The 125,014-nt window shown below is 39.1% G+C and overlaps 3 protein-coding genes across 6 annotated transcripts; all 3 read left to right on the forward strand.

Moving 5' to 3' along the window:
* The first annotated feature begins 26,331 nt into the window (after window positions 1-26,331).
* ciao2b (cytosolic iron-sulfur assembly component 2B) lies at window positions 26,332-32,567 on the forward strand. Its single transcript, XM_038299400.1, has 5 exons — window positions 26,332-26,563; window positions 26,816-26,895; window positions 30,604-30,729; window positions 30,844-30,889; window positions 32,220-32,567. The coding sequence occupies exons 1-5, from the start codon at window positions 26,437-26,439 to the stop codon at window positions 32,318-32,320; spliced, it is 480 nt and encodes a 159-aa protein (XP_038155328.1). The 5' UTR covers window positions 26,332-26,436; the 3' UTR covers window positions 32,321-32,567.
* A 7,918-nt stretch (window positions 32,568-40,485) lies between these two features.
* wipf1b (WAS/WASL interacting protein family, member 1b) lies at window positions 40,486-100,496 on the forward strand. Of its 3 annotated transcripts, XM_038299408.1 has the most exons (11): window positions 40,486-40,632; window positions 60,888-60,995; window positions 84,310-84,412; window positions 86,285-86,417; window positions 89,663-89,692; window positions 89,723-89,833; window positions 89,920-90,637; window positions 94,819-94,919; window positions 95,065-95,289; window positions 96,694-96,807; window positions 99,203-100,496. In XM_038299408.1, the coding sequence occupies exons 3-11, from the start codon at window positions 84,353-84,355 to the stop codon at window positions 99,253-99,255; spliced, it is 1,545 nt and encodes a 514-aa protein (XP_038155336.1). In that variant the 5' UTR covers window positions 40,486-40,632; window positions 60,888-60,995; window positions 84,310-84,352; the 3' UTR covers window positions 99,256-100,496. The 3 variants fall into 3 exon arrangements, with proteins under 3 accessions (XP_038155336.1, XP_038155333.1, XP_038155334.1); XM_038299405.1 differs by having other exon boundaries at window positions 89,663-89,833; XM_038299406.1 differs by lacking the exon at window positions 60,888-60,995 and having other exon boundaries at window positions 40,487-40,632; window positions 89,663-89,833.
* Window positions 100,497-102,447: 1,951 nt separating this feature from the next.
* On the forward strand, window positions 102,448-120,879 carry gpr155b (G protein-coupled receptor 155b). 2 transcript variants are annotated; one of them, XM_038299392.1, is made up of 20 exons: window positions 102,448-102,488; window positions 104,836-105,052; window positions 105,128-105,275; window positions 105,358-105,487; window positions 105,565-105,743; window positions 105,820-105,972; window positions 106,053-106,120; window positions 108,917-109,088; window positions 113,026-113,181; window positions 113,262-113,345; window positions 113,434-113,557; window positions 113,639-113,723; window positions 113,817-113,904; window positions 116,107-116,317; window positions 116,406-116,483; window positions 116,660-116,814; window positions 116,919-117,014; window positions 117,089-117,153; window positions 117,220-117,357; window positions 120,055-120,879. In XM_038299392.1, the coding sequence occupies exons 2-20, from the start codon at window positions 104,895-104,897 to the stop codon at window positions 120,482-120,484; spliced, it is 2,718 nt and encodes a 905-aa protein (XP_038155320.1). In that variant the 5' UTR covers window positions 102,448-102,488; window positions 104,836-104,894; the 3' UTR covers window positions 120,485-120,879. The 2 variants fall into 2 exon arrangements, with proteins under 2 accessions (XP_038155320.1, XP_038155321.1); XM_038299393.1 differs by having other exon boundaries at window positions 119,997-120,198.
* Window positions 120,880-125,014: the final 4,135 nt, after the last annotated feature.

A 125,014-nucleotide genomic window follows, 5' to 3' on the forward strand; every position in this document is an offset into this window, starting at 1 on the left:
AGCCGCACGACTGCAACTTCCTCCGACTCTTCGTATTCATCCCACGTTCCACGTCTCTCAAGTCAAGCCTGTGATCTCCAGCCCTTTGTGCCCTCCGTCCGACTCCCCTCCACCTGCCCTGGAAGTCGATGGTCATCCAGCCTTCACCGTCCGCCGGATCGTGGACTCCCGTCGGCGAGGTCGTGGCTGGCAGTACCTCGTTGATTGGGAGGGCTACGGTCCGGAGGATCGCCAGTGGGTTCCTGGCTCCTACATCCTTGACCCATCCCTCATCGAGGAGTACGAGTGATCCCTCCCATCAACGTCTTCTGGACCGCCAAGAGGCGGTCGTTGAGGGGGGGTACTGTTGGGATCTGTAGAAGTTCCACCTGTCTCCAGCAGAGTTCGCTGTGGATCCTCCTGAGCTGAGCCTTCGACACACCTGAGGCGCATCTCATCATCAGGAGGATCCTCCACTATATAAGCAGCCTTCAGACCTTGTCTCAACGCCGCAGTGTTTATCCAGTTTGGTTAGCACCTGAGCCTCACTACCTCTGTGAAATCTTTGTTGCTTTAAGTCTCCTAGTTGGATTCTAATTCCCTTTTTGTCTCTGCTTACAGGAAACCTGTTTTTGTCTTGTAAGCTCTGGATGAGCTTAACCTGCCGAGCCTGCCCTCTGAGCCAAACCTGAAGACCTTCCTCTGGATCCCCATGCTGCTCTGGACTAAGAGCTGGAAAACCAAGGTCTGTCCAAACGCTAGATGCAAGACGCTGAAGCTGACTTTGAACTCTGCTGAATCAAACAGTCTCTGGACCCAACAGTGCCTCTCTCAGAGCCCAAACCCGGACTCCTCAAAGTAGATCTCTGAAGATAGCAATTCCACATTGATCAGCTACGTGGCTAACTGAACTGTCATCCCTACAGTCTCCTGTGAACCTGTCCTCCAGACGTGAACCAGTTTCCTGATCCATTCCCATGTGCTTATGTCAATAAACTCATTTAAACCTTTTCTCTGTTTCCCGTGGTGTTCTGCATATTGGGCCTCTCTGAACCAATCATGACAGTTATTAGGTGCAGGGCTGCATGCCAAGATGCTTTAGAGCTATAACGATCCAAGGCATTGCTTACCCATCTGAAGTGAACTGCAGGAGGCATTAAGCTTTAAGAAAATACAACTTTGAGGGGAAACTTTGGCTAGTGGCAGTGGAGAATTTGCTGCTAGGTATAATTACTGCTTTAAGTGGGTTGTTCTGTCAGCTAAAGGCAAATTTTAGATTCTCTATACTCCAGTTAACGATTAATTGATTACTAAAGTAGTTGATTATTAATTGTTTTTATTTATATATATATATATATTATCTTGTGCTGTCAGGTCTGGATCATGTTATTGGTGTGGCAAAGCAGAACCAAGTAATCTGTAGCTTATCTGCTCAGTGCTGCTGACAAAACTCTTAAAACTGTTATCATTCTGTTATCGTTTCTGATGGCTCACTGTGTTAACACATACACTTCATCTAAAGACTTTGTTCTTTTTTTAAATGACACTATTCTGCTTTCTACTAAAGGGCATCAGGAAGAGAAGCAAAAAACATGGTGGATGATAATGTGTAGAGCAGTCTTTCTCTTTGACCTCCTTTAAAAGGTTGCATTGTTAAAGTTCTGGCTCTGGTTGGAAAAGAAATGAAAGACTGCAAGGTGTGCTCCAGCACCACCATCCATATATACTTCTTTAAACATGGAGCATGCTTGCTACTTGATATGTCATTGCTTCCTCTACTGCACATGCAGGAATTATAAAAGTATTTCTGATTCTGATTCCTGGTTGATGGGACAGGTGTATTGAATGAAACGGTGCCCAGCTTGAAAGAGCTCCTGTGTGTCGCTGAGTGTGTGCATTGATGACTGAAAGACATCTTCTGCCTCCATTTATCTGTTTACTACAGTGTGTTGAATTCATGTTGATGTGGATTTAAAGACATTTCAATTAGTGGAAAAAATTACAGAGGGGAATATTAAAAAAAGTGTAATCATCCAGAACTTTTGCAACCCCCATGCAGTATCTATGTGGACCCCCTAGGGGTTGCGGACCCCCTGTTGAAGCCCTCTGTGCGAGAGAACTATATGGTGTGGGTATAAGAGTAGCCCTTGTATTGACTGTCACAGGTGCAGAAAAATTGACTGTGCAGAAATTACGGGCGCCAAATTACAGAGGTCTACCTGCTACCCTTAGTTTCTGTTTAAATCTGCTGGTTTAAATAGAAACTGAGAAACTAAAACAAGCAAACACAGGTAGAACAGGCAAACTCCAAAGAGAAAGGTCCAAGATTAAAACTCAAAACCCTCTTACTGTGAGTCGATAGTGCTAACTATTTACCTCTCTCTCGCTATAGTATATATGTAGTGTATATATGCTGTTTATTCAGTTATGATGCCTTCCCAAAATTAAAACCTCAAAAATGTTCTTCCACAGGCCACTAGTGAAAAGGTGGGAATAATATAGGATCCCTACAAAAGACATTACCTTAAAGAACAGACCTGTAATGGTAGAAAAGTTTTATTTAATAGAAAGATTAGTAGATTCAAAGGAGCACTCTAAACTAGCAGATTAACAGTAGTCCTTCTAAACATAATTGTTGGGATCTGGAAGTCTGTCCACTTTCTCCACCAGGGGCGTACTAGATCTCCTGGAGCCGGAGCTGATTGCTACCACCTGTCGTTCATCTGCTCATCAGGGGATCTGTACTTAAGGAGGCAGAGGACGTCTCTCCAGTGCCAGAGTGTTTGCCAGTTACGGTTAGCAAGCCTGAGCCAACCAGCCTGTCTGAATCTCTGACTCCCTTGAAACCTGAACGTGAACCAGATCCGTTTTCTCCTTTCTGCTTCCCAGGTTGAACCTGCCTGAAAACCTGAAAACCCTGAAGAGTTTCTCTGTTGGAAATCTGCCTGTCTGATCTCTGAAGAACCCTGGAGAATCTTTCCTACCAAAGACCTGCCTGCCCACTCTCTGAAGAATCTAGAAGGGATACTCAAACCAGTAATCTGCAAACACTCAAACCAAGCTCCGCCTCCGCCAAGCCCTCAGCCTGCCAACAGCCTCTGGACCCTCAAGGTCGCCCCCCTCAGCCGCTCAGCTCTAACTCCAGAACAGGTACAGACCTGCTCACTCACATCCTGCTAATTATCTGGACATCTGCTAACTTCTCTGTCCCCATCTGCAGTGAACCCAGTCGTGACCAGTCCCGGCTCAGATTAACCCCCTGGATCTGTTTATTCTCTGTGCAGAAACATCTTTAATAAACCTTTGAACTTTCCTCCTGTTTCCGTGTGTTCTGCATGTGGGTTAGGAACCTTAAGCCAAACATGACAATAATATCATGTCGCTCTTGCTCTGGTTGTCTTTCTCCGAGACAATGAACTGGGCTGGAAGGTTTTTCATGACAGGAAATTAATCACATTGAGTTTGATCATTTAATAGTTTACTATGCTTTTGTATTTTGTTATTGCTCACAGAATGTAAAACAAGCTGCTGGAAAGGCGGAAGATAAATGTCAAAGGAAACTTCAGTTTGAATTATTAAATAACAAAACTTCTGATTCTTTGTTGGAATGAAACAAAACAGTTGCAAACCACAGAGCAGTGCTCAGTGAACCAGAACCTTTTTTTCTGTCGGTGCTGTCCTTTTCTTCCTCTTTATATCATGCTTCTGCTGATGTCCAATTGATTCTCTTCATTTGGGACAGAAAGATGTTGTTCAGCCCTTAAGACCTGCAGTCCCTCAGGACTATCTTAATAGAGATCTCCCTCACTGCCTGAACAATCCATGAATCTGCTCTCTGTAAAAGCCAAAGGCAGCAGAAAACAAAGAAAGCTTTAGAAGCCATTATCTCCATCTTGATGGGGAATTATGTGTGGCTTACCAGATAATCATGTAAACACTTTTTTTGCTTGGTTTGAGGAAAGGATTGTGAATTTTGTGGATGTTTGGTGGAAAGAAAATAATTAACAGAACAAAATTAGCATGGCAAGGAAATCAATATACAAGAATGTGCATATTTAATAGGCAAAGCATGGAGCATGGGTGTGAAAAGCAACCCTAAACATATGTGGCGCCATTTGCAGGCAGAACTGTGGAACTCTCAGAAAGCCAACCATCACTTCTACATCGACGTCTTAATGGCTCAGCAGCTTTACCTTCCGTTTCAGTGAACATGAACACTTGTGCTATATTTTGTGTCATGTTTGGCTTCAGGTGTCTAACCCACATGCAGAACACTCCGAGACAGGATAAAAGTTCAAAGGTTTATTTAGAAGTTGGAATACAATAAATAAACAGATCCCAAGGGGAACTCGTCTGGTCACGAGTGGATTCTGAAATGTACACAGAGTTAACAGGTCCAGGACTGGTCACGAGTGGGTTCACTGCAGAGGGGGACAGAGGAGTTAGTGGAGATCCAGGTAATTTGCAGGATGAGAGTGTGCAGGGCTTTACCTGTACAGGAGTTGAGCTGAGCGGCTGAGGGGGGAACCTTGAGGGTCCAGAGGCTGTCGGCAGGCTGAGGGCTAGGCGGAGGCAGAGCTTGGTTTGAGTGTTGGCAGATACCGATTAGAGTTTCCCTTCCGGTTTCTTCAGAGAGCGGGCAGGCAGGTCTTTGACAGGAATAGCTTTCCAGGGTTCTTCAGAGAACAGACAGGCAGATGACTGGCAGAGATACTCTTCTGGGTTTTCAGGTTTCAGACAGGTTCAATCTAGGAAGCAGAGAGGAGAAGACAGATCAGGTTCAGGTTCTGGTTTTCAGGGAGTCAGAGGTTCAGACAGGCTGGTTGGCTCAGGCTTGCCAACCATAACTGACAAACACTCTGGCCCTGGAGAGAAGTCCTCTGCCTCCTTAAATACAGATCTCCTGATGAGCAGATGAGCGACAGGTGGTTGCAATCAGCTCCGGCTCCAGGAGATCTAGTACGCCCTCTGGTGGAGAAGGTGGACAGACCTCCAGATCCCAACATTTTGAGCATTGCTGGAATCTTATCCATCTTGAAATTGAATGTTGTTTTGTGTTTTTTCCAGACTGGATCTCGGTCTTTCCTTCTTTATTACCACACTTTGCTTGGAGGTGCTGGCTAAGCCGCAGTGTGCTACCTCTTTGTTCACCCCCTGCACTTGCACAGCATCGTAACTCTAAATTGAGCAACTAACAAGCCAACAGGAGATGAAATTTTTCAGAAAAAACTTTGTATGCTACTAAAGTAAGTTACTAAATTTAATAAATGTCAAGTAATGTCACCATGCACCTTAAAATAGGTTTGAAGTGATCATTCTCCATGTTTGGTATATGTTGCTCAAACTTATTTTTGAATCATAGCTGCAATCTGAATCCTTAATTTTTGGGGACTGGGCAAACAGAATAAACAAAAGTACAAAGAAAAATGATCTACTGTCAGGGCCCAGTATCATGATTTTACTAAAGTTCAGACCAAAACTGGCAAACACTCTGGCGTCGAGGTAGTGGCAGTCAGCAGCTTAAGAACACTCCGTTAACGAGGAAACCATCAGCAGGTGTGTGAGGAGGCAGACCAGAACCAGGCGCCTCCTGGTGGAGGAAGGGAGACAAACACAGAACACAAACAGACAGACAGGAGTCCTGACACCCATAACTTTAAACACAGAATTTCAGGCAGACAGACTGATGTGATTTACAATAGCGTTTATTGACAATATGTTGAATCTGCGACTCAGCAGCTAGGACAAAAAGGCAAGAATCTCTTGTTTTAAAGTCGGATGGAAGGAAGGAGTGGAATCCAGCCAGATGATTTCCCACAGCATGCAGCAGACACCACCCAGAGAGTTCTAGGAGCTGAAGCCAAGAGGGCTGCTGAAATGACTGACCATCAGATGCAAGCAGACAAGGGAAAGCAGGAATTTCCAGAAGGCAAAGCCAAAGCCGGTGTCAATTAGGTAAACAGGAGTCCAGGCCTGAAGATCAGAGATCCAAAGAGATACCGAAGGGAAACCCAACTCAGGGTCAGGAGACAGATCCAGGGTCTTAAGCATACAGAATCCAGCAGGAGTCCGAAGACAGGTCAAGCAAACAGATCAGAACAGGGGCAGGCTCAGAGGTCCAAAGGCAGAAGCTAGTCAAGATCAGGCAATCAGAACAACACACAGGGTACGCTAGAGAACTCTATCCAATGGCTCGGATAATCTAGCACCAATGACTGGGAACAAGCAGCTTTATCTCTGCTTCCTTTCATCTTTTCTCCTGTTTTGCTGTTTTCCCTTTCCTGTTCTGCTTACATTGCAGTGTCCATATCTGTAAAACTCCCTGCATAATTATATTAAAGTATTTTATATGCATAAATCAAGCGGAACACTATGGTGATAGCCGTACTGCTCCTCTTGTGAAAGTAAAATCTGTTGGGCTCTTTTGGCATCAAGACAATTATTCTTATTGCCACATTGACAGACAGGACACTGTTAAAAAATATATAAATAAATAAATAGAGGCAGGAGCAGGTGGATGAGATGAACAGTGATGAGAAACTGTGTGGAGCTAGGCAAGTGAATAGAATTAGCCATTAAGCCAGTCATCAGTGCCAAGATCATGACATCTACAACCTTCACTATCTAATGGAGTGCACTTTGCAGTCTGGTTTGAATGTGTTGAACCAAGTATTTATCAAAAAGACTGAATGAGTCAGCAGCCGTTCTCTTTACCAGTTCCACTTGATTCTTCTACACCTTAGCGGGCGAAACAACATGTTCTCAAAGCTCTCCTTGGATGACCATGTGCACCCTCTGACGTGGTCCAATTATTATGTTATTTTGTTTGTTTTTTAGCAATAAAATGTATGTTCGCTCTGTGAGATGACAAATCATGTCTTTATCACTTGTTATATTTTATACTCAAGGATGTGTTGTTGATCATGAGGTCTGCTTCTTTGAATATCAGGTCAGGAGACCCTAAAGTGTTTGAAAATAAAGAATGCATGTTCTAATCGATCTTAGAACAAGTGCTTTTCTACCAGCCTCTGCCCTTTAAAAAATTACTTATTTATTCTATATTATTTCTCTTATCACACTTTTTTTCTGCATAATAACTGTGTTTTTTCTACTCACCCTTGGGCTACCTTTCATATGCTTTATATGGGACGCTTTGCTTTTATAAGCAGCCTACATGTAGTTTACATGATGCATTTAAGTAACAAACAGGAGCTCAGTTAAATAGGTTTGGGGAAGTAATGATTATTTTTCCCCATGAGGCTTGTCTTGAGGCTTTCTCAGTCCTACGTATTTGCAGTTAGTCCCCTTCTCTTCTCGAGCCAAATATGAATTAGAATGGGAGCAGCTGACAGCACTCACTGTCAAGGCATAATTACAGTAAAAGGTCAACAGAGACCCAATTTTCTTTGATGACATGATGGGAGGAGTTGGCTGAAGCAGAGCAGCTGCTGCTTGTGGTGATTTCACTTTTTTACCATTTCTGACAGCAGTTGAGCCACTGAGCGTTTCAACGGCCACCACAAAGAAAATTGACAAAATGGTGCAAAACTTTTCGGCATTGGAGACATTAAGGAATCTGAACTTTCACAGGAATTTCACACTTCTGACCATGGATTTTCAGACTGTTTTTCTCTGTCCTGTAATGACCTGATCTGGAATAAAGTGTTACTATTTTACTCCTGTTTTTATAGTCCTTTTTAAAATGGTTTTACCCAGTTTGAGTTAAGAGTAGTAAATAACTTGCTCCCAGGAAAATAACCAGAAGGGAAGTGCCAAGGCGCAACTACCTTCAAGGGGACATAACTTCCTCATTTAACGGGACGGTCGTTCTCATTATCAGGGCTGTCAACTCTCACCCATTGGGAGTGAGACTCACCCATCTCAGTGTCTTCTCACACACTCTCACTCCATATTACCAATTTCTCACACTAAAAAAATTACAGACATTAAAACTCAACTGCATTCCACTTATTTATCTATAAAAATACCATGGTGATCAAATCCAGTCAGCATTTAATATATTTTAATTTTAATAAAACCTTAGTGCTAACACACATCCAGTCCATATTCCCACCTATTCACTGTGCTAGATATTGAACAAAGACATTTCATGCCATTTCAATCTGAAAAACTCACACAGAGAGAAAAGATAATTAGAAGAATTTTATTGATATAAAAGTATAGTCTTTGGCGCTCAGACCTCGGCAGGAACATTCATGCTGAATTTTGCTTTAACATGCGTAAGTAGATGAATGAGAATAGGGATGTTCCCCCTGGCCTGAAACTGGTGGTGGTTTAGTTCGAGCTGGTTAACGAGGTGATCTGCTTGAGCTAAATTGTGGGACCAGAAGACTGAGGGAGCTGACACCGGGGCTTCACTCAGAGACTCAGGATATAGAGGTCCTGCTTGGTGATGCAGGTACCATGAACTGTCCATGATGAGCAAGCATGAACCGACAGTGGAGAGGAAAAACTCCCCTTTGGGAAGAAACCTCTGGCAGAACCGGGCTCAACATGGTGGTCTTCTGCCCGGACCAATTGCAATGAGACGAGGGATGGTGACGACTGGGATTAATACTCTCTGATGAGGTTGGGGTAGAAGTCATGTTATGGAAGACGACTCAGCTACGATGGCGGAGAAGGGGCTGGAGGTGGTTGAATTGTCGTCTGAATCAAAATCTGACATTGCGTTTGCTGGACAGCGGGCTGAGACGGGGATTTGAAGGTGCTTTTAAAGTGAAAGCAGGATGCTGATTGGGCTTCGTGGTGGAGTAGCTTGAAGCTGATTGGCTCGCGTCAGAGACGGATCAGCTTCTGATTGGATGGAGGTAAACCAAAGTTTCTTTTGAACTTCTGCTAGAGCTTCATTTTAATTTTTATCTTATCTTTTCTAGACTAGGATAATTCTCTTTGTAAATTATTGAAGATTTTAAGCAATCTAGTAATTGAGTAAATATGAATTAAATATACAGTAGCTTGCTTAAATTATTGATGTGGAGACTGAGTGTAGGATTACATCCAATGGTTTGTTTTCTCTCTACCTGGTGCTTTTTTAAGTCCCAGTTTTAGTCCATGTTTTGCTCACAAGTTAAATAATTATTGCTCAGTTTAGTATAATAATCTCCCATTGGAATTTAGGAGTAATTAAACCAACACAATTTTTTTAATTCTTAAAGCTTCCAGGTTTGCCCTCTCAAACCCATTGCATTTTATTTTTCAAAAGATCAGCTACCCAAGAAAGACCAACCACATCCAGAGAGGATGTGCAGAACAGCTCAGTTGTCCAGGATTCATAGAGGAGAAATTACAGAGATGTTCTTTTATTATTACTTATCTTATTCATTCCTCTTTATTTTGGTCCAATAAATATGTTTAAAAACTTAATTTCCATCACACCTTCCAAACTGAAACATCCAGAGAAGTGCTGTCTCCTGTCATGGTGAGTTTTTATAAAATCTACAGCCTCCTAGAAAAACCTAAATTGTTTAGCCGTTTTGTCAATTGTAAGAAAAAAGTTTGCACTGGTTCCTGTATCAGTGCCAGTAATAGCTTACTAGTTTCCTTTTGCTTAATTTGCTTGAACTGCAGAGAATAATTAATGAACAAAGTTGTCAAATTCATAGTTTAAAATATATTTAAGATGCAAGTACTTTAGTAGGGCCCATTCTGCTTTACTTCAATTCTCTAAAAATTACCAGAATATAGAAAACATATTGTGAGAAAAATGTTCCATATAACTACAGACCAATTATCGTTACTCAGTAACATTTACTGTTTTATAAAAATTCCAAATTTTTCTACAAATTCTCCTGCACCTGTCTTCATCTAACCCTGATAGGGCTTCCTGTCCAAAATATTTATAAATCTCATCCCAAGGTTTGGTGAAAAGTTGGCAGCCCTGCATTAGTTCAAGACCAGGTGTCATGTTGGGGTTGTGATTCTAGCCCAAATGCAGAACACACTCTGAGACAGGGGAAAAAGTTGAAAGGTTTATTGTAAATACACAGGTTTGAACACTGAACAGGTTCTGCGGAAAATCTGGTCCAAGACTGGTCACGACAGATTTTCACTGCAGAGGGGGACAGAATGGTTAGCAGAAGTCCTGGTAATCTTGCTGGTTGATTGAGCGCAGGTTTGTACCTGTTCAGAGATTTGAGCAGAGTGGCAGAGGGGGGAAACCTGGAGGGTCCAGAGGCTGACGGCAGGCTGAAGGCTGACAGGTTTGATTTTCCAGGGTTCCTCCGTGATCAGACAGACTGGTTTCAAACAGAGAAACTCTTCCAAAGTTTCAGGCAGGTACTTCCTAGAAGCAGAGAGGACAAAAACAGGTTAGGTTCAGGTAATCAGGGAGTCAAGATTCAGGCAGGTAAATTGGCTCAGGCTTGCTAACCATAACTGGCAAAACACTCTGGCGCTGGAGTGTTGTCCACAGCCCACTTAAGTACTGGTCTCCTGATGAGCAGATGAGAAGCAGCTGGTGAAGTCAGCTCCAGCTTCAGGAGATCCAGTACGCCCTCTGGTGGAGGAAGGTAGACAGCACCCCAGATCCCAAACCATCAGGAAAGGATCCTCGGCGCCCTCTGGTGGGCAAGCCTCTGGATCCCAACACCAGGGTAAAATAATATTTAATTCCACATGCAAATTACGATCTTTTAAGTCTTAGAGGTAGAAGCTGCTAAATTTAATGAGTCAAAGGGGCTGAAAGCCACAGTAGGTTTGCAGCTTCCCTTCTGAAAAACATTAAGTTAAATACTTGCTATAGCTTTAGCTGACCTAGAAACAAGCTTGAAAACAGCACAATTATAGGCTGGATAAATGTTGGAAAAGGCAAGTTTGTCACTTACTGGCTTGGAGGAGTTTAATTTCTTGCTAAGGTAAGTAAAAAAAAAATAATAATTTTCTTATTTCCCCTTTAGATGTTTTCTGTCTCACAATATAGCGCTCAATTATTTCCTTGGCGCCAAAGAAAAGCCTTACACATTTACTTTTACAACTGAAGCAATACTACTTTTGCAAAAATGCTCCACCTAGTGTTATGTATGTAAAAAACTTTATGATTGTGCATTCACACCTGCAAAATTTTTTTCATTTTCATCTGTTTCTATTCATCTGGCCAGCGAAAGCCAATCAATGCACAGCATGTGAATCCTGCATGGTGGAAAAAAATCTATCGATGTTAGTTTTACCTCAACATGGTTGACAAGGATTTATATCACAATGTTTTTGTTTTTTTTATCTGAACAAAGCTGTTAGAGTCCCTAGATTCACCCGATTCTTCAGAGACAGAACCAGAATGGAAAATACCCTCACCTCATCCAGCTGCTACGTCAGGGTGACAGCCGGAATACGGCAGTTCTTCACCTATCTGTGACCCAGTTTGAGGCTGTGCTGTCCTACTTTGGGGTATAAATCACCAAACAGAGGGAACGTGACAGAGCGTTCTAGAGTTCAGACAGAAGCAGTGGGAAATCTGTGTGAGAACCCTGTAGAGAGAGCACAAGAACAAAGTAATGCACCTGGAAAATAAGGCGCTGAAGGCAAGGGAGAGGCTATGAGCAGCCAGAACATCTGAGAAGTACATCAGAGAAGCTCACCAGAGAGACACAGCATGGAGAGGCCGTGGCTAGCCAAGGCTAGCCTGTAAAGGTGAACTGGCTAATTTAGCAGAATTCGTCAAAATCATGCTATTTTTCCTGCTGGATGCACCACTATCGCTTCATATTAAACCCCCATCTATAGGGAAAACATGGAAATCCTTCACTCCAGCTGTGTAATTTCTGTTTGGTGAAAATATCACTTTAGATATTATTTTACACTATATTAAATGCAATGGACATTAAAAAAAAGGTAACCAAAAGGAAAAAGAGAGAAAAGGAAAGGGAAAGGAAAAAGTTCAGGAGGGGAGAAGCTGAAAGTAAGAGTAAAATAAGAATACAAGCAATAAAGGGTCTGCTTCTACAACTGAAAAGAAAGAACAGAAAAATAGCACAGGTACAAACAACCATCACATATAATAATATCCTTGAAACAATGCATTGTAATTGTGTGTATTTTTCTATGTTTTGAAGATGATTTGATGTTTGGATTCATGTCAGTTCATGTCGAAGATGGCTCTTTATAGAATTGATCCATTTATTTTGCACAGCACACTTTTAAAAAGACTCAAGATTACTATAACTTTCTGACTTTAAGCTGAGATAATTTTGGGGTCCTTGAGTTGGACCTCTGCATCACCAGCACATTTATTTCTTGTTTTTCTTTGTGACATTGATTTTCAGAAATCCAAAATAATGGCAAATTTGAAGAAAATGTGTTTTTTTTTTATAAGCTGTTTTTATTTTGAGAGGATGATTTTGTAATGTAAAGTAAATTAATATTAATGAGTATGTGTATATTATTTATTTCAATATCAGTGTCTGTCGTGGGGCCCCAAATTCCTGGCGGGGCACTTGCCTCTTTTTCCTAAAGATAAAATGGCAAAATCTGCCTTATTTTTTACCTACTGTTTTTTTTTTTTTTTTTTTGCCTTAATGTGAGCCAAAAATGTGGACTTCAAGAATGTTTCTTTTCCTCGGTCATCGGGGGGTTCTCTTTATATTGTTTCCTCATGGTGAGATCAGACAAGGCATCAATGGTTGATTCTTAAACTTTGATGGGGTTTTTTTTAAGGATAATAGACTCATGCCAGCTTTGGAGGTTTTCCAAAAAAGCCCTGCAAAGGGATTCTGAAGTGTTGCAGAAGAAAAGGGCTTTGAAACGCAGCTGCCGAAGGAAAACAGAAACAGAATAACCCATTCACTTCAAAATCAGAAGGTTTCTGTTTTATAGCTGAACTTGTGAATCAATCTGAGAAAAACAACAACAAATAAAGATTTCAATCTTCTTCAACTTTCAAATGTTTTTGTAGAAAAAAATAGAAAAAGCTCATTATGTATTGTTTCCAGTAACAATGTGCATTAAGCTTTGATCTACTTCCAGGAATCGACCACTAGAAAATGTCTGAAAGCTCTGATCAAAGCTCTGATCTTTTTTCTTTTGTATTTATACCATCCAGATATTTTGCCATTCAATACAATTTCCAGGTTTTATCTAAGCACCTTTTGAAAACATTTATCCTCAAATCTGATCCAACAGATGCAGGTAAAAGGTTTCAGTGGAGATGCTGTCATATAGGATTTCTTTATGTAGCTCATGGATTCAGCGCATAGTTTGCACTGCATCCTTTCTTTACAGCGTGTCAGAAACAGATGTTTAATGAAATTTGCTTTTAGTAGTATTACTTACCATGGTGAATGTCCTTGTTAAATCCAAATAAAGCATTAGACCAAAGCTCACTCTTAATTAAGTCCCCGACTAACTTTTTACACCAACATACTGACTGTTCACATTACAAACCTTTTTATGAATCAAACGCATTTGAATACATGTTGCTACTTTTTTGCTCTTTTCCAATTGTCCATATTATTATTTAGTTATAGACAAAGCCTTGATTAACTTGCCTTCCCTGAAAATGTTTTTATTCATTTATCTTTTGTTTCCTCTCAGTCAGTCTCAGGACAGACACTGTTGGCCCAGAGAGAAAAGGTGGGATGGCCTTTTAAAACACGGCAGAATTTGGTTCTAATAAGTAGATGCTCTCTATCCTTTCTGATAGGGCTATTTTCCGGTACACAACTTCCAGACCTTCCTCCAGTTAATTTTTGATTTTCCTCTAAACCAGGGATCTTCAACGTCTTCCAGGCCAAGGACCCCCTAACTGACGGTGAGATGGAGCGGGGACCCCATAATTATAAATATTGTATGAAATTTGTGTTATATCAAACTGGTCCTATAGTCACTCTATGACATATAGAGTAATGTAACGAAAGTAATTTCTCCCTGGGATTATTAAAGTATTTCTGATCTTGATTCCTGGTTGATGGGACAGGTGTTGTGAATGAAACGGTGCCCAGTTTGAAAGAGCTCCTGTGTCGCTGAATGTGTGCATTGATGATTGAAAGACACCTTCTGCCTCCATTTATCTGTTTACTACAGTGTGTTGAATTCATGTTAATGTGGATTTAAGGACATTTCAATTAATGGAAAAAATTGCAGGGGGGAATATAAAAAAAGTGTAATCAACCTAAACTTTCGTGACCCCCCCCATGCAGTACCTCCGTGAACCCCTAGGGGTCGCTGACCCCCTATTGAAGACCTACACTCTAAACTTTTTTTGTATTTACTAATCAAGAATTTAGATTCTAAAGTAATGCACAAAGCATGAGAAGGAAATAATCAGTTTAAAATGCCTGAAAATTCTTTACCAACCTTTAAAAGTTACTTATAAGTAGTCAGATTTCATAATTATGAGTAGTTTAAGGTTGAAACAATTAATTGGATTAATCCTGATTAATTGATTGCAGAAATAATTTTCAACTAATTTAGTATTTGATTAATCATTAATTTGAGTATAGAGACTGTAAAACATGCCTTTAGCTGACAGAGCGACCCACTTAGAGCAGTAATTATATCAAAGTGTTCAAAGCTATAAAGATTTTTAATATAAGATTTTTTTTTTTTATTGGTCTGTATATTTGCACTATATCCAGAGCTCCTCAAGTGGACAAGTTTAAATTTCACCTGGTCTAATTTTTGTAAAATCTTCTTTAAGGAGCCTTTGACTATCCAATTATCAAGTATCTAAATCCAATTATCCAATTATCAAAATATCTCAATTACAATTCAAGAGCTAACCTCATGATTCTCATTAATTTATTTCCATCATGTAAGTTATTAACTTTATGTACCATCTATTATTTCTGATGGATATTGATGCTGAAAATTTACATAGCAGAGGTTTACTAGTGAGACTTTAATCCAGCCATCTTCAAACCACACTACGAGGCTATACATCTTATTTTATAAATAAATATCCAGGTTGTATTTTGCCTCCTTGGTCTTTGCTGCTTTTTACTGTGTAAGAGAGACTGTATTGGATGTTTGACATTCTTGAAGAACAAGACTGCCAGCAGCTGTCAGTGGAGGGAGGATGTTTGATATTCATGTTGTTTTCATGCTTTAAAGGAGAAACAATATTCAAGACTGTCTTTACTTTTTTTTTTTGAGTATTGCCTATAAAAATCACCTATGTTATTCTTAAAAAGACATTACACAAGTTTTTACTGAAAACTATTTTTTAAAAACCTTTTTATTTGAACCTTTATGTAAATCCCTTCATTTTCCCACAATGGGGAAATTCATTCTCTGCATTTTGACCCATTCCCTTGGGAGCAGTGCGCTGCCACTGTGTGGCGCCGGGGGAACAGTGTTGGGTTAAGAGTTTTGCTCAGGAAGCCACAGTGGAAGCTGTGTGGATCGAACCGGGTACTTGCAACCTTTTCAGAGCATAAGCGCACTGCTCTCATGACTTAAACATTGTTTGATTAGACGATGCACCGGCAGGGCGTGCTTTGGTGAGGCAGGGGTTGGCGCACACAACCCATGTAAGGAGGCCTTAAGGCTGGTTTATACTCAGAAACCAGGATATCTTCATGAGTCACAGTGAACACAGATATGCCCCCCGCTGCTTCCACAGACACTCTGCTGCACCTCTCCAAAATTGTAGGTGACCGCAGACAGGAGGCCTCAGATTGGTCAAATCTACATCCTCTCTACACTATGCGTATTCCTGTTTGTTACTTTACTGGCTTGTTTTGTTTGTATGACCGCCATTGTGGAAAACGACACATGAAGATGGACCAGCTAGAAGTGCGAGGTGTGCAAGCACGCTGGGACCCTTTTCCCACCTGGATTGCCGCTCTTTTTGCTCCTATGTCCCTCTGTTGTCGAACTAACTTGCCCCCACTTCCTCACCGCCTCGGCCGTATCTAGACACACAGCTAGTTCCTGATTGTCCCTCTTGCGTTGTGGCGTGGAATAACATAGCACAGACCACGATTCAATATTGAGGATAAATCAAGAATATCTGCGACAAGCTCACTTGTCACGGGTTCGAATGCAACCTGTTGTCCTTTGCCGCATTTCTCTTTCCCTCTCTCATTAAAAACGAGCTACTAGTGCCGTGAAAACTAAAAAAAAAAGGATGCATCGGCAGCATCTATAAGCCTGTTTCCTAAATTTACTTTGGGTCGGAAGTTCCCGCACTATTGACCTCATGTAACTTAAAACGCGTCCATGTTGAATGGGTCAAAGCTAGCAAACAATCAAAACGTAATAATTGTCAAGATGCACTTTGTGGATACTCAGAAGCATCCAGCTCAACTCAGACACTGATGGCAACATTGAAAATAACAACAAAAAAACCAGGATAAGAATGCTGCAGTTCTGTGTTTTGGCCTCGGGTGGATGTATAATTATAAAACTCCATAATGCTTCTTTAAAATTTATAAATTTCTTTGAATTTGTGAACTATAGACCTTCAGCTTCTATGTGCTTATCTCTGGACTCTCAGGGCTTCCATGGCACACAGTTTCGCAGGCTTCTAAGCCGCCTAATAAGAATGTCTGAAGTGTGTATAACATGTAGATTTTCATTAGTGTTTTACATTTTAGTCGACTATAATGCTAATGATGATTGGGATGAAACCTGTTTAGGAGGAAGAGTTTCAGACCTGCAGCTCTTGCCAATTAGTGCTGGGGTCGACTTCATTTCAGTGTGATTGCTTTGCTGTACTGAGAGGGGAGATGTGTAATGAGATCAACGACAAACACCTCTGCAGGATCAGGTCTGCTGCACTTCGTTAACTCACCGTCATTCATCATTCGCCTGTCTTTACTTCCTCCCTTCCCAACTTTACTTTCCTCGCTTTTGAAAAGTCTTCCTCTCTTCTTTTTATGCCCTCTCACATCACAAGGTTTGAAATGTTTTATAAGAAAAATTTAAAACTTTATTAGGTTCTACTTTAAACTTTGAAGGAAAATTCTTAGAAAACATCATAACCCAAAGACTTGGACCAAATCTTTGATTACTGGAGGAGTCTTTGTGCTTTATAAGTATTTACTTTGGAGGCTTTTGGTTGAACATGTTAAAACACACAGAAGTGACTGATGTTGGTGACTCAAAAAGAGGCTCTGATGGGGTTTTAAGTGCAGGGTGCATAATGATACCATGACTTTTTGCTAATGCATTGCAGGTAACTTTAAAGGGGAACAGGTTTTTTTTTACATTGGGCCCTTGATTTTACGTTATTCCATCATGTTCTACTCACCCCCAGACATCCGCAGTTATATTTTTTATATTTATATGTTTTAAAAACAAAGCGGCGCGTGTATGACGTCATCCACGCACGCCAGACTGGAGTTGTGACAGGCAGCCCGGGCCACAGACGGCTACGCTCTGCCCCTTCTATTCATTCGTTTAGCTAATCTGAATCGTTCAATTCCATTTCTAGAGCGAGATCATCTGTGGTAGTAGCACTAGACGTCTTCCAGGCATGTGAGGAAAACTAGCAGCAGTTCAGCGGACAGGAAGAATGAATGGTAGCCAGTGCGTGCGGATGACGTCGTACACACTCCACTTTGTTTTTAAAAAATGTTGATATAAAAAATATAACTGCGGATGTCTGGGGGACAGTGATTCGCCTACATGTTATGAATGCTGGTGTACCATAAATGATAAATTATGAACAGTTTACTTTGTGCCTTAAACTCGTTGCCCATAGGAAGACGTTACTTGGATATAACCTAACAGAATATCATCAGAACGGCTCAAAATGACACAAAACTCATATGGGTGAGTAGAACATGATGTAATAAGCTAAAATCAAGGGCCCAGTGTAAAACAAAACAACAACAAAAAAACGGCGTTCCCCTTTAAGGTAATGTTGGGTGTCAGTTGTCAGTCATTTGTTGTTTTTTTCACTTAGCCCTAAAGTTTCCTTTCTGTCTCATTTGATCAGAGAATCTACTTTACTTTAGAAACAGTCTATTGGCTGACTATGTTATACTGTAGGGGCCTCCCAATGCTTGAACAACACATAGACTATAGATTACAATGTGTTACATTGATGCATTGGGGTTTACAAGACTATTACATCAGATTTAAATATTTTGTTATGGATCAATAAAGAGATTTTAGATTGTTTGATATTTAGATCAAAGCACAGGAATTAAAAAAGGAAATTTAAGCACAGACAATAATCTTTATGTTTTTATATTAATGCAGTTTTGGCCTCTTTTCTATTTCTCCACCAAATATGTATGAAGTGTTTATTTTAAGAATGGGGGCCCTTACATTTTTTAGCAGATCCTGTTTACCTGAACTTTAACTTTACCTGGACCTTTGTTTTTCTATCTCTCAATAATAGTTTTTTCTCTCTTCTCATCAGTGAAGCTCAGGTTCATTGATGGTTCTCTGCAGTCCAACTCTGTTCTTTGATTTTGAACTATTTATTGTCTAGTGAGATATTTCAAATTACGAGATACTGTTGGAGAACTGAAATCTGATGTATTATATTTTCTTTTTTTTTTTTTTTAGAACTTATACTTTTATTATTTTTTACAGAGCAATTGTACAGCCACACATCAATGTTACATAACACAAAAGTTGAAAATATACTGTTTTCCCAAAAAAAATGAACATCTTAGCTTGATATCTTATAATCTCAGCCTCAAATTTGTAGGCTCATCATCCTGAGACCCCAGCATAAGGATTTTTGGGCGGGATAGCTAAACACCATATGCCAAGAAACAAACTTGTTGGGCTTATTTACATCAACATAGCTTCTGCTGGCCTCCAGCGCAGACTAAAGGTGGTTTTTTGAAGTCTTAATGAGTAGGTTATCTTTTCCATTTTGTACAACTCTCTTACTTTTTGTACTCATAAGTCACAGGAAGGAGGCTCCAACCTTATCCACATTTCAGGGCTGCTGTAAAAAGAACATTCAACAGATAAGTTTTGGCCCGTCCTTGCAAACTCTCCGGTATAATACCAAGTACCGCAACAGTAACATCCCTCGGTAAAACCTCCGTGAAGATCTGGTTCATAGACCTGTACACCTCATCCCAAAAGTTTTTAAGTTTGGGACATGACCAGAAAATGTGTGTATGAATATCTACTTATAATTTTCCATTTCCATTGAAAATTCCTACATAGCTCTTCAAATGACATAAGGTTGTTCTTGTGGATCAACTGATGAAGAAATGTAAGCCCCTGTTCAGCCCATTTAGAAAACGTTTTGTCCAATAGATTGGGGGTGAAGGATTGAATATGTCCAATGCTTGATAAAGTTGATAAGTCTCTTGGTAGTTTGAGAGAAATTTGCACTTTATTCCAAATGTCAAGAGAGGTTTTAGTCCACAATGGCAGTTCCTTTACTGGAATATCTAAAAATGGCAAAACTTTTAATGGTACTGAACACTTTGCTTGCTCAATGATCAGCCATCTTGTTTGAGAGTCCTGTTGAATTCATGAAATTAAAGGTTTTAACTGAGCTGCCCAGAAATAGTATTTTAAAACAGGAAGCTTGAGGCCGCCTTCTGTCTTACTTCTTTGTAGTGTTTTATATTTTATGCGAGGGTGCTGGCTTTGCCATATGAATTTTGATATACTTTTATCCAATTCAATGAATGTGGCCCTAGGTATGCCAACCGGTAACAACTGGAACAAATACAGTAATCTAGGTAACAAATTCATGCGAATGATTTCAATGCGACCGAGGAGGGACAAGGGCAATGCTGACCACCGCTCCAGGTCATTTATAATTATGACCTATATTTTACTGTAATTGACATGATACAAATCCTTTAATGAGAGAGGAATGTTGATGCCTAGGTATTTAATGCCCTCCTTTGGCCACCTAAAGCCGCTCTGTTGTTTAACCTCCAGTGGAACTTTGCTATTGATATCTATTGCTTCTGTTTTATCAACATTTATTTTATAGCCAGAAAAATTGCCAAAAACAGAAATCATTTCCCTCAGACGTGGAATTGAAGATGTCGGATCAGACAGATATAGAAGTACATCATCTGCGTAAAGGGATATTTTATGTTCCTCTGTGCCAATCAAAATCCCTTTAATTTCCTCATTGTCCCTAATGAGCTGGGCCAGTGGTTCAATGCTAATTGCAAACAAAAGAGGTGACAGAGGACACCCCTGCCTGCATCCGTGCTCCAATTTGAAACTCGCCGACCTGAAACCATTAACTCTTACAGCAGCTTGTGGGGATGAATATATTGTATGTATCCAATCTATGAATTTCGGCCCGAATTTAAACCTCTTTAATGTTTGAATAAGGTATCTCCATGTTACGCGGTCAAAGGCCTTTTGGGCATCTAAAGACATTACAGCTGTCATAGCTTTATTTTCTTTTTGGTGAAAGGTAATATTTAATAAACGACGCAAATTATTTCCATAATGTCTCCCAACATTGAATCCGGTTTGATCTGAATGTATAATTTTATTTATTATGACATTTAATTGTCTTGCCAAAATACCAGTTAGAATGCGTACGTCCAGGTTAAGCATTGAAAATGGCCTGTACGACCCGCAGTCAGTGGGGTCCTTACCTTCTTTATGTAATACACTTATTGTGGCATCAGACCAAGATTGCGCCATTGTTTTAGTTTCTGAAGAAAAGCGATATGCTTCTAATAACAGTGGACTAACGATGTCTAAGAAACACTTATAGAATTCGTTTATGAAACCATCAGGAATCTATTATATTTTCCACAGTTCTATCCATAACTTGACTGCTGACTTCCTTGCTCTGTTTTTATTGCTGAAACCATATGTTGTTCGTCCTCTACTTCAGTGATTCCCAACCGGTGATACTCGTACCCCTAGTGGTCTGTGACTGCATGGGGTGCATGAAAATATTATATATCTCAGGTAGTAAAAAAAAAAAAAAAAAAAACAGGGCTGGGATCTGTTCTACATTGTGAGGACAAGATTTAAAAATAAAACAAGCTCTTTACAACCAAAAGTAAGTTATTCTTACATGTTTGAGTTCACCTTCAACTTTTCCACACTCAAAACCAAGCAGAGGAACAGACTGGATGCAGAGAACAGCTTGATATCAGCTGTTTTCCCACATCTGAGCTCATCAAAAAATCTCAGGTGTCATGAATGTAAAAAAAAAAACTAAAATAAATGGAGTCAGTCTAACCATAATTTATGTTCAGTATTTTGTTCCTGATCTCTCAAGTTTAAATGTGATTACAGGGGAGTTACTAAGAGCAGCTGCGGGTTGATAAAGGAAGATTGATAGTATGATTTTATTTTCTTTTATTGATTCCTTTCTAGCTTTGGGGTAACATATTTATGTCATATCATATTCGTTTTTTATTCGAATTGGAAAGAATAACATGTCAAATATGCTGGTGAAGATTCTCAGTCATAGTAATTCCAAAATAGTTAAAAAAAAACAATCCACTGGACTTTGTTTCCATTTTGAAATGAAAAAGCTTCCTTGATGGGAACTTGCAAACAAAGTGCAGTGGATTTTTATTTATTTTTTTAAGAATTAAATGCTTAAGTTTTAACAATTAAATAGAATATTTTTTATTTAGAAATTAGTTATTGGGCAGGCATCAATACTTTTGACTGAGAGGGATACTCATGGTAAGACAAAATGCCCAAAGGGATAAACAAGTCAAAAAAGGTTGGGAAACATTTCTCTACTTGCTAACAATATATTTTGGTCTGTTGCATTAAACTATAGTACAATGCATTGAAATTTAGGATTTTAAGTTGTCAAAAAAGTAAATAGGCTTAAGACATTTGAAAAACTTATATTGAAGTATGTAACTTTGTGTCTTTGTCTCCAACATTTTTGTTTTCCTTTAGCACAGAGTCTGCAGTAGATCTGAGGTAAAGGTGTTACAGTTGTTTGATATCTAAAATACCACATTTGTCAAAACTTGGTGCCTCCCTGGAGTCTGATCCGTGTGAGTAAATGTTAAAATGTCACAGGTGGTGAAACATTCCTCCCAGGAGGTCGTATACTGCTGACCGTTGCTGCTTTTTATATCTCAGGTTGTGCACCAGCTGTCAACAGCTTTGTGGTCTCATTAAAAGCACATCAGCTGTATTGCTCTGGGCTTGCTGGCAGAACCGGCTCCAGCTGCTGATTAACATCAGATGGAACAGAGCTGTGGAGCTCAGTGTTGAGCCAGGAAAAACAGGAACTACTGGTCTAACACACACATACATTATGATGTATAGTAGCCCTGTCAGTGTTGTGAGAAGGCTGAGAGGTGTACATTTCCTCAAGTGTTGGGATCAGTCAGGATTTTTGCTCTAACAGTAGAGGGTCATTCCTACTTTAACAGCTTGCTGCTTCTCCTCTGATTCTGCATGAAAAAAGAGCTACATAAATAAAGCTAACTTCTGATGTAAGATCTAATCTAGAGCGTTGAATGTCTTCTTGCCTTTACTTGTAACTCTGACTTCTCCATCTGCTTGTCAAAAGGGGTTTACTATCAGTTTCTAAAACACATGCTGAGTTGAGTGGCTGCGTCCTCTGAAGGCCAGATTTGTCGGCCAATTACTTCATACTGTAGAGTGGCACCGAGGCCTGTTCGGATTGGGAGACTCCACGTTATGCGGCCGACGAACGCAGCCTTCTTTTTGCTTGTTTTGAAGGACAGGACCAATGTATCCTACGTAGCCTAGTGTAAGGGAAAAGGCATTGAAAAGGGGTGAATATTGGAAGTGCAGAATAATATAAGTCTGTGAATAGTTCCATTTCAAATGAATGAGAATTGTTGTTTTAAATTGTTAGTTGGTCTTATATTTAGGGGGTAATGTCTGGTTTAGTGAAAGGTCTTATCTGTCTGCATTGTTTTTTGGCTGGCATTTAAGCACGGATTCCGATATCTCTGCAGTGTGGGGACATATCCATGATGACGGTACTGCTGCTGAAGCTCCTCAAAAATTTAATTAGCCCCCAGAACAGTAGTTGAAGTTTGGTATCCCTTTTTTGCCTGCTTTGTGCGTCAACTTCACAGTTGCTAGGCGACAGAGCGTACACTGAGTGGTGAAAGCCGGAGAAGGCTGGACCTGTTTGAAGCCACAGCAAAAACTCCTCCTGCCTCCTTATTCTGACAGACCTCCAAGGAAGCAGTCCAGGTAGTACGGGTCTTTGGAGGATACAGCCTCTGAAATCATACACACCGATAGAGGGAGACTAGCTCATTTTCCAAAAGAGCAGTGTTACCAGTTGCTTTTAGGGGGGCTAAACCTGAAAGTCAATGTGCTAATGCCTCTAGTGGCTAAAAGTTATGCGGTGCTGTTTCAAAGAAACAGCAAAATGAACCGTTTTTATGTAAACTAAAACAGGGACACAATGGAAAATCCTGGACATGGTGGTACATATGCAAGACAGCAAATGGTAGTAGGTCACCTCCAAGACTCGTGAAGGTCCTGCTGATCTAAGGCAATGAACAACTAGTGTCCCAGCTGGCTTGAGAGAAATAAAGACACTCAGATCCATAAACCCTCCAAAGAACACCTTAAAAGTCTCTAAAGGTAAATTGTGTGTGTGTTCACGTTGTTTATCTTATGTACCTGCATTGCAATCTAAATAATAAATAAATATTTATACTACCGGTAATTGAAATAATTTAACTTTATTGATTTGACATTAAATAAGCAGTGGGCTGCCATTGTGCAGTGCCCGGGGAGCAGTGTGGTGTTAAGGTACTTGCTCAAGAACACAGAGTATTACTTGCAACCTTCTCTGAGCACCAGTGCACTGCTGTAACCCACTGGACCAACACTCCCCTGAAAGAATCTAACAATTTACGAAATTGAAACTCTAGGAAGTTTTACTAGATCTGTGTCTTATGCAGAGAGAGAGAACATTGGTAGAGAAGAATGCCGGAAAGAAGGGGCCGGTGTTATGCTGAGAAGCGAATGCCTGCAGAGACCAGGGTCCCCTGTAGCTGGGTATAAGTCCTGTTAATTAAGCATGCGCCTCTCAGCATAACACCTGTTTGCCTTTCTGTAAGAGTAAGAGTGAAAACTGCCTCTTTGTCTAATTAAATGAATTTTCCTGGGAGAACAATTTTATTTATTTACTTAAAGGGGAACACCGGTTTTTTTTTTTTTTACATTGGGCCCTTGATTTTACGTTGTTACATCATGTTCTACTCACCCATATGAGTTTTGTGTCATTTGGAGCCATTCTGAAGATATTCAATTAGGTTATATAGCCAAGTAACGTCTTCCTATAGGCAAACGACTTGAAGGCACAAACTAAACTGTACATTTATTCTTTATGGTACGCCAGCATTCATAACATGTAGGCGAATCACTGTCCCCCAGACATCCACGGTTATATTTTTTATATTTATATGTTTTAAAAACAAAGTGCAGTGTGTATGACGTCATCTGTGCGCCGGCTACCATTCATTCTTCCTGTCAGCTGAACTGCTGCTAGTTTTACTCACATGCCTGGAAGATGTCTAGTGCTACTACCACAGATGATCTCACTCTCTAAATGGAATTGAACGATTCAGATTAGCTAGAATGAATAGAAGGGCTAGAGCGTAGCCGCCTGTGGCCAACTCCACAGGCGGCTACGCCTGTGGAGTTGGCACACAGATGACGTCATACACACTCTGCTTTGTTTTCAAGGATTAAACTTGGGGTTTTCGTTAAAACGCGACCAGGAAGAGGCTCGACACTCATTCATCTTTAAGAAGGACCTATTTGCCATTTTACCGACAGGCTGTTTGTTTACACTCACCCATCAGCTTTCTGTCCTGCTTACTACGTCACAGTCAGTTGCTCTCATTGGTCAGAGCGTTGGCCAATAGGCACAGACATGGTTTGAAAAACAACGGTTGTTCTCATCAACAATCTTCCGCTTCTTCTTCATCGGGGCCAGACCAAATTACATATTTAATCTCACATTTAGTCTGGTTTATCAGGCTAAATAAAGTAGTAAAATTGCAAAAATAAAATCATAAGTCAAGGACTAAGCAAGGAACTACGCAGTTGTCTGATTTCATAAAAATAAAATAAATGTTCTGATTGATTTTATATAAGAAATAGGAAGGACTCTGCTGGGGTCCCTCCTGTTAGGGACCCTGGGGCCCCAACCACCTGGGCATTAAATACTTTGCCTTTTATGGTAAGTCCGCCCCTGCTCTTTATTTTTCTAATTTAAATTTATCTCCACTTTATTCTCGTAATACTATACCTTTCTTAACTTACCGTTAGTTCTTTATTCTCTTAAAGGGACACTATGCAACATTTTTCAGTTAATTAATGTGTTCCATAACGTTATGGATGACTAAATGAGTCATTTCAGGTTGAACAAAGGTATTCTCGGCCTCCCTGGTGGTCTGTGGGGGAAATACTGCACTTGCAACTGCAGGAGCACCGACCCGCACCCACAGGCTCAGAAGTCTCGTGAGAGTCAGTCTTGCTTTACGGCGAGAACTGCTACACGCCCCCAGTTAAAAGCATTCTCGTTGCTAGCACAGTGGCAATCTTTGTGCAGTAATGCTACGTTCACGCAGCAAAAGCAGCAAAATCGCGTCTGCTGCTTCATTTTTGCTGCTTGTACCAGTTAGTTCTGACGAGCGGCTGAAGCAGCTTTGCTGCTCATGCTGTGCGGTGCAAAAGTGTGTCTGTGGCGCGTTGGGCGGAGCTTCACTATCCTTTCTCTGCCTTGCAGCTATATTTGCTGTGATCAGTGGGAATAAAGTAGTTTTAATATGTGTTTAAGTGAGAAAATACACCTGAAAACGTAATCAGTGCCGTCAGTTCATTCAGATTATTATCCTGCCTTCAATATTTTTTCTGTCGGAGCCGCTCAGACCCCCACATACCAGGGATGCGCCGACAGTATGGATCCCTTCATCAGCAGCGATTCACCGCGGCAGCTGGTAGGTGTTTTTCATCTAAATAATCCAAACTGCATATTCTGCCGGCAGATTTCTGCATTTTAAGTTAATTTAGGCGTCAATAAACTGTTTAAGAGGAGTGATCATCAGCGCTGTGTCTCTCTCCCTGCGTTAAACGCACCCGACGCGCTGCTTCAGCTGCTCAGACGTGCTGCGCCTGGTGCTCAAAACGCGCCGCGGGACCTTTTGCTGCGCCTTGACGCGCGTCAACCATTGACTTTGCATGTAAACTCGCTGCTTCTGTAGCGCCAGCTACGTCCAGTGTGAACGCAGCGTTAGTCATTCGCTGCTAAGCTCAAAACAACCGCGCCTGGCTTGACGGAGAACAGCTGTGCATATTTACGACAGTGCACTTTTACTTTCGCCCTCTGGAGGGAGCCTCACTGGAAAATCAACTACGGTTGCATAGTGTACCTTTAAAGCTAAAAGTTTTCGTACGGCTGTCTTGGTATCGTAAATTAAGTGAACTGTTCCTTTAAGACGCTCTCTTTTGTTTTTCCTAAACCCGGAAGTGCGCCGTCTGGTTGCCTTTTCTAGCATCACAGCGCAGCACCGTGGTTTGAGTAAAGCCCTTTCTTGTTTATAAGGGTATAAAACCGTGAAAATGTCCGCTGGGGTCCAGCTGGAGAACGCTAATCCGGTGATCTTCCAGCGGTCCGGGGAGAGGCTGCCTACGGCGAGCGAAGAGGATGGAGACGTTCACGACCCCATCGACGACCGCGAGATATTCGATATCCTTCTTCATCACATTTCTACACTTTTGGTTGCTTTGGACATACTTTTAACCCATTTGAATAACTTAAAATGGATATTTTTGCTTTCCATTAAAGCGTTGATAGAAAATGTTAAAAGAACCAAAACTTTAGATTGGTTTAAATTGATGGGAACAGCTGCTCTGTTACCGTGATGCGTGACATCAGCTGCCTGCTTGATTAATGTTATTACTGAGATGTTTTGTTTGATGATCTTTAACTTGTGATCACATCTGATCCGATCCATTAATGACCCGGAACATCCGCTGTCTCTGGAGGAGCTGAACGTGGTGGAGCAGGTTCGGGTTCAGGTCGGTTCTGGAAAGTTTGATCCACAATCTTTAGTCAATTAACGGCATGTGGTATAACAGAGCGACTAGGAGTGCTGAATAAGTGTGTCTTTGGAGGAGAATTAGAGCTATGGTTTATAATTCTTATGTTCTCTATCTAAAAATCTGAAAAGTGCGGCGTGCATTTGTCTTCAGTCCCTTTTACTCTGAGAGGCCAGAGTAAAACCAAAGCAAAGGAGTAACTTTGTTGAAAGTTGGTGGGAAGATTCAGATGGTGGCTGATGGACCTATAGTTACAGCCGATTCAGATGCTGAAATCGATATATCATGCATCCCTAGAAATACAATTTCAGTTCCATCCAGAAAAATATGCAAATGCTTCATTTTGAATATAACATGGCATAATTTTTCTTGTAAACTTGGAGATTTATTTTATTGCATGTTGCATATCCCAGTGGATCTGTTTCACCTTTAAATCTACAGCTCTCCCAGATTTTTTTAACTAGAAAGAAGAGCAAACTATGTGTTCTCAAGCTTCTTGCATTATAATACTAACTTGTATAAACGTACAATCTGTTGCCACTTTTAGCGTAAAAAGCTCTGTATGTCTAACGAACGGATTTTTCGGTGGAATGATCTCAAATTTTTTTAACCAACCCATATCCTAACTTTTCCTTAAACACCAAATTAGCTGCTAGTTCACTGAGTGCTGCTGTGTGTCTTTCTTTCAGCCATGTAGCTACTTTGTACGAAGTGAAATGCGACCGCAAATCAGATGTCTCAAAGCGACAGATCTGATGATGTAACACCAAGAGGCGGGACACGGGAGCAGCGGGAGAGAGGAAAAATAAACACTGACTCAAAACGCTCTGAACACAGATAACTGAACCCAACTCTGTTACCTTTGGCTAAATGAAATGAGCGGAAAGGGGGAAAAAAAGCGGAGGTTATTAGTGGGGACGTGTCCACACCAGTCCTTCAGAAAGTTAAGCCTGTGAACCAAAGCAACAAGCTGCCTTCAGACGTCAAAGAATTTTAAAAAATACATTTATGTTTAGGTATTTATGAAAGTTATTTTTACTGAAAGTGCCTGTAGGACAACTGTGTTAGTTCAAACTGGCCAATGGTCAGAGGTGTTTGTTTTTTCTACCCAATAAAACACATCATCAATGCTGCATTGGTATTTAGCGGCTGCAGGTGGATCAGAGAAACGTCTCACTGGGTCAGGTTGATGATGTGCAAGTTGAGAGGAGGTATGAACATCGCCTCTCAACGAGGGCATGTGAGCGGAGCGTGGAGCGAGCGGAACAGATATGGTGGAGCGCAGAGCTGTTTTCAATTTAAAGGCCAGAGCGAGGATTTCGCTTCGCTCCGATGTGCTCACAACCTCAATTATAAATGTTGGATTATACAATTTGTAAAATAACATTTATTTGATTTAATGTATGCGATAATTAACTGAGACAATCCACATGTATTGGTCACATAACTAAATCAAACGCCATGTGTCCCAGGGCCCTGGCATCATTAAATGAAGTAAAAATGTCAGAGCGTGGAGAGATTTCGCCGGAGCGCCAGCAAAATGAAGGTGAACGCAGAGTGGATTTTGAGCGGAGTGGCCTGGCACAACTTTGAGCGGCGGAGCGAACATCCTTCAGAGCTGGCACTCCGTTCACATCCTCTGCTCTCAACAAGGTGGAAGGAAACTAAATAAATTGGCGTGAGCTTAATTAGCAAAGAGGTCTAAAAGAAAGATAATATGGATGAAGCGCATAGATCAGAGGTCACGGATTAGAGGACCCACCCGCTGGCTAATCCGGACCCAACCTGATTTAAAACATTTATAAATGACCGCATGTTGTCTGACAGCAGTGTCTAACTTTACTTGCACCTCTTCTCCTGTTTGTACGGTAAAACCCTCCGGCACCAGGCTGCACATGATCCAAATGATCCAATGAGCTGCTGTCAGTCTGGGTTGCTGCTGCTGCTACTTTTACTCACAGCAGCCAAACCTGTAGCAAGCCGGGCGATGGGAAACGATGATGACAAAACCTGAAAGCAATTGTAGACTGCTGGAAGAACTGCAGTGAACTGGTGAAAGAAAAGTGAAATGGTGCTCAAAGATGACCCTGAACATTTAGAGGATGTCTGGCTCAACCTGCTGCTGTGAAGCAGGATTCTCCACCATGAACAGAATCAACAATAAATATGGATCCAGGCTCAAAATGAGCTCCTTGATATGTGCTTTAGAATGGCTTTGTCTCCATTCAAACCAGGTTTAAAGCCTTGCAGGGCAGCATAAAGCCCACTGCTCTCATTAAGACAGAAGAAAGAAACAAACGCTCAGTTCAGGTGTTTTATAAATTATGTGAATCAGGAAATTGTCTATAAACCAAACTGAACGATTGTTGCTCTCTGCTTCAAAAAACATTTTAGATTTTAAATTGGACAAATGTTCTTTTTTTTCTATATATTTTTTATTTAAAAATTCAATATATAACATGTCTGCATAAGAACCTCATTTTATTTCAGTGTTAAATTCTGTTTGAATTACAGATTATAATTAAAAATGTCTCCTGACCTTTACTGGATGATGATTTTCTTTATGCGGACCCCGCTGATTTTTAATTGCTGACCCCTGGTCTAGAATATTGAAAAAGAAAATCTTGACCAACTGATCAGATATTTGAGTTTAATGAAGCTACATTCTCACTTAACACATCCAACATCCCTCTGTTTGCCATGATTCACTGCGGGTCAAAGTGGATTAGTCAAACCCAGACAGCTATAGTGAAAGTTTATTATCTTACACTTTAGATTACGCGGAATAAACGTTGGCTAAAATAAAGCTTTGTTAAACTCCAATATCTGCTTGATTTGTTTGTTTTATCTGATAAAAAAAAAAAAAAACGTGGAAAAAAAAGAAAGAAAAGAGCTCATTTCCTGAGACCAACTAAGTTTTTGTCCTAAATTGTGCCTCAGCGTGACTATGGAGATATTAAAGTGTGCTACAAAGTACCTCTAACTAGGGCTGAAACAATTAATTGGATTATATTGGTGAAGGTTCACAGAAGCTTTTTCAATTCAAAATGACCCTTTAGTCTGTTCCAATTTGCATGTTTTCAAAACAAAAACAAAGCTTTATTGGGTTGCTGTATAAAACATCGGGCTCAACGCTATTTCTGATATTCTGAATTGAAAAAGCTTCCTGGATTGGAAGCGAAACGTCTTCAAACTTGGAAACAAAGTCCAATGGATGGTTTTTAATTTTCTTTTTGAGGGGAATTAATTGGATTAATTGTGATTAATTGGTTATTGAAATAAACATCAAGTATTTTAGTGATCGCTTAATCCTTAACTGGAATGTTGAGACTCTAAAACATGCCTATAGCTGAGCTACCCACCTTGTGCTGCAATTATACCAACATTGTAAAAGACATTTTTGTTTTTAAGATAAAAAAAAAAACTTTTTCAGCAGTCTACATGCTCTATTCAGAACTCCTCAAGTGGAAAAGATTTAGTTTCACCTATTTAAATGTTTAAAACGTCTTCTTTAAGGAACCTTTGGTTATCCAATTGTTAATCAATTAATCAGAAAAAATAATGGACAGATTAATGGATTTGAAAAATAATCGTTATTTTCAGCCCAGCGGTGACCAAGCGCCCTGCGCTGCGACTCGGGTTGTGGTTACATGGATGCAAGCTGACCTCTGGTGTGTTCCTCTTCAGGTCAATGATCCAGAGAGCACGGTGAGCGTGGAGTTCACTCCCACCATACCGCACTGCAGCATGGCCACCCTCATTGGCCTGTCAATCAAAGTCAAGCTCCTGCGCTCCTTGCCTGACAGGTTCAAAGTTAGTTTGCTTTTCTGCCTTTAGATATTTTATATATATATATTAAATACTATGAATTATTGTTAAAAAACTGCAGTATGTTTAATTCTGACTTTTGACTCTGCTACCAATCAGATCGACGTTCACATCACTCCTGGAACTCATGCCTCAGAGGAAGCAGGTAGGAACACACTGAGCTCTGGAATTAAAGGAGGCTATCTACCTAGAATATTAAAGAGGTCAACTTCAGTGATGGTAGAGGAGGCCTTTGTTCACTGTGTTGTTCTATACTGACACCTGCTGGATCTTGAACACCTTTGCATTCACATAGCATCTTGATTCATATGTTGCAGCTAATATACGCAACGGTTGAAATAAGAAATGAGAATAATTTTCTTTCCCATTGAGTTCCGTCCCAGTGTTCACGGGGATGGACGTCTGTGTCTTCAGCAGGCGTAGAGCTAACAGAACTGGCAGCGTTGCGAGGCAAGGGCTCAAACATGTACGGCTGTAAGCCTTCTACACCAAACCAAGCTTCTGCCGCCCTGGCGTCCTCTTCCACAACATCTTCATCCCGCTTTCCTCCTCTAAATAAAAAATGGATGATGGAGGAGACTCATCCACGACCTCCGACACAAAACTCTCCTCCTCTTGCATGTTTCCTCTGTCCATAGCGTTCCTTGACAGTGTCGTTTCTAAGTCACCAATTTAGCGCTACTTGGTACCAATGGAATTTCCCATTGAGAACCTACTAGCATTAAGTTGCTAACTGGTTAGCAAGATGCTTCTGAGAAACCGGCCACAATCAAACTGGCTTGCAAACCTTCCACCAAAACAATCCCGCCCTCTTGATAATCGCCCAATCACATTCACTTTATTCACTCGTGTAAAGTCGTGCACCACTTGGGAGAATTCGGAAATGCAATGGTTGGAACAGCAGTTTTCCCTATGAATTAAAGTTAACCTGGTTGGGACCAGGTTGTCCTCAATGACCTCAGTGCCCTCTGTCTCTCCTCCTATGAGGTGAGACAGAGGTAAAAACATAATTAGAGAATCCAATCTAAAGATTTTATGCACTGAGAGTTAAATATAGAGAGGGTTCTCAGACGTGGTATAGATGTCCTTTCATAATCAGGTTTCTATGAGCTCCATTGACATTGACTTGGAAAACTGCACTGTTTTGTGACTTGACCTGGATTTTTACACCGACTCAAGACTTGAATTTAACTTGAACTGGTTTACTTAAAAAGACACAATGTTTTAACCAAAATTTCAAATTTTTATTAAAAAAAAATGTGCGCCATTATTTCCTTATACTCATCCCATAGTAATATATGCAGACTGAGCAGATCAACTTTGACTTGACCTCTGGTGACCAGGATGTTATATGGAAGTCTATATGTGAAAATATTGAATGTAAAAAAACTTCTTAAATTTGCAGTTCTTAAAAGTAAAACTTGGTTTGAAGAATCCAGAAATGTAAAGTTTCCATTCTCTGCTTTTTTCTGCAGTGAACAAACAGCTGGGGGACAAAGAGCGCGTGGCGGCAGCTTTGGAGAACTCGTCTTTGTTGGAGGTGGTCAACCAATGCCTGTCCAGCAGAACCATCTAATCTCTCAGTTATCTAGCTTTAGAAACCAGGACCGCTTGATATTTTCTTTCTTTCTCCATGACATCATCCCCGACCTGGAGCTGCTGCTGGTACTCAAATCCAAATAAATTAGAAAAGCAGAAATATAAACCTCTCATTAAAGCAGAAAAAGCTTCTTTTAAATAGTTTTGATGTACAGCTGTTGTTACCTGTGTATAATACGCATAATTTCTCTGTTTTTAATTAAATAAATCATTGAGAAAAACTGTTTCTATTAGTTTTTCATTAAAGAAAAAAGAGTTGAAAGCCCTCACTGGCCATATTGGGGTCAAATGTTGCCCGCCTGATGTCTAAGTGGTAATATTAATATTTTTTCATCATCTGCCCAGCGTTTCATTTTTCTCTGTCGGAGTAGATGCAGTTTAGCCCGCAGGGTCGATGAGCACCATTAGAGTCATAAGGCTCTGCACTATAGAGATTAAACACTGAGTTTGATTCTATCGCTTTAAACTGATTTTGTAGGCAGGTGAAATTACAAACTTTATAGAACAAGGAAGAAAACTGAAAAACATGTCAGTGCAGCAAATAATCCAACAGAACGGGCGGTCCGTGTGTAAACTATTATGGCTTATATATGAAATGAAAGTTTAAATATCCTTCCATTAAAGACAGAAAAATATCAGCTGCCAGTAAAATAAATTGAAATCATCAAAAATAATGAATAACAATTATAAAAAATGGAGATCAGGATATTGATTTAGAATATAATTATACATATTACATATTCATATATTAATAAATATAACCAGCAAACAAGCCTAAATGACAAACTGAACTATGATGGAATCACTGAAATCAGCTGTTTTCTGTAATGTTCAGGAAATGTTCAAACTTCTGCACCTGTTGACAGGTATGTTGGTTCAATGTTCATGAGGAAGTTTCTTCAATTTAAATTTTTTTCTAAATTGTCATTTATTAATTTATTTATTGTTTCAATTTTGTGTTATTTAAATTACTAGAGTGCATTTATCATGTTTGTAATGTGAGGGTATGTAAACTTTCAAGCACAACTCTACTTTATGCAAACCTGATGATCAGATCAATCTCCAATAGAACGCATACAATGTTTGTTCTTAGCTGGTTTTCTCTTTACGGCGAGTGTTGTTCTCTTAGTGATGGAAATGGATAGACGCAGTCTGCAATGTGTCTGTTGCGCTGTTAAAGTATTACGTGAACTCTTTACGATGTGTAATAGAATAGAATAGAAAATCCCTTTATTGTCCCACAATGGGGAAATTCTTGTATTTACAGCAGCAAAGCAATTATAGGTGAAATGGTCACACAAATATGGATCTTAGGAAAAATGTAAAAGAATAACATAATAGTGAAGGGTTAAAAGAAAAACAAAAAAATACTGTACTGTAAAGTGCTTTTAACAATAGAAAAAGTGCATCTGGAGAATAAATAACCAATATACATCTATGGACAGTTTTAGAGTAGAGGATATTTGAAAATAGCAGCAACATCAGAGATGCACAAAATGACAGCAGCATGTTATTGAACTGACTAAAATAGAAACTGTGAAAAATCAGCATGAATGTAACAACTTATACAGGTGCTGTACATAAAATTAGAATATCATGAAAAAGTAGATTGATTTCAGTAATTCCATTTAAAAAGTGAAACTTGTATATTATATTCATACATTACATACAAACTCATATATTTCAGATGTTTATTTTGTTTAATTTTGATTATTACAAATGACAACAAATGAAAATCTCAAATTCATCATATCAGAAAATTAGAATATTGTGAAAAGGTTCAAAATTGATGGCCCCTGGTGCCACACTCTAATCAGCTAATTAACTCAAACCACCTGCAAAAGCCTTTAAATGGTCTTTCAGTCTAGTTCTATAGGCTACACAATCATGGGGAAGACTGCTGACTTGACAGTTGTCCAAAAGACGACCATCGACACATTGCACAAGGAGGGCAAGACACAAAAGGTCATCGCTAAAGAGGCTGGCTGTTCACAGAGCTCAGTGTCCAAGCACATTAATAGAGAGGCGAAGGGAAGGAAAAGATGTGGTCGAAAAAAGTGTACAAGCAAGAGAGATAACCGCACCCTGGAGAGGATTGTGAAACAAAACCCATTCAAAAATGTGGGGGAGATTCACAAAGAGTGGACTGCAGCTGGAGTGAGTGCTTCAAGAACCACCACACACAGACGTATGAAAGACATGGGTTTCTGCTGTCGCATTCCTTGTGTCAAGCCACTCTTGAACCACAGACAGCGTCAGAAGCGTCTTGCCTGGGCTAAAGAGAAACAGGACTGGACTGCTGGTGAGTGGTCCAAAGTCATGTTCTCTGATGAAAGTAAATTTTGCATTTCCTTTGGAAATCAAGGTCCCAGAGTCTGGAGGAAAAGAAGAGAGGCACTTCATCCACGTTGCTTGAAGTCCAGTGTAAAGTTTCCACAGTCAGTGATGGTTTGGGGTGCCATGTCATCTGCTGGTGTTGGTCCATTGTGTTTTCTGAGGTCCAGGGTCAACGCAGCCACATACCAGGAAGTTTTAGAGCACTTCATGCTTCCTGCAGCTGACCAACTTTTTGGAGATGCAGATTTCATTTTCCAACAGGACTTGGCACCTGCACACAGTGCCAAAGCTACCAGTACCTGGTTGAAGGACCATGGTATCCCTGTTCTTAATTGGCCAGCAAACTCTCCTGACCTTAACCCCATAGAAAATCTATGGGGTATTGTGAAGAAGAAGATGCAATACACCAGACCCAACAATTCAGAAGAGCTAAAAGCCACTATTAGAGCAACCTGGGCTATCATAACACCTGAGCAGTGCCACAGACTGATCGACTCCATGCCACGCCGCATTGCTGCAGTAATACAGGCCAAAGGAGGCCCAACTAAATACTGAGTGCTGTACATGCTCATACTTTTCATGTTCATACTTTTCAGTTGGCCAACATTTCTATAAATCCTTTGTTTTTATTGGTCTTCAGTAATATTCTAATTTTCTGATATGATGAATTTGAGATTTTCATTTGTTGTCATTTGTAATCATCAAAATTAAACCAAATAAACATCTGAAATATATGAGTTTGTATGTAATCTATGAATATAATATACAAGTTTCACTTTTTAAATGGAATTACTGAAATCAATCTACTTTTTCATGATATTCTAATTTTATGACCAGCACCTGTAGAGTCTAACGGCTGCTGGAAGGAAGGATCTGTGATAATGCTCCCTGGTGCATTTAGGGTGCAGCAGTTTTGGATGCAGCACAACAGTATTACAAAAACTTTTTTTTGTAAATCTACAGTCTTTTTCCTATTAATATTATGAAACAACCATTGTCTCCACCCTCTAAATGTTGAACTTGTCCATGTTTTTCTCAGATTCTGGCCTCAGACTGCCTTAAAGTTGCAGTTCAGGTTAGTTGACTCATTCAAAGACGGATCTGACCCTTTTGAAGCAAGATAATCACGCTGTTTTTAAAGAAGTTTGGTGTGAATCAAGTGACGAATATCAACCAAATATAAAAAAATACTTGGGTTAAAAGTTATGCAATGAATCAGTGCAAACTTGTTTGTTTTTAAACACAGAAATCACAGCATATCAGGAGATTTTGACACAGCATAATCCAATCAAACAACTTAAGAAAAAAGAAAAATCCCTTCTATACTCCAATGCTCCAATTTGATTGGCTGATTGCTGATTGTCCAATTAGCGCTGCAGAGATTGGCTGTGACCAAGTCTTATAAACATGTAATGTTCCCATTTGTCCACTAGGTAGTGCCATAAACACGAATATTCAGTCTACAAGATTAGAGCGTGGTCATGCCAAACCACATGTCCACTACTCATTTTTCATATCTCTGTTATTAATCACTGAAACCTTATAATTGAAGATAGGATTTGCTGTTTGAAAATCAAATTTGTTAAAAGTTTTGATCCAACTATTTTAGCTGTGAAGTATTTGAGGATTAAAAAGCCTTAGATTGTTATTTTTCAGTATAGTTTGATGTTGCTACATTAAGGCGAACTCATTGTATTGTAACATAACAAAGTGTTTCTAAAAGTAGGCTATCACAGCTGCTCCCCCACCCCTCCCTCTCTGGTTCCACATCTGGAAACATTGCATCACTGCTCCAGACCGGATAGGAGACCCAGTCTGCACAGCTGCATGGGCTAAAACCAGAGCCATGAATACAGAGAGTTCAGGCAACACACATGATCACAAGGGTGGCAGTCATGCTGTTTTTGTCTCAGAAGTCGGAAATGGGATCTTGAAATGCCTCAGATTCTAGCTGAACGTGTTTATTTAAGAAGTTAATAAGTAAGTTTAGGCAGTAAGTGGGATCTTCTAATTATACTCCGATTATACTCTGATTAATTATAGCTGTTTGTTTTTTTCCCCCCAGGCTCTTAAAAGGCATGACCATCTTGACCAATAATAGAGAAAAGAGTTATCCTGGTTAAAGAAGATTACATTTTGTAGCATAAAGTATATAAACTATAAACAGACAACATAAGACAGAGGATGAACATAGTCAGCTTGATTTAAGGAAAAGGATTCATATGCTAATAGATCAGAAATGTGCAAACTTTAGAGGGATTCAGTAAATAAGTAATGATGTGTTACCATGTACAAAAACAGCTATTTATATTGATCTAAAACTGATATAATGAGAGATACACTAAAATGATTAGACTTTTTTTCTATATCAAAAGGTTTGCTGTTTTTGTGGTTCTGGATGGGGGCCAACAGGGGTTAGGGCCCCATGTAGTGCTTGTCTTGGCCCCCATCAGTAGTCTGGCACATAACTGAAACGATTTCAAAGGCAGGACCAACAGAGTTGCCGGAAACTGCTTAGAACCAAACAGGTAACTATGGATGTGATGAAAAAACATGTTTTTAAAAAAGAAATGAAAATTTCTAGTAAATTAACTGACCTGCTGCCATTAGCAGGCTTGACGTTGCCATGACAACGTAACTTCCATGCACTTGTGTTGATTAGTCCTCCAAATGATTGGTAATAGTAAATAAAAAGAGTCAAAATCATTTCCTAAGACATTCATAAGAACTTTATAAATTGTGCAAAGTATTCTTAACAGATTTTTTTTATTTATTTATCTCCCTCTCGCCAATAGGGGGTGCTGTAGCAGCTCCACTTCCTGTGGCCTAGCTCAGTAAATTAATTTAATAGCAGAGGTGTGTGTCAGGGTCACCATGTATCCAAACAGGGCCAAATCGGAAGCAAACTAAGCGGCTGTGAAGGACCCTTGAGCAACTAGCGGGCGGCAAGAACATTTTCTTTTTTGTTTTGTTAAACTATCAAAATATTGTAGGGTTAGGCAATATGGACTTCAAATGTTTTTATGATATTTTGTGGAAGTGGTGATAAATGCAAAGATAAAAACTTATTTGCAGTCTTTCTTTGGTAACTGTATGGATGTGACTGCATGCCACAGCAATCACAATTATTCCTCTTTAAACACATACAAGTTAGAGTAGGTTTTTTTAGGACACCAGTTGCATAAAGAAATGTGATTTATATCACTAAACATCCATAGTTACCCTTTGTTTAATCATTAGAATTTGTCAATATACCCCAATGGAAAATAAAGGAAAACTAAAAAGTCTGACAATTAACCCATTTTTTGAGGGGATTTTAAATATAATTAATCATAATTTATCATTTACACGATAAATCATAATTCCCTTAGTAAAATTAAAAATATGATAAATGCCCTCCCCTACCATTTAGAAATAATCACCTATAGATGAAATAAAGGTATTGGTCTTGGAGCCAGATTGTAATAAAGCACGGAATGACCAGTGTAAAGACCTCAGCGATAATAATATGCTTTATATTTCACTGTTTATTTGATTTAACTTGTTTCAGTATGATTTTATGTATTATTTTTAGCTAACTTATTAAAAATAGTTTATGAATTTGTTGTTCTTGCACTACAGGTTAATAGTTGGAACTTGAAGGGCTGGTTATCGTCCCACAGCAGTGTGTTTCAGTGAGCTTATTGCAGATATTTTTGATTTATGCTCAATATTGAAAGGAGGTCTGCGCTGTTATCCCGCACCACAACACAAGAGGGACAATCAGGAACTAGCTGTGGGTCTAGATACGGTCGAGGCGGTGAGGAAATTTGGGGTCCTAGCAAAAACAAGCCCGTAAAGTACCAAACAGGAAATACGCATAGAGTAGAGCAGATGTAGATTTGACCAATAAGAGGCCTCCTGTTTGCAGCACTGTCTGCAATCATCTATAATTTTGGAGCTTAAGAACTGATTCAATGTTAACCACCTAAAGGATGCATGCAGCATATATAGCCCTTCCTTGTCATGCACATCCTAGTGACGGTGGCATATGGTGTCATTTTCTATTTCTCCAAACTGTAAAATCATTGCAACAAACTAAATTATAGTAAAACTAAAATGCTTTTTTTTTTAACCAAACAGGGATGTTCCTCTTATATTTGGCGAATTTATTTCAGAATATTTTCCAAAAATATGTTGCTGTGCTTGATGGGGTTTTGCATCTAAAGGCTAATGTTTCCCGTCTTACGTGCATTGTTGCCAGGTTGGGATGTTTCCCAAGCTGGCAGTTTAGGATGGCCATCTATGGGTAAAAAATGTTTTTCTTTAGATTTATGGACTAAGAGATCAATAGACTTTGGTTCAAACTGGACAAGATTTTGTATATTCAGGTAGTTTATGAAAATTTTTTGGGCCAGAAAACTTGAGTCAGTGACATCTGGCAACCCTGCTGGACGTTACACAGCAGCAGTCACTGGCATGTCCGTGTTTATAACCACAGCCAGTAAAACCGCTGTATAGAAGTCTTGGTGATGGTTGTCGTGTGATGCTTGAAGATAGATCAGTTAATCTATAATGTGTATTTGTATTGTGTTTCGCATCTGCTCCACGTTTGACTGTGCTTCTATTTTATTTTATTTTTTTTTCCGGGGAGAGCTCCAAAATCTAATTCTGATTAGGACCCTATTGAGGTTTGGACCGGCCCCATGCATAATCCAGTGTGTGCAGGGCTCTGGCTGAGGGGCCCTGTGCACAACCCAGTGTATGAAAGGCCCTGGCTGAGGGGCCTGCCTGCAGAACCCAGTGTGTGCAGGGTTATGGATGAGGGGCCCTTTGCAGAACCCGGTTTATGCAGGGCTCTGGCTGAGGGGCCCTGTGCAGAACCCAGTGTATGCAGGGCTCTGGCTTAGTTGCCCGCCTGCAGACCCCAGTGTATGCAGGGCTCTGGCTTAGTTGCCCACCTGCAGAACCCAGTGTGTGCAGGGTTCTGGATGAGGGGCCCTGTGCAGAACCCAGTGTATGCAGGGCTCTGGCTTAGTTGCCCGCCTGCAGAACCCAGTGTATGCAGGGCTCTGGCTTAGTTGCCCACCTGCAGAACCCAGTGTGTGCAGGGTTCTGGATGAGGGGCCCTGTGCAGAACCCAGTGTATGCAGGGCTCTGGCTTAGTTGCCCACCTGCAGAACCCAGTGTGTGCAGGGTTCTGGATGAGGGGCCCTGTGCAGAACCCAGTGTATGCAGAGCTCTGGCTGAGTTGCCCGCCTGCAGAACCTAGTGTATGCAGGGCTCTGGCTGAGTTGCCCGCCTGCAGAACCTAGTGTATGCAGGGCTCTGGCTGAGTTGCCCGCCTGCAGAACCCAGTGTATGCAGGGCTCTGGCTGAGTTGCCCGCCTGCAGAACCTAGTGTATGCAGGGCTCTGGCTGAGTTGCCCGCCTGCAGAACCCAGTGTATGCAGGGCTCTGGCTGAGTTGCCCGCCTGCAGAACCTAGTGTATGCAGGGCTCTGGCTGAGTTGCCCGCCTGCAGAACCCAGTGTATGCAGGGCTCTGGATGAGGGGCCCTGTGCAGAACCCAGTGTATGCAGAGCTCTGGCTGAGTTGCCCGCCTGCAGAACCTAGTGTATGCAGGGCTCTGGCTGAGTTGCCCGCCTGCAGAACCCAGTGTACGCAGGGCTCTGGCTGAGTTGCCCGCCTGCAGAACCCAGTGTATGCAGGGCTCTGGCTGAGGGGCCCGCCTGCAGAACCCAGTGTTTGCAGGGCTCTGGCTTAGTTGCCCGCCTGCAGAACCCAGGGGATGCAGGGCTCTGGCTGAGTTGCCCGCCTGCAGAACCCAGTGTATGCAGGGCTCTGGCTGAGGGGCCCGCCTGCTGCCGCTTCTCCTCTGCAGACTTCAGGATTGGCTGCGCTCTGCTTCTCATCTCCACCGCAGGATACTGACGGTCCATGGAGGATTATTAGCCGATCCAGTCTTTATCAGGTAAGCCAAAACAAACCTTATCTGCTCCTTTTTATGAACGGCTGTGAGCGGGAGCGTTGGTGGAAAATAACCGCGGCGAAGCGGAAACGATGTGGCCGATGTGGCCCCAGCAAGACGCACAAGTTGTCAACTTCTTGAAAGCAGCTGGGAGTCATTCCAGCAGCGGTGGTTTGTTTATTTCCCACACTTTATGTCTCCTATCTGTTGTCGGTTCGACAAAATATGTTTTATTTGTGTGTTTTTTTGCTTTTTCTCATATATAATCTCTCTCGGAGGGGTTTATTTCCTATCAAATCTTCATCTTTTTTTCTTTTTTAAAGCATGTGTTTTGAATCAGACAGGACGGCGGGTTCTTCTGAAACATGCAACAAAAATTAAACACGATTCTTGAACACATTACAAAGGAGTGCTTTAAAAATGTATTTCTTCGTCTACTTGATTTGTCTTAGAGTTTGTTCTCAGCTTCTCACACTAAATGTCTTGGCTCATCCTGTGAGCACTTAATGTTCTGGAAACATGGAGTTTATAGAGCTGTTTGCTTTGAACTGTGAGTTAACTCTGATCACATGTTCTCCAAGAGTTACTGAAACTGGTCTTCATTGCTCCCCCAAAGCCTTACAGAATTCAAAAAACGAAAATAAAATACTATGATTTTCATTTCAATGCAATTTGTAGTCTTGTGTGGTTCTAGATGGGGGCCATCAGGGGCCACGGCCCCATAAACTTGGCCTTGGTCACCGTTATGGCCCCTATAGTGAATGTCAAGTTATTTTGATAATCTGCTCTGGTACAGGAATTGTAACTGATTGATCCATTAGAACTATTTCATGTTAGTTTAAGAGTTTTGTTTTAATAATAATTAAAAAGTTAAGATGCTTTCACACCAAATGCAATCTGGCCGTCAGAAATGCTTCGATGCTGAAATTTGACGAAATGTGATGCATCTGGTTGTCTATCTCTTCAGGCAAGCCGAGAGGTCAGCTTTGCTTTATTTACTTTGATAAGTTGGAAAAATGGTTTAAACATGTTTTTAAGTGACAAAGTCCATCTCAGAACATAATCGGTGCTAAAAGTTCATCAGGATTTTGATCCCACTAAAATATTCAGTTCTTGTTCAGGGTGCCAGACCGGCAGCGTACCCGCGGGAGGTCAGCAGCGCTGGGAATCCGCAGTGAAAGCTGACTAAAGCGGCAATTCTTTCAGGGATTTCCTGCTGCTGTTTATAGTGGTTTCAAGTTAATATAAAGTGTTTTTAAGGTTTGTGTTAAAAATTGCAAGTACCAGAACATAAATCAGATATTTTTGGCGACAAGTTTTAACATCTTTAATTAATTTCGTTATCAATAATTTTTTTTGCCATGGTTCATAGAACACAAATGTTTTAGAGGAGTAATAATGATCAGAGCTCACTCTGCTTTGATGGTACATCATAATCTATTCTCTCGCTAGTTTTTAAAACTTAGGAGTTGAATATTTATTTTTCATAAGCAGATGTGACATGTTGGTCTCCCTCCCAAACACTCCTAGAACAGCTTTCCTGATTGGTTGAGGCTCCGGCATCCAGCAGCAAATGTACATATTTCTGATCTCCAGCATTGAACGGTTGGTTCCCAGGACGCTTCGATGTTGTTTTTTTCTTGTTTCTTCCCCTTTTCCCATCTATCGGCTTGCAGATCAGCTGAAGAATAAGAATACCATGGGGCTGCAAACAGCATTGGACACAGTGTGTTTTTTTAATAATTTGCAGTGTTGTTTGCATGCCAAACATATATAGAGTGAATGTAGCTCCATTGTTGTCAAACGAAAGAAATGGAAATTTGAAAAAAATAAATAAAATGCAACCAAGAAATTAAACTTTGAAAAATGTCCTTTTTATTAATTATGAGCCTCTAGACAATTTAATCGGGTCTTTCATTCCTTTCATTTAAGTTTATTGTGTCAGTAGCTTACTGTTGTGTAGAAAAGTTCCTACTTCAACTCACTTGCATAGAGCTGTGCACAATCTGCATCTCTCTTTACCTTCTTAAAGGAATAGTACACCCAAAACATGATTAGCCTTCATTTTCTACTCACCCCCATGCTGACCAACACTCTGGAGTACTTTTTTGATATCTCAAATGCATCTGGAGATCTGGGAGGCTTCTTGCTGTCTGCTGACATTCAAATAATGGAGGTCTATGGCGCCTGAGGCAGAAAGGTCCATAAAAGTCCACAAAAAACGTGTCAATATTCCTCCATACTGCTCGTCCAATGTATTCCAAATGTCCTGAGTGGGTAGCGTCTATAATTTACTCGAAACGAAGTCATTTAGAATGTTTTTAGAGCATAAACAGTAGTGTATAGGATTTCCTAAAAGCGCGTTCACGACGCTACGGAAACTGCGGCAGACCAAACCAGACGAAAGTGCGCATTCAGCTCGGCAAAGAACTCATGCTCTTCCTCAACACTGAAGTCCTCAGACATTTTTCTTTCGTTGTTTCTTTCTTTGCACAGGTAAACAGCACATTTCTTCTTCTACGCTTGCATTATCGGCAGAGCAGACGCTGAATGCGCACTTTCATCTGGTTTGGTCTGCCGCGGTTTCCGTAGACTCGTGAACGCGCTTTCAGAAAATCCTATACACTACTTTTTATGCTCTAAAAACATTCTAAATGACTTCGTTTCGGGTAAATTCTGGATGCTACCCACTCAGGACACTTGGAATACATTGGACGAGCAGTATGGAGGAATATTGACACGTTTTTTGTGGACTTTTATGGACCTTTCTGTCTCGGTCACCATAGACCTCCATTATTTGAATGTCAGCAAACAGCAAGAAGCCTCCCAGATCTCCAGATGCATTTGAGATATCAAAAAAGTACTCCAGAGTGTTGTTCAGCATGGGGGTGAGTAGAAAATGAAGGCTAATCATGTTTTGGGTGTACTATTCCTTTAATGGCAGCAAGGCAAATTGAGGCGTATTGCCGCCACCTACAGAGCTACAGTCAAAGAGTTGGTGTCTTATTTCTTTTAGAAATAAGACACCAACTCTATGCTTGTGGGCAAAGTACACCATCCCAGCCCTAAAAAGACTTTATGCAGTCTTTAACATTAAATGACTGCACATAGAGATTTCCCCAATCTCTTTGTAAATGTCCTAAATGTATTATTCTACATGTGTAAAAAACCTCTTAACCTTTTTTGATTGTACTTTATACTTGTTATTTTTTATTCCGTTGAACAGCAAGGCTGCTTCTGCATTATTTCCAACTTAGCAACTTTGTCGTCATATTTAGCAACTCTTCAGACCCTCTAGCAACTTTCTCCTCAAAAAGTAACAAATCTAACGACCTTTTCATGTCTAGTTGGAGACTTTGTTCACAAAACATATAGATTATTTCGTACATAGAATTTTTTGTCTTCAGCATAGCGTGAGCGAGCCCCTCCGTCCTCCAAAACACAGGGACTCGGATGCAGCAGCTACAGCCTGTGTCTGCAGTCAGAGTGCAGAGCGACCCAGCAGAGAGCCATGAGCTGCCCGTCCTCAGCCAGAGGAGAGGGGGCTGGGGGCCAGTAAGGCAGGAGGGGGGAAGCACAGGGCCGCTGGTGTCGAGGCTACCATCACAGAGTCGTGTTCGATCGCTCCGTTCCCTGCTGGCTCCCTGCGCCCATCCGCCGGGGTTGGCGGAGCAGCCCCGGAGCTGACGGCTTGGTTCTAGTGCCTGGTGTGTTTCGACTACATGCTGCACTGTAATCGACAAAAATCCCAGGCGATTCTAAACTTCCCCATGGACATTTCTTTAGGTATGAAAAGTAGGACATCTTGAAAAAGAGGACGTCTGCTCACCCTACCAACAACAATCAACAATTTGATGTTTCAGTGAGTGAGTGCTTGTTGCTATGATGCGTCTTTGCTCAGCAGCTTCACTCATCTAAATATTCCTGAGCATACCATAAAAGGAAGAAAACCTGTCATTTAATTCTGGGGCTTTTAGCCAGGCTTGCATTAGGAATTATAGAACAGCAAATATACCATTTTCAGCCCAACCAATGTTACACACCCTATTCAGAGACCTTAAGGACTAGGGGTGGAATGGTTCACAAAATCCACGGTTCGGTTCACGGTTTCATGGTCACGGTTTTTGGTTCGGTTCGGCATATGTTGATTGTTACACCGAAATCCCATAAAAATTTATGAAATTAATAAAAAAAAAAAACGAATGAATTGTAATTTTTTTTATGATTTGTGGAAACCCTGGATCATTTCTGCATGTTTTGCTGCTTTGAATTCAATCATCTCACGCATGCTCTCTACGATCTCCAAGGAACTCAGAGCGGAGCAGACGAAGCCACAGTGGAGGCTAGAGTCCTGCACGGGTCGAGTTTAACCAACCCGCACTTGCCGAACCCGTTAGGATGACTACCGAACCCGACCCGTCACCCACGGATATCTTCAATTCAAATCCGAACCTGACCCGACCCGTTGATATTTAACCCGCAACCTAGGCCTGGGCGATATGGAAAAAAAAACTATATCACGATATGGATTATTTTATATCACGATAACGATATATATCACGATATACCACAACTGATGTTGCATTTTATGCTATAGTTGACATAGGATAGCCATAAAACACAGATGCTGTTTTCCTATATCTATAAATAATTGTGTCAGTCACGTGACTAGAATCAGCTGACGAGGCGACGTAGGGAAAACCCACAGACATACGTTCTTAGGTGTATGGAGATAACTCTAATGGGAAATTTGGAATAACATGCGTATGCTGTAAAAGCACACAGTTCATTGGTGTAAACATATTAGTAAAACCAATAATAGTAAAACTAGCGAACAAACAAAAGTGCATAGCAATGTCAGGCTCATACCTTGGGCGAGCATCACTCCGGTGTGGTCCTCAAGAAAGTACACTGTCTGGTCTGTAGACACGGTCTGTAGACACTGAGCGCGGAGGGTCCAGTCCTTGATGAAATGGATGGTGAGACTCATATAAGGCTGTGTTGCTCTACTCATCCACATGTCCGTAGTCAACGCATAATGCGTCGCACCACTGCGTACCTCTCTCTCCACTTCAGCCCGACAACTAGCATATAAGCCAGGCAGCTCCACTTTACTGAAATGTTTTCGACTAGGCATCACATATCTGGGATCGAGTGTACGGACGAGGTCCCGAAAGCTGTCTTTCTCGACTATGTAAACGGGGGCCATGCCTTTACAGATATAGCGTGAAATAGCACCTGTGATCTGCTTGTGTCGCTGAGACGTCTTCTCAGATTGTGATCCTTGGGCGAATGCTTCCTTAAGCTTCGGCTGTGAGAATTTCTTTCCAGTGCTTCCTGTATTTTCATCCCTTGTTTGTTTTGATCGGAGTGGTTGTAGTTTCCCGTGTTCTTGTTCATGATTTTTCTTCAGGTGGTAAAAGAGCCCGGAAGTATTTGCATCAGCCGCTGGAACGGCTTTGCTGCACAGTTTACATATCGGCTGCGTTTGTTCTTTATCAGATGGCTGAAACCCGAAATATAACCAAACAACCGAGCTGCCTCCCCTTTTGGGCAAAAGTGGTGTTTGTTGTGTCTGTGACCTGGCAACCGTTTCGGACTCTGTAACCGCTGCTGTGGTAACATCTTCTTGGGTGTCCATCATTCATTTTTTTTTCAAGCAAGAAAGAAATTTCGCGGGCTCTCTCCGTCAGTAATGTCGCAAACGTATGGTGCAAAGCCGCGTGACGTAAAGCGGTGTAGTGTCGCAAAACCACGTTCTGTACACATTATCTTTTTATTCTCTTTTTTTTTTCGTTATATACACTTAGAGTTTGCATAGCAAAAAGGCAAAATGTTATATTAACAAATTATATTGAAATGTAGATTAGCAGTAATAATAATAATAAAAAAGTTTATCACGATAGAAAAAATAGAGGAGAAAGGTCGCAATAGACATGTTTCTCTCGTCCTCACGATATATATCGCCATATCGCCCAGCTCTACCGCAACCCGACCCGTTAAAACATCAAGTAATAGGCTATAGTACGCTGCGCTGCAGAGCAGCGCCATTAACACTGCAGCAGACATGTATGCACTGACTGTGGCCTTTTTGATGGAGTATGAGGGATTTCGGGGTTAGCATGACATGTTGGTCATGTTGCTGTTAGCATAAACAAAACGTGTTGCATCGTAGGTCACTCTAAATGCAAAGTGGTCCCATACAGCAGACCTATAAAGTGCTGCTGGAGCGTCTTCCAACTCCTGTTCTTTCCCACTCGCTATTCCGAAACAATTCTCCACAACAACTGATTTTTTTCTGCTACACCCAGCTACGCTGCTTCGCTTCTTCTTCTTCTTGTTTACTATTGGTGGTTGGCTTTGGTCGCAGTACTGCCACCTTCTGCTCTGGAGTGTAAACGCTTCGCCTATGAGAAAAAGGAGCAGCGCATGAACCGAACGAAACACACGTGAACCGAACCGAGACAGTCGAACCGAACGGTTCGGACGGTTTTCATAAACCGTTCCATCCCTTTTAAGGACCAGCACCAAATACCCTATAGAATCATTCTATGACCCCTTTAAGAAAACATATTTCTGTGGTATGACAGACTGCAAACACATTTTTTTCTACTTTACATGGTCTTAAAAGTTGTTCCCTCTTCCAAATGTTTGCTGTATCTCACACAACTGTAATTGGACCTTCTTTTTTCAAACTTTCATTTTTTTTCATGGTATATTCATGGATTGCATGATTAATTTTTAAGTTTCAATTTATTTCTGTAAGTCACCATAAAAAGCATAATGTTTAACTTTAGGTAATGCTGCTATAACTTGTGCCATTATAAGGAAGCATGGATCAATACACCTGTATGTGCACTTGTGCTTGAAGGTTTAGCTACCCTTCCATTAAAGAAAATGATACATTCACACTAGGCAATTTAAATAACACTAAATGAAAAAAGTAATGATAAATAAAAAAAAACGTACTTAACTATAATTTAGTGAAATAAAATATTTATTTAGAATTTTTGTTTAAAGTACCTTTTTCTGAACAGTGAACCAACTTACCTGTCAACAGTCATGATTTCAATTTAAATTTTTTATTTGTCAATTTTAAATTATTTCACTGGCATCTGTTTTTTTTATCTGGAATGAATACAAACTGTCAAGCACAACTGTACATTGATTTTTTTTTTATTCTTAATTATTGCTGTGTAATTTATTTCTAAGAATACTTTTAAATCAGACAAAACTTCTTATCATTTTAGTGTATTAAGTGTTTTGACAAATGATGTCAAATGTTAAAACAACGCTGTGTAACTTTTAGCCACTAGGGGCACTAGGCAACAGCTACATGCCAAGACTGCACTGGTGCACAATTAAATGGCCTTTCTCTGTGTTTTGCATGACATTCTACCAGCAGATTAAGAACTGGTGTTATTTGTATGAAGGGGGTCACATTAACAGGTTGGCAGGGTTGCCGCGGGTCCTTAAAAAGTCTTAAAAGGCATTGAATTCTTCAAAATAAAACTAAGGCCTTAATTGGTATTAAAATTTCTTAAATCAGTCTTTCGTAGGTCTTAATATTACATGAGGCACAGTGTATTTTGTGCAAGAAGTCATTCAAGCTCAGAGCGATGGGAATTAAGGCAGTGGAGTCAAACATGCGAAGCACGAAACACAGAGCGTCAAAATCGAGTTACCGAGAAACAGCCGGTATTTCTCAGTTTTGTTCCACCCTTGTCTCTGCAACGCGTCCACTTATCACCAAATCAAACATACTAAGAAAACGATACAAAGAAAAATAGCTGCAAAAAAGACTTAACACTTGTAAAACTGATTTGTTTTGTTTGCTGCTAAAACAAAGTTTGTAAATCAGTTAAATAATTATTAAAATATATCTGTCATTTGTGTGTTTTTAGCTTTCTTCCCGTATGGGAAGGTTTTTTAAAATTTGAAACAGTGCAGTGGTTTATGTTAAAATAAACCTTTGGATTAAGTTCTCGCAAGCGGGTTTTTCTTGTGTTTCTTGTGAATTTGGTCTTAAATTTTTATTTCAAGTGGCATTAAAAAGTCTTGAATTTAATTTGCCTTATGCTGTAGGAACCCTGGGTTGGTGTTAAAATCTACATCTGAGAATTAAAACTATGTCTGGTCAGGTGTCTTTCATCTTTGTTGGCTAGCAAAAGTGAAATGTGGGTGGCAAAAATAAGATGAAAAAAGTACAGGTACCATGAAATGATTAAATTCAATTCAGTTTACTTATATTGCTCCAATTCACAACTTGTCATATCGAGGCACTTTACAGAGACAATTCAAACAGATCACACAGTCAGATTGTTTCAAAGTTTTCTATCTAATGAAAACCAGCTGATTGCATCGACTTGTAGCGACAGTGGAGAGGAAAAACTCCCTTTTAACAGGAAGAAACCTCCAGCAGAACCAGGCTCAGTGTGAGCGGCCATCTGCTGAGGCTGACTGGGGTTGAAGGAGACAGAAGCAGAGATACAAAAGGGCAGCTGTAAACAAGCTTTACAGGCGGCCCTGTCCAGGAAACACACAGCCAGGCAGACAAGCCTCCAGCCAGTCACAGTCAGAGAAACAGGACTACACTGAAAAACAGGCAGATCTCAATCATCTATAAACAAAGGTGTTGATGGCAGCAGCACAGCTAATATTTCTCTCCAGGAGGGAGTCACAGACGAACAGGAACAGATCAGATGACACTACTATGAGAAAAAGCAGAGAGATCACTTATGAGCATAATCTTATGATATAAAGGAACCATCGCAGATCATAATAAGTGGACACCACATTTATTTAGTAACTAAAACATGTTTCAAATAGTGAATATACCAGTTAATTGTAAAATAGACAGTAAAATAACTAGATAAATAAAAATAAAATATAAAATGTGATCTAAGAAACAAATGAGTTAAAAGATTTAGTTTATTCTTTAAGTGTATTTAAATATAGCGTGAAGTAACTGGCTAGATATTTATTTTTAGGGTGTTATAAGTCTACTGCATTGTTTTTTGTGGGGGTCATAGTATAAAATGTTTGGTAACGACCACTTAAGGTCACATGACTCGTACATCCCTCTCAAGTTAAATCGTTTTTGAGAAGAGCAGCTGCTATGGACTGTTGATACGCACCAATTCCAAATTATTTACTTTAATTTGTTAGATTAGGTCCAAGGGAGAAGACATGATTTACATATTTTAATCTGCAATATCTACAAAAAAAAGATTGTAAACATCTCTGTGTCACCAAACAGAGAATACAAATTTACCTTATTTGGTTGTGAGGAATGAAAAATAGTCATTTTAGTCAGATTTTTTAAAATCTTAAAGTTAGGCTGTGATGATGCATGCAACACATCTCTCATACCAATGAAATAAAAGCTGATTCTGCAACACTAATCTGAAGTGTGTAGTCACCCACTGACACCACTCTGTTTAACTTATGTGGCTCGGCTAATTTTGCAATTCTGATTTCTACATTTAAACATTTTTCCTCCCCGTCACAAAAATAAAGCATTAATTAAACTGCTAATATTCCTCTTTATTCATCCTAAGAACCCAAACATAAGCAGCCCAGAAAAAAAGGAATTCAAAGCTATAAAGTCAAACTGATGCTCCAGTATCACATTATATAATAAACAAGAGTGTACACAGTTTTTATTTTAAATTACGTTTTACTTTAGATTGCACAAGATGTAATTTTATAATGCAAAAAAATATGGGTATTAAAATCTGTTAGCACTAAGATGACAACTGTATATTTGTAGGCTTTGTATATGACTCATTTTCCCAATCCTCGTTAAAGCCATTGTTGTGGTGATACTTGGTTATTGTTAGATGAGGGTTATGGTTTCAGCCTCCAAAAGGAAGCTGTTTGTTCATGCAGTGACCACAACTGATAATTACAACACTTTTAGTTGATCTCATCAGGATGTGAATGTGTTATGATGGAATGAAGGAGCCATCGCAATGTTCCTACATTTAAGTCCAGAATGAAGGAATATAGTTAGTTTTAATCCTTCATTTTGGACTCAAATTGTTTCTGTTGACTGACACTCAATGGGAACTCTGGGTGTGTGTAAATGCATTCCAGTTATTGTAGCACCAGTTAGTGGTTGGGTTTCCTCACTCGTGTTTTGCTAATTGCACAAGCGAAAAGAAAGCCTAAGTGATCATGTTGCTCCTCTGACTCGTAGGATTGGTCATGGAGTTAGTTTGATCTTGTCGTGGGTTTAAGTTCTTGGCGTTCCTGGTTACCACAGTGGGACGATTCCAGCTCTTCAGTGTAACCTTAAAGAGCTTCTCATTGCTGTAAACGGAGAGCTGACCCAACATGACCGGAGTTTCACCAGTGTCATGGATCGCACGCCGGTTTGTGGTCAGAAAACATGGCTGCTGTGAGCATGTCGTGTTTTATAGAAAACAAATTGAGTTACTCTGCTCACTTGATGCACTGAGCTCAGTTTCCTGTGAAACATGTGATCTTAGCATCACTCTATCCATACAGCACTGCCGGTCATAACCATGTGACTCGTGTATTTTTAGTGGGCTCTTTAATAATTCATATTTCTGTTACATCAGCAGCTTTTGCCTGCACTGAATTTTACATAGGGCTGGTATTAGTTAGTCCTATTAATGCACAGCTTTGTAAAAATCTGGTAGTTCATATTTATTTAGATTAACTTCCACAAATCTTATTTAAGACCTGATTATGTTGATCTTATGTGTTTAAGATTTTGCATAAACTGTATGTTGACGGTTTCCTATTCAGCTGCAGATATCCTGACACATTTCTGCAGTGTGATGACATCTTATTTATGTAGATGGCCTGGTGAGAAAACATGGGAGCCAAAATATAGATAATAACATTCCATACATATCACCGCCAAGCTGTGCTGACAGTGCAAATATGTCCTTGCAGTTTTCCTGTTTTGCAGCCTAATCATGCACTACTGGCTCCGAAGACCCCCAAAATGGCAAAGGCCTAATGACACATTCAAGGCATTAAAGTAGTATTGTGTATAACAATGTGAAGTTCCAACTTGCAATTGTTAAAAAAAGTTTATGATTTCAATAAAAATCTCCAAGTTAGGAAACTAAGTGATTATCAATAATCAACAGCCAAACAGCTATTTGTCTCTTTCATGTATTGTTTTATAAATATGTTCCTGGTGAAGTATGACAGAACATAGAAACATAGAACTACCACTGTTGTCAAACTCTTGATGCTAGTAATGCTAAACTAAACAACTAGGTACAATCTAAAAAACAAAGCTGAAACCAAATGGTGCAGTATATTTTTTAAATTTAAGGTCAGAACACACCAAAGCTGATTTTGTGTCCAATCTGACAAAAAATCATATTGGACAGGGTCGTGGCATTTAGTGCTCATTGAAAGTCAATTGGGATGATCATATTCAACTAACCCCAACTGCACCAACTGGGACAGACCTCGGGTCTATTTTAGGTGGACTACACAGCAAATTAGCGGTAATATCATGGGCATGACAGGAAGACAGACACATTTACAAAGTAAAACACATCTGCTTATGGGGAAAAAACAAAATAAAATCTGTTAATCGCACTGGGAAAGAGTGTTCTGGAGTTGCATGATGCATTCATAGTAAAAACAAAAACAATGGACTTTACCCATGATAGGAATTTAGGAATGAAGTAATGATCCTCTTTCAGCCTTGCAAAAACAACAAGGAATAGAAAGCGTAGTTAATCTTTTTTGTCAGGCTCTGTGTGAGCCTGACAAAAAAAAAACCCGCCAAAATATTGAGGCAGACAGAGCAGGTAAGTGCGGCGAACCTCTCACCTTTGTATTTAAAAATAAATACATAAATAAAACCTTCCCAGATTTTTCTCTGAGAATCCCCTCTCTGCCTCAGTCAGCATATAAACCGCACTATGGTGTTTATTGCTGTGTGTATTCCTTTTCTTTAGATGTAGATTTAATTATGTTTTTATTATAGGTATATTAACATTCTCTATCTGTTCTGGTTTGAGTTGCTGCACAGACTCGTTAAGTGGAGCTTTGGTTTATGGAATGCGCTAGTATTTTTTTATTTTATTTTTTTTAATCACTTTTCAGAATCTGTCCAAGTCAAATTCAATTCAGTTTATTTCTATAGCGCCAATTCACAACACGTCGTCTCAGGGCACTTTACAGTTCAACCAGATCATACAGTTGGATTGATTCAAAGTTTTCTATCTAAGGAAATCCAGTTGATTGCATCGACTCATTGACTCAAAGGTAATCCCTCACAATACGGATGCTTGTGGCAACAGTGGAGAGGAAAAACTCCCTTTGAACAGGAAGAAACCTCCAGCAGAACCAGGCTCAGTGTGAGTGGTCATCTGCCAAGGTCGACTGGGGTTCAAGGAGACAGAAGCAGACATAGAAAAAGAAGCAGAGATACAAAAGGCAAATGTAAAACGCGACCCGTCCTGAGAACACACAGCCAGGCAGACAAGCTCCGAGCCAGCTCCCATGTCGGAGGATAAAGAGAGCACATCAAGCCAGTCACAGTCAGAGAAACAGGACTACACTGAAAAACAGGCCGATCTACAACATCTTTAAACAAAGGTGTTGATGGCAGCAGCACAGCTGATATTTCTCTCCAGGATGGAGTCACAGCCAAACAGGAACAGACCAGATGAAGCTACTATGAGAAAAAGCAGAGAGAGCAGAACGTTAGAGATTGAACTAACAAATATGACACAATGGGAGAAAAGAGAAACAATGAAGCAGAATGATGAAATAGGGGTCCCTATGTCCTCCAGAAGTCTAAGCCTATAGCAGCATAACTATAGAGATAGCTCAGGATAACCTGAGCCACTCTAACTATAAGCTTTATAAAAAAGGAAAGTTTTAAGTCTAGCCTTAAAAGTAGACAGGGTGTCTGCCTCACGGACTAAATCTGGTAGTTGGTTCCACAGGAGAGGAGCCTGATAACTAAAAGATCTGCCTCCCATTCTACTTTTAGAAATTCTAGGACCCACTAGTAAACCTGCAGATTGAGAGCGAAGTGCTCTGTTAGGAACATAAGGAACAATCAGATCTCTGATATAAGATGGAGCTTGGTCATTTAAGGCTTTATATGTGAGAAGGAGGATTTTAAATTCTATTCTGGATTTAACAGGAAGCCAATGAAGAGAAGCCAGGATAGGAGAGATATGATCTCTCTTTTTAATTTTCATCAGAACTCTGGCTGCAGCATTTTGGATCAGCTGAAGACTTTTAACTACAGATTGTGGATTTCCTGATAATAAAGATTACAATAGTCCAGCCTTGAAGTAACAAATGCATGGACTAGTTGTAGGACAATCAAATGTGGGATATTGTTTTAATATGTATGGCACAGAGACAGAAGTGAAAAAAATCTGCGCAGATCTGTTCACCCTTTCTAGTCAGAGCCTCTCTACGCAGTCATTGTGACATGGAAAAAGAACTGGATCGGAGATTAAAAAGTTGTACGCAGCCAGTGTGCTCAGGCCTCAAGAGTTAATATCTGGATTTGAGAACCAAAGCTTGTTTTGTGGAATTTGAAATAAAGCGAATTAGCTCTGAAAGCTAACAAAGAGCAACGCTAGCTTTCGGTTCATATAACTAGTTGATAATTTCAGGAAGAAAAGAATTCACAAACTTTTGAAAATGAGGTTTTAGAAATCTTTGAAGGTAGGAATCTGTAAAAACTAAGGATGCAAACAACTATTTGACTTATAGTTTATCATGGAGTGATTTACATGTTGTCACTACATGTGTAGAGGCTCGTTCAAGAGCAAAGTGCTGCAAATGACTTGTTTCTAGCAATGCAATCAGTGGGATTAGTGCAAATAGAGCAGGGTGAATTTTGGTAGGTTGAAAAAGCTCTTAACTTTTTTGTCAATTCTTGTTGCATCAACCAATTAAAACAACCAGTGTTGCTGCATGGTGGTGCAGCGTCAACTTCTCAACAATAAAAGGCTGCCGTGTTCTGAAAGTAAGGATGTAGTGACTGGTAAGTGAGCATCATGGGTGATGCTCATAATAATGGTACAAAGTTCTTGTACCATTATTATAAAAGACATGATATAAGTTTGATTATTTGTCCTTTTTTAAGTTCAGGCATTTATTAGAGTTGAGTTTTAACATTCCTCATGGAGCAACCAGAACCACCCGCTAAGAAGCACAGCTAACAGCACAAAGTGTTGCTTAGACTTAGACAAACTTTATTGTCGTGTTGTATACACAGAGGGTATACAAGATGAAATTTCGATGCATACAGCCTTTTAACAGTAAATAAGCAGCTTAGCAGTGAAATAAACATGATCATCTATAAAGTGCAGCAGCGCTTCCATTGCTGATTGTTGGATTACACTGAAACAAAGCTGAATCACAGTCACCTGACAGCATGCTAGAGTGATATCCCCTGTTTGTAATTAGTGTTTTACATCTCTGTTCATAGGGGATAATAAATGTTTCATATATTTTTTTTTCCATTCATCTTAATGTTTTTGTATTTAGTTACCTTATACATCTGGTTATATTCAATAAATATGTCTAAGTCTAACTATGTGTGCGAAAACAAGTCGTGTTTATTCAGTCGGTATTTAGACGGTGACACACTAATTCATTCAAAAGTACTTATGTGCTTCTTTATTCAATTTCAAAATACTAGAAAAGGCTTTTATGTTATGAAAATAAAATTCACGTTTTTTTTTTAGGAAAAAAGGCAGCTAATCGTTAGTCGATAAGTTCAATCAACGTCATCTTAATACTTCATTAATTGATTACTTGTATCTAAAAAAATACTTTTGACAGTTCCCTGTGTGTTCGCTAGCCATCAGAGTGCGGTTGAGGCCTCAAAACAAAAACACAGTATATGTCTGAATTGAGCTAGCTTGGTGGTAAACATAGCAGACATAATTGTGGTTACAATGTACTGTAAGCATTAGCAGTTTTGATAGCAGAGTCTCTATTTAGAACATTTACTATATAAGGACTATGGGGACATTTTCATGTGGCATTTCTGAGATGAGGAGGGGAAAATATAAAGAAAAAGGCTCCTCTTACTGGACCATCATTGCTCTAATTACTCATCTAGATAAAGTTTGAATAACTGCTCCAGTCCGCTCCTGCTGACATTCTTTAAGTATTAGAATAAAGCAGTTTCACTGGCTTTGGTTATTAACACGGACATGACTGTGACTGCTGCTCAGCGGTGTGTGAGCATTCACTGCCAGTCTAGGTGGCATGTGGGCAATGAAATGGAATAACATAAACAGATGCAAAACCCCGTCATGCACCGCAACACTTTTGCAAAATATAACATATAAGATGACATATAAGAGGAACATCGTAGTTTGGTTTAAAAAAAGGATTTTTGTTTTATTATAATTTAGTTTGTTGCAAGGATTTTACAGAAATAGAAAATTGCACCATAAGCCAACCGTCACTAGGATGTGCATGACAAGGAAGGGCTATATATACTGCATGCATTGTTTAGGTAGTTAACATTGTAATACTTCTTGAGCTCCTTGAGTTATTTACTGTCGCAGGTAGGGGCTTCGGCCGGAGAATAAGTGTTTGGGCCGGTATGATTTAAGGAGGCTGAAATTAGGACCGTCCCACCGGGCAATTGCCCGCTATCACAGATTACCAGTCCGAGTCATCTGTGTGTGTGTCGCAATGAGTGCAAATATGCTCCCACCCCTTCCATAGACACTCTGGTGCACCGCTCAAAAAACTGTAGGTGATCGCAGACAGCAGGCCACTGATTGGTCAAATCTACATCCGTGCTACACTATGCGTATTTCCTGTTTGGTACCTTACTGGCTTGTTTTTGCTGGGACCCTTTTTAAACCTGGATCGCCGCTCTTTTTCGCCCTCATATCCCTCCATTGTCGCACAAACTTGCACCCACTTCCTCACCGCCTCGGCTGTATCTACACTCACAGCTAGTTCCTGATTGTCCCTCTTGCATTGTGGCTTGGAATAACATAGTGCAGACTAGGGATGGAACGGTTTATGAAAACGGTCCGAACCGTTCGGTTCGATTGTCTCGGTTCGGTTCGCGTGTGTTGCGTTCGGTTCATGCGCTGCTCCTTTTTCTCATAGGCGAGGCGTTTACACTCCAGAGCAGAAGGTGGCGGTACTGCGACCAAAGCCAACCACCAGTAGTAAATAAGAAGAAGAAGCGAAGCAGCTTAGCCGGGTGTAGCAGAAAAAAATCAGTTGTTGTGGAGAATTGTGTGGGTATGGCGAGTGGGAAAGAACAGGAGTTGGAAGACGCGCCAGCAGCACTTTATAGGTCTGCTGTATGGGAGCGCTTTGCATTTAGAGTGACCTACGATGATGGCGGAAAGAAAGTTGTGGATAAAAGTGCAGCAGTGTGCAAGCATTGTGCAACACGTTTTGCTTATGCTAACAGAAACACGACCAACATGTCAGGCTAACAATCAACATATACCGAACCGAAAACCGTGACCACGAAACCATGAACCGAACCAAACCGTGGATTTTGTGAACCGTTCCACCCCTAGTGCAGACCACGCTTCAATATTAGGCATAAGTCAAAAGTATCTGCAACAAGCTCACTGCGACACACTGCTGCGGGAGGATAACAAGCCCTTAAGCCATGGTGAGGGCAGCAGGAGACGGACAACGTCCATTAAAGAGAAATTGTCTTAATGTCACGTTTCTGTTTCATTTGGCTTAAGTTAAAAGTCGTTTTTTTAATGTAATAAAGTTTTAATTAAAGTCCATTCAACCTTTTTAGATCCAGTCAATTAAACCTTCCTCCATTTTTGTCTATTAAGCACTATTTTACTAAAAAAAAAAAAAAAAAAAAGAAAATCACCTAAAAATATTGCTTCTCATTTGGTGCCTTTCACCAACTCATCTCTCCTTTCCACTCTATGAAAGTTAGACATAGCTGAATTTTATTTCAAGTAATTTGCTGTGACCTTTTAAAGTGTCAAGAAACATTTTTTGGATTGGAAAACAAGGTTTCTGTCAAACACTATGGTGCTTTTTTTAAATGCAAGTGACAGAAAATAAATAATACCTGGAATCACTTCACACCCCAAAGAAGAAACCTCAACAGGTCAGAAAGAGGAACAGTAGCACTAAGTGGTTGGTGTACTGCGGCAAAGCAGATTGTTAATTCTTTATCTTCCACAAAGTTCACCAGCTGCTTCTTTGGTATCTGCAGCTACATTTGGACATTTTTACAGCTTACATGTGTTTTTGATTGGACTTTTCTATAGTAGCATGAAGTGCTGATGCTGCAGTTGATGGCAGCATGATGTAATGGGGAAAACAGGAAAGAAAACTGCAGCTCAGCATAACCTAAAATTAGCTCTCATATTGAGACAATATAATACTGACTGTCTTTGTAGACATTGATCTAATTGTTGGATTACTCATGATGCAAGATAGAGTCAAAATGTTTAAGTAAGCTTGTCTCAAGAAATAAACAGCTTCTCTTCTTGCCTTTCATCGATCAAAAGCTTGGTTACATGAACAGTCCCAGTTCCTGAGAATTTCGTTGAAACTTCCTTTGCCTGTAGTGATTATAAATCTTTTATGTGATTAAAGGCACAAGACCTTAAGTGAAGGTTCTCTGTAAAACCTGGTTGTGATTTTTCTTAGCCACTTCCAGCTTAAGCAACACAGGTCTTTTTATAACTGTGTTACCAGCTCCCACATTTTTTCCTCCTCAATGAATACCATAGTCTGGTAAAGAAAAACAGCTGTGGCCACTAAGACGTAGCAGGCAGAGCACCGAAACACTGACGATGGTGTTTTGGCTGTTTGCCTCGGACGGTGCTGTGAAGCAGGAAGTTTGACGCTGAAAGCACAGGAAGTGGCTAATGTAGAGCTGTGCTCCCCTTTTCTGTCCAGCGGCTATAGGCTGAAGTCAGGTCATTTTTAAACAAATGGTATTTTCTCTCTGATGGAATGAGGACTGAAAAGCGGAGGGCATACTGACGGTTTTTGTGCAGTGTAATATTTAATGATTTAATGGAACCTCAAACATGGTCAAAAAGTAATACATTTCTCCTGGAAAAGAAAGGAAAGCGGTGAAGACCATAGTGTCAGGGCAAAGGCAGAGAAATTACCTTACTGAGAATATTTGCTTTTAATCAATTTAAGAACTTGGCCATTTGGTCCGTGAGGCAGTCACCCTGTCTACTTTTAAGACTAGGCTTAAAGTGTTTTTTTTTTTTTTTTTTTATAAAGCTTATAGTTAGAGTGGCTCAGGTTATCCTGAGCTATCTCTATAGTTATGCTGCTATAGGCTTAGACTGCTGGAGGACATAGGGACCCCTTTCCCATCATTCAGCTTCATTCTATCTCTATTCTCCCACTCTACAGAATTTTTTAGTTCAATCTCTAACATTCTGCTCTCTCTGATATTTCTCATAGTAGCTTCATCTGGTCTGTTCCTGTTTGGCTGTGACTCCATCCTGGAGAGAAATATCAGCTGTGCTGCTGCCATCCACACCTTTGTTTATAGATGTTGGAGATCGGCCTGTTTTTCAGTGTAGACCTGTTTCTTTGACTGACTGACTGGCTGGATGTGCTCTTTTCGTCCTCTGATGTGGGGGCTGGCTCGGATCTTGTCTGCCTGGCTGTGTCTTTCCTGGACAGGGCCGCCTGTGGAGCTGGTTGACAAGTTCCTTTTGTATCTCTGTACCATGCAACACTGGTATCTCAGTATGTCTGCTTCTGTCTCCTTGAACCCCAGTCGGCCTCGGCAGAAGGCCGCTCCCACTGAGCATGATTCTGCTGGAGGTTTCTTCCTGTTAAAAGGGAGTTTTTCCTCTCCACTGTCCCTACAAGCATGCTTAGTGTGAGGGACTGCTTTTAAGTCACTGAGTCGATGCAATCAACTGGTTTTCTTTCGAAAACTTTGAATCAATCCAACTGTATGATCTAGTGAACTGTAAAGTGCCTTGAGAGGACATGCGTTATGGATAGAAATAAGCTGAATTGGGTTGAATTTGATTTTAGAGACAAAATACAGATTAAAAGGAAAGACAGCAGATAAATGTTGCTGTTTACATGTTCTTAGGTGCTTGTTATTTATTATAAAGACTGTAAATAATTGTGTTTCTAGGGTTTGTTAGTTTGTCTTTAATATACTCTGTAGAACATCTCCTTTTTCTTGTGGTAATTGGTGTTTTGTAGTTTTATTTCAAATTGAGCTGTAACTAGAAATGTGGAATATGTCCACCTCTGTGAAAGTTTCAATGCACAGTTATAGGTGAACAGGTGAATCTCAATTATTCTGAATACTTCAGAAAACCTTTACTCTCGATACAGATAATAAAATGCAGAAAGCTACATTTTATTTTATTTCTTTAAAATTCAATACACAGTGTCCTTCTGCAAGTGAAAACCTAAAACTAATCTACTCAAATATAAATGAATGAATGAATATATAAGAGTGATGAAATTGATATTACAGTAATGTCATGGTACACATAATCCGTGGAATTGTGCTGATCTAATACTCTCCACAAGAAGGATAAATTATAAAGCTCCATCGCTAAAGATATAATAGATATAATATATTTGCAAATTCATAGAAAGTTTAGTGAAAGAAAAAGTGTTTCACTGTAGAAATTACTTGTATTTCACAATTTACTGCATTGCCTTTCAGAGTAAAATACGGTCTCCTAGTTTTTCAGCTATGTCATGTCAACATCCTGTTGGTTTATTCTAAGCATATCAAATCTTTACCTTTATATACAGTAGGAAGCATTTTGTAAATTTGAGAGCTTAGCTTCATGGATCCAGTTGTTCTTACGCTTGGGGACCACTTTGCTTTGTCAACACTTTGCAGCTAGATGTTAAATTTAACTTTCAAAGGTACTAAATTGATTTGAAAGAGAGAAAAAAAGCAGTTTTGTAGCTTTAGTTGACAAGTATAAGTTTTATTGTTTGTTTGTAACATGCATGGATGAAATGCTGGCTTCATATATCAAATATTTGCTTTTTCATAAACTTTTTTTAAATAATATTATTAATCTTTAGCCCCTAGTGGGCACTCCATCACTCTTCTTCCTCCATCAGGTAGGGAACTGAGAAGGAGGAAGTGGTGTGTACCGTATATAAGCGTGTGCTGAAGTGACACTTCTCTGAACGCATGTTGCTGTGAGATTAGAGAAAGAGGAATCAAGAAATTCTGCATCGCTGAGTTTAACGGTGAAGGTTTTTTTGGATGCAGCTAACTTTGTGCTTCTTTCCGTTTTCAGCTGCATGTGGCTGCTGTTTGCATTTTGCCTTTTTATGAGGAATGAACTGAGGTGCTGCTTCTACTGTCTTCTGAATATACTGCTAATTCTTCTATGGACACAGATTGAGTAAGTAGATGTATTCTCCTTCCAATGTCACATATTAGCAGTTTGTTAATGCAAAACATCTGCTAGTAAAACAACCCTTTTTTTCTTGTAACTTTGGGCTGAGGATCTGCTTTCTGCTTTTCTGTCTTATGCAGAAGTGTGAAGAGTCGAGCTCAGTTCTCTTCTCACTGCAGACTTACAGTTATGAAGCATAACACAATCCAGTCTTGTACTTGTTGAGTTATGTTTACATAATTTGCTCTGCAGGCTCTGTTTCAGTCTAATAATGGAGCTTTCATTTAAATGTCAAATCTCTAAGCTGTGAGAAAGGAGCTATTTAAGACAGACAGTCCCCCAGAGGGTCGGCCTGCAGAAGTCATTCATCAGGAACTGGTTAGGTTAAATAAAGATTAACTTAATCAGTTCCAGGTTTTCTTTTTTCTTTGTTTGTGTGTAATTTTGGTTAAAATAAAATCTTTCCAGGTGATTCTCTCCCAGTGCTCCACCATACTGTGATCTTTGAAGCTTTTGTTCGATGTGTCTTTTCACCGTTGTTTTTTGTGGCGTTTTAATCAGTTTTTAGCATTTCAAGATAATCCAAACTCTATATTTTCGGAACTCCTAACTACAGCTGGAAAAAGGGGACAGTTGCTTTGTTTGAAAAGCAAAGTTTGTGCATATTAAGCTTTCTTAGGTTACTTTCATCCGCAGTGACAGGAATACAAGCCAAGCTGCCATTTCCTTTCAGCGTTTTCAGAACGAGGAACCGTTTTTTTTTATAACTGCTTATTACCTTTGTGCGTACATACCACAGGACGCACATCTGACTCTGTGAAAGAAATTCCTTTTTTTTGTCGCTTTAAGAATGAGGAAATTTCCATAAATGACAGACACAATAAGTAATTAAAGGTATGAAGACTGGTTCAGTTAAACTGTTTAACTGAATGTCCAAATGCAACAACAGAAACCATTTATGCAAAAGTTTTTGCTTTAAAAAGCACATCAGAGATGTGAATGACTAAAGATGAAATTAGATTTTATAATATCAACATTTCACAGTGGAAATCAAGTTGCTGTTCTAAGAGCTGCAGTAATAATTTTAATTTTATGTTATCCAGATATGCTTCTTTTTGCTTTTATTCTTTCCTCTGACTGTGGGTGATGTTTTAGATGTTTATTTTGCAGGAAAAATGGAAGCAGTTTATTTTTATTAGCTAATTTGAGAGAGTTTGCTAATAAAGACTTCCTGTCAGGCCTGTTGAGAAGTTTCCGCACTTTCTGTGACAGATTAGAAACGAACACTGTGACTAATTAGCAATAGCCATGCTAACCGGCTAACCATGCTAAAGTTAGCTTCTGTTTCACAGCTTCGTATTAGAGCTAAGCTAAAGAACTGTGACTCATTTCTTAATAAAATATCAGATTTGTTTCATACCAACTCGGATGAATCTATATTGATTTATTCATTTTTTTCCATTTCATAAAAAGGATGACAGATGGAAGAAATTGCCTTCAGAACCTTTGCTTTCCCTTAAAACATCCTTTCTGAGATTTAACCTGAATTCAAAGTTAAACTCAATCCAAACTGAGAAACATACTAGTGAAACACGTTGACAGGTTCTTGTTATCATGAAAGATTAAAGAATGACGAGGTTTCAGAAGCTTTTGGTCTTGCAGATGTAGTTTATCAGTTATCAGTAGCCTACACTGCAAAAACTATAGAAAATGAGTAGAAATGTATTAAGATGAGTGTATTTACCCTTAGTTTGAACAGGTAAATAAAACGATCAGCCAATGGGATGAGTATTTTTTAGCAATAAGATAAAATACTTAGATATTATGAACTTGAAATTAGAAACTACGTTTGTTTTTTCATATTTTTTTAAATGTAAATTGTCTTATTCTGTCGACAGTCTAACCTACCTGCTCAGTTAAAGACAAGATACACTTATTTTAATAAAAATGGACTTACTTAGATTGTAATTGTATACATACATATACATTTAAGAAGAAAAGTGACAAACTGATGTCAACCAGAAGAGTATCTGTGAAAAAGAATCAGGATTATTATAAAATGTAAAGCTTCATATACAGCAAGTATGATTTAATGACCCAGTTAGCCCTAACTTGAACTGATCAAATCATCCTGTGCTCAATAAAAATGTATTTCATGAGACTCTTTTTCTGTATCACTTTAATAGACGTTACATCTCAGGTGCTGAATATTAGACTCAGGATGACCTTTAGTAAAAACAAGCATTAAACATGCAATATATAAGATTACTCATTCACTATACACTATTGCTTATATTTATTGAATTACATATTCCACACAGATTACAGGTGACATAAGGCATATTTGTTATTTTTCAAATCTTTATGTTGAAAACAAAGGATGGGGATTCTTGGTTAGATCAGAGTAGCTTTGTTGGTCACCCAGCCAGGAGCAGTTATCCAGTCGGGGGACATCAGTTTCGGTCCGGCCTGTCTAAAGCCGCTTTTCTAGAAAATAAAGCGTGTTTTTCAAACTTAGGTCGACCCGCTAACAATCGGCATTTGGCTCCCTTCCCACTGGCAAAAAAAACAGTGTTTAAAGGCAACTGTGCCCCTGCCCCTTCCACACTCTGCTGCACCTCTCCCAGATTGTAGGTGACCGCAGACAGGAGGCCTCTGATTGGTCAAATCTATATCCGCTCTACACTATGCGTATTTCCTTTTTGGTACCTTACCGGCTTGTTTTGTTTGTATGACCGCCATTGAAAAAGGACTCGTTTTCCACAATGGCTGCGCTGCTTCAATTACACTTATGTTGTTGCTATAGTTTTTGTCCAATCAGATTTAAGCCTTAGTGCGTTGTTATGTCGATCAAATCTGCCCAGGGACTTCAGAATCAGCAGTGCTGGCTGACGTTACATTCACAATATTAGTGAGGAACATTTACTTTAACCAATCCCACTGGAGCAGCTAGAGGGCCCACCCTAACGTCAGCGTTTTCTGTCCTCTGATTGGTCAGTTGGAGCAAGATGTTTAGAGCCAGGTTAAGCCAGGGACAATCTGCATTTAAGATTCACCTGTGTTAAATGTTTTTCTGGCCTCAATGGCCAATATTTAATTGAGATACTAAGACTTCCTGCAGAAAGTGCGTAGTATGGATTTTGTTTTTCAATATCAGCTTCTATAGTGAGATATATTTTATTTTCATGTTTTTTTGCGCTACTTTATCTGGTAATTAAATATAAGACTGCCACTAATGATTATTTTGCAAATAGATTAATCTGTTTATTTCTTTTACAATTAATTGAATCATAATATAGCCAAAGAATTTTTACAAAATTAAGCCAGGTGAAACTTAAAACTTTTCCACTTGAGGTGTTCTGGATAGAGCATATTGACATACATTTAAAAAAAAAAATCTTAAATGCAATATGTTTTTATATTTATATATTTATATATATATATATATATATATATATATATATATATATATATATATATATATATATATATATATATATATATATATATATATATATATATATATTTTTTTTTTTTACACTTTTGGTATATTTTCTGCTGTAACTGGGTTGTTCTGTCAGCTGCATTCAGGTTTTAGGGTCCCTATACCCCAGTTGACAATTAATCGATTATAAAATCAGTTGACAATTACTTCAATAGTTGATTAATCACGATTAATCCGACTAATTGTTTCAGCCATAATTAAATGCATATTCAATCTAAACGGCTACCGATTATGTAAACATGGCAGAGCTGCAGTTATAGAGTAGAAGTTTGCTGTTGTCTTAATTGGGCATTTCATATTTGAATATTATTGGTGGTGTCTGTTATTAAAATGTGAAAGTGGTGATATTAACCCCTTGTTGCAAATATGCAACAAATCCTTTGTGTTACTAAGATAGCATGTGCATGCACTCAGTGGCAGTTAGATGTCAAGGAATTAAGAAATAGGTTAAGTTTAGGGCCGCCCACTGAAGGGTATCAGATGCACCACCTGCCACTGCCTGCTTCTATTACCATGTTTTTCCTAACCATACTGTAACCAGTGCTAACCCTTATTCCTTGCATTTTCTTTTTTCCTGTTCCTGTCTAGAGATTTTTATTCCTTTTTCAGACCTGACCTTTATTTATATAATCATCCATTTATTTTATTTTTTTTACAAGGAAACTTCAGTTCAGTACAAAGATCTAGAAACATATTTGAACTTCTGCTTTGGAAATGTATGTTACAACAAGCTAAAGCAGACATGTATGCAGAGTGTATTGCAAGCCCTGTGTGACAGATGTTGGTTCATTTAATAGAATTTGCATACAAGAAAGTGAGCAAAATTGCCACATGGAGGACTAAAATGACAGCAGCGGAGCCACATCTGTTGCTGAATGGTAAAGGCGAGATGTGTGTTTGTGTGTGAGCGAGATCACAAGAACACAGGATGTTAGCTTAACCACTCAGCACAGTTTTCTGCACAGCATCAGACACATTTATCACATTTTGGCCTGCATTCGGAGTGTCTAAATTTACAGTTTCTAATAATTCAAATAGAAGGACAGTCAGAGCTTAATGTTTGACCGCCGGTGCGGCCATGTTTGTGTATATGCCTATTTATGGGACTGACCTGAAAGCAAAGGGATGTTTGAGGTTTGGTACAGCTTGTCTTACACAGTAGTTAGTTTCTTTGACCTCTAAAAGCTTTGGTGGAACTACAGATATAGATATACATATAGATGTTCTAACACAGATTAGGATTGAGCTTTTATTTTCTTGTATCTCTCCTTTGAAAGACAACGGGATTAAACTGATTAGCGCATCAATTAATTTGGAAGCAAAACAACCTTTCTGCTTTTATTTTGAGGTGCCTGAATATATTTGCTGACACTGGAAAAACAATCTAAAAATGAGTAGAATGTCTTAAATTAAGTGTATTTACCCTTAATTTGAGCAGGTAAATAAGATAATCTGCCATTGGAATGAGCATTTTTACTCTTAATAGACGTATAAAATAAAATAGATATTATGCACTTGAAATAAGACACTGCAGTGGTTTATTTCTTATTTTAAATGTAAATTCCATTATTCCATAGGAAAAGTGTATCACTTAACTGCTTAATTCAAGAAAAAATAATCTTATTTTCAGTTTTTTTCAGTGCAGTCAAGCTAAAAATGGTGAGAAAAAGTAAAGACACCCTGGTTATTGCACCATCTTGCTTAGAGATCGTACTAAAGCCAGAAAATAAATGAAATTCTTTTATATGTCACTCTAACAGATAATTGGACTTTTGCTAATAATTATAACTATTTGGGTTTTAAGTGTAACTGTGTTGATGCCAACGGTTGATTGCTCTTCTTTGCACATGTTGGCAGCTCAGCCAGGTTATCACACAGATAGCAATGCTTGGCTCAGTCACCTGATCATGGTGATAGATTCAACACTATTTTTATATAAATATCTGCTTTATAAACATCAATCAACGTATAACTGGACGACTGTTCTTTAACCAAACATTAAATTAAACCAAAATAATTATTTCTTTATTTCTATACGCAAGTACAATAAAAAAATTAAAAACTGATATGCAACAGCATGATTACATGATTGTGGTTGCGAAAGCTTACATTAAGATACAGTACTCAATTTCCATCAGTACCATATAGTTTTAATACAAGTATGATAATTGTTTTAAACTGTAATTGTATAAAATTTTTAATACAATAAAAAGAAATGGAAAACTGGCACGAATGCCTGCAACAGATGCCCAAACAAACTCCTGACTTTGCCATGTTTACCAAACTCCTCCGATATATTTTAGAAATAACAAACCACAGGAAACCTGAAACATCTGTAATGATGAATTGTAACTAGGGATGCACGATATAATCGGCCCGCTATCGGTATCGGCCTGTATCGGCCTTAAAGGAGAATTCCGGTTTTTAACACTTTTAGCCCATTTTCTGTAGTGTCCAGGATGAAATCGAATGATCGACACCAAAATTTTGACAATTGGTCCTGTCTCTGCTTTTTGGCTCATTTAGAATCCACCCCTGGCTGCTTTAGAATGGCTTCCATAGAGCATGTCCGATAATGTCCTTAAAACAACCTTAAACGTTCTTTTTTTAAAATATGCTACTCACCGGGTCGTCAGCGCTGTTCAATGACGTTCCAAAAAAAGTTTCGTAAAGAAAAAACGTTCCTGTAGTGTTTTATTTAGCATTTTGTAAATCCCATTGAGTTCTGTAGGAATAGTCAATATTCCCCTGCCACCGGAAATGGAAATGGGGCCTGTTTACACAGTTGTAGTCTTTTCGCTTCACTCTGTGTACTCCGACGTCGAGGTGCTAACGTCTCTGTTAAACACTTTAAAAAACTCTGAAAATGGAATACGAAAGGTGGATTCTTGATTCTCGACTATTCCAACCGGTGAGTAGCATATTTAAAAAAAAGAACGTTTAAGGTTGTTTTAAGGACATTATCGGACATGCTCTATGGAAGCCATTCTGAAGCAGCCAGGGGTGGATTCTAAATGAGCCAAAAAGCAGAGACAGGACCAATTGTCAAAATTTTGGTGTCGATCATTCGATTTCATCCTGGACACTACAGAAAATGGGCTAAAAGTGTTAAAAACCGGAATTCTCCTTTAAAACCGAATATCAGACATCGGCCACCCCACCGATATTTAACCCGATATTTGATCAGCTTCTGAGTTTCTAAAGTCTAAAAAAAAAAAAATACTACTTCTTCTTCTTCCTCAAAAACTTCTTTTTTACAGACTTAAAAACTTCTAAAGACGAGGGAAAAAATATTGATACATTAAAATATCACAATATCTTCATATGCTGATATATTGCCATTTAAAAACACCATATCAATCTCTTTTACTAATGAAATATTGCTAAATGTCGTCGTTACGCTACGAAATCCATCGAAAATTCACGGAATTTTGCCATATTTTTATATGTTGATATATTGACGCGGTATCGATCTATTTTACTAACAAAATCTCACAAGAATTTGTAAAATATCACGAGAGTTTGTAACAGAACGATGAAATTTCACGAGATTTTGAAAGTAAAATAGATCGATACCGCGTTTTTAAAAATCAATTTGTTTGTCACAAACAATTACAGGTGCTTGGCTCCAGGTACTCAGAGACTCACTTCCAAACAGAAACCCCACATCCGTATCTTCAGGTAACACAGAGTACATGTCAGACTTAATAATATTACTTTAGCGATAGTTTCAAGATGTTGCTTTATTGTATATCTCGTACAGTGTCTTTCGGTTATGCTGTTCTTTTTTCATCTCGTTACAGGTGATGAAGCAGACTGAAAATGTTTTGTCATTGTCTCCTTTCTCTTCTTTCTTTCATCTTTTCTCTTTCTTTTTTCCTTTTCTTCTTCTTTTTTTCTGCTCTATTTACATTGCAGTGTCCATATAAACTGTAAAACTCCCTGCATAATAATAATAAAGCAATTTATATGCAGGAAACAAGTGGAGCTATATGGCAATTGCCATACCGCTACACTTGTGAAAGTAAAATCTGTTGGGCTCTTTTTGGCATCAAGACAATTATTCTTATTGCCACATTGCCAGACAGGACACTGTTAAAAAAAAAAAAAATCAATTTGATATCAGCATATGAAAATATATTTGAGTATATTCTTTTTCAAAGTGTCAGAAATGGATAACAAAACTGCTATTTTCAATGACTACTTATTTTTGTCCAGCTTTAACATCGGTATCAATATCGGTTATCGGCTACATGAATTTTAAAATATCGGCATATCGGATATCGGCCAAAATCCCAATATCGTGCATCCCTAATTGTAACACATATTTAAATATCCATCTTTTTTTCCTATTATTGTCATTGAATAAAATAATATAATATAACAGTAGACATAAATCAGCCCTATTTATTTTAGAAATAATAAACAGAAACACGATATGTTACAATGTTGGTGAATTGATGCAAAACAGAGATGGCTACAAGACCATGGAGGACCTAAAGAAATTATGAAAATAAAAAGATTATGTCTTAATATTAAAAGCCAATTCTATTTATTTTGGTTTTTATCGCTTTATTGACCAGTTTGCTATATTTCTTCAAAGTTTAAGCTCTTTAGTTTGCCAGTTGTCAAAGCGGGTAGTAAATGTCGCCCTGGGGAGGAGGAGGTACAAACTCCTGTATGTCCGGGGCAGACTGCTCCAATTTATATCTAGAAAAGGCTGGTTACCCTCAACTGAAGGATGTACAGTAGGAGCAAAAAGATTTTCCACAGACTTGGGCTACAACAAACGATTATTTTGCTTTTGTTGATTTTTTTTATTGATTAATTGATTCATAATGAAATTGTTAAAGATGCCTTAAAGGAGATGTTATACAGATTTTAGTTAGTTGAGGAGTTCTGGACAAAAAAAAGAAACTTAAATTCCAAATATTTTTGTGCATAATTATTGCCCTGAGTGGTTGCTCATTTGGTTAGTGTCTATATACTCCAAAAAACGATTCATCAATTATTTAATTAGTTAATTATTTCAATGCGTCATTATTTCATTTAATCGTTTTAATCCCTACTACAGTCTAAAGCCTTCTCTGTCTGTTCCCAGTCAGAGGTTTGCAAGTTCTAGTTTGAATCGAAGGGTTTATAGGGAGCTTATTTAACCAGTGAGACTAACTTTAAAATGTAAAACATTTAATTTTATGTTGGGCAGAATCAGCTTGAGCTCTTTGAACAGAAGTTGCAGAAGCAGGATAGGGAAGTTTCTTTTTATAACCATCTGTTAATAGAAAACATATGTTGGGCAAATTAAATGTATGTGTGTGTGTCTCCGCTCTCTTCAAAGGATTCACAGTTCATAAACCAGTCACATCTTGTCCTCTGCTTCTCTTTCCTCTCTGTCAGAGGAAGCATTGTTCGTGCTTTAGCTGCTAATATTAGGCGACATATGAGAGAAAAAAATAAAGAGAAGTGGTTTATTTCCTCTCTATGTTTCATCATAATGGCCTTTTTCTCATGTCGGACGTTTCGGGGTACTTTACTAATCCGGCAGCTTTCTGTCTCCTACTGCTCCTAAATTGAGCTTCAAAGCTGCATTATTAAAATCCAGCCGTTAGGCAGAAACAGGGCGGAGCCTCACCTCGGAGCCCACCGGTAACCTGACTCCAAACTGCTGTTCTTAAATCTGCAGGCCATGTCATTTCATGACTGCTGCAGGAAATGAGTCGACATGTCACCCTCGGTATCTTTAGCTAAACTGCTAAAGCTTCTGAGTCATATTAATACTAAATTTGAACCGCAGAATAAAGTTAGACGAAACGGCCTCGAGCCTCTGTCATCCTCTGACCGGCCTGTCCATCACTTTTATTCTGTTTTAAATATACAAACACATTATATGCACCCCTGATGGCAGTATCTAAAATAAATAAAATTAATTAAACATTTATTGAGAAACATTGGAGTGTGTAGATTCCCTAATGATTATTATTTTTATATATTTTTTTCTTAAAATAACCTCTGTCTCCATTCATTTGAACTAAAACAATTCCTGTAAAATAAAACTCCACTAAAATGGCTTATATTGTTATAGCGAGAAGAATATATGAAATACAAACTTTAATTTTTTAGTTACGAATGTTATGTCCTACCATTTATTTGGATGGAAAGAAACAAAACGAAAAAGAGATCATGCAGTTTCTATATGAAAAGGCTAAGCCAAGATTCAGTTGGGTACATTTGTTGCTACTACAATAAGGTCTCACTTTTAATTTGCAGTAAAGAATCTGAAATATGACTGATTACTAAATTAATCAGAGACCTGGAGGCAGGAAAATAAAATGTAGATCTCTGTGCTTTTAGTTGATTGTTTACTCAAAAGCTTTTCACACTTTTTGAGAAACTAATGATTTCTCTCTCAAAGTAGTTCATTAGAGACAACTCTTCATTTACATGCACATTACAGCATGTCTGTTATCATTTTAACCACAGAAGGAAATCACAATATATTTATAATATATAACTGTCTACAGGACGTAAAGTGACTGGTGACAGTGTTTGGATTACTGATTTAATTCAATTCAGTTTATTTCTATAGAACCAATTCACAACACATGTCATCTCAAGGCACTTTACAGTTCACCAGATCATACAGTCAGATTGATTCACAGTTTTCTATCTAAGGAAAACCAGTTGATTGCATCGACTCATTGACTCCAATGCAATCCCTCACACTAAGCATGCTTGTAGCGACAGTGGAGAGGAAAAACTCCCTTTTAACAGGAAGAAACCTCCAGCAGAACCAGACTCAGTGTGAGCGGCCATCTGCTGAGGCCGACTGGGGTTCAAGGAGACAGAAGCAGAGACACAACATCCAGCAGTACATTCTCTATCAACCTCTTTATTCTTCTTTCTTGTCCTCCTTTTGAGTGGGGTTCCTCAGGGCTCAATTCTTAGTCCCCTTTTAATTGTCTCAGCATTTCCTTTTGTTTATTATTTCTTAAATGCCTTTGAATTGTTCCCATTGTAAAGAAATAAAAATTGAAATGGTGGATTTTTTTAGCGACACCTTTTACCTCCATGATCTTGGTACCCTTGTTCACTTTGTGAAGCTGACCATTATAGATTTAGATTTTAAAATTGACCATTGAGAGTAACCTCAAATTTGAAAGGATGTTAAAGGCAGTAACAGAACCTAATTTGTTTAGTTTCAGGCAGCTGAAAAAGCTAAGGCCCATTTTTCCACAGCATCCCTATGATTTAGCTGCCCATACCTAAATTACAACTCAGCAGGACTATTTTAAAGCCCTTTATGCTGGGATCCATTAACCTGTAATCACCTGTTTTTAAGACGACCAAAAATGCCACTGCACAGCTTTTAACTAACGCAAGAATATTTGATGACATTATATTTGTTATGAAATCCTCGCATTAGCTGAACATGGCAAAGCAAAACATCAGAAAACCCAGAACCTACTCTAGGCTCAGTATTGATCTGGTATTTACAGTATTATCAAATTACCTCCTGTTACACATCATACAGGCTTCCTCGTTAGCAGCTTTTAAATCTTTTCTCGAAGCCTGTTTCTATATTATGACTTTCGCTGTCTTTGAATTTCTTGATGATGCGTTTTTTGTTGTAGTTGTCTTTGTTGTTTTTTCTGTTTTCTCTTATTTTTCTTTTTATTCCCATATCTGATACAACTTTGAGTGTTTTGCACGGTGCAGCACTTTACCTTTGATGGTTTGATGGGCTTCATAAAAAAAAAAGTGAACTTGAATAACAGCTGTTAGAAGTTATTATAATAACAAAAAAAACTACAGCAATATACATAATTTTGTCAAATTTATTAATGTATTCTAGATGCCTGGGCGATACAGACGAAAAACAGTATCTTCATATTTTTTAGCTGACTGGCAATATAGATATTTAATTAACGCTAACTTTTTTTAAAAATACGCAATAATAAAAAAGCATCCCTGAATCAAAGCTTTGTCTAAAATGTCACACAGGTACATTTTTTAAAAACTATTGTAAATAAAAATTAGAAGTAAATGAATAATAACCTACTGACATACAGTCTTTTGTAATCTCTCGGCGAAAAAATATTACAATATCTCAGTATATTGCTCAGACTAATATCTTAGAAATGCTTTAGGTAAAGGTCGAGATGCTTTTCTCAGTCCGCCAAAGGTCTTTCAGGTAACTTTGGATTTAAATTTGACCAAAATATTAGCAGAAGCGTCATGTTTCTGTGAACTCTTTACCTCTGCCTAACATCTCTGGGCTTCTTAGAAATTCTACGTTGTATTTTCTAATTCAAACATTCAGTCATGCTTAGGTTCAGGCTCCGGTTACTTTATTAATACCGAAGCTCGATTTACTTTACAGCAAGATAAGATAATGACATTTATTTAAGGCGGACATAGACCTACTCCCACACACGCATTAAAACAAACGCATGGACATAAAAACATATTTTTTTGTAAGTACTTCAAGTACTTAAAATTCCAAGAAATGAGGACATGTGAGATAAAAGTTGGACAGATCTAAATTTACTTAAAAAAAGCATAAAACCAAGTCAAGTTATATAAAAAATAAGAAAGAATAAAAATATAAAAAGAGGGGGAAGTATTGAACTTTCTGAAGGAGAAATCTAGAAAGCTTTAGTGCAGCAATGCAAAAGTTCCCAAATCTCGTCACAGGCCCTTCACACGTAAGTGGATGTAACAGGGAAATTATGCAATAGACCAGCCCTCTGACACCCCAATCCTTGAGTGTTACTGTCCTGAGATTTTATGATGCAATCTGGCTCCAGCACAACTGAATCACAAGGATGAATTAGCCCTTTAAATTTCAGTTCTTTTAAAGCCTGGCAATTATTAAGGTGTGCTGTAGCAGGAGTATATCTAAACATTGCAGGATGTGGGGAATAGGACTGGGGTGACAGACCACTGGAACCAACAAATACAAAGTACCATTTAGTTGTGAAGATAAGGGAAAGTTACACATGGTTTTCAAAAAAAAAAAACAACTGGAAATTTGGGTTTCGTGTGTTTTTACCAACTTTATAGCGTGAAACTCTCCAAAAACAAGCTTTTGCAGAAAGTTTGCTACTATTTGGTAAATATGGTCTATGGCGGAGGTCTTCAACAGGGGGTCCGCAACCCCTATGGGGTATACAGAGGTACTGCATGGGGGTCGCGAAAGTTCTGGTTGATTAGACTTTTTTTTTTTTTTTTTTATATTCCCCCCTGCAGTTTTTCCCACTAATTGAAATGTCTTTAAATACACATTGACATGAATTCAACACACTGTAGTAAACAGATAAATGGAGGGAGAAGATTTCTTTCAGTCATTAATGCACACATTCAGCGACACACAGGAGCTCTTTCAAGCTGGGCACCGTTTCATTCACAACACCTGTTCCATCAACCAGGAAGCAGAAATACTTTAATAATCCCAGGGTGAAATTACTTTCGTTACATGACTCCATCTGTAATAGAGTGACTATAGGACCAGATTGATATAACACAATTTTATACAATATATATAATTGGGGGTGTCCCTGCTCCATCTCACCATCAGTTTGGGGGTCCTTGTCCTTGTCTATGGGTACATCAACACATACTGTAAAACATCACAAAGGTTTGAGCATGAAGAAGCTGCACAAGCGAGGGATGGTACCTCTCACATTTCAATCGATACAGTACCAATACCCGGTCTCTCAGATTCAATGTACTTAACTTAATAGTAATGAATGTCAGTTCATTTAAATAATTCAACAGCTCAACATTTTTAAATTGTCATTAAACACTAGGCTTAACAACCTGGAGTAGGTGAAGAGCATGATGCTGATGATGATGATGATGCTTTCTCACTTACATCTTCAGTATCACTGTTGCCAAAACAAAATGTTTCAACCATCTCCTTTTCCATGTTGTTGGGGGAAGACAAGTTTATAACAGATGCAGGGGGGGTAACAGCGACTGGATCTAAGGGTTTAGAAGATTGCACACTCTTTAGCCTCAAGAAAAATGTTTAATCAGCCACTTTTACAAATTAGACATTATTCCCATTATTCCACTTTTAGTTTTAAAAGTGGAGTCATACAGTAGCAGCCATTCAAAATGGCCATTTCCAGTCAAAGCTCCCCCTTCAGCATCCAGCTACTGGAGTGACCCCCTCCTTCTCCTGGGCGTGCATATTTTATTTAATCTGACTCCACCCTTTCACTGAATTACAGGGTCTGACCAGGAGAGGACGCGTATGTTTAGATCTTAATGTCCACAAATCATGACAGAAAGAATATTTTAGTACAAAGATTGATGTTTAAAAAGGAACTGTAGGGGACCAGCCAAGAACCAACCAAGAGCTCATCAAGGAAAGTATGGAATTTTGAATGGCTGCTACTGTAGTTCATCCATGTTTGCATTGTTGGCTACTGAGATTATTTCACACCTTCCCTGCCTTCCTGTCCAGCATGGACAAAGATCTACTCTTCTGTCCAGTCAGTGTCACAATGATGCATTTAGACACCAAAACATTGGCTGTTTCTCAGTTTACAAGAATGCGAGTACGGACTTGTGTCCTCGCCAAGTATGTTCTTGAGAAGAACACAGAAGAACACACAGGAACACAGCATAAGTCTGCGTCAATTGGAACAGAAGCGTACTTGTGACATCACCACACACTTGGCTAGTATTGTTCTGAATTTCCCCTCCTGTTATTAATAGTCTCTAGATAATAATAAATTGTGACTTTTTTCATTTTGTGAGGGAATAATAATGAACACAGTCAAATAAACCTAAATGGAATGAAAATTTTGCCAAATAAAACAATAATATCGTCATCAGAGTCATTGGTCCTTCACACAGGGCTATGCAGAGAGAGGGCTGCTGCCGATCGGCTGCAGTTAGCCCTGGCTGCCGTTAGCCTTGGATAGGGATGCACGATATAATCGGCCCCCTATCGGCATCGGCCTGTATCGGCCTTAAAACTGAATATCGGATACCGGCCACCACACCGATATTTAACCCGATATTTGATCAGCTTCTGAGTTTCTAAAGTCTAAAAAAAATAAAATAAAAAATATGACTTCTTCCTCAAAAACTTCTTTTTTACAGACATAAAAACTTCTAAAGATGAGGGAAAAAATATTGATGCAGTATCGATCTATTTTACTAACAAAATCTCACAAAAAATTGCAAAATATCACAAGAGTTTGTAACAGAACGATGAAATTTCACGAATTTTGAAAGTAAAATAGATCGATACCGCATTTTAAAAATCAGTTTGATATCAGCATATGAAAATATATTTGAGTATATTATTTTTCAAAGTGTCAGAAATGGATAACAAAACTTCTATTTTCAATGACTACTTACAGGTGCTGGTCATAAAATTAGAATATCATGAAAAAGTAGATTGATTTCAGTAATTCCATTTAAAAAGTGAAACTTGTATATTATATTCATACATTACATACAAACTCATATATTTCAGATGTTTATTTTGTTTAATTTTGATGATTACAAATGACAACAAATGAAAATCTCAAATTCATCATATCAGAAAATTAGAATATTGTGAAAAGGTTCAAAATTGATGGCCCCTGGTGCCACACTCTAATCAGCTAATTAACTCAAACCACCTGCAAAAGCCTTTAAATGGTCTTTCAGTCTAGTTCTATAGGCTACACAATCATGGGGAAGACTGCTGACTTGACAGTTGTCCAAAAGACGACCATCGACACCTTGCACAAGGAGGGCAAGACACAAAAGGTCATCGCTAAAGAGGCTGGCTGTTCACAGAGCTCAGTGTCCAAGCACATTAATAGAGAGGCGAAGGGAAGGAAAAGATGTGGTCGAAAAAAGTGTACAAGCAAGAGAGATAACCGCACCCTGGAGAGGATTGTGAAACAAAACCCATTCAAAAATGTGGGGGAGATTCACAAAGAGTGGACTGCAGCTGGAGTGAGTGCTTCAAGAACCACCACACACAGACGTATGAAAGACATGGGTTTCTGCTGTCGCATTCCTTGTGTCAAGCCACTCTTGAACCACAGACAGCGTCAGAAGCGTCTTGCCTGGGCTAAAGAGAAACAGGACTGGACTGCTGGTGAGTGGTCCAAAGTCATGTTCTCTGATGAAAGTAAATTTTGCATTTCCTTTGGAAATCAAGGTCCCAGAGTCTGGAGGAAAAGAAGAGAGGCCCTTCATCCACGTTGCTTGAAGTCCAGTGTAAAGTTTCCACAGTCAGTGATGGTTTGGGGTGCCATGTCATCTGCTGGTGTTGGTCCATTGTGTTTTCTGAGGTCCAGGGTCAACGCAGCCACATACCAGGAAGTTTTAGAGCACTTCATGCTTCCTGCAGCTGACCAACTTTTTGGAGATGCAGATTTCATTTTCCAACAGGACTTGGCACCTGCACACAGTGCCAAAGCTACCAGTACCTGGTTGAAGGACCATGGTATCCCTGTTCTTAATTGGCCAGCAAACTCTCCTGACCTTAACCCCATAGAAAATCTATGGGGTATTGTGAAGAAGAAGATGCAATACACCAGACCCAACAATTCAGAAGAGCTAAAAGCCACTATTAGAGCAACCTGGGCTATCATAACACCTGAGCAGTGCCACAGACTGATCGACTCCATGCCACGCCGCATTGCTGCAGTAATACAGGCCAAAGGAGGCCCAACTAAATACTGAGTGCTGTACATGCTCATACTTTTCATGTTCATACTTTTCAGTTGGCCAACATTTCTATAAATCCTTTGTTTTTATTGGTCTTCAGTAATATTCTAATTTTCTGATATGATGAATTTGAGATTTTCATTTGTTGTCATTTGTAATCATCAAAATTAAACAAAATAAACATCTGAAATATATGAGTTTGTATGTAATGTATGAATATAATATACAAGTTTCACTTTTTAAATGGAATTACTGAAATCAATCTACTTTTTCATGATATTCTAATTTTATGACCAGCACCTGTATTTTTGTCCATCTTTAACATCGGTATCGATATTGGTTATCAGCTACATGAGTTTTAAAATATCGGATATCGGCCAAAATCCCAATATTGTGCATCCCTAGCCTTGGAGGTCCGCTGGCTGCTGCGGTCCTCTCAACTTCGGAAATGTTTCTTTAAATTATGCATTAAATCAGTAAATGGGCCATATAGTGATGCTTAAAAGTTTAATGTTCTCACCTCAAATGATATTAAAGCATACTTTTAGTGAACAGCAACAGAAAAGAGAACATTTAACTTAATACTCTGTGAGCGCTCCATTGGAAGCTGCTGCAGCCGCACTGCATGCTGGGACAGCTGTCAATCTCAAAAATGGACAAGTCTGCTCTGATGCACGCTGGGTAAATAGTGAGGGGCGAGAATCAACATCCGGGGACTTTGTCCGTTCTCAGCCTGCCGTTCTTGTGAATTGGAACAGTGCTAGGGCTGAGGCTGATGAAGTTTCACGAGTACACAAGCGCATGAGAACGCACAAATACACATAGTGAGAAATGGCCATTAGGAGAATAGATACCTGGTAGTATCATTGGAATTTGGTCAGTACCTGTAAAAGTACTCTGTCACTGATGACAATGAAAGCAAATATCTAGTGTTGATACATACTCATCCAGAACAAGTGAATTCTGCAAGTCAGTGACTTGATAGAGTCAGCTGGGTTTCCCAATATAGAACCTTTTTCACCAGCCTGATCTGATTGAACTGTCCCTGTAAACTGCTGTGGGACAACATATTGCAAATGAATTTGCCTTAAATAAACAAAATTAAATGAGTGGAAGAGGTGTCATCTTTGTCGGTCCCCACAAACACAAAAAAGGAGTGACATATGTTGGTGTAAAATGCACAATAACTGGAATAGCTTCAAAAAATTAAGTAAGTCCAGGTAAAGCAGCGGTAGGGGCCTCCGTGTTTGTCCACAGTGGGAATGTTGCTGCTTCGTCTGGACGGAAACCCCAGTCTGACTAAGAACTATGTCAGATTCACCCATATTCAGTTCAACCGTGACTCAAGATGGAACTTTTAGGCCTACATGCTAAACACTATGTGGTTTAAAACTTCACATTTGCAGTTTAAACAAACCATCCCAACTATAAGATAGAGCACTGGCAGCATCATGCTGTGGGGTCTGCTGCATCAACAGAAAAGCTCTTTAAAGTAAATGGGACAATGGATGGATTGAAATGTAGGGAGATACTTAAATAAGCCTTTCATTGGGTTCATATTGGGAAGGAAGTTTACCTTCTGACATTAGATTATCCTCCACTTCATGTTTTTACCTCCACTAAAACAAATAGGTTTGTGGTTCCTTTTTAGAAAAAAATGTGAAAAATATGACTTGTTTACAAGGCTCTGTATTTGCTCAAACATTTACTGCTCATATAAAACAGTCAGTTGTCGAGCCTAGGGAAGCATGATAGGTAATATAGAATAATGTGTGAGCATTGTGGGAGTGTTGTTGAGTTTGGACGACAAATCAGAAGATAGTTCAGTTAATTTTGATTGAATTTTAGGGTAATTTTGTTGCTGAGCTGACAGCTGAGTATTTTATTTATCATCCAGCTGGTCAGTAATTTAGCAGCAGCAGATATTTTTTGTTGGTTTCGACCTGTGCCGGAGCGAGAACGAGGGCTGTGCTTTATGCAAAAGACAAATGTCAAGTTTGTAAAGAGATGGGGTGAAAAGAGGAAATGGGAAAACGCAAACAAAAATGTAGCAAGAAAGAAAAGCAGGTTGAAAACAAAGAACTCAAATATGAAATTGATAAGTAGCTGCGATGAAACTGTCATCATCATCCTGGCAACCGGATGGCTGCGGTGCTGGAGGCGCGTTGTGATTTCCTGTTTGTTGCTGCATAGAGGAAGTAAGAGGCCCCTCAGGGATGGTCTGAAGTGTGAAGCAGAGCTGTGAGAGCATTTCTGAGGTGGAATAGCACGACTTAAGTGTGAAAATGGATGGCTATGCATGAGGGTTTGATATGTGTGTTTTTTTTTTAGCTCAATTCTCATTTAATGGCGGTTCTTGCCTCTTTCTTCAGCTTTGCTGTTATGTGCATCAGTTAAATGGCTAAACTTAGAACCTGAGACCTGATTCAGCTATATTTAAAAGGCTGTGGCACAAATGGGAAAAAGTCTTCCAGGGGATATTTGGAGTTATTTACAGATCCTGACAGAGTAGAGTCTAAGCCAGGTATGTCCAAAGTCGGTCCTTGAGGACCGCTGTCCTACAGGTTTTAAGTGTTTCTCAGCTTCAGCACAGCTGAATCCGATGATTGCAGTTCAGCAAAAGCCTGTTAATCAGCTTTCAATGCAAGTCAGTTCTGCTGAAGCCAGGACACTTCTAAAACCTGCAGGACAGCAGCCCTGGGAAGACGCCTTTGGACATGCCTGGTTTCCAATTATGCTTTTATTGAAATCGGTTGTTTCAGTTATATTTTGATAGGCAACGCAGTTATCTTGTTTGGAAGTATATGCCAAATCATTGGTGCAAAATTGAAGTGCCTTTTTTTCACGCTTTTAATTTCTTCTCTTATTCATTTCTGCTTTTTTCAAAGCACAAATATAGAGTAGCTATTTTGAAAATAAAGGGAAACATGCCAAGTACTGTACTATTGCTCCTTTCTAGGTGGGGGTACCACACAGTATTTGTGCTCTGGGTCCCCAAATGGCTTGCACTGCCCCTGATATTGCCTTTTATCTGAAATAGTGCATTTTTGCAGCATCATGCTCTCCCTGGATGCACTTTTTCTATCTTTTAGCTTCCAATCCCTGTTTCCTTGTGTAGTGGAGGAGTGTTCAGAGCTCTGCTGCTATTATTAATCTCTGCTCCAGTTTGAGTCCTTTTGGAGTCAGTTATACATCACAGGCGTGATCATTTATTTTCTCCACTTTACCTCACTCATCCATCTAAACTCTTTTCCCAACTGCCTCGTATTGCTGACGCCCTGTCAAACCCAGGATCTTAGTGTCCTCTAAAACTAAGCTTTGTGTGGACTCAGTGCTGAATGCCTCACTTGTTTGAGTTAATGTAAATTCTTCATCATTACTCATGTTTCCATCAATGTTTTTTATGAGCATTTTTAAGTATCACATTAGAAGAGGTTCTGGGAAACACTGTGATTCTGATCAAGTGGATAAAATTCCCCAAACTGTTTTTATTTTATTTTATTTATTTTTTTTTGCTGGCTTGGGGTGTTTTTTTTTTTATCCTTTCTTAAAAGCGTAAGTGCTAATGAGGAGATGGAAACACGTGTCCACTCACCCTCAACTGATAGCTGATTCTGTACCAAAAAATCCTTAAAAGCTCAGTCTATTACTGATCTTTGGTAGACATAGATTGTTTATTCTACTTTCTGTTTATTAGAGCCAAGCGCAATCTAAACAGATAATGACATTATATATTACATCACCGGGCTAAATCGCTCCAATAGATGAAAAAACATCTAATTCGCATTTTTTTCATCTGAATTTTTAAAAGTTTGCTCAAAATTTGCTTGATTTTCCGATGAAAGCTAAGCTACTAAGGTAGTTAATACTGCAAATGAGCGTAAAATAAGATTGGACAAAAATGGAAATAGAAAAAGAACTGCGATGAACCCTCAAGGCTTTTAGGATGATTTTGTTGACTGATAACAAGAAAAGTGGAACTTTCTGGAAAATGTTCAGCCCATCTAACACTGCATTTCATAGAGAAACAGCCTATAGACAGTAAAACATGGTATTGTGATGTAAGTAACCGCAATTATTGAACTATTTATTATTATTGTGGGAAATTGGAATTCAGGAAAAGATAAACAATTTATTTTGATAATAGTAAACTGTAATTCATACTTTTTTTTATCATCTTTTAAATTCCAAACATTGTTTTTTGGTGTTTTTCAATACAGCCACTATAACATTATCTTTGGAAACATAGTTTAATGCAATGGTTGTATAGAGTCCACTTGCACTACCTGGTGTGCTAAAAAGCCTATTTCTCTTGGTAGTTTTACCTTTAGACCTGTATTTCTTTTGTTTCCCTGGTTTCTGACTGTGTAGAGACAGATTTAGTGCCAAAAAAACAACAACAGTGACAAATATTTTAAAATGAATTTCTCCACTTTTCATGGTTTTTTATTAAACGGCACAAACTATCATCACAGTTGTTCCGTGCTCATCAACAACCCCCTGTGTGATGGTCTTGGGCTGATACAGGAGATATAATTACTTTCCTCATTTAATGAAAGGGTTACCTCTGCTTTGAAGAAAGGAGAAGTTCAGATCTATTTAGTTTATTTACCAGAAGCTTTACAGCAGTTCTGTTATGCTGTAGAACAGGAAGGATTAAGTATTTAATGCTTCAAAACCCTTCTACAGTGGACAGACTTTCTTCCACATCAATGTCAGTGACTAATTTCCAATAAATCCAAATGCTTGATGGCGGTTATGGCTGCAGGGGATGGGTGGGGGCATGTTACTGGGTTTAGTGAACTATTGCTATTCCACCTGGTTTAGTTGGTTTAGATAGATTTCTTTTCCCTCCATTAATGAAATCTAACTGCTAATGAAATTATATTCTTTTATTTAGCTGGGTTAATGTTCTAGTATAAAAGCTTGTTTTACAAACTGAAGCCTTTTAGTTTGACCAAACTAAGCAATAGGAGGGAGGTGAATACGTACTCTGAGCGGCCTATAGGGTTTTTGTTCTGAATGTTTTATACTTTTTTATTGTGACAAATTTTCATCAAACAGAAATGTGTCCAAAATTGTTATTCAGAGATGCATCCAGTGCTGGTAAGCAATATGGAGTTAAGAGAGAATCAGATTTTAGGGAACTCCTCTTTTAAGTTCCTGCTCAGTGGCACATTATGTTTGTATGAAAGCTCATTGAACCGTTGGCAATGATTGCCTGTATTTTATTACCCTTTTTCCTCCCTTGAGTTGAACTCTTTGCTGGTTCTCCATCACGTGGTGAGTATAGGGCATGGCAAGTACGAGAGAACAGATGTTGCATTTTTTTTTTCTTGTTTTTCAGTTCTATTGAAGTACACTTGTTTTTATTTCAGATAAAAATCACATCATGTTTCATTGGTAAAGTTTAGCTGTGGGTAGAAGTTTCTGTTTTGCATTCATTTTAAAGCTTGTTACCATTAGAAAATTCTGACCAATCAGAGAAATGTTCATTTTGGGGCTGCAGCTGAGATACTGTAATGCTTCCTGTCAGTCAGTAAGCCCATGTTTAAAGTCAGTTTGTGTTTTCGGCCAGACGTTTCCTCTAACGTGTTGCTAAAATCGTTTAAGGAACTGAAAGTCAGTGTTGTGACAACAACCAAAAAAGCTGAGAAGCTGTTCAAAGGCATGAATACTTGAGGTGTTCTGCAGAGTTTCACCTTGCTTGATGTTGGCGTTTGGACTGCGCAGACGCAGATCTTCCTCTGGGCATGGATAAAATGGGAGGTTGAGCACATCTCGGAAATACTCATTTTAATGTTACTTTAATTTTGATGCAAAAGCTTAAGTCTGCTAAAGTTGTGCTTTTTTATTAGGGATATTTATTTAGCCAACTTCAGTATTGAAAAGTGTGTTAAGACATAGGGCTGGGCAGTAAAATGATTTTTAAAATTGTATCGCAATAGACATAGTATTAAGAAAAGTCAGATAAAGTGATAAAGTGCAATCCAGAACCGCATGGCATTCTGGGGGATGGAAGCAACTTCTGCCAACACTCCCAAACTCTGAAAGGTTAGTAGTACGGCTGACCTCTTTTTCTAAATGTCATGTGTAAATAGGCTTTTTAAATAAACTCAGAACCGTTCATTATTTCAAATGGATTAAAACCAAAACGGACCTATAATTATCAATTTTGACTGATTGCTGACAGGTCTCAGCACCAACGTGTCATTTAGTTTTCACACCAAAGCAATCAGTGCTGTTTGTTTTAAAACATATTTAAAACAGCTTCATGTCTCACTCTTTTAGGTAAAGAACTGTTGTACTCTCTTTTTCAAGCAGCTGAGCAGCAGTGTGCAGCAGCAAGTAGATTACGGTTTGATTTTCTCTCCACAATGCAGCTCTCTCTGGCATTTTCTTAAATTGCTCTAATGGTGCACGGCGGCTTAATGGATAATTGATAACCTTTTTCACTTTGATACTGGTAAGCCGTTCATGCTTTAGTGAGAATCCCAGCTCTGCCTTCACTGAGGTGAAAGCAGAGCTGGTGGAAGGAGGAAGAGAAAGTAGCAGTGATAAGTTCAGACTTTCTCACCAACATGCATTCATTATTTATCCCACTTTTCTGATCTAAAAGATGCTTCAGTCCACTAAAACATGGCTGCAGGTGCAGACATGCACATGCTGTACAGTATAGGCAACTTATAGGACTTAGGATAAGTTAGCAAGGAGTATTTGGTTTTATTTTGTATTTATTTTATTGTATAATATATTTTAATCTTAACATTTTTATTATGACTTCCACCAGATTATCATTTAAAATAAGCATAAGAGAAAAAATGAGAAGTAAGAACTAGAATGTCCACTTGTAGTTTCTGTTTAAATGCTCACTGATGCTGCATGAGTGGAGGACCCTCCAAAGTCTGAAACGCTCTTGTCATTTTGAAAACATTTGCTTTAAGTGTTTCTAATGTTTCATTTTTTGCTTTTTTCCCCCACTATTTCTGCACCTTGGAAAGTTTCCCAGTTTGCTTTTATCTGTGTTTTTCTCCTTGGTGTGCAGGAAGACTCCGACTCATAGTCGACCCTAAGTCACACTGTGACGCCAGCTTGCCCATTTCCTGATTGTTCCTTTCTTTTGTCTTACAGAGGGCAGAGTCCAGTGCAGATAGAGTCCAGCTAAGAGCAGAAGATGCCAGCCCCACCTCCCCCACCTCCCCCTGGGCCTCCCCCTCCTCCCACTTTCGCTGTTGTAAGTCCCCTTCCCATCTTAGAAGGCGAACTCAGCAGAGACATCTTGTGGTTGAACCCTTTCATGACAAGTTAGGGTTTTTTATCCTCTTTTAGAAGGAAACTCAGTTTCGTTTGCAAATTATTTTCAATGAATAGAGATTTAAATCCACCTGGTAGAAAAAAAAAAAAAAAAGACTGAATATGTATGTTGGTAAAAGTAAATTAACCAGAACAGATATTAGATCATTTAGATCCGTTTATGCTTTTCTCTTTTGCTTTATGTAGATTTTGCTTTTCTGCAGAAATTAGGACTAAAATAGTCAAAAAAAAAAAAAAAAAACATTCATGTTTAGGGTCTACCATGACTTTACTGTTATCCCACTTTACTAAAACTTTACTAATTAAGTCATTGGTACAGTATGCATTGTGTCGATCCAAATATTTCTCTCTTCTTTTTATGACTTTCTCTGATGTTCTTGCAGTTTTTTTCTAAGCACTGCTGCCAAATTTGTCAATATATTTTGTGACTTTTTTCAAATGAGTGAACAGCAACATATCTAGCGACTATTTTCTGTGTTGTTGGAGACTTCAGCAAAAAAAGTGGCATTTACCATCTTTAGGGAGCAGTGAGTGCTGCTGCCAGCCCCTCCCTTTCCCAAGACACTGACAGTTGGTCAGAGTCGGCGACAAACTATGGCTGCAGTCAGAAAGAGAAGCACGACTTCCCTCTTTTTCCCCTTTGAAAACGAGTCTCACATGCATAAAGCTTCCACTGATCACCCCTAAATGAAAGTGAAGTAGATATTATATTTAACATCCTTTTTTTTTATATGAAACCATTGCACTAAAAGGGTCCTATAACAGTTTTTAAGAGGAATTTTAGGTAACGCTTTCTTTTACAGTACATCAATAACGATGTAATAACATGGTCATAAGATAGCAAGTCACACTATATTGCTTGGTAACAAGAAAAACTTTATTTGGTTATAACCCCAAAATTAAGGTATATATGCAGTTAATTTACCTGCATGTAATTATTACAATTGTATGTCACTATATTAACAATGGAGACTTTTGGTGGGTAATTACTATTAGGTTAGCACATAACAGTTTCCATTATTGGCCACCACCTACCAACAGCCTACAAAGTAAATTGTAACTTGTGATCAGGTTAATAGATCATTATATAACTGAACTCAAGTTACATATAAATAAGAGTTAAGTTAAAAAGATTGGTTTGTCGTCTTCTAGGTTCGATTTTCTATTATATGCCAAGAAATAAACTGCATTTTACTAGATAATAACACATTGATTCATTGCTGTCAGTGAAATGACTGAATTGCCTGTTTTTTGTTTTATTTTTGTTTTGTTTTTTCTCTCTTTTTACCTTTAGCACTTTGAGATGTTTTAAAGGAAAGTGCAGTATAAATTAAATGTATTATTATTGTTAATAACGGTTTGCCATCTAAGAAGTCTGACTTGTTGGCCTAAAATTTGAACCAAAATTCTGCATAAAGTTTTTCTTGTTACGTAGTATTATTATGTTACCTGCTAAGTTATTACCATGTTATTACATGGTTATTGATGTTCTGTAAGATAAAGTGTGACCAAATTTTACAGCATAACATTGATTTATGCAGTTTTGATTCAGGTAAACTATTAATTAATATTTTAAATTACTTTATAGAGTTTATTTTTGTCTAAAACGTATTGAAAGGCTTTTTAATCTCCTTCTGTCTTGCTGATGTTGATGTTCCCCATTTCCAACAGCTTGATCAAAGCATTACCAAATATGCAAATGACTTTTCGGACAGCCAATAATGACTGTCCTTGCTAAAGAGTTGGTAACGATGTTTCTAAGTTTGACTCTTGTTGTGCGTTTGTGTTTCAGGCTAACACAGAGAAGCCCAATCTGAACCGATCAGAGCAGTTGGGACGGGGGGCTCTTTTGTCCGATATTTGCAAAGGCGCTAGGCTAAAGAAAGCCGTTACAAATGACCGCAGCGGACCTCTTTTGGACAGCAGTAAGTCAGCACCAACATGGTTACAATGTAGATTGTTTTGACTGATTGAGAAAAATCTTCACTGTTAAGAGTTTAACGTCTACAAGGAAGGGAAAGTCAGACTGATTATTCTAAAGTTGTTTGCTTGTTACTTTTTCCACAACCAGTTAATCACTTTATCCCACTGTCACCAATGTGTGATATAAATATTATTAATACCAGTTTGACTCATTTATTCCCTGTCCAATACTACATTTAGGTTGATGTATTATAACACATCGTCACTTTCAGCAGTGCTCAATTCTCTCTTTTGTCTCCTCCTCATAGACTTAGCTTGGTCGCTACGTCACCTAAAATCTGCATGACTTTAACTTCACCCTCAGTTTATTTATTGGATCATTTGCCTTGTTTTAATTCAGTCCTTTATTCACACAATTAAGCCTATTTTTTTATACCCTATTGAACAGAGGTGGGTAGAGTACACAAAAACTGTACTCAAGTAAGAGTAGCACTACTTCATCATCATGTCTTTACTCAAGTAAAAGTAAAAAGTAGTCGTCCAAGAAATGATTAAATTAAGATTAAAAAAGTATTTTGTAAACTAACCTAGTAAAGCGAAACTAATCTACTTATTTCTCATGATCATAATAATGTATTAAATATTTTACAAAATGACTTAACATTATTAAATACAATATAAATTTATATGCAATTTCTGATGTTGAAAATAAAGAGATAAAAAATAAAGTTAACATAAAGTAATTAGATAATGAAAAATTTAAATAGAAGAAACACTCTTCAATATACATTTTTTGGAGTTTTATAAATTACACAGTAGTTACAGGAAGAATAACAGTAAACTGTATTTCAAACACTCATAGATGATAAAAAAAATATTTAGAAAAATAAGCCCTGATTATTAAAAAAGAAAAATGTGTCTTTCTCTGATGCAAATTTGTTCAAAACCAGCTTGTTTTTATTAAGTGAAGGTAATCCTAACGGGTCGAATAGCCAGAAAGTTTACTTCACTAAGAGTAGTGATCTTACACAAGTAAAAGCAAAAAGTACAACACTGTAAAATCACTCCTAAAAGTACATTGATTTAAAGTTACTCAAATGATGTAACTGAATAAATATAACCTGTACTTATCCTCCTCTGGTTCAAAATTATTTGGATTTTTACTTGCATGTGAATGTTTTGGAGCCTTACTGCCAGAATCCCAACTTGAATCTGAAAGGAAATCAATGGAGGGAGTTAATGATTAGGGTGATGGCAAGGAGGCCTTCAAACAGCCCAGAGCTTAAAAGGAGGGTTTGGTTTACTGTAAAGCTAACAGAGGCTTTCACATGGATTATTTAAGAGCAAATAATCATCTTTAATAATTCATTTTCTTAGGTGTAAGGTAGAATAGTTTTTTTTTTTTTTTGGATGCTGTTTGCTGGGGGTGTGGAAAACAAATCGTTTTTTTGCGATATATCGTGATCTTTGGCTGCCCGATATAATATACATTTTTCAGTTTGTAGAATTGATTTTAAAAACAAAACATTTTACCTAAAAAAATGAAGGAAAATTGGCTACCTCTGCACCGCCACTGTGGTACATAGCACCATGGAGCCCTTTAGCTGTGCGGCACAGCACCATATCTGTAGTTGAGGCCTTCGCAGTGGAAGATGTGGACTGACCACAACCTGAAACAGAATGGATAAAATATATAATAACTAAATGGTCAATATCTACTGATAAACATATACAGCACTTGCTGTTTCATCTATAAATGTAATTTTGGTAGTTGGGAAAAATACCGTAATATATAGTGATATTGCAATATCGCGATAATATCATATCGTGACCCAAGTATTGTGACATGTATTATATCGCAACACCCAAGCCAATACACACCCCTACTGTTTGCATAGTTTTCTTATTTTTGTCGGATGCCTGTCTGGACATAAGGGTTGTAACACATACTCATTAGACATCTACACTAAAGTTCTCAAGGCTAAAATCTCCACCTGGAAACCTTTTCTGCACGTCTTCGTCTGTAAAGGCCACCATTGCCCAAAAATTAAAACAAAAAGAAAATTTGGTAAAAAAAGAAATACTGTAAATGCGAAGAAGAATTTGCTCCTCCTCTTAATTCTTTATATTCAGTGTGAACAGCGATGAGGAGGGGAGCCTAGTCCATGACTTTAATGCCAAACACTTTAAAATTCCTTGAATAAGATACTTGGAATAGGATTATGTTGCTGCTTGTTGCTTGAGGTATAAATTAGTTGTTTTGTAGAGCTGTTAACTATTCTGTCGATTTTTTTCCCGATAAATCGATCAATACTCGGATAGCAAAAGGTTTCTTAAATTAGACTTTTTATGAAATTAAACTAGGTGAAACTGAAACATTTCCCCTTGAGGAGTTCTGGATAGAGCATATTGACAGAAGAAAAATATTTGTTTTTATCTTAAAAGCAAAGTTTTTACATATTTTTTTCCAATTTGGCTTGATTGCTTCTCAAGGTGGGTTGATCTGTCTGCTAAAGGCATGTTTTAACGTCTCTATACTCCATTTAACGACTCATCCTTTACTAAATTAGTTGGCAATTATTTAAATAATGGAATAATCACGATTAATCTGAATAATTGTTTCAGCCCTAGTGTTTTGCACAAATTTGTTCTTCGCCATCGGAGGAGAGTTATTTTTTCGTCTTGGAAAAGATGCTCATTCTTATTCATTGAAAGTACATTTTAAAAAATTATATACTAGCAACTCACTTTGGTTGCATCCCACATCCTATATTATGTGTTATTTTTGTGTTTTTGCTCAGTTGGCAGTAAATGGTGCTTTTCATGTATATTAAGAATAGAAAATAGGATGCTTGGTCTATATTATCTTATTTTATGATCAAATTTTTTTTTTATAGAGATATAATATGAAAATAACCTCTAAAATGTAAAATTTACTTTAATTTCCTTTAGTTTACTTTCCTTTGTCCCTTTGTTCCTTTTATAGGAATATAAAGAAAATATTTCAACATTTTTCAAATTTAAACATAATGGAAAACATTATTTTAATAAATAAATAAATAAATCCTTTAATAGACAGCTTCAATTTACTTATTTAGAAAAAAACAAACACCTGATAAGGCCTACGATTAGGTACCAGGAATAACTGCTACCATTGCCAGAATCTAGTGGACATTTTCTAGCCTGTGTGTCCAGGTAGAAACAGATGTTACCATCAGTGCTTACAGTAGTTTTTCTTTTTTCTCAGAACCAAAAGGAGGTGGTGGAGGAGGAGGAGGTGGTGGAGGAGGAGGAGGAGGAGGAGGAGGAGGAGGTGGTGGTGGTGGTGGAGGATTTGGCGGCGGGTCTCCTGCTGGTTTAGGGGGCCTGTTTGCAGGAGGGATGCCCAAACTGAGGTCTGCAGCAAACAGAGACAACGGTAAGGATAAAGATAGAAAAAACATTAAGGATTAGAGGGAAAGGTCATCAAAGGCTCTAAAGATAAAAAAATGTTTTCCGTCTTAGAGTCTGGACCCAGTCGAGGACCTCTTCTCCCTCCAGGAGGCCGTTCTGGTGGACCCAGCCCTTTCGGTGGCGGCGGCAGTCCGTCTGGACCCCCCAAACTGCCAGGTGCTCCTCCTGTTCCTCGTGGCGGGGCCCCTGATCTCCCTAAAGGCCGTCCAAGTTTCTCATCCAGACAAGACACTCCAGGTGGACCCCCTCCCCCGGTACCCAGCACACCCAGACCACCCCAGAGCCACTCGTCTCGTGGGGGCCCCCCTCCACCATCTCTACCTGGAGGACCAAGGCCCAGTCATGGCAGCGCACCGTCGCCACCCAGCGTACCTCCAGCGAGACACGCAGCCTTTCCTCCCCCACCAGGGGGCTCCTCTGGGCCTCGGTCGAACTTCTCCGCGCCTCCTCCCCCGCCTTCAAACAGCAGCCGACCTCCATTACCTCCAGCTCCAGGAGGGAGGCCCCCGCTTCCTGACGACCGACCTCCTCCACCACCAGCTCCTGGGGGTAATCGACCGTCGATGCCCCGCGACATGCCCCCTCCGCCCCCATCTGTCAACTCCAAACCCTCTTCCTCGCCTTCCTCATCCGGTCGCTCCTCATCCGGAGGGGGGGTGCCCCCTCTGCTACCGGGACGGCCGGGCCCTCCTCCTATCCCACCCAGCCAGGGAGGAGGGGATGATCAGAACACACCTCGACTGCCTCAGAGGAACAGCTCGCTCAACAGGTAAAGCTGGAAAAAACGAAAATGTTTAAAATATCGTAGATTTACATCAGATGGACTCAGAGCATCTGACGCTGCTCAATTTTTGTTCCAAAAGTTGAACGAAAACAGCAACTTTCTGCAGGCATTCCTTCAGCAAACATGTATTTTGTGTTTTCCACTTATTGACTCATGTCTCTGCCCCCTTTAAAAGCTGAACGTCAGTAAATTCTGCCATCAGGTTTTAAAAAGTCCAAACAAAGAGCAACACAACACACCTCCTCAGAGTCAGTATTTTATAAACAATAATGAAAAGCTTCACTCAGCCTGCGTATAAAGTAGTTCTCCTCTGAGTCATTAAGGCTACGTTCACATTGCAGGTATTAATGCTCAATTCCAATTTTTTTAGTCAGATCCAATTTTTATTTTTTGTTTGTTTTTATTGTGTGTCTGTTTGCATGAGTCTCAAATTGTGTCCCTGAAATGACCCGCATGCGCAGAAAAACAAGAATAGGTCACTTTAAACGACGATCGGAGCAGAGCTTACCCGCATGGGCATAATACCAATAAACAGTTGAGTCAGATGTCGGCGTCTATGGATGGATTTAAAGCTGTTAAGCAGTGGAAGCAGCAGAGTGGAGAGTGAGGACTGGAGAGCTAAGCTATTAATTACGGCTTTCTGTGGGTAGTCGTGTCATAGTGAACTGACCTGTTATGACCCCTCAAGTTTCCTTTGTATTGTTGTATTCTCTCAAATACTTATTAATTCCAACGTTTCATTGCCCCAAAGTTGTACGCCTCCGTCTACACCAGCGGTCACAGATTAGCTGCACCTGCTGGCTAAAATGGACCCAACCGGATTTAAAACATTTATAAATTAGCTGTACGATGACGGTGTCTAATTTAACTTGCACGGCTTCTCCTGTTTGTACGGTAAAGCCCTCCGGAGCGTCCGGCACCAGGCTGCATGTGATCCAAATTAGCCAATGAGCTGCTGTCAGTCTGGGTTGCTGCTGCTGCTACTTTTAGACACAGCAGGCAAACCTGTGGCAAGCTGGGCGATGGGAAAGAAGGAGAAGATGATGAGAAAAAGAGAGCAGAGAAAGTGTGGACTGCTGGAAGAACTGTGGTGAACTGGTGACAGAAAAGTGAAATGGTGCTCAAAGATGACCCTGCACATTTAGAGGATGTTTGGCTCAACCTGCTGCTGTGAAGCAGGATTCTCCACCATGAACAGAATCAAAAATAAATATTGATCCAGGCTCAGAATGAGCTCCTTGATATGTGCTTTAGAATGGCTTTGTCTCCATTCAAACCAGGTTTAAAGCCTTGCAGGGCAGCATAAAGCCCACTGCTAACATTAAGACAGAAAAAAGAAAAAACAAACAAACGGTCAGTTCAGGTGTTTTATAAGATATGTTAATCAGGAAATTGTCTATATACCAAACTGTGTTTTGAAGTAGAGAACAAAAATCGTTCACTTTAGATTTTAAAATGGAAAAAATTTCTACTTTTTTAATAGTATTTATTTAAAAAGTCAACGTATAACGTGAATGCATAAAAATCTCATTTTATTTCAGTGTTAAATTCTGTTTAAAGTGAATGAATGAATGAATGAATGAATGAATGAATATTTTTGAATATTTATTTATTTCAGACAATAATATTAGTAACAAAAAATAAAAAATAAATAAATAAAATTAACAAATAATATAAATGAATCAAAAGAACAAATAATAATAAATAGAACAATTCCAATTTCAGAAATGATCAAATAATAACAATAATTAAATCAATTTCAGAAATACTAACAAATGTGTATCACATAAAAAATGATGGTAAATATTAATTTAAATTTCTTGTTCCGATTCGATTTAAATAATTTGAACATAAATAGAAATGCACTAAACAATGTTTACCCTTAACAAGCATTATATTTACCCTAATGTCTGTCATTGATTATTTCTTACTGTAAATTGTCTGAAAAGGGGTATGAAGAAGTAGAACTTATCTATCATACCCCTTCTCCCTCTAGTTGCACTGAAAGCAACCTAAAAGTACCTTCCTGTTTAACATCTATGTTTTGTTGTTATTTTTAATTTTTTTATTATCTTTTTTTATTTTTATATATTTTTTTTTTTCACACCCACATACATAACTATACATACCCATTTACATACCAATATTTACATCTTCACACATATGCACACACACATGCCTACCTACACACACATCTGGCCTAAATCCACATTCACACCCACGTTCCACAGCACTCTGAGTACTGAGATCCATCCTCTTCAACAACTGCAGCGTCAGGCCGCAGGAGCAGAGGACCAGGAGCAGAGGAGAGGGCCCAGCACCCCCATGCTGGGCCCTCTCCTCTTCAAGTAATGGATTATGATTAAAATGTATCTAGACCTTTACTGGTTGATGATTTTCTTTATTCGGACCCCACTGATCCTTAATTGGTTACCCCTGCTCTACACTGTCCTTCATGCTTTTTTCCTTTATTATTTTTTTTTGCCCGCACTCTGGCAGCATCATCATACTAATTTTGGAAAGGGTCCCTTGGCTGTTCTGACCGCAGTCAGATTCCCAGAAGATTTTACCTGTATTGGATTTAAAACCACAAACAGTTCGGCCCAGATCAGATTGGAAAAAATCAGACTTAATGGGAATTGGGCTGTTCACACAGTCATGGAGGAATCTCACCTAAGTCATTTTAGGGCAAAAAAAATCTGCTCTGTAGTGTGAACGTAGCCAATCTCTTTGGTGCACACGTCTTAAATTGGGATTAGGATAATCTAGTTTTGATGTTTGTTAACTGATATAGAATTACCCATGTTTGAATCTGTTTGGAAATAAATCTGTTCCCGTAATACTGAAAGTAAGAAAAGGAATTTTTCAGAAAATGTATTTCAAAAAAGTAACACTGAAAAACTTCTCAATTCAAAAAAAGGTTTTAAGAATAATCATCAACTGGTATTCGTATCACTTCAACAATATATGCTGGTTCTTTCTGTCAATTTGCGTCAACTGAAGCTCCGTCCTTTGATACTTGCTTCAGAAAACTTTTAGATTAGCTGAACTTAACTTAGTGCTATTGCTTCCAAAGTAAAAGCTCTTCAAACCAATTCAATAAGGTACCTTTTTTGTAATTTGATGTCGTCTCCCTTTAAAAAGAGGTTATTCATATTAGTTAAACAAGTTCAACCATTATTTTTTACAGTTAAGTTTTTTTGTTTTTTTTTTATTATTCAGATTTTATTTTTTCAAACCTATCTCTAGATTTCATTTTCAGTCATAATTTTTTCAGGTTATGTTGATTTTTTTCAGGAGGTGGAGACTGAGTTTTATGAACCTCTTTTTCCTCAATCCTGTTTTATAGATTTCCCCCTATCTACTTCTGCATTCTTTCACCAATAGAAAAGCTACTGCTAACTTATTTCTACTGACCTGCAAACAGAGGCATACAAAGCAGAACAATTTTTGAAATACATCTATAACATTTAGAAAATAAAAGATGAAAAAACACAGTAAGCTGTAAAAATATTTGTTTGCATACTCTAAATTAAACATACTCATACTTCTAAATTACTCTCAAAACCTTTTTTCCACGGACAATTTCATTTATCAAATAGATTTTCTTTAAATTTCTTTTTACAAAAAGAAGATCTTTGCTTTAAATAAAAGTGGGACAAATTTCTCTACATACATCACTCTGCATTGAAGCATTTATTGACCCCCCTCCCCAACTTTGTTACAAATAAGTGGGTATTAATAAATTGTTTTTTGTTGAAACTACTTGAACGAACTAAAAATCATAAATTTGAGCTAATTTTTTTGTTTTGGTTGAAGGGTGGATGTTCCAATGGGTTAAGAAAAGACTATAATTCTTCAAATCCAATTAACTTAATTAATAAATTGTGAAGTTATTTAAAGGGCCGTACTCTTAGAATGAGAAAACCTGTAATTGCTTAAAAAAAAAAAAAAAAAGCTTAACAGCTGAAATATCTGATTAAGTGGTTAGAGGTGAGGTTGGACACACATTTCTACATTGAGCTTAATTTTGCTGGTTTATTAAGATTTTGTTCCTTTTAGACAAAAGCTAGGAAGATTTTCCATAAATGAAAAAACGTATTACTTATAAACCATATTTTGATGCATCATGGAAGTAAAGAATAAAATTCATGTATTTTCTCCAGCCATGCTCCGGCTCCCCCTCCTGGCCGATCAGGACCCCTCCCTCCTCCTCCAAATGAGAGACCGCCATCTGTTGGAAGGAACCAGCCCTCTCCACGCTCAGGTAACCAACCAGCCTTTGCTGATTGCTGATTACTCAAACAGAGGACTACTTCTTTTCAAAGAATGAATAAAATATGTTTAAAAGCTGAGTTCTTAATATTACTTTGAATGAAAGTTTTTCAATGATGTTCCTTCTGCCTCCAAAGGTCCTCTTCCTCCTCCGCCTCCTTCAGGTCGCAACATGGGCGGAGGCAGCATCAGGTCATCGCCTGCACCGCCTCCTGTCGGTCGGCCAGGGCCGGAGCCTCCTCGTGGAGGGCATGGGGGGCGACCTCTCCCGCCACCAGACAGACCCGGGCCTGGAGGGGCTCTTCCACCTCCACCACCTATAGGAAATGGATTCCAGAACTCTCACCACAACCAAATGCAAGGTCTGTAGGTCCATCAATGTGCTAAATGAGTTTGGAAGACAAATTGATAAAGGACATAAGAAAGATTGATAGTTTGAATAGGGTTGAGGACCCGATAACTATTGAGAGCCATTTCATTTAAAATAAAATAAATACTGCTTTTGATGAATTGTAAATAAATATTTTATTAAATAAATAAACATCCCCTTGAAAAAAAAAATTTGAAATATTTTTTCTTATTTTATTTTATTATTTTTGAAGATTTTTCAGTTATTCAAAGATTTATTAATTACTTAATTAATCTATTTATTTATTTTATTTTTTCACAATGTAGTGTTGTTTTGTGATGCTTTTATTTTGTAAAGATAGTTTACGCATTCAGTAACTTTTCTTTTTTAACTCTGTTTTTGGTTTCAACCTCCTTTAATTTCATGTTCTTATGTTCAAATAAAAGAGTGGAGTGTACAACAAACCCAAAGCCATGTGTAGGAGTGAAACAGGACTAAAAACTGAAAATCAAGCCTATGCAGCTTTCTAAGGTGGTTGTACAAAATATTGAGCCATAGGTGCCAAATCCACTGCACTACTACTTTTTTCAGATTCTTTGAATAAATAACACATCCTAAACATCTACTTCCCAATTCAAAGTTAGTTTGTGTTATTTCACATAAAATGCCCGTAAAACTCACATGGTGTTGTGGTTGAACCGAGACAACATAGGAACAGAACAGGGTAAACAGAGCAGTGTTCAGGGTGTGAATACTTCTGTATGGTCCTGTAAAGTGATCCAAGTCTGAGGACGAGACATAGGAGGTACCAGCTCAGTCCTGTAGGCAGTTTTTTCAGGCTTGTACCCATGCTCCTCATTGTTGGTTTTACTGCATGCTTCAGTTAAGGCTGAAATACCCTGACCTCTGTTTCAATTGTTTTTATTCTGTCAACCATAGTGGAAGGTTTATTTAGGAAGAAAAAATGCCAACAGACCATAAGAGTCCTGCCTAAACCAGCAGACAGTTCTAGATCACATTCATAGCTGCTTTATACACTGGAAAAATGATCTAGAAATAAGTAAACATTTCTTAAATTAATTGTATTTACCCGTAATTTCATAGTTTGCCAATGGAATGAGTATTTTTACTCTAAAAATAAGACAATTAGGTCATTTCCACTTGAAATAAGACAATGCAATTGTTGTTTCTTATTTTAAGTGTAAATTGTCTTGTTTCACTGGCAAGATTTCTCCTTTACATCCTTAATCCAAGAACAAATGCACTTACCGGTATTTTAGGGAAAAATGACTTATCTAGATTAGATTTTTTTTCCAGCATACCAACTAGATTGGCTCCATTCATTTCATGCTACATACAACTATCTTGTTTTATTGATGAATTTCTCTTTAAACCTTTGTTTTCATTCCTCCAACAGATGAGTTTGAGTACAGATTCACTTTTCATCCAGTGTCGGACTTTCCTCCGCCCGATCCCTATGTACCCTTCCAGAAGATTTACCCCAGCAAGATTTCCAAGAATGAGAGCAAAGGTGACTCACTTGTTCTTTTTCCTTCCTCACTAACCCTCTTTCATGTCCACCCATTGTTAATACATGTTAATTTGGAGCTGGCCCTGCTATTTGAGTGTTTTTGCTAGCTAGCTAGGCTGGGCTCATAGTCTCCACTCTTGTTCAACCCAAAGATGCTCTAGATCAAGGGATAACCATTAAAAATCAGCAGGGTCCGAATAAAGAAAACCGACACATACACATCCCTCTATTCAATTCAATTTTAATTTAGTTTATTGATAAAGCACCAATTTGCTTCACATCATGTCTACCCAGTTTACAGAGACAATTCAATCAGATTGTACAAGCAGTCCGGGAAGGTTTTACCTAAGGAAAGCCAGCTGATTGCATCGAGTCATTATCTTTGCTGCACACGCTACTCTGAGATGAGCACCGAGCATGCATGCAGCGACAGGGGTGAAAAAATGCTGTTTAACAGGAAGAAACCTCCTGCAGAACCTGGATCAGTGTGAGCGACCTTCTGCTGGGGTCCACTGGAGGTTCAAGGAGAGAAAAGCAGGGATTCAAAAGGAGCATAGAAGCAATGAGCTTTAAAAACGATATTTATTCGGAAAGGTAACAGTAAACTAGCTCCACGGATGACTCTAACTAGGACAGGTACGGTTAAACAGATGAGCTCTGAGCCAGTTTTCATGTCAAAGGGATAAAGTATAGCACATGCAGTTAGTCACAGTAAACACTAGAGCAATGTCCAGGAAAGAAGTAGGACTAAGCAGCAAAAAACAAGCCTGACAATCATTTGTAATTGAAAGTGGTAGCTGGTCGCAGCAGCCCAGCTTATAGTTCCCTCAAAGATGTTGTCAAAGCCAATCAGGAATAGGCCAGATAATAAAACTACTATGACGTGTAAAAAGCAGAAGGGACATAAACCGAGGGTTTGAACTAACAAATACTGCAGAATGGGAGGAAAGGGGTCTGTATGTCCTCCAGCAGTCTAAGGCTCTAGCAGCATAACTATAGCGATAGCTGAGGGTAACCTGAAGCTCTATAGCATAAGCTTTATCAAAAAAGAAAGTTTAAAATCTACATTTTACTAAAAAAAAAAAAATTGAAGAATTTGATTAATTTCAGTATGGCACATTACGTCTTCATGAGGTTTGTTTTTTTTTATTAACATTTTACCAAGTAAAGACTGCTCCAAGGATGTTGGACCCTTCTTCTGCTCCATACAGCTTTATAAGCTAAACTCAGGAACTCATAGAGTTTAGAGGCCTTTGTTACTTCTGCACCATGGGTGTGTCAACATGTGCTCTTCCCAAAACTGATTTAAAATACCTCACCACTTCATGCTGGTTTCAGTTAAATATTAATTGTATAGGGTTGGTCCAGTAAATCTATTAGTTAGGGATGTACGATATTGGGATTTTGGCCGATATCCGATATGCCGATATTTTAAAACTCATGTAGCCGATAACCGATATCGATACCAATGTTAAAGCTGGACAAAAATAAGTAGTCATTGAAAATAGCAGTTTTGTTATCCATTTCTGACAATTTGAAAAATAATATACTCAAATATATTTTCATATGCTGATATCAAATTGATTTTTAAAAACGCGGTATCGATCTATTTTACCTTCAAAATCTCGTGAAATTTCATCGTTCTGTTACAAACTCTCGCAATATTTTGCAAATTCTTGTAAGATTTTGTTAGTAAAATAGATCGATACCGCGTCAATATATCAACATATAAAAATATGGCAAAATTTCGTGAATTTTCGATGGATTTCGTAGCATAACGATGACATATAGCAATATTTCATTAGTAAAACAGATTGATATGGTGTTTTTAAATGGCAATATATCAGCATATGAAGATATTGTGATATTTTAATGTATCAATATTTTTTCCCTCGTCTTTAGAAGTTTTTAAGTCTGTAAAAAAATTAGTTTTTGAGGAAGAAGAAGAAGTAGTTTTTTTTTTTTTTTTTTTTTAGACTTTAGAAACTCAGAAGCTGATCAAATATCGGGTTAAATATCGTTGGGTTGGCCGATGTCCGATATTCAGTTTTAAGGCCGATACAGGCCGATACCGATAGGGGGCCGATTATGTCGTGCATCCCTACTATTAGTGTTTGATTTTATTTTTGGCTCCCACTAAGGAGATTTCTGTTTTTCTATTCAATAATCCTGAACAAATGGTAGAAAAATGTTTGGAAATTATTTATTTGATCACAAAAACCTGGCATTTTAACAAGGATGCGTAGACTTCTATGTCCAATGTACCTAAGATTGAAAATAATGAGAGAGAAAAAATGTATGAATTTCTTTTTTGTGTAGCAGCGTGATGAGGAGAACAAACATATTCATTGTAAACTTCAAGCAAGCACTAATTTCTTTTTTTCTGTTTTTCCAGGTCCTGGTAAAAAGGAGCGAGGAGCTCCTCCCCTTCCTCCAATACCCAGGTGAAGAAAAGATGGCCTCCATCACAACACTTGGTCCTACCACCTCTTCTTTTCTTCCTATTTCTCAGTTACGCTCATTGCTCTTTGACCGCATGCATGTCGATCATGTGAGAATCGCAAAAGAGGGGAAAAAAGGACCTTCAGTCTTGTGGAGTTTACATCATGTGGCTCTGCAGCAGGGAACTGGGGATCTGCAAGGAGCCAAAACTGTTTATATTGTGGTACAACTGTGTTCTGGAGAAAATGCTTTCTTTATTTTTAAAGTTTACAACCATGCTATTTCTGGAGGATGTGTTTGGTGTCAAAATGCTCAAAATCAGATCCATCTTATCTGTTTTTTTGTTTTCTTAATCAAATAAAATTTAGCCCATTTCCTTTTTTTCAGGCAATACAACAACTGATTTGTATATTTTTATAGTTTTATAAAAAAGCCAAGCCTTTTGAGAAGAACAAAGATACTGATCTTTGTGCTCTCATAAAGGGAATTACCTTGTTTATATCAAAATTTTCATTTTGGTTGAAACAGTAGAATTAAATGCTGTATAACTGTCTGAACATTTCAGATAAACAATCAAGGTGGCTTAGATACAGCAACAGTACAAAAGATGGACATTAAGCTGTCTCTCCCTTTCAGAAGATGCATGCTTTCTATGCCAAAGCCATGTGTGCCTTCACAGCATGAATGTAGACTTTCCTTTTTTTTACCAACCAGTTTTTCTCTGCTGGAACCTCTTAGCGGTACGTTTTAATTGATTATGCAAGGATGTTCAGCTCGATGTGCTTTAAAGGACATTTCCGTGGGGTTATTGCAGCATCCATGTGCAGTCACGCTAAATATTGTGTTTCTGTTTTTTTTTTAAGTTCTCTTGTTGCACAGCAAAGAGTCAGTGGATGTATCTATGATTTAACCAGCTGATACTGGATTATGGGATAAGTTATGATTGCAGTATTAGGTTTGCTTTTATGTTCTGCTTTGTTTTTTGTTAAATATTTCTGTAAGGCAATCGTACAATAGTAAAACTATTTACTTTAAAAAGGCTTTAAAATGCTTTACTTAAAAATACTTTGAGTTAAAAGGAGGGCAGGGGGATTTTATTGAGTTATGCATCAGTTTCCTAAGCAATATGACTTTTGGAAACGGATAGGACACGGTGAACTGAGGTGTCTACAAGATAAACCAGATTTTATCACATTAACCATATTATTCATTTACATCACTGTGCAATAAAAAGGACATTAAATGTATACCAAAGTGTGGAATTTTGTTTAACCTATTTTAGAAGGATTGTTTATAAAATATTACTGGCAACTGGAGAAATGAAGGTTCCAATTGTGTATCTGTATGTAATTACTTCTGATTATTGATAATGAGTTTAAACACCAACCTCTAGAAACGTACTGGCAGATTGAGGTCTTAAGCATACAGCTATGAATTGCACTAGCAAAATGGAAAGAAATCAGAAATTACCTTAGAGAAATGGTCTGTAGACCCTATTGGAAACATATATTCCTGTGGAGATGGTTCTGGGTTATTTCAAAGCTGAATTGTGAGACTTACATGATATCCTTTGATTGGATTAGACATAAGTAGATCATTTTACCATAAATCCCACGCCATGTCTGGTAGAAACCGAACAACACATATTTTACCAGCTGTTTAGCATAAGGAGGTAAGCGTAATGATGTGGGCTTGTTTTTGTGCGACAAAAAACAAACTTCCCTGGTTAAAAAAAGGAGTTCCAGACTCCAACATGTTGGCTAAAACTGGGACATCTGGGACGTAAGAAGAAAAAAAGAAACGTCCTGATAAATAAATTGACCAAGTTTTTTTATCCACAAGTTTATGCAATTTAAAGTTAATGTATATTTTATTTTTTCGTGTCATAAAAATGTTACAATAAAAATTACATTGAAAATGTAAATGATACTCTTCGGTGCATCCTGATAGCACTTTTTAAGCTTGCATAAAAATTTTTTGGGGGGGGATATCAATGTCCCCAAATTTCCGGTGGCACCCCTGCGTCAACTTAATAAAAGATGTGAGACTTTAAAAGATTTATTCTTCTGCTGTCATTAAATAAATTCATGTTAAATGGGGCAATATCTCTTATAAGAATGAAAGTAAAATTATTACCTCTATTATTAAAGTTGTAGAGAGGGTTACAGTCTTTAGTTTCTTATTTATAGAATTAATTTGTGTACAAGTACACAAATTCAGTTCTACAAGCTGCACATCAAAAACCTCTTACATTCTCTGTTTTGCTCCAAATGGTCCAGAACTATTGTTGCAAAACTATGTGTGCATTGTAACTTTGGTGTTTTTGTAATTGTAGATTTTTTTCATAAACTGTCACAATTACAAATATCGCAGGGATAACCGACAGAAGGCAACATGGCAGTAGGCCATTTGCTTTAGATAAACTGTAGCAATACTGTGTGGAAGACATTTTTGATGTGCAACTCACAGAACACGGTTTGTGTACTTGTCTTGTATGCATCAACTTGAGGAGGTGTACGTTTTTCTTGCAATGTGACAGATTTAAAAAAAATCTAGTTAAAAAACACCTAAGTTAAAATTCCCCAATTGTTTTGCAACAAAAATTCTGAATCATTTGGAGCAAAACTGAGAATGTGAGATGTTTTTGATGTGCAACTTGTAGAACAGAATTTGTCTACTTGCACTTTAAATTTGAACAACCTGTAAAAAAAATGTGTCTTCGTGAATTTTTTAAATTTATTTTACAAATACAAAACTTAAACTGTAACTCTCTCTACATCTTTAAATTAACACTTACAATGCACAAATAGTTTTGAAACACAATAAACTTCATAGAATATGGGGTCTGTTCCCACAGCTGGACATTGGATCTGTCCAATCCCTGATGGTTTCAGAGGCGTCTGATTGCTTAAAAAGCCTGCATTGTTGAATTATTCACACATATTGATGAAACCGATTAATGGAAAGTTAAAAACATGATTTGAATTTCTCCAGAATGAATAATATCTGCACAATAACAGTGCTCCTCGGTAAAGCAACTAGAAACGCCCCCTAGACCGCGTTCCTCGCCCTGATTGGCTTAAGCCTCCGTCAGTCTGCTGTTTGGGCGTGTCTACTAGCTGCAGCTGTCAGATAGGGACAGACCTCCAACCCTTACAGCAGAAAAACAACAGCTTAGGAAACAAAAAGGACCTGGGATGCTCCGCTGTGTACAGTAGCACCGTGCTGGTGAAACAGAGGTATGGAAAATTATCGCTCTATAAATCATTTTAAATGGCCTAAACCTGAGTAGGGGTTCGGTTAACTGCGCCTTGAGATGTGATTTTAGCATGCAGGTATGGTAGAGCTAACGGTCAGCTGCCCCAACAGAGCCTCAGGTCGCTTTGTCCGCCCCTTCATGCCTCACTGCGGTGGGCTTAGTTTTTATACCGTTATTTTAGCTCCAGATGAGCTGGAATCCGATGAAAGAAACCGTCTCATAACCCGCTTGGAGGTATTCAGAGCCGTTACAAGAATATCAGCGGACAAACACCACTCTGTTCCCCCCAAATCCATCCCATTAGTAATGGGGACAAGAAGTCTTTGCAATGTACCGATTCTCCACAGTTAGTTCACTAAAATGATTCGTTCAAGGGATATTCAGTTCCCACGGCTGTATTGTCTGCTTCGTTACAGTTTAAACAGACAATAAGGATGTTTTGTAACATTTATGGGTGAAATACACTGGATGAGTTAACATGCGAATAAGAGCAGCAAAGCAGACTATCTGAAAACAGAAATTTACATCAGATGCTGCAAAGTGCTTTCTACAGTATGACGGAGTATTAGGGCAAGGCTAGAGATTTTATTTTGTTTTATTTTGCAAATAAAGTTGTAACATTACAGGAATAACGTCGTAACATTACGAGAATACATTTGTAATTTACAAGAGTAAAGTTTTAATATTACGAGAATAACGTCATAACATTACAAGAATAAAATCGTATTATTACGAGAATAAAATCGTAATATTACCAGAATAAAGTTTAATATTATGAGAATAACGTCATAACATTATGAGAATAAAGTTGTAACATTACGAGATTAAAGTTGTAACATCATGAGAATAAAGTTGTAACATTATGAGAATTAAATCGTAACATTACGAGAATAAAGTCGTAACATTATGAGAATAACCTTGTAACGTTACGAGAATAAAGTTTTAACATTACGAAAATAAAGTCGTAACATTATGAGAATAACGTTGTAACGTTACGAGAATAAAGTTTTAACATTACGAAAATAAAGTCGTAACATTATGGGAATAAAGTCGTAACATTACGAGAATAAAGTCGTAATATTAAGAAAATAAAGTTGTAATATTACGAGAGTAAAGTTGTAATATTACGATAATAAAGTCATAACATCACGAGAATAAAGTTGTAATGTTACGAGAATAATTTGACATACTGCCCACATTTAACATACTAGTGTGCTAAAAGATTTATTTGTCAAATCAAAGCCAAAGTATAACTTCACATGATGCTTAACATTCCACATTTTAGGGAACAAAGCGCTTTTTGTTAGAGTTGTCATAAAATACTACTTATTTCTCATAATTTTAGGACTTTATTCTCATAATGTTACAACCTTATTCTCATAATTTTATCACTATTCTCGGTGCAACTTTGTTCTTGTAATTTTACGACTTCTGAGAGATGATTGCAGAAGTAAACATGTAGAGTGAGTGTTGCAGAATATATACAATCCACCAGTGATCTACCAGTAAAACAAACATCAGATATCTTCTCAGCATTTTGGCTATGAATTAGTGGGGTCTGCAGTTCTACAGTAGTTTTCTAATTGGTTGTCTGGAGTTTAAATGAACTGGATAAGAATAATTTGGGCAGGGTCTTGCTTTATTTAACAAAACTGTGTTTTAGAAGGTGCAATACATGTCACAATTTAAAGCACCAAAAAAAAATAAACTTTCTCAGGATATAGAATGCTGACTGGTGTAAAAATCGGTGTTAAATGACCAGAAAAAAAAGCGTTATTTGTTCGCCATTTCGCATGAGCTCTTAGAATAGCACTTCAATTAGATTTTCACAGTATTTTAGGCCTTCTCACTTATTAAGCATCTTTTTGTCTGTGACTTTTTAGCCAAACGCTTTGTGAAAGATTTAAGAGGGATACAATCTGATTCTCAAAATGAGTTTTGAATTAAAATGTACTAACACAAAAAAATTACTTCCAAACCTACAAATGTCATGCTACTGTTATCCCAGATCACACAGGTCCAATTTCCCCGCTGCTGTGAAGTGATTCAACAACCTTTACTGAACCGGGAGTGCTGTCGATCCACACTCACTGCCCGCACTAATCAGGTGTTTATTCATTAGTTTATGTCAATGTAAGCATGTTAGGTAATGATGGGGAGAGGGTGTGTGATTTAATTTAGCTGATCCGCTCAAATGATTTGTTTGTTATAAAAACAAACACACAAAAAAAACACAAATGTAAATACTTTAGAGGAAAAATAATGAATATGAGTGATTATTCTAGCCAACTATAAGACTCAGTTTTCTTCCAAACATCTTGTAACAGCTTTTACCAGGCTCTGGACCTATCTGCAGAAACCCTCTGAATCTCGTCCCATTGTCGCCATGGAGACTCCAAACAACTATGTGTTTATCCACGGGAAGAACATCTCCCACGGTCCCCTGGCCGGCGCTGCTGCAGCGCCCCACATGTCCATTGACAAGCTGTTTCCAGCCCTCTTGGAGTGCTTCGGCATCATCCTGTGTGGCTACATCGCTGGCCGGTAGGAGAGGCGCCTCACTGACCCATCAATGCATTTGGATTTAGTACATTAACCTTTTTTTTAATTCCCCCGCAGGGCAGACATGATCACAGAGAACCAGGCGAAAGGTTTGGGGAACTTTGTCTCTAAATTTGCTCTTCCGGCTCTGCTCTTTAAAAACATGGTGCTGCTGGACTTTGAAGACGTCATCTGGGCTTTTCTTTGGAGCGTTCTGGTTGCAAAGGTTAATGAACTCTGCAAACCATACTTCATTTGTGTTGTTTGTGATTATCAGGCCAGAATAGCTTAATCCTGATTTAATGCAGGTGGCGGTGTTTGTGCTGGTGTGTGTGCTGACGCTGATGGTGGCGGGTCCAGACAACAGGTACAGCAAGGCCGGACTGTATGCCATCTTCGCTACTCAGAGCAACGACTTCGCCTTGGGATACCCAATAGGTAAAAACTCACCTGGCGCTGGGATTTAAAAGGTTTGAGCTGAAATATTTAAAGTCTTTCTGTATCTTGTCCTCCAGTTGATGCTTTATATAGAAGCACATATCCAGAGTACCTCCAGTACATCTACCTAGTCGCCCCTGTTTCCCTCATGCTCCTCAATCCCATCGGCTTCGCTCTCTGCGAGGTGCAGAGGTGGAGGCAGGCCAGCCATCCACAGCGCAGCAGCCTCAGCATCCTGGGAGTTGTATTTTTACAGGTAAAGGTTTCAAGCTGAGGTGGGTGAGGAATTAAACGTTGGTGTATTTTGAAGATTCTCGCTGTCATCTCTGAAGGTGTTAAAGAATCCAATCGTGTTCATGGTGATGGTGGGAATCATTTCCCATTTCGCTTTGGGGGAAAGGATTCCTGCCGTGCTGTCGGAGTTTATAGACGGCCTGGCCAACTCTTTTGGAGGAGCGGCACTGTTTTATCTTGGCCTCACTATGGTGAGAAGGCACAGTTTACATTTTTTTCTTTTTTGTAAAAGACTAAATGTTACTGAATAATATGTGTGTCTGTGATGCAGGTGGGCCAGCTCAGAAAACTCACCAGAGACGCTGGAGTGGCTCTGATTCTTCTCATTACAGCCAAACTGTAAGTCAGGACTTATGTTAGCTTAAGGTCTAGTGATGCTCTGAGTGAGGTGCACCAATACATTGGCTCCATTTGGTTGACGAATGATCTGTAGTATGAAGGACTTTTCCTGCCAAAAACCAAGAGACACATTATCAGGATAGCAGGATTTTCACTTTTAATGCTTCGTTTCTTTTCTTTTCTCTGATCTAATTCTTTTTGTACAAATATTATCTCCTTGCGCAAAAGCAAATCTCTGCTCTAGTCTGACACAGAAATCCTGCATCCTTTGGTCTGACCCGCTCCGCTCCAGACCGCCTGTGCAAAGCAAAGCCTGCAGCCTCCGCTGTTCCTCCCATCCTGCTCCACTTCCTCGGAGCTCAAGGAGAGCATGCACGACTTTATTATTATTAAATTCATAAGAGCAAAACATGCGTAAATGAACGCTTAATTTAATATGACATATAAAAAAACAAACCATCAGCATCCAGCATATGTGCAGTTTCTGCCCAAATATTTTCTTTTTGTTGTGGATCTTTGTAACAGGGATAACTAGGATCATACAAAATTGCTTTTGTATGAACTATGTTTGTTCTCTATTTCCAAACTCAGCATCTTTTCATCCATGCCTGCAATAAGAGGTTTCTTCTGACTCGATTTGATGAAACTTTTAAGCCTCTCGGTATAAAAGAAATAATTTATTGGAGATGAGAAACCTGCTTCCTGGTATGTTGAAGAACCAATAGTTTGCATCCGATCTTTTAAATAAACGGTGTTAGTTTTTAGAAATACACTATATTGCCAAAAGTATTTGCTCACCCATCCAAATTATTGGAATCAGGTGTTCTAATCACTTCCATGGCCACAGGTGTATAAATTCAAGCACCTAGGCATGCAGACTGTTTTTACAAACATTTGTGAAAGAATGGGTCGCTCTCAGGAGCTCAGTGAATTCCAGCGTGGAACTGTGATAGGATGCCACCTGTGCAACAAATCCAGTCGTGAAATTTCCTCGCTCCTAAATATTCCACAGTCAACTGTCAGCTGTATTATAAGAAAATGGAAGTGTTTGGGAACGACAGCAACTCAGCCACGAAGTGGTAGGCCACGTAAACTGACGGAGCGGGGTCAGCGGATGCTGAAGCGCATAGTGCGAAGAGGTCGCCAACTTTCTGCAGAGTCAATCACTACAGACCTCCAAACTTCATGTGGCCTTCAGATTAGCTCAAGAACAGTGCGCAGAGAGCTTCATGGAATGGGTTTCCATGGTCGAGCAGCTGCATCCAAGCCATACATCACCAAGTGCAATGCAAAGCGTCGGATGCGGTGGTGTAAAGCACGCCGCCACTGGACTCTAGAGCAGTGGAGACGCGTTCTCTGGAGTGACGAATCGCGCTTCTCCATCTGGCAATCTGATGGACGGGTCTGGGTTTGGCGGTTGCCAGGAGAACGGTACTTGTCTGACTGCATTGTGCCAAGTGTAAAGTTTGGTGAAGGGGGGATTATGGTGTGGGGTTGTTTTTCAGGAGCTGGGCTTGGCCCCTTAGTTCCAAGGAAAGGAACTCTGAATGCTTCAGCATACCAAGACATTTTGGACAATTCCATGCTCCCAACTTTGTGGGAACAGTTTGGAGCTGGCCCCTTCCTCTTCCAACATGACTGTGCACCAGTGCACAAAGCAAGGTCCATAAAGACATGGATGACAGAGTCTGGTGTGGATGAACTTGACTGGCCTGCACAGAGTCCTGACCTCAACCCGATAGAACACCTTTGGGATGAATTAGAGCGGAGACTGAGAGCCAGGCCTTCTCGTCCAACATCAGTGTGCGACCTCGCAAATGCGCTTCTGGAAGAATGGTCAAAAATTCCCATAAACACACTCCTAAACCTTGTGGACAGCCTTCCCAGAAGAGTTGAAGCTGTTCTAGCTGCAAAGGGTGGACCGACGTCATATTGAACCCTATGGATTAGGAACGGGATGTCACTTAAGCTCATATGTGAGTCAAGGCAGGTGAGCAAATACTTTTGGCAATATAGTGTATATAAGAATTATGCTCTTATGTATGTGGACGGTGACGTGTGGAGGAGTAGCGGTGGATGTGGAACAGCTCATTGATTAACACGACAGACAAATACTGCGCATGACGTATGTAAGCAGAGCGGAGTGCTGACGGATTATGTGAAATCTTGGGGTGAGATGTGCTCCAAACCCGTTAGCTCTGCTTGTGGATTTGTTTTTTTGCTTTCCGTCACTGGTTCGATCAACGTCTAGCAACCTTTCCAGCCAATAGAACGACTGGTTTTTGTCCACTGAATTTCAATGTCACTGCTTAGTGATAATATGATATGCTTAATCAAATATATGAACTCGTAGAAGAAACTGAACAGTTTCAGTTCGGAGGGGACGACAGAAATCCCAATTCAGAGTAGGCTAATCAGGGTAGATGCTAATTCTGCCTCCAACAGAAAATTCTTTGACTTTTCATTGGAGATTTTGGTATCAAGCCTAGTTTTAGGTTTTAGATATTTTTCTTTCCTAATTGTGTTTTCAGCTTCTTGTTTTATTAGCTTTTATAGTGAAAAGCATTGAATTGAATATTGAATAAACAATTAAAGGTTTTATTTTGAGATGTTATTTTTCTTTAGTTAAAGGGAGATTTGCTTAAACTTGTGTCTCCTCACCGTATGTTCCCTTTTTCAGCTAAAATAAAAGCTAAAATGTTTGGGAACCTAAGACCAGGCTTTAAAGTGTATCAAGTTTAAGTATTTAATATTTCAGAGTGAAACTGATTGCTGGTCTTTGCTTGCCCCTTCCAGCCTGGTAATGCCACTGGTCTGCAAAGACATGGTGGACATTCTGGATGTCGGGGTGAACAGCACGAGCCCGAACCACACCAGCTTATCCAACTTTGCTTTCCTCTACGGAGTCTTCCCTACAGCACCGAGCGTAGCCATCTATGCAGGACATTACAACATGGAGCTGGAGGTGGTAGGTTCTCTGTTAAACAACTCATTTCTGGAACAATGCAGCTTTTCAAACCTTTTAAGCATGAAAAATGCTTTAATCTGCAGCGAAACTGTGAAAGACGTTCCTTGTTGGTCTTGGAAACAGAAACTGGCTTCTTAACCTGAGCACATGATGCATGAAATCAGACATACAGAAGAATGCAAGGATAATAAAAATAAATGTTCTGCATATTTTTAACGATTTGACAGCGTTGGCAACACTTGGTCACATTTTTCTGCTTGAAAAGCTAAAGTAGTTTATTTCACAACATAAACACCATTAGCACCAACATTTTTTAAAGGGACCCAGTGACACATTATGCTGATTTACAAAACACAAAGAACCATATGTTCATGTTAAAATAGAGCAATACATATCAAGCATTCCTCCTAATAACCAAACGTAATCCCTTGAAGGGATGGTGTCCTGTAGGTTCTAGCTCTGTCCTTTGTCTCACACACCTGAGTCAAATGACTAAGCTAGCTCACCAGCAGCTGCCAGCGCTGATAACGAGCTCATATTGGAGTCAGCTGTGTTGAGGGAGAGATGGATCCTAAACACTCTATTTATTCACTGGATTGCTGATTGCCCGTTTGTAGTACGGGGTTGAAGTGGAGCCAACGGTGCCATATTGGTACTCCCTAGTTAGAGAGGTCGCAATGTAAGCAATATAGCATCGAACAGCGATGATGTTCTCATTTTCAGGGGGACTTGAGACTTTTGAAATAAAGATAAATTCATCACTTTGACACACACCGGCTGTTTCATAGCATCAGTAGTTTACGTTCACTTTTATTAAAACAATAGGCCCACCACATTGCATAGTCATTATGAATTCTCTAAATCATGTAATATTTTATATTACATGATTTAGAGAAATCCATCACAACAAAATTAATGTGTTAATGAAGAATAATACAGATGTGCCAAATGTGCTAATGTATTAAATACATGTAATAAACATGTATTTAATACATTGTTATGGTAATTACATTTTACATATAATATTAAGAATATAGATCAAGACTCAATTACAATCACATGTCTGTTAATGCTATAGTAATTTTCTATTTGCAAATTGTGCATGCATGATGCCATGTACTTTAATGCTGTCTCTGCGCATTAGCCTTTAAATCTGACTGGTTTACAATAGAGCTAAATTAATGAACCAATTGAATAACTCCACAGAGCTTCAGTTTCTACACTAGCAAAAGCACATACCGTATTTTCACGACCATAAGGCGCACCGTACTAAAAGGCGCAGTCTCAGTTATGTGTGCACTTTCTGTATTTAACTCACACATAAGGCGCACCGCACTATAGGGCGCGTTTTTTATATACAGGTACATGTCCTCTACTACGTTTAAATACCTCTACTGCGTATTTAAAAATAGAGCGGGAGCAAAACTGAGTATGTTTGTGCTTTATTCATGTATTTATTACAAAGTATTAATCAAACCTGGGAGCTGGCCGTGAGACAGACACATCGCTCTGATGACAGAGCGCTGTGATCACTCCTCTGAAACAGTTTATTGACGCATAAATTAACTTAAAATGCAGAAATCTGCCAGCAGAATATGTTCGCTATTATTATCCAGGTGCCTGCCTCCTTGCGGCCGGCCAGAGGCTGCTGTTGAAAGGATTCCTACTGACAGCGCACCACTGGTATGTGGGGGTCTGAGCGCCTCAGATTGAAATAATATTACAAGGCAGGATGATAATCTGGATGAACTGACTGCAATGATTAAGTTTTCAGGTGGACTTTCTCACTTAAAAACATATTAAAACTACTTTATTCCCACTGATCACAGCAAATATAGCTGCAAGGTGTATTTATTACAAAGTATTATTCAAACCTGGGAGCCGGCCGTGAGAGACACATCGCTGATGATCACACAGAGCGCTGTGATCACTCCTCTGAAACAGTTTATTGACGCATAAATTAACTTAAAATCCTGAAACCTGCCGACAGAATATGTTTGCTTTTATTATCCTGGTGCCTGCAGTTTAGATTATTTAGATTAAAAACACCTGCCAGCCGCTGCGGTGAACCCGGAGGCGACCCGGCCCAGAGGCTGCTGTTGAATTAAGTTTTCAGGTAGAAAAATAGAGCGGGAGCAAAACTGAGTATGATTGTGCTTTATTCAAGTATTTATTACCATGTATTAATCAAACCCATCAAAGTCCTCATCCTCTGTTTCTGAATTAAACAGCTGCGCTAAATCAGACATGCCAGTTTCCCCTTCTTCTTCGCTGTCAGAGTCACTTTCCGTGCCGGGCGGCTCCTCGGAAATGATGCCGGGACCTTTTGCTGCGCCTATACGTGCGTCAACCATTGACTTTGCATGTAAACTCGCTGCTTCTGCTGCGCCTGCTGCGTCCGGTTCACACCGATGTCGAGCGGTTGCAGCAAGCACAGCGTTCATTTGTTTCACCATGTTTTTCACATCAGCTGTGAGATGGGCACGCATGGAGTCACAGATTAACAGCAATGGTGGTGAGTGGAAAAAAAACACCTGGTCTCCTTACATTCAGCCACTCTTTCATCATCTCCTCAATGAGGTGGTCTCAAAAGTCGCAGTTACAACACACATAGGGCGCACCGCACCAAAGGGTGCGCCGCACATTTTGAGGGGGAAAAAAGACGTTTATATGCGCCTTATAGTCGTGAAAATACGGTAAATTGGTGAAATACCAGGCAACATCTTCATAATGTGCTTTTTGCTCTTAGTAACAACAACAACCTGATAATTTGAAAATACTATACATACAAGTATGTATACACACACTGACTTTGACAGTGAAATTATCTGTCTTCCCACAGCCGGCAAACTGCTTGCTTTTGCAGCCAAATGCTACACATGTAGACATTTTATTGCACTTGTCCGTGGCAGTTGGGAGTTATAGCATGGTAGAAGGTGTCTTTATTTTTCCGGGCAATCAGCAATTGAGTGAAAAATTAAAGATCAGTGATCCTAAAGGACTTGAGTTTTAGACCAGATGTAAAAGTTGTACGCCGTCACCATCTGCTGGCAGTGCTTACTCACACCCCACCTTCAGTTGAAGCTGATATTCATATTACTGCCCCTGGCAAAAAATTTGGAATTACTGGTCTAGGCGGATGAAAACAAAAAGGAGGCCACAGACATGACGCAAAACTGAAATCATTTCAAATGGAAACTCTGAAAGAAATTATGAAAAAAATGTGGTAGTCAGTAATGGTTACTTCCTTAGAGCAAGCAGAGGGAAAAAATTATGGAATCACTCAATTCTGAGAGAAAAAGTTCTGGAATCATGAAAAATAGACTGCTCCAACACATCACTAGTATTTTGCTGCACCACCTCTGGATTTAATAACAGCTTGCAGTCTCTGAGGCATGGCCTTAATGAGTGACAAACGGTACTCTTCATCAATCTGGCTCCAACTTTCACTGATTGCTGATTCCAGGTCAGCTTTGCAGGTTGTAGCCTTTTCATTTACCTTTTTCTTTTATTTCCAAAGATTTTCAATTGGATTAAGATCCAGACTATTTGCAGGCCATGATATTTGCTCTATGGCAAGATGTTTTATCATCTTGAAATATGATTTCAAAATCCTTTCAATAGATGGGATCAGAAAAGTGTTCAAAATCAACGTACACTTGTGCATTTATTGAAAGTGTAATTATAGCCTGGTTCCTGTACAGTAGTTCACTGAAAATGATTTGGTTCTTATTTAGAGGTGCTGCTTTAAGACATAATTTATTATTTTGATTCTTCAACAGGTTTATTTCTAGATTTAGATATCTTAAATCAAGGAAAAATAATCCTGCATTAAGGACACATAATTTTAATTTGTTTGTTCTTGGTTATAGACAACCTTTTTGTTTTATTTGTTTTTTATAGGGCTGTTAATCCTCAGCTTGTTTTTCTCTTTCAGGTCACATCAGGTATGGTGATCAGCACCTTCTTGTCAGCACCAATCATGTACGTGTCAGCCTGGTTGCTGACCATCCCTTTAATGGACCCGGCCCCCCTGGTGGCGGAGCTCGAAAACGTCAGCTTCAACATCAGCATCATCAGCCTTATAGGACTGGTACGCGTTTTTTAAGCGCGGTAAAGGGCACTGGTATTTGAAAAAAGGGGAAACTCAGTTTGCGTTTGCCTTCCTCTCAGGTTTGGACCATCGCTGTGATGCTGCTTAGCAGGAAATTCAATCAGCTCCCTCATCTGTTTGTGTTAAACCTTTTCCTGGCTCAGGTCAGTCAAATCTGATGCTGCATCACACAACATATGTGGGTCACTTTGGTTTGTGCCGATTCTCTTAACCCTCTGCTTTATGCTGCAGTTTTTAGTCTGTGTTGGGATGATCCTGTGGAATTTCCTCGTGAAACAACAAGATAATCTCCTCAGCAAAATCCTCACATTCACTCTGCTGTACGGATCTCTGTACAGCACCTATATCTGGACAGGTTTGTAAATTTAAAAATTAAATCCTATCAGTTCCTGTAAAGTAACTTAAACATTTTATTCTTCTTGCCCCCCCAAATCAGGATTAATCCCTCTCTGTCTGGCTCTGACTAACAGAGATGATCTGCTCAGACTCAGACCAGGAATCTTCATGGCCGTTGGCTGGGGGTAAGTATTCACCTACCTGGGAATGAAAGAGAAATAAGTTAGTGTATGCAATTTGGTAATAATCTGGTCTGGTTGCTGTTTTTGTGGTTGTAGGGTTCCCTTCGCCATGGTTGGAGTTCTCCTGATTGTAGGAGAAAGAACCGAAACCCTCGACTCTGCCTTCTTCTACGGAAGAGCTCAGGTTTGGATGGATGGCAGCTCCTCTAATACTTTTTAACATTTTGGAGATGCACTGATCTGGAATTCTGTGGATGATTTCTGATCCCCAGTTTCTGTGGAGCTTCCGTTTTTGTCCACTTCTGATTTACCTTTAAATACTGAAAAGGCAAAGTATTGCCTTGTAGCGGCCTTGGTCTTAGCTTTAGCTTGTGTCTTCAGTGGGTAAAAAATCCGATCTCCACATTAAGATGGAAGGATGTTGGATCTTTTAATGGGGTCCAGGTTGACGAGATTGTTAAAGTTAAATCCACAGACAGGTCAACGTTGCAAAAAGCCAGCAGTTTGAGCCAGCTTCAGTTTAAACACCTGTTTGATAAAATGAATAACCACCAGGCCACATCCAAACTCACCTAAATAAATGGGATTAATACGAATAAAAAGCATCTAGAATAAGAAGTGTAAATGAGAAAACGGATCCTGAATTTTAACTACATGTGGAAATTTAAAGAAAACACAAAAATTAAATGTACAACAATGTCTAAAACTCTAAAGTAGAAAGAAAATTATACATGCGTTTTTGAATTTATATTGCTTTTGCTAAAGAAGCCCAATCCTTTTTCTTTTGATCTTTTCTTCATAACTGTCATGATGGGTTCACAAGAGAGACCCAAGTATGCAGAACCCACGAGAAGGAGACTGGTTGAAAGGTTAACAAAGGTTTATTGTTTCACAAGAACATGGAAATAACACTGGTACTGGTTCAGGCCTGGGGGGCTGGTTCACTGGAGTCTGCGTGGGAGACAGTTCAGTTAGCGTTGCATCAGAAGAGTTTGACTTTGAGAGTCTCAGGTTTGTACCTTGAGGGTTCTTGGTTAAAGCTTTGGGAGGAGAACTGTTGGGTCCAGAGATTGTTTGTTCAGCAGAGTCCGTTAGCTGCTTCAGCGTCTTACTTCTAGAGAGAGGGCAGACCTTGGTTTTGAGTTTCCAGCTCTTGGTCCAGAGCTGCATGGAAATCCAGAGAGGAGTCTTCAGGTTTGGCTCAGAGGGCAGACTCGGCAGGTTAAGCTCTTCCAGAGCTTCACAGGAGAAAAACAGGTTTCCTGAAAGTAGAGACAAAAAGGGTTAGAATCCAGTCTGGATTCAAAGTCAACAAAGTACTCAGAAGGATCTTGGCTTAGGTGCTAACCAACTAGATTCAACACTGCGGCATTGAGGCAAGGTCTGAAGACAGCTTATATAGTGTGGACCCTCTGATGAAGGAATGAGCCTCAGCTGTGCAGGAGGCTCGGCTCCGGAGGATCCACGGCGGACTCTGCTGGAGGAAGGTGGTACTACTCCAGCTCCCAACAATAACGGAGGCAATGTTCATATCGCATCTTTTGCCAACTAATAGACTGACCCAGAGATGTTTCTCTGCTCCTCCTGCAGTCGCAGTAAGATTGCTAAGCACTGTTTCACAAAATATTGCTATTATGGGATAGAGGAAAAAAAAAAGAAACACTCTGACAGACCAGGGTCAAATGTGTTTACCTGTCTGTCATGTTGAGTCCTTGACCCGGCATTTAAAGGGGACGGGCTTCACGTTTGACTGCGATTTTCTCACATATAAGTGCGAATACAGAGGTAAATGTGTTTTAAACAGGCTGTTACACTCAATAAAAGTCAGTCTGTCTGCCTAATTCCAGTGAAAATACGTCAACTTTCAGCATAGCCAGCGTTTGTGCAGAAATGTTCTGCAGAGAAAAAGAGGAGCCCAGATGTCGCTCAGATAAAGTCCCCCTGTGTGTAATCTAATTGAGTTTAAATCAAGATGTTATACTGGGAAACAAACAGCATCTTGAAGTCCAAGGAACACAGTAGAGACGTTTAAATCAGGCTTAGGTTATAGAAAGATTTAAAGGAGAAAGATTTAAAGGAGTTTCCTTAAAGCTGTAGCTCAGTAATTTGGGTTTCTTCTTCTTTGACAGCTGCTTGTGACTTTTATCACATTTCTAAACCGTGATCAATTGTGTCGCAGACTAGACTAGAAATGCCGGTTCACCTTTTTACTGACCCGCCTTCAGATTGGCCAGATGGTTGCAGAGAGGCTGAGATAACTGCAGCCAGGTCTCTGAGGTCTTTAGGTTAAACTCGTTTTAATATCTTCAGAGAGTGGTTTTAAAAACTTTGTTCTCTGTGGGGCTCTTGGTGAAGTTTATCTGTTGTGTTTGTTGTTTTTACTCAGATAATCAGCTCTGCTGTGGTTCTGGCTGTAAGCCTGGCCCTCGGTGCCATTTCTCTGATGGGTCTGAGCCAGGGAGACCGGGAGCAGATCGGCTATGAAGCCCTGAGTCGAGCAGCTGTCACAGGCATCTGTGATGAACCGAGGCCCCCTGGTGGCCTGGAAGATCAACAGCAGCAGACAGACCTGACCAATTCCTCCACCTGCCACGCTGGTAGCTCTGTTCTCTATTTATCTCTTTGATTTTCTCTCTGACTTTTTACCTAATGGTGTCTTTTTACCCTCTTTTTTGTCTTGTTGAGATTTCAACAACATTTCTCCGCTCCAGACCATACCTGACATGATCGCCAGCACTCAAAGGGAGAATGCAAACAGCACAGGTAACTTAGATCATAACAGCATGAACTAGAAGCTGAAAGAGTCTGCATTCAGGCAGGTCTGAAGGGAGGAATATCTTTATTTTTGGATTCTTTTGCAATAATTCTGAGAGGGATAAAATAAGCAGCTAATAATCGTTTGTTCAGTCCTCGTTTTTAATTCTGCCTTCCTGCTTTAGGCCACAGTGGGGCGCTGTGTGATGGACAGCTATCCAGCTCGGGGCCTTCAGAGCAGCCGCTGGACCTGCCTCCACCTGGCCTTCAGAGCACTGATGACCAACAGACTGTGAGACACGTTTTACTCTGTCTGCTGCTCAGCGTCAGCCTGCTGGCGGTGAGGAAACCAGAAGAGATTAGCGTTTCACAGACAGTATAAATTCACTTGTGCTGTGATCAGCTGAAGGAAAGATGGATTGTCTGATTGTGATGTCTGTACAGAATCTGTCCAGCTGTCTTTGGTGGTTGTTCAACAAGGATCCAGGCCGTCTCTACCTGGAGCTGCAGTTTTTCTGTGCGGTAGCCAACTATGGGCAGGTATCTGAACCCGATGATCCTTTCTCTTCTTGCAAGGAGAACATGTATTATAGCTCCTTCTCTGTGTTTCCCAGGGTTTCCTGTCATTTGGGATATTTGGTCTGGACAGACACCTGATCATCCTGCCATTCAAGAAGAGGTAGGCTGATTCTTCAGCCATTGCCGTCTGACACGATTGGAGAACTAACCCTAAATTATTGTCCAGGTTTCTCAGCCTCTGGCACGGCAGAGACGGAGAGGATCTGAGTCAATCCGCCGTCCCCGAGGAGGTCCGCCTGACCTGCACCCAGTTTGTCCGCTACCACAAAGACCAGTGTGTGCAAGATATAGTACACACTCGCAGGTATGAGGAAATCTGTGCCCAGGCTTAGTTAAGAGAGAGGATATCTGTCCCTTTTTCCTGTTCTGTCAGATGAGCATACCCATAGTCAATACGCATGCACAATACGTCAGATTTGCGTTTATAGCTGTATTGTTGTACTTTAAACTACCTCAACAGGCATGTATCCCTTTAGTCATGCAAAAAAAAGCAGTTTAAGTTCATACACTCTAAAAAAACACAAAAAAGTAAGTAAAAAAAATAATATTTTTGTGCATGACTAAAGGTTTACACGGCCGTTATTCGAGTTTGAATTTTATTTTAGGTACAAAACTAAACAGAAGGGATAAACAGGTATTGACTATGGGTATTCTGGTCTGACCGCTCATCTGACAGAACACCGGAAAACCCATTTAAACCCGGGAACAGCTTTTAATGGCAGAGGAAACAGCTCACTGGCGCGTGTCTACCCGGGTCAAACGACTCGGCTAGGGACCAACGTTAAAATCACCCCGGCTCTGATCAGCTTGCTGGGAGAACACCAGAACCGGGTTGACCCGCTTAATTACGTGACACCATTGAACGCAACATACGGATGTCAACACACTGCGCCACTTGCTTCTGACCTAGCAAGCCGAAACAATTTGATAAACATGGCGGAGCACTGGTGGGAGGGAGTCAGACAGATAAAAGAGCGAAATAATAATATAAAGTCCATGTTGCTCTCCTTTATTCACTTCCCTGACATACGTTCATATTGTCGACATCAACAACACTTGCCCAGCGTGATAGCGTCATCAGACATTTAGTGGTGGAGGGACAGGGGCCACAGCTTTCCAGCATGGGGTCAGACTCGGCTTTTAAGTCAAATGGGAAAAGAGCCAAAAGTGGATTGTCAGCAGGTCAACCCGGTTTTGAAAAACACTGGGAAAGCAGCTCAAGTATCCTTTATATTCTGCCAGTGAGACCTTTTGGTGAAAGTTTTTCTGATGTGTCTTTACTGGCTTTGAAAATGTTGACATCTTTCCTTTTCTACTCTCCCAACACTGATCCCCTGTTATAGTTCTAAGTCTGGACTTTGACTAGGCTAGATTTAGAAATAGGTTTGATTTCCACTGGTAACCCTGAGAGTTTGGGGTTGTAAGGCTGGAAGGTTCTGGCTCACGTCTCTTTTACTTCTTACTGGGTTTCTTTTCTAATTCCTCCCTATTTTTGCTCCATCTCACTTCCTATCAATTCTGGCCAGCTTCATGTTAAGCTGTTAATATCGACCTGAAAGTCCCACATATGTCCTTTTTGTCCACAGACCCTTCTTCAGGATGTTTACTTTGACTTCTACCTGGCTTTCTGCTCACTTTAGGACCGAATCAATTAATTATGTATCAAAATAATTATCAACTAATTTGGTAATCTAATTGTTACAGAATATGATCGGTCTTTTCCTTTAAAAGCATGATATTTCCTAAAATAATAACCCCATTTTATCAGTGTTTAAGACAAAACTCTACAAATATGAACTATAGGAGTGTAAGAAAGAAATAGTTTGGTCAAATATTGTGCTATTTTTATTTTATTCAATCCATTCAAAATATGTCAGAAAGGATCTTAAATGCAAAAAAATATTTATAGCCTAACATCCAGCTGATAGGTGGCAACAAACCACCCATGTTTCAGCCAGTTTCCAGAGCAATATTATAAAAAAACACCAGATGTCTCATTTGTTAATGTATCAGGATAAATTGTACTGTGAAATTCTTGCAAATTCACACCCCTAAAGAACTATAAACGTAAAATATAAACAATTTTTTTCTTTAAAGATTATATTTTTTTTCTTTATACATATATCATAAAAATTATATAAATAAATATATAAAAAATTGCATGTATACTTGTATATTTTATATCTTTTGCCATTTGCATTTCATAAAAAAATAATAAATTAATTTAAGGATCAAGAGCCGCAGTGTGTGTTTGCAGCTTAGGGTCAAGGTGTAATCTGTGTAATAGCTGACTCCTTTTGAAATTAAAAAATTGAGCGTATAAAAATTAACTAGTAGAAGTGCTTTACTTTGCACCTTTATTCACCTGGAATAATTAACCTCATTATTGTAATAAAAATTTATTTCAAATTGGCATCAAATCATTAGATAATCTGGAAACTGTGATATTCACTATTACAGATTTGTTTTGTGAAAAGAACAAACTCGGAGCAGTAATTAGAAAATGTTTAAACATTCTGTTTTTAATATGTAAAAATCCCTATTTCTGTATAAATCCTCTATCCTGAACTTCGTATTGAACCAGTTTTAGCTTCAGATTCAAATTCTGTTCAAAGAAATCCGATGAAGAATCTTTGCTATCTGTTGGTTGATTAAACCAAAAAAAGAATCAAGTAAAATAAGCGTTAGTTGCAGCCTTTCATCTTCTGACTTTTCTCTGGTGAAGCTGCATGAATCTTCCAGTACTGCTTTCCTGTTTCCCCATATTTAGTCTGTAAAAGGGTTAAATATGGATCCTTTGGCGCCGCATTTATGACTCTTGGCCGTGACTCTACTTTTTTCTTTTACCTCCAAGGAACTAATCCTTTGCTTGCTCTGTCTCTGCCCTCTTTCCTTTGCTCCATCGACTGCCTCCTGTTTCCCCTCCTCTCCATCACATCATAGTGCCTCTGGGGAGAGTGTAAACGCTTCGGCAGGTGAATCCTTCCTCTGATTGTCACAGGTTTGGAGGACTGACCCAGGAGAAGACGGCGGTTGGACGTTGCCTTTCCCATCATCCCCAGTATTCAAACACAAACCCCTCTGATCAGGATCAAAGACTTAGTGAGTCACAGAATCTACACCAAAATCCCCGTCCAGATGAATCACGCAAACAGACCTCGCTGCCTTCCTACCAGGAGGCTCAGGATGAACACCAAGGATATGTTTCTGCCCCTCCGCCACATCTTGAAAGCGTCTTTCTTGGCAGTGACTTGGTCGACTGGCTAATAGAGCGCGGTCTGTGTGCTGGGCAGACCGAGGCCAGGCTTTACGGCGTTCGTCTTCAGCGGGGAGGAGTGCTGAGCCCCCTGGACGGCCAGCAGAACTTCAGGGATGAGCCCACTCTGTTTTATCACTTCACACAGGAGGACAGATGGTCCAGGAGCACGTGAGAGGAAGCGACAACCGTAAAGGCGCCGAGCTGGAAGTGCCTTATGGTGAAGTTATTGCTACAGCTTGGTTGTCATGGCTCCCAAAGACTGCCGAATTAGGGGCTGAATTCATTTCAATAAAAAAAAAAAAAAATGCATAAAGATACAGAGAGAATTTCCCGACTGCCAGAACTCAATATCCAGTTATTTTCTAAACAGCGAATGCACCCTAGCTAAGCACAACCACAGTGAGTTCAAAACACTCTTCAGCGTGGAGGCTGTTACTGAGAGAGGCAGCGCTAAAATTAGCTACAGGTCCACCAGAATCAAGAGGCTATTTCTCGCTCTCACAGCTGAGAAAAATAAAGTTATTTTATTCTCTCAGTGCCGTCGGTTCTGACGGCTTCTTCTAAACACATCGTCTACGCAGAATTTGGAGAATAGTTTTAAGGGTTGGTCAGGACTGTTTGGTAGTAAATATTGCCCCTTATTTCAGGTGTGGAAATCCTTACACTGATCTGTTACTATAACACAGTGTTTTTCAACCCTGGTCCTCAAGGCACCCTGCTCTGCATGTTTTGGATGTTTCTGAGGTTCAGCACACCTGATTCAGATGATTGCAGTTCAGCAAAGCCTGATAATCTGCTATCAATTGATAACAGGTGTGTGAAAGCTGGGAAACATCTAAAACATGCAGGGCAATGTGCCTTGAGGACCAGGATTGAAAAAAACTGCTACAACGGACGGTCCGCTGAGCTCTTTTTCAATTTGAAGAATACTGTCTCTTCCTTTGTGTTACATTTCTTTAGCGGTTAAACAAAAGTGGATGCGGCTCTCCATGAGTCTGACTACAAAGTGTACATCTTTGGTTCTCGTTCCTGGCACAGTGAGAACAAGAACATCTTATTTGGTTCTTGCACAGTTTGTAGCAAGCTTATGTCTAGTGTCAGTGAAGTGGTTTAAAAAGTCCAACTGAGATGTAAGAAGGTATTTATTAATGGTCTCATAAGAGCTACAACAGATATGTGGTTCATAGAGAGAAAGCAGAGTCATGTCTGTTTTATTGGCTAACAAAGCTTGTTAGCTTAGTTAGCGCTTAGTTTAAGGAGAGCTCAGAATGCTGTAAAGCGGCACTTAGGGTCACATGACTCATTCAGTGACTCATCTGACTCCTTGGTTACGTAGGCGTGTTTTTAAGAAGAGCAGCTGACATGAATCATCTCTGCGTTCCAATTTCTGAATATTGATCTGAAAACTTCAAATATCCCAAAATAGGTTAATAGGTGGCTCAGAAGTTTCAGTGTTGCCATAAACAGGATTCGGTTTCATACCAGCTGCCTCTATTGCTACGTTCAGACCGCATGCTGCAGGAGAAGCAGCTAGTTTACATGCAAAGTCAACGGTTGACACGCATCAAGGCGCAGCAAAAGGTCCTGCAGAGCGTTTGGAGCAGCCAAAATGCAAGCTTCTAAACATCTGACGCATGAAGCAGCAGCAGCAGCTGCTGGAGGAAAAATTTAACTTTTTCTGCTCGACGCGCCGCATCAACCAATCAGAGAAGCTTATCTGGGAGCTGGCAGGGATGATGCATAGCGCTATATAGCGGTTTAATAATGCTTAAATTCACTTAAAATGTCGAAACCTGACGACAAATTATGTTTGTTTTTATAATTCTGGTGCCTGCAGTTTGGATTACGTACGTGAAAAACGCTAATTCCAGCCGCCGCGAACAGTAGCGGAAAACTGAAACTGCTCTGACTGCGAAATCATATTTGAAGACAGGATGGTAATGTAGATGAACTGATTGCACAGATGAAGCTTTCAGGTGGACTTTCCCACTTAAAAACATTAAAACTACTTTGTACGCACTGATCACAGAAAATATAGCTGCCATTGTTACTGGCAAAGAAAGGATAGGGGAGCTCTGCCCAACATGCATCAGACCCACCTTTCGTCCGCGCAGCTAGAGCATCAAAAATGAAGCAGCACACGCGTTTTTGATGCTTCTGCTACATACGTTTGAACTTAGCATATCACTTATATTTTAGGCAGCTTAAATGGCTAAACTTTGAGTGGTTCCCAAAGTTGGGAGCTCTCCCCCTAGGGAGGACGCTGAGTAATAAGAGGGGAAAACATGGGAGAAATGAATCAAATAAATGACCCATGTTGATAGGTATTCAGGAAAATGGTATGTTTCTAGACTGTACTCCTGTAGGACAAGCCTTGTTGAATGGTCTGAAGATGTAAAACTTCATCCATTTCTTATGATGATACAGCTTGTACAGAAACTCTAACCAATTGGTCCCTATAAATCTATTACATTTTTCACCTTTAGAGTTTTATTTCATCAATAATTTTTAAACAAATGAGTTGCACATTTAGTTTCAGTCATGACAAGATCAAAGATTTCATCTGCTGTATCTGGAGCCTTCAAAGCTGTAAATTACAAATTTGTATGAGGTCTCTCCTAACATAACAAACATTATTTTTTTTCTCTCATTTGAGTCTGTCTCCATGAAAACAAACCCTGTCCCGGATTTTTTACCAAAGCAAAGTGAGGCGTAGAAATAAAAGTTTTCGGCCCCCTGTTTTAGAGCCACTCATCCAGCACACATTAAATGACGCTCAGTGGTGGTTCTAGACCAAATGTATCAGGGGGTCGGGAGGGGGCCAGCGTGTTTTCATGGGGCCACAGAAAAGCATGAAACAAAAAACAGGGCAAGGGATTCAAATGTATCAAGATAGCTACATGAAGTTAGATTACCATTCGATTAGGTTTAATTAAAATTCTGTCTTCCAACGGAAAATATTTATTTTTGGCTTGAAAATGTTCATTTGGATTGTCGTTAAAATAAAAATAAAAATCTCTTAGCTAAAAAAAAATATCTAAAAGATCAAATTAAGCTTTTATTTTGAATATTAGGTCAATATACATTCATAATTTAGGAATTTTACAGATTTTTCACTTAATTTAAGTTAAAATTATACTTTTCTATAAAATTTCTTTTAGTATTATGTCTGCAGTACAGGGACCATAACAGGGGCCAGGACATGATCTACAGGGGCACTGGCCCATGTTGGCCCCTTTCTCGAACCGCCCATGATGAAGCTGCCACTGCTGTTCATATAATTAATTACTGAGTTATCACAGATGGAACGCTAGAAAAAAAGAAATGGAAATGCTGTTTGTGTAACTTTCCCTATTTGTTTCTAAAGAAAGCTAGAATATTCAGATGGATTATTGGCTAAAGAAGCTTTAGCATGCCAAAGTTTGACTAAAAATGCAGTCTGGAAGTGATGCCTGATTAGATTAGGTTGTTTTTTTTTGAGTGATTTAAAACAGAAGAGTTAGAATTAAAGAAGAAATGTCCCCTTCTGGTCCTGGACCTCTATTTAAGTTCTTACCCCATTTGAACAGCTCTAATGATTGAGACTTCTGTGTTATAAGCTGCTGATTTCTTCAGTTGTTAGTCTGTAAACAAAGGGCTGGTGACCATCAATCAGCTTCATCCTCCGGTTTGATGGGAGAACAAACAGATCTCTGACTTAAAATCTGTCCAAGGATCCTGCAAACTTTTTAATTTGTTTCAGGTGGGCTGAAAAAAAGAAAAAAAACACCTCTTCCCGTGCTTCCTGTGAAACCAGAACATTATTTTGCACGCTATCCCAGTTTGTGCTGACGTAATGCATGACTGAACCATTTGCACTGAGTAAATGTGAAAAACATAAATGCCACTGGACATTTTGCTTCGAGTGTTTGTCGGCTGGATGTTAATTTCTGTAACCTTTGTAACCCTTACCTGTTGTTGTAAAACGTTTTGTTTAAAGCTGTTTTTCTTCAGTATTTTTTTTTTTTAACTGAAAAGATACATTTCTAAGACGTTTACCCAGAGAAAAAGCACATTTCAGGAGTTGTTTGCACTTTCAGGGCCAAAACTCAGCCATGATAAAAACTCTTTGTTTTGCTGTGTTTTGCAAAAAGCCTCCTTACTTCTTTTTACAACACATTGTTGGTTTGTTTACAGTTTATAGACTTGGTGATAAATGCATGTTTAAAACTCCTCATTAATGTCAAACTGATGTGATTATAGTGTGAATGAGATCAGTCCACAGTAATTGACACATAAGTGGAATAATTAGCCCACTGTGATAGTTAACAGCCTGGAAATAAACCAAGATGTCACCCTTCCTCCTTACAGCCAGTGGGAGTGCTAGTTCATAAAAAAAAATTAAATAACTGCTCTGACAGTAGATTTTTGCCTTTTCTGACTTAATTGGTTAATTTATGTTCTCTTATTCTCACTTTTTAAAATTTTCCTTCGACAAACAGGCCTCTGTAACCCAATGTTTTACTCTGGCTGTAACAATAAACCGAATCATAACAATAACACCGATGAATAAATCGATTGATCGATGCAAAGACAAAATCTCGATCCACATCACCATCTTCAGGATTACTAGTGTCACGATACAAGTTTTTCATTTCCAATACGATAGCGATAGTGCACCTTTGAGTAATGACCAATACTGATATTAACCCAATTTATCAGT

The sequence above is a fragment of the Cyprinodon tularosa genome, unplaced genomic scaffold (genome assembly GCF_016077235.1).
Source record: "Cyprinodon tularosa strain WSP-4 unplaced genomic scaffold, ASM1607723v1 ctg428, whole genome shotgun sequence".
Classification (NCBI taxonomy): Eukaryota; Metazoa; Chordata; class Actinopteri; order Cyprinodontiformes; family Cyprinodontidae; genus Cyprinodon; species Cyprinodon tularosa.

Excerpts from the sequence above, each read along its gene's own strand:
- ciao2b (XM_038299400.1), top strand. The coding sequence starts at position 26,437 with ATGTCCGCTGGGGTCCAGCTGGAGAACGCTAATCCGGTGATCTTCCAG. Across the intron at positions 30,730-30,843 it reads CCTTGCCTGACAGGTTCAAA|ATCGACGTTCACATCACTCC; the intron begins GTTAGTTTGCTT and ends GCTACCAATCAG. Across the intron at positions 30,890-32,219 it reads TCATGCCTCAGAGGAAGCAG|TGAACAAACAGCTGGGGGAC; the intron begins GTAGGAACACAC and ends TTTTTTCTGCAG.
- wipf1b (XM_038299405.1), top strand. The coding sequence starts at position 84,353 with ATGCCAGCCCCACCTCCCCCACCTCCCCCTGGGCCTCCCCCTCCTCCC. Across the intron at positions 86,418-89,662 it reads CGGACCTCTTTTGGACAGCA|AACCAAAAGGAGGTGGTGGA; the intron begins GTAAGTCAGCAC and ends CTTTTTTCTCAG. Across the intron at positions 94,920-95,064 it reads CCAGCCCTCTCCACGCTCAG|GTCCTCTTCCTCCTCCGCCT; the intron begins GTAACCAACCAG and ends CTGCCTCCAAAG.
- gpr155b (XM_038299392.1), top strand. The coding sequence starts at position 104,895 with ATGGAGACTCCAAACAACTATGTGTTTATCCACGGGAAGAACATCTCC. Across the intron at positions 106,121-108,916 it reads CTTCTCATTACAGCCAAACT|CCTGGTAATGCCACTGGTCT; the intron begins GTAAGTCAGGAC and ends TGCCCCTTCCAG. Across the intron at positions 113,905-116,106 it reads TCTTCTACGGAAGAGCTCAG|ATAATCAGCTCTGCTGTGGT; the intron begins GTTTGGATGGAT and ends GTTTTTACTCAG.